The sequence below is a fragment of the Heteronotia binoei genome, chromosome 5 (genome assembly GCF_032191835.1).
Source record: "Heteronotia binoei isolate CCM8104 ecotype False Entrance Well chromosome 5, APGP_CSIRO_Hbin_v1, whole genome shotgun sequence".
In the NCBI taxonomy this organism is placed as follows: Eukaryota; Metazoa; Chordata; class Lepidosauria; order Squamata; family Gekkonidae; genus Heteronotia; species Heteronotia binoei.
The window spans coordinates 43,882,724-44,025,439 of NC_083227.1; the positions used below are offsets into that span (position 1 = coordinate 43,882,724).

Genomic DNA, 142,716 nt, shown 5'->3' on the forward strand with positions numbered 1-142,716 from the left:
CTGCTCACTTTGGGGATACTGCAGCTGGAATCAACTGCTCATTTTAGGGATACTGCAGCTGGAATCTTGCTGCTGAGCTGAGAATAGTCAAGAGATACACACCCTAGGCTGAAAGCAGCATCAAAATTTGGTTTCTGATAAATTATCCTTCAGTCTTCCCCTAGCATTTCTCAAAGACTTCCCTAAACAGGATGCATACTTTTGCATGCTTCTGTTCCGCTTGCTGAAAGTCAAGAATGCATTCAGCGGGAATGAGTGGAAGTGATCCTTGAAGCAAGAAGGTCTGAAACACTTCTAGACTTTCTTTCACACTGACCATTTTAAATGTGAATCTATATTCAAATTTAAGCAAATCATGGGATCTTGATTGTAAAAGACCATCATTCAGTCTGTATCTTCTCCTGCAGATACAGGTAACTAGGGTTGCCAATATCAGGTTAGGAAATTTTTGGAGATTTGGAGGAGCCTTGGGAGGGCCCTCAGCAGGATATAATGCCATCGAGTCCACCTTCCAAAGCAGCCGTTTTCTCCAAGAGAATTGATCTTTGTAGCTTGGGGATCAATTGTACTTCTAAGAGAGCTCCAGGCCCCACCTGGAGGTTGGCAACACTACAACTGAAACTGGCCCTATTATAGCTGTAGGCATTTGCTGCAAGCTCTGGGATGTGAAACACTTGGGAGATTTGGGGGTGGAGCCTTTGAAGAGGGGAGGGACCTCAGCAGGATATAATGCCACCTCCAAAGAAGAGTCCACCCTCCAAAGAAGCCATTTTCTCCAGGGGAACTGGTCTCTGTAGTGTGAAGATCAATTGTAATAGCAGGAGATCATCTGGCCGATGGCCCATCCAGTCCAACACTCTGTGTCACACAGCGGCAAAAAAAAACCCCAAGTGCCATCAGGAGGTTCACAAGTGGGTCTAGAAGCCCTTCAACTTTGCCCCCCCCCAGCACCAAGAATACAGAGCATCACTGCCTCAGACAGTTCCAATAATATACTGTGGCTAATAGCCACTGATGGATCTCTGCTCCATATTTTTATCCAATCCCCTCTTGAAGCTGTCTATGCTTGTAGCCGCCACCACCTCCTGTGGCAGTGAATTCCACGTTAATCACCCTTTGGGTGAAGAAGTACTTCCTTTTATCCGTTCTAACCCGACTGCTCAGCAATTTCATTGAATGCCCACGAGTTCTTGTATTGTGAGAAAGGGAGAAAAGCAGGACCGCCCTGCCCACATTCTCCACCACGTTGTCATGCCCCACCTGGTCCAGGGACTCTGTCCCCTGAGTTGCCGTCACCCTGTGGTCCCCAGGGCCCCACCCTGCGGTGGACGGGAGGTCTCAGGGTAGGGTGGTGGTCCGAGTTACTTCACCCTGTCGCCCCTCTGGCTGGCCCACAGCTGTAAGCCCCCACGCTCGCTTGTTCTCTCTCTGCTGCAAGGCTCTGTCCGCTTCTGGCTCCAGCACCACTCCTCTCTCATCACTGACTTCCCATTGGTCATCGTCCCCTCTTTTTATCCCCCTCCCAGTTACCAGCCCCTCCCCCCAGTGGCTGCCTCCCCAAGTCCCGCCCCTCTTCTTTAGGGAGATGCCCAGCAGCTTCCTTTCTCACTGGGGCCTGGTGGCTACTGAGTGTGGCGGGCCTGCTGCGGCTCGGCGCAACGCACCCTCGCTGGTCTGGCCTCTCCCCGCCCCTTCCTTGAGTGCTTCACCCATCTGCGGTGTGCCGGGGAAGGCCAGGCCACGCTGGACTCTGCTGCAGGGTCGGGCACATCCGGCAGCCCGGAGGCTCTTGGCTCTTGCGACGGCAGCAGTACTCTGCGGCTCCTCCTCCGTTCCGGTAGTTGAGGGTTGCTGCAGCTGCCAGCCGTCATTGTCGGGGGTGCAGGGTGACTTCGGGGCTTCGGCAGGCGTGCCAGGGGGGGGTCTGCCTCAGTTTGGGGTGGTTGGTGCTGGCAGCAGTCCCAGCAGGTCGTTGTCGGGATACCCCGCAAGAGCTGGCAGCCAAGGCAATTGCCGAATATTGCCCAACAGACACGCCGGCTCTGCTTGTGTCTATCCTCCTCAAGAATATATATGAATTCATCGTCCATGGAATCAGTTTTCTTAGCAATGAGTTGGTTCTCCATCTCTTATATCACAAAATGCTTTTTTCAAGCTTTTCACATCAAGAATAAGTTTCAGGCAAGAACGCTTTGTGGAGTACCTATGTTTATAAATACTTTCATATAAGAGAATTGGATATTGTATGTTTATAGAAATTTTATTGAAGCGGTTGTGATATACTTCAGGGACAGCTGGGCATAATGCCATACAGTCTACATTCAAAACCACTTGTTTTTCCCCTCAGGGGAAGTGATCTCTGTTGTAAGGAGATCAGCTGTAATTCTTGGAGATTGCCAATCATCACCAGGAGGTTGGCACCAATGTTCCTTTTAAGCTGAAGAGTCCTGTGAGCAAAAATTCTACTTTGTGAGCTGCTGGTATTAAAGCTCTGAGCTATACTGGCATTAAAATTGTGAGCTACTGCATAAAGCATTGTGCTCTGGGGTCATTCTTCTTGAGCTAAGATAAAAATGTGTGAGCTGGAGGCTAAAAATCTGAGAACTAGCTCATGATAACTCAGCTTAGAGGGTACACTGGTTGGCACCCTAATTTTTTCTCTGGTCTGGGGACAAAGGAGATACACTGCACAGCCAATTGCATTGGAGAAGACACAATAAGGTTGCCTCCACACTTGAGAGGAGATGATAGGGCATCATGGCAGGGTCTCAGTCAATGACTCTCAGCATTCCACAATTAAGAAGGGTACATCTGCCCCTCAGTCTCTAATTTTGATAATATTTATTTCCTTTACTGTCTTTTCTCTCCAGGAACTAAGCCCAAACAAATGGTGGTAACCATAAACTAAGCTTGTTACTCTGGTTTGGTCCTTAGCTGTATGCTAATTTACTGCTCACCCTCTACCTATATGTATGGACTGGCAACTTCTGTTTCAATGTACCTGAAGAAGTGTGCATGCACATGACAACATACCTTGATTGAAACTTTGCTGATCTTAAAGATGCCACTGGACTTGAACTTTGTTCTCCTATTCATCTGTCACCATGAGCTCTCACTAAAGAGAGAGAAAAAGAGATTATGTAGGAATAAACTTTCCATCTTTGAGGTGCACCAGACTTCTGTTAGATTTTGCTGCAGCAGACTTAATAAGGAAGACTCAGTTCTGGCTACTGGATTTTTATTTTAAATTTTCAGTAGGGGTACAGAAGGGGAAAAAGGGGAGCGAGGAAGACTCACTTCTGAATAAAGAAGATTATTGTTGTGCTGAGAGTATATAACTTAGAAAAAAGATCACAACATGGTGAATATTCCCTGAAAATTGTTCCATGGTTGCCTGTAAATAAATCTAACAGGATGTGATGAAATGGCAGAGGAGGGGAAGAGAAAGAACTGTTTTTCAGTGAATGATTTTTATGGACCCATGTAGGGGTGTAATAAAACAGAAGGATTCTTCACATTTGTGGTCATACAACTGTATAACATATTGAGTCAGGACAGAGCTAAGTTGATGTTCTTAGAGCAGGTCTTCCACTAGGGTTCCTAAGCCTAGGATGATCACCACCATGCCCTAGCCATCAGCAGGTGGGGTTGCCAGATCCAGGTTTGAGAAATTCTTGAAGATTTGGGGATGGAGCCTGGAGAAGCCAAGTGAGGTACAATGCCCTAGAGTCCACCCTCCAAAGCATCCATTTTTTCCAGGGAAACTGATCTGTATAGTCTGGAGATGAGCTGTAATTCCAGGGGATCCCCAGGTCCTACCTGGAGGATGGCTTTTCTACTTGTGCCTTTAACTATCAAGTGACAGGCAGAAATTCAGCAAGGGAAACTATCCTATCACTGCATCATGCTTGTGGAGAAGACTTCACATGGACTTAAACCACAGTCTGATGGGCAGCAATTGTCAATTGCTGATTTACTTACCCATCCCTCCTTCAATGGAGCTCAAGATAACCATATAAAGATATTTCTATCCCTCTTTTCTCTTCAGTGGGCAGCTGAGGCAGGTTATATGTGTTCTCCTTTCCTCCAATATATCCTCACCACTACCTTCCTAGTTTGTGGCTCAAGGTCACCCAGTGGGTTTGATGGCAGAGTATGGATCCTGGTCCTACAGGTTTAGGGTTGCCAATCCACAGTTGGGGGCCTGGTTTGGAGGCCCTCCCCTCACTGCAGAATTATCAGAAAGCAGGGGGGGGGGGCGTTGAATATCTGTTGGGTACTCCATTATAGGGTATAATGGAGAATCAAGCCATGGTTTTAGTGGGGCTGTTTTTTGAGGTAGAGGCACCATATTTTCAGCATAGTATCTGGTGCTTCTGCTCAAAATACCCCCCCAAGTTTCAGAAAAATGGGCCAATTCTATGAGCCCCCAAAGAAAGTACCCCATCCTCCATTATTTCCAAATGGAGGGAAAGCATTTAAAAGGCACACGGACCCTTTAAATGTGATCACCAGAACTCCCTTTGGAGTTCAGTCATGCTTGCCACACCCTTGTTCCTGGCTCCACCCCAAAGTCCCCTGGCTCCACCCCAAAAGTCCCCAGATATTTCTTGAGTCAGAAATGGCAACCTTAATCTAACTTTAAAGGTCAAAGCCAGTGCTTTGAATTAGAGCTAGAAGCAATATAGCTGTAAATGAACTGATATGAACATATGAAGCTGCCTTATACTGAATCAGACCCTCGGTCCATCAAAGTCAGTATTGTCTTCTCAGACTGGCAGCAGCTCTCCAGGGTCTCAAACTAAGGTTTTTCACACCTATTTGCCTGGACCCTTTTTTGCAGATGCCAGGGATTGAACCTGGGACCTTCTGCTTCCCAAGCAGATGCTCTACCACTGAGCCACCGTATTATGTATGTATGAACTAGCTGAAGTTGAACTCTCTCCAAGGGCAGCCCCACATAGATTGCGTTGCAGTAGTCTAAATCAGGATGTGTGAAGACTGACTTTTTGCAAAAATAGCCGCAGTTGGCAAACCAACTGCCTTAGAAGTAGATTAGGAAAATTTCAATAGGTGCAGCACTACACTGTACCAATAAATGCCTATATGGAAGGTTACAGTCCTGTTAAAAAAAACAACCAACGCCCCCCCCCCCCAACCATGAAACTTCCTGGCTGACTTCAAGCAGGTCACAATTACAGTTGCCAACCTCCAGGTGGTGGCTAGAGGTTGCCTGCTATTACAAGTAATCTCCAGGTGACAGAGATCAGTTCACCTGGAGAAAATGGGCACTTCGACAGTTGAACTCGATGGCATTATGCCCCCAAACCTGCCCTCCTCAGGCTCCACCCCCAAAACCTCCAGGAGCTGGCAAGCCTGGTCACTACTGTCAGCCTAACATATCATACTGGGCTGTCATTATGAGGATAAAATGGAAGAAATACTTTGGGCACAAACCAGCCATGGCAAATATTTCTAGCTCCTTCTGATTTTAATGGTAAATAGAAACATACTTAATGGTGCAATCCTCATAGATACTCCAGTTTAAACTCACTAGATTCACTCTGCATAGGACTGCCTTATAACTCTCTTCAAAACCTAAATCAATGATGTTTAACATCTATATGCGCCCCCTTGCCCAGATTGCCAGAGGTTTTGGGCTGGGTTGTCACCAATATGCAGATGACACCCAGCTCTATCTGTTGATGGACGGCTGGCCGGACGCCGCCCCAGACCCTCTGACCAGGGTCTTAGAAGCCGTGGCGGAATGGTTGCAGTTAAGCCAGCTGAAGCTTAATTCAACTAAGACGGAGGTCCTGTACCTGGGTCGGGGGGGGGGCAGGATTGGGCATCCAACTTCCCACCTTGGATGGTGCCCCTTTGGTGCCAGCCCAGCAGGTGAGGAGTTTGGGGGTGATACTGGATACCTCCCTTTCCATGGAGGTCCAGGTCACTGCAGTTGTGTGTTCTGCCTTTTACCATCTTCGGCAGGCCAGGCAGCTGGTGCCCTAACTGACCTCTCAGGACCTAGCCACAGTGCAAGGTCACCTCCAGGTTGGACTACATCCATGCAAGGTCACCTCCAGGTTGGACTACTGCAATTCGCTCTGTGCAGGCTTGCCCTTGAGACTGATCCTGAAACTCCAATGAGTGCAAGGCGCGGCGGCGCGGCTTCTCACTGGATTGCCTGCATGGGCAAACAGTCGACCAATGCTATGCGCATTGCACTGGTTACCGACTGAGTACCGGATCCACTTCAGGGTTTTAGTATTGACATTTAAAGCCTTACATGGCCTGGGACCAACATACCTGAGGGACCGCCTCTCCCCATATGAGCCCCGAAGGCAGCTATGATCTGCCAATCAACATCTTCTGGTCATCCCTGACCCAAGGGACGTCCGTCTTGCCTCAACCAGGGCCAGGGCCTTTTCGGCTCTGGCCCCATCCTGGTGGAATCAGCTCCCGGTGGAGATACGGGCCCTACCGGATTTCTTACCTTTCTGGAGGTCCTGTAAGACGGAGCTGTTCCACCAGGCGTTCGGCTGAGGCAGGTGGACGCCCCTGGGTTACTGCCTATACCATCAGCCATCCTCCTCCACAGTGATCTGAACTGCCATATCGGGGCCACTAATTTACCCCAATCTGTAGTATCAGTCTGCCACTTTGTTACACTATACTGTATTGTGTGCTATGTTAATTGTATTTATTGGCTTTTATTGGTTTTATTGCATTGCATTTATTGCATTTTGTGTTGATTTTATATGTATGTGATCCGCCCTGAGCCCACTTGGGATAGGGCGGAAAATAAATAAATAAATAGTGCCTGTTGCAATTTGCCCTTTTCCTACAGCTGTGTGTTTAAATTTCTCCAGTTTCTGAGCGCTAAATGCCCCCCAGAGAATAGTTGGGTAGTTTAATAATAATAAATACAAACCAGCCAAGCAGCAACCCCGGTCTGTACGGCCAGTTCTGCGTAGGGCGACCGCTTCATTCAACACCAGATCCCGGCCGGAATCCGGCCCGCGCTTTCCTTCGGCCTTGTTGCTAACTTTTTCCAACTAAGTTTAGCTTTTGGATCATTCCGAGCGGTGTGTTTGCGAGTTTCTTTTTTGGAGCCGTGAAACCAGCGGCTGTAAGAGACTGAGGAAGCTCGGGCTTGGCTAGGAAGGGACGGAGGGAGGGAGTTTTGGGGGGGAACATCTAGGTCCTCCCCCCACCCCGCCCGGCATAGCGAGATCAGGGCCGGCTGGCCCACCCCGCCTTGTCCGTTTATCATTTCGGTTTTGCCTACAGATCGAGAGGAGGCTACTGAGCCCCGGATCGAGTCGCCTCAATGGAAGTTTGGGGGTTGCTGTTGGCAGGTGAGCTTGAGTTTGGGAGTGGGCGGCCGCGGTTGACACCTGCCTGTCAAAAGGCTTCGTGATGCTGGAGCAAGGGTGGAGTGGCTGGGTTGACGCACCACTAAATGTGTGTGTGTGTGGGGGGGGGGTCATCTTACTATGTCAGGCGCCAGATAGGGACGTCCCCCCCCCCCCTTGCTCTTCTGCACTTGGCTGCCTTCTCCTGCAACAAGGGATGGCAGTCCCTGGAGCAAAGGGGATGTAGGTGCCCAGACCCCGATAAACCGCCTTCTAACCCGGGAAACATGGGGGCATTTCTCCATACAGCTCTGGCTTGGCGTGGGTGGGTGAGAGATTGGAGGGTGGGTGAAGAGCTGTGAGGAAAGTGATGGGATCCTCTGGTTCTCCCAGAGAAGGTTACCCTTTCTGAATTTGAGGCAGGCCTCTGATTCCTAATGTTGGAAGGATTAATGTCTTGCCAGTTTAAGGCAAACTCTTTTTGATTGAGGCAGAGCCTTGGTGCTTTTACTAGGTGCATGGAAAAGCCAAACAGTAACCGAGAGAGATATCAAGGGGGAGATCTCTTTTCCCCACCTGTCTCAGACACCATCCAGATCTATGTATTTTACTTGGAGGGAAAAGCCACAGAATTTAGTGAGTTATTTCCCAGTGGTGCACTCCAAAAAATTGGTACCTGCTGTGCTTTTCATTCAGGAGTCAGTTAATTAGTCCTTTTGGAGCAATGCCTGACTTTCCTCTGGGTGCTAACTGCGGACTCCCTATTAATGCTGCATTCACACTTGGTTACACACACACCCCTTGTTTTATATAGTTATTTTTGTTAATGTTATAGGAAAGTGTTTTGTACTGGGATTTTATGTATAAACCATCTTGAGAACCTTTGATAGAAAGGCTCAAATAAATAAATGCCAGTTAATTAATCCAAAGTAACCAATGTTGAGGTACTTGCTATCAATCTAGATTAGAACCCCAGTTCAAACACAAATACAGATTAAATGTGGAAAAAAATAACCAGGCTTGCAAATTTTCCACAAACACTAGAGGAAAACCAGTTTAGAGTTTCAGAGAGTAGCCATGATGGTCTACAGTAGAACAGCTAGATTCCAGTCCCGTAGCACCTTAGAGACCAAGATTATTTTCAGGCGATAAATTTTCAAGAGTCAAAGCTCCCTTTGTCAAATATGACTATAGTTCATGTCCAAAATTTGTGGCATAGCTAGTTGCTATTTGCAGCTGCAGACCAGGCCTTGGCCCTGTATCCAGTCATGTGGGAATGGTGTTTACTAAGATCTTGTATTCTGAGAGAAGGAAGCTGGTGTGGATGCCCCTACCTCACAGCTCCTCAAAAGCTGAGGAAGTCCTGTATACAGAATCCATACAGTTTAATTCTACATTGCCATCCTGATTACCCTGGTTTCAAATTTGCTTAGCCCACACTTCACCAGTTTTAAATAATGTAAGAGCAGGAATGTCCCTTTTTGCCCTACAAAAGGGACCCCAAGGATTCTACGTTAAGTCTGCATGCTCAAGATTATTCAAAAAGGACTGGTAGTAACCCCCTATATCAGAAGTGGCCAAACTTGCTTAATGTAAGAGCTTGGAGAAGTGTTTTAAAGAGAGAAATGCCTTCCCAAGCTGGCTGATGGGGTGGGGCTTTGAGAGCCACATGTGGCTCCCGAGCCACAGTATGGCCACCCTTGCCATACACTCCTTGCCAACTTGCTGTACTTACTATCAGATGACTAAAGAATATGTAAAAGGTAGGTTTTGCTACCCTTTCAGTGCACTGTGATGGCTGGAATCAGGATCCTAATTTGTGTTTGTTAGGATGAATGTAGAAGGGGCCATGATTCCAGTTTGTTTAATCCAAAAGCAACCTGTATGCACTCTGATTTGAGCATGTAGACTTACCTAGGTGATTTTTTTTTTAACCTCAGCTTCCTCCCCCCTTTCACTGTGGGACCTGGATCTTCTTTTGTTGATACATTCCCCCCCATTTTGGTTCTGGGGAGGCTGCACCCCCACCAGCTCCCTAATCATCTTTGTCCCTGGCTCCCTTTGAAGCTCTGGCTCCAGGGGATTTGAGGCTAAGAGAGCTGGCAGGGTGCCTGGAGCAGCCAGCAAAGCAGAAAAAAGGGGTGGGGGACAGGCAAGATCCCATACCTGCCCCACCTCCACTCAGCAGCTGTAGGATTCCTGGCTGTTGGGAATGTGTCTAGAAAAAGAGAGACCCTTGAAGTTTCCCTCAGTGAAAACTCTATCCCCCAGGGTCTAATCTCTTGCCATACTGAGGAAAGGAGAGAGGCCTGCGCAGCCTGAGGGACCATGCTGAAGTTGTGATCCCAGCTTGGTACTGTGCCATCTCCCCCCCACCATCAGGCACCCGGATGGAGGCATTCTTTAAAGCCCAGCCATACAGACTCAAACTCCATCCCCCACAGTCCCTGGCAGGGGGCCAAGCTGGCCAAACAACAGAGCCAGTCCCTGACTGGGTTATTTCTGGCACTGCTGCCATTTCCGCTCCCAGACCCAATGGGGGGGGGGGTGGAGGACAGAGGAGCCTAGCTGAGACACTGCTCCCTCCAGCCCCACCCTTGTCTGAACAGCAGAAGCAGGTGGAAAAATATATGGGGGGGGCAGTCTGAGGGAAGGAATCCTAGCTGCAAGGGAAAGAAGCGTGAAAAGTAGAATCTTTGCACTCTCACACTGAGATTATTTGATCCTTGAACCATCAAGTTTTGGGTGTGTGGCAAGATTCAAACAGCAAAAATCAAGGATGATTTCTTAGTCTTCAGATTTCCGTTTTATAGATGAAAATATTGAGCCATAGAGATAGTGACTTGCCCAAGGGCACTCTGAATCCCTAGCAGAGGTGAACTTGGAACCCAGGCCTCAAACCCGTGACGATGATTCCATGCTTTTTCTTCAGAAAGCTCAGGGCAGATTGTATGTGGGAGTCCCTATCTATCAGAGATCTTGCTCTGTGTGTGTATGTGGCTTCCAACTTACGGCGACTCTAAGAGGGTTGCCAGTCTCTGGGTGGTACCTGGATATCTCCTGCTATTAAAATTGATCTCCGGACAACCAAGATTAATTCCCTCAGAGAAAATACTGCTCTGGAGGGAGAACTTTATGGAATTGCACCCTGCTAAGCTCCCTCCTCAAACCCCACCCTCACCTGGCTCCACTCCCAAAGTCTCCAGGTATTTCCCAACCAAGAGCTGGCAACCCTAGACCCAAGGAATGAATGACATCCAGAACATTCTATCATTAACAACCTTGCTCAGGTCCAGCAAATGAAAGTCTGTGGCTTCCTGTATTGAGTGAATCCACCTGATGTTGGTTCTTCCTCTTTTTCCTACTGCCTTCAGCTTTTCCTACCATTTTTGTCTTTTCTGGTGACTCATGTCTTCTCATGATGTGATCTTCACCCCCTGGAATACAGATTCTCCCCAATCTTTCCTTTCCTTGCTATGCATTGGGTACTAAAACTTCCACACAAGTGTAAGCTAACTTTGGATCCAAATTCCCCATGAACAGCTGCGCTGCAAGAGAAAATCTCAGTTATTCCCTGCAAACAACCTTTCCAGAATCTTCCAGGCTGAAGACTCCTACATTTCTGTTCATAGAAAATTCCCTAACTCAGTGTTTCTTTTCATTCAGCCCCCTACCACCCACCAAGTACACAATGTTTTCATAACCTCTGCTGAACCATCATTAAAAAATTAGGATATTAGAAACAACACCTTGTAGGCATAAGAACATATGAAGAGCTCTGCTGAATCAAACCAGTGGTCCACCTAGTCCAGCATCCTGTCTCAAACAGTGGCCAACCAGGTCCTCTGGAGGACCAGCAGCAAGGCACAGAGGCCAAGACCTTCCCCAGATGTTGCCTCCTGGCACTGGGATTCAGAGGCTGACTGCATCTGAACATGGAGGTTCCGTCAGTTGCCATGGCTAGTAGCCATTGATAAACCTCTCCTCCATGAATCTATCTGCCTGTGGCCATCACTGCATCCTCTGGCAGAGAATTCCACATTTTAATCACTTGCTATGTAAAGAAGTATTTCCTTTTGTCCAGGGGTCGTTTTGTAGAAAAATAGGTGGTGGAGCTCATCCAGGGATTGTTGTGCAGTTGCACCTACTATTCAATGGACAAGGAGGTGGAACTCTCAGGAGGAGGAGGAGGAACTCTCAGAAAGGTTCAGGAGCTGCGCTTCTGTGAGCTGCCACTGAATCTGAGGCCTGCTTTTGTCTGTCCTGAACCTACTGCCCATCAGCTTCATTGGATGCCCTTGAGTTCAAGTATTTTGGGAGAGGGGAAAAAATCTCTACCACATGCATAATTTTATAAACCTCTCTATATAAACCTCTATCCTGCATCTTTATGAAATCCATGTACGTTGTGCAGAATTAATGGCTTGGAGTGAGAAAGCTGGGCTGGACATGGTGAACAGGATAAAACCATGCTGGCTGTTGAAAGCCTTTGCATGGGTGGAGAAAATGCTCTTTATAGGATTGCCAGGTCTGGGTTGGGAAATACCTGGGGATTTGCTGAGTGGAGCCAAAGGAGGGCGAGGTTTGGGGAGGGGAGGGACTTCTGTGCTAGATAATGCCATAGATTCCACCTTCTAAAGTGGCCATTTTCTCCAGGTGAACTGATCTCTGTCACCTGGAGATCAGTTGTAATAGTGGGACATACCTAACCACCACCTGGAGATTGGCAACCCTAGCTCCTTATTTTTTAAATTATTTATTTAAACCATTTATAAGCCACCCTCCTCCCTTGTGGAATTCAAGGCAGCTTACAGTATTAATAAAACACACGATAAAAAGAACTATTATAAAATCAGGGCTTTTTCTTAGTAGGAATTCACAGAAACGCAGTTCCAGCTGCTTTGGTGTCAGGGGGTGTGGCCTAATATGCAAATAAGTTCCTGCTTGGCTTTTTCGGCAAAAAAACCTGTATAAAACTCATAAAAGCTACAGTTTAGGAACTCCAATTAGGATTGCCAATCAAAATACAGTCCTAAATTAGCCCCACCTGTCTCCTAAAGATGGACAATGAGGGTCCAGGTACACTTCTCTGGGGAGGTTGTTCCATGATAGTGGGGTTGCTATGGAAAAAGCCCTCTCTTGCGTACTCACCAAATGAGCATATTTAATTGATGGGATTGTCAGGAGGGCACCTCCCTGAGATCTCAATTCCCAGGCAGGAACATATGGGAGAAGATAGTCTTTGAGATACCAGGTCCTGAGCCATGTAGAGCTTTAAAGGAAAAAAACCAATACCTTGAACTGGACTTGAGAGTAGACAGATAGCCAGTGTAATTGCTGTAATATTGGGAACATTTGCTCCCAATAGCTGGCCCTGCCCAGCAGTCTAGCTGCAGTATTCTACACTAGCAGCAGCTTCTGAACGCTCTTCAGGGATAGCCCCAAGTAGAGCACATTGCAGTAGTTCAGTCTTGATGTAACTAAGGCACGGACCACTTAAAATCTTAGGTATCCCCATTTGTCCCTCAGCTCACCTCCGAGCAGGTCATATGGGGGCTCCCCATTAAGAATAACTGGCCTAACCCATTCCTTGACTAATAGTGTAAATGTTAAATGTTGTTAATCAGTGCTTTGGATTGGAATCAATAGATGAAGGGGTCTGTTTGGACCAGCCAGAAAGACTGCTGGGGATCCTGGGACTTGCATGGACAAATGCCCTGTTGGAATGGGGGGAGGTTAAAGTTGCCAGGTCTGAATCAAGAAATGCCTAGGAACTTTGGGGGTGGAGTCAGGAGCAAGGGTGTGACAAGCACAACTGAACTCCAAAGGGAGTTCTGGTCATCACATTTAAAGGGACCATGCTCCTTTTAAATGACCTCCCTACATTAGAAATAATGAAGGATGGGGCACCTTCTTTGGGGGTTAATAGAATTGGACCCCCTGATCCAGTCTTTTTGAAACATTGGGGGGGGTGGTTTGAGGAGAGGCACCAATTGCTATGCTGAAAAGTTGGTGCATCTACCTCAAAAAACAGTCCCCCCCCCCAGAGCCCCAGATCAAATTTCCATTATACCCTATAGGAATCGATCTCCTTAGGGTATAATGAAGTGCCCAGCAGACATTTCCCTCCCCCACCCACTTTCTGATAACCCTAAAGTGGGGGGAGGGCAGGAATTCTCTGCCTCCACCTGGGATTGGCAGGCCTAATGTGGGGCTGCAGTAAAGAAGTGAGTCAGGCAGGACTGGGCAGAGAAGCTGGCTGAATTCAACCCTATATGTCAGTTCTTAATCTAAGGAAACTAATATTTTTCAGCTAAGTGCCAATTTCAGTTTTATTTATTTGTTTTTATTTTTATGGCCATTGCTGTTTTGACAAAGCAAATGTCAGATAAGCCCTCTCTTTTTAATATATATTTGTACTTCTTTTCCACATTTGCATATAATAGAATTTCTGGGTTGTTGGGTTTTTTTAATGAGGAAAAAAAGACTTTGCCTTAAGCAAACTGAATGTGTTTTGAAGCAGGGTCACATTCATTGCCCACAGTCTAGGCCAATTACTAATTTGCCTTCTCTCTTGACTGCTCCCTGTCTCTCCAGTGCTGGGGGGAGCTCTGTGCCAGGAACCGGAGCTCCCCCATGGCTGCTCTCAAGGCAGCTGCTATCCGGCCACAGGGGATCTCCTCATAGGCCGGGCCGACCGCCTCTCCACCACCTCCACTTGTGGCCTACGACGTCCCCAGCCCTATTGCATTGTCAGCCACCTGCAGGTGAGTGTCCTGGTGCCCGGGGAGGGGGACATGGTAGTTTTAAGGGAGGCGTTTGTGCCAGGGATGGACTGGAATCTATTAAGATGAGGAAGGGCACCCAGGTCTTAGGCTGCATTCCTGCCTGGGCTAGCCTGGGGAGGGGCAGGGCTTTTTTTTGTAGCGGGAACTCATTTGCATATTAAGCCACACACCTCTGATGTAGCCAATCCTCCAAGAGCCAGTCCTCCAATTGCCTCTCTGTAAAGGGCCTACTGTAAGCTCCAGAAGGATTGGCTACATCAGGGTGCGTGTGACCTAATATGCAAAGGAGTTTGCTACCAAAAAATTCCTGGTGAGGAGAATGGAGTGGAATGGGTGGGAAATTGGGGAGGGCCTATAGTGTACTCAGGGATAGAGCATCTGCTTTGCATGTTGACGGTCCCAAGTTCAATCCCTGGCATCTCCAGTTAAAGGGCTTTAGTAGCAGGTGATATGAAAGACTGCAGCCTGACACCCAGGAGAACTGCTGCCAGTAGCAGTAGACAATACTGACCTATTGGCAGAAGAGCCATGGGTTAGATGCAGCCAGTTTTTCCTCCTACAGTCACGCCCAGTTCCTCCACCTTGCTACATCTAATGTCCCTTTTGTTCATGTAGGTAACATGAGACCCAGGATAGACTTTTTTTCATGGTCCAATCAGATACGGCCCTGCCACTAGACAAACTAGGCAATTGCCTAGAACGTTGGCCTTCTGGAGATGCCAAACTGGGTGCCCTAGTTGGGTGCCCTCATGTGACTAGGTGACATTATCAGTGTGGGGGGAGGCGGAGTGCTAGAAGTTAGCTTTACCTAGGGTGCCAGAGTTGAGGGCTGGCCATGGGTCCAATGCATAGTCAAAAGAGCCTAGTCTTTCTTTTTGATTCAGCTGCATGTATACTGCCCTGAGATCTTTGGAGGAAGAGGGGGGCATTGGTGTGATATGTTTTATACGCAGGCCTGCCTCTGAATTTGGTAATTTATGAAGGGGAGGGAAATGCAAAGCCACAGAATTCAGCATCCTGCAGCTTTGAGTTGTGTTTTTAGAAGAGGATAAACAAGTCTGTAGTTCTTATCACTCTTTTCCCCCTTTGTATGAAGTGCTTTGAACATTTGAAAGCACCATATAAATTTTTACTATTTCTTTTTTTGGGAGGAGGTGCAGTGGAGCAAGGAACTGTGGAAAGCAGAAATATTTACAGCAGTGCTAGGAACAGGAATTCCTGGTCACCATCACCATGTCCAGCTTTTGAGATTGTACTGGACACTGCCCACTCTGTAGCCTGGAGGGCTGAAAATCAATGTTTTGTGGGGGGTTTAAGGAATAGAGTTGTGGATGTAGGGTGTGTTTGTATGTGTGTGTGTATACATTCAGCCCTGTGCATGAGTGACTGTCTGTTTTACAGGATGAGAAAAAGTGTTTTGTGTGCGACTCGCGTCGGCCCTACGATCCCTTAAACAACCCGAACAGCCATCGCATTGAAAATGTCATCACCACCTTTGCGCCCCGCCGTAAGAAGGCCTGGTGGCAGGCAGAGAATGGTAAGAATAAGAAGTGGTTTTTCCTCCCTACCATTTAGCTGTTCTTTAACTCCTGCTTTGTGCTTAATGGTGCACTTGGTCCTGTACTAGGGATAGAACTGCATTGGGGCTTAGCTGCCATGTTTCCTGTCCCAGATCCAGCAGTTATCAGGGAGTATCTATAACCAGCAGATACTGCCTTTTAAAAAAAACTTGGGCATCCACAGTCATAACAGGGTTTACAACAGTGCAATCTTTTGCAGATTTGCTATATTCTATGCCATGGGTGACGGCCAGATCTGACATAAATGAGACCTTGTTGGGCTGGGCCATGTATGTCATAAAATGTAATGCCAGAGATATAAACTTTATAAAGGACGCAAACACAAAGTTTTTTAAAAAACATAAAATAAAATATGCTTAAAAGATAAGCACTCTTGCAATATATTGTTTAGCAGTTTCTGATAACTAACACCTTTTGCTCTGAATTATTGCATCAAAATCTGGAGACAATGTCTGTGCTGTAGCAATTTTGAATATGCTGTTCAGGTATTATTCAGGTTTGTTTCTGTAAGCTGGAAACCTACTTTTGATTTATTGACATTCATTACAGAAATCTCATGGTCAATGTCTTGAGCCTAAGTCCCTGGGGAAAACACGAAATGGCTGGGCATTGAGAACGTTTGTACATAAGTTGCTTCATGTGCTGATTAGCCAGTGGAGAAAATAGAGGCTTTGCTCTGTAGCTCCTGTGTGATTGAGCAAGCCTGGAAAAGCAAGCAGTGATGCAGAAGGAAGCAAGAGAGAGAGAATTGCTCATGGGCCTGATAGGCGCTCTCTTGGGGCCTGATTTGACCCTTGGGCCGTATGTTTGACACCCCTGCTCTATGCTTTTTGATTTCTGGTAACTCTGTGTAGGGTTACAAGGCTAGCTAGTTAAGGTTTGATCCCCAAACTCTCTGTGAGTCATAGGGACTGCCACCCATAACAAGAGCTGCATGGACCTGAGATCTTTGGGGAGAAAGACAACGTCACAGATAATAGTTACCATCTAAATTCCAGGGGGGATAACATTGCATCTTGCCAAATGAATGTACACTGCTGGTGGTGTTCCACTCCCTGGCCAGAGTTGGCAGTCCTTTACTTTACCCTTTGAAAGGAAACAAAGTTATCTGCCCCCAGGCTCTATGCCTCTGTGTGTGTGTGTGTGTGTTTTGGGGGACCCTCCCTTGGTTCAGGGCTATGTACGGCAAGCTTGACTTGTGACTGAGTGAACCCAGCGTGCCCTGGCCACACAGATGGGCTGTTTGCAGAGTGCTTGAAGACTTGGCATTGCCGAGGCAGCAGCCGTGCAGAGGGTGTCCCCAGAGCACTGTGTCTTTCCTTTCTCTCCCACGCAGAGGAAATGTTGAATCATACCCTTTCTTTCCTGAGCCTTTTGCCAGGCGGGGGTGGGAGACGGGAGCCCTGCTGACACAACAGGAGAAGGGCTGACTGATCACAGGGACTGCCTGGCTGTCACTGTGGGAGCCTTGGCCCAAACAGCTGGACTGTTTGATTCTGCATCCCAGGACAGCAGCATGGCACGTGGATTCGCTAAGACTTTGCCATAAATTTCCCTGGCACAAGGTACTTCTGGGAGTCCCTCTCACCCCTTGGTTCTGTTTTTACATTCCCAAGTACAGAACATTTCAGCAGGCACTGAGGGGTGGCCAAGGTGTACCTTTTCACAAAGTCAGTCATCATAAATTAAGAGCAACAACTCTTTTCTTTGCTGTCAAGATGCAGCTGACTTCCCCATAGAGTTTCCAAGGCAAGAGATAAACTAGAGCTGGTTTACATAAGAACATAAGAGAAGTCATGTTGGATCAGGTCAATGGCCCATCCAGTCCAACACTCTGTGCCATACAGTGGCCAAAAAACCCAGGCTCCATCAGGAGGTCCATCAGTGAGGCCAGGATGCTAGAAGTCTTCACACTGTTGTCCCCCACAAGCACCAAGAATACAGAGCATCATTGCCCCAGACAGAGAATTCCAACAATATGCTGTGGCTAATAGCCACTGATGAACACTGATGGTTTGCCATTGCCTGCCTCTGTGTAGACCCTGGACATCCCATCCAATTATTAACCATGGCTGAGCCTGCTTAGCTTCCAAGATCTGAAGAGATCAAGCTAGGGCTACCAAGATCATGGAAGGGCATTACACTCTGCTGATAAGAACTTTGCTTGTAGTTCCTGGCCCAAGAGATATCCGGCTGTCCTCAACCAGGGCCAGGGCTTTGGTGGAACTCTCTGCCAAGTAACACCATGCCCTATGGGACTTGATGCCGTTCCACAGGGCCTGTAAGACAGAGATGTTCTGCCAGGTGTTCAGTTGAGGACAGTGATGGCATCCATCTGGTTGGCACTCTCATCCTCCCCACCTCGCAAGGCGGTAGCGTAATTGGAAGTTTAGATAATCATCTGATTCAATTTGATACTGAATTCTTATTGCAATTTTAATGTTCTAATTTATATATGTCTGTTTTATCTATTGTTGTACACCACCCTAAGCCCTGTTTACAGAAAATGGATGGCATAAAAATTAAATGTAATAATCATAATAACTCTAGAGCTAAGGAAGTCACACACAAAGCAACAGCTTGTGAATGCACTACAGTGTTTAATCTAGCCTAGTGCACTGCACTGTATCAGCCTAGTACATAAAGGGCCCCTTTCAGACAGCCTTTGGAATCCATTTTGGTAGCTGGTTGCTAACAGATTTTTTTGTGTAATTTCAGTCACAACTGTTTTAGCAACTGGCTACTAGTGGGCAATGTTCCCTCTAAGCTATAGAGTCTTGTGAGCAAAAAATCTACTTTGTGAGCTACTGGTATTAAACTTGTGAGCTACTGCATAAATTATTGTGCTCTGGGGTCAATTTTCCTGAGCTGAGACAAAAATGTGTGAGCTGGAGGCTAAAAATCTGTGAGCTAGCTCATGCTAACTCAGCTTAGAAGGAACACTGCTAGTGGGTTATATTTACCTTTTCATTCAAAGCCGCATGCGTTGAGCTAGCAAAGTGCAGTTGGGTCATTCTTGAGGTACCAAACTTCTTTCTTCCTTTTTCGTGCTTCTGAATCACTGTATTGTGCTGTGTAAAATGTTTGCTGAGCTTCCAATAGCACTGCACTTCCCCCCTCACCCTTTTTCTCACAATCTTCTTCAAACTTTCTTTTGAATGTTCTAAGCTGAGTGCTGTAGCGCTAGACCAATATAGCACTTCAGTGCTACAGCAGCACCACTGAGATGTCTTGGTACCAATGAGATGCATTGAGATTGTGGTTATTGTTACATGGTGAAACCTTCAGTGGTGCTGCTGTAGCACTGAAGAGCTATATTGGTATAGAGCTATAGCGCTCAAGTTAGAACATTAAAAAAAAGGTCAAAGGAAGATCATGCAACAAAAAAGGGTAGGGAAAAAAGCTGTTTGAAAGAGCCACTTTAGAGACAGCTCATTAATGAAATGAAATTTGCTGCATGAAACCTCCATTCTTGTATCACTTTACTGGCAACATGGCCAACAATGGGTTCCATCAGTTTAGAGTGATAGTATAAAAGAAGCCAAGGATTACTTCCTCCCACAGCCTTTCAGTTAAGATCCTCTCTAGCCATCCTTCTCCTTTGGAGGCAAGGTGTGCAGTTACTAGGGCACCTCGCTACTGAAATTCACTCCCTATAACTATCTACTTTTAGGCTCCATGTGAAAACCTTTCTGGTCATCTAACCCTTTTACTGGGTTCTATTCTGTGTGATCTACCTTTGGGGGATGTTATTGGCCTTTTAATAGTGTGATTTTAATTATTGTTGCTTCCTGTGATTTTAGCTATCAGCTGTCTTTTTTATGTTAAATGATGCCTTGCAGTTCCTATAAATTCTTTAAGCGCTTGTCCAAAGGAAAGGTTTCAACATTTCCAAAAAAGATTCTCGCAGACAGACAATGCAGTTCTGAGCAAAGTTACACCCTTCTAAACCTGTTGATTTCAATGGGCTTAGAAGGGCATACAAGATTACACTGAAAGAGTTCTAGAATTCTGGGAGTCACTGCAGGTCAAGTTTCCTGTATCAACGGAACTCTAAGCTAGCTTCTCCCCAAATTCTGAACATGTCTGTGGTTCAGTCCTGCCTTATCTTGTATTACTGGTTTTTAAACTTTCTAATGTTCAAGAAGGACATTGTTCTTACCTGTTGCTCCTTACAGACCATGGCATAAACTGAGTTTTCTCCCTAAAGTATGTTTCTCCAACTGTTCTGTGGTTGCATACTGCTGAAGACAGTTATCAGCCATGGGCATGAAAAGCATTTACACCATTACCATCTTCCCTTTAAAGAAGCCCTGATCATTTCAGAAATTACTGGCCCCTGTGAAATAGAGTTTTGCCAGGGCCTAACACCAGCTTCTCTGTTTATCTAGGTATGGAGCAAGTCAGCATCCGCCTGGACCTGGAAGCAGAGTTCCATTTCACTCACCTCATAATGACTTTCAAGGTATATTTTATTCAGGAATAAGTAGCCTTCTTCTCCAGTAAAGGGCTCCATACTTTCCTAATTTGCTTCCATTAGGGGAGTTAGTCTGGAGTAGGCAGCATTCATTCACTCAGTTTTGTGAAGAATCCAGACAATGCACTCATCAGTCAGTGGGATTCCAGAGTTTTCTGGGTTGCTTTTCCATCAATTTTTATCATCAAAAAAAAGAAAAAGGTAGAACACAATGACAGCATCAGTCTTTCTAGCATGGAATGGTAAAGCACGGCTGAGACTTCCCACAACTACTATTCTTTAATTTTATTTATTTATGTAATATCCTAGTTTTTTCCTTATGGGGTCCAAAGCAGGCTTCAATCCAGAATAAATAAATAAAAACTTTTAAAAGCTTGCTGCTTCCTTTTCTGTTGTTTTCTTTGTAGCCAAAGCAATTGGTCATTAATTTATTTTTAATTATCATAATCCCACACAATTACAAAAGCAGTAATTAATTCTCCCCTCCCACTTCCTGGCAAACAAGAAATAATTTAAAGATCAGTTCAGGGATGCCAAGGCTGCAAGAAGTGAGCTACTTAACAGTGCAATTCTGAGCGGAGCTAGTTTTCTAAGGTCACTGCTTTAAAATGGACTTAGGCCCAACCTTGATTTTAGTGTTGGAAAATGAAGGTTTGTATGCCGTCTCCTGCCTCAGACTTCAAGAGATCATCATAGATTTAGTCAGATAGACAGGTCAGGACACAGAGCATCCTTTCCTTCCTGTTATCTGATACTATCCCTTTGAAGTCGAATGCTATTTTTAGCAATGTGTTTTCCTTCCTTCCACTTGACTCTCTCCCTCTGTTGTGCACACACACACACCTCTCTATCAAAAGGGGGAACAATAGATGCAGGCAGGCCTCATTTTGGGCAGGAGCTCACAGGAGCAGAGCTCTGGAACCTCTAAATTTTATTGTGCACTTTCTTTCTTACCTCGCCCCCCCCAAAAAAAACCCTTGCTTCTGGGCTCCATTATTCAAACCCCCTATGAGAATTTTGCTGAACTCTAAGATTTGACAAACTTTCTAATATTCTTCCCCACAAAAAAAGGGAAAATAACCCAAACATATAAAGCAGACAGATGGAAATCTTCCTCATGCCACTGTGGCCACATAGGAGAAAGTAATTTAAAAAGTATGATGGGAGTAAGGTTTTATTAGGATCATTGTAATTCAAGAAGCATTTAAAGGTAGATGCTGAGCTGATATAATTTCGGAGACCTTCTGGTGATGTCAGGAGTACGTGGCATATGCAAATGAGTTCTGCAAATGAGTTGTGCTAATGAGCTCCTGAATCTCTTTTTCTATGAAATTACCCCTGGATGCAAGGCACATTTTCCCTGCATCTGCATTCATCCTGTTTAGTTTTGATGTAGTATCTGTCTCTTATCTATCCTGTCTAGAATGGAGTCCTACATATGAAAGGACTCTTATTAGTTTTATAAAACTGATTACCTGCTCTGTATAACTTTGTAAGCTTGCTAGCATACTCAGGTCCTAAGCTTTGCTGCGTGGTAGCCTGGTGCACTCTGCTACATAAATAGTGATTCCTGGCTATCCCAAAACCAGAATCCAACAGTTACATATAACATGTCATTGCCACAGGGGCTTGCAGCCAGATGGTAGCTGCTGGTTCCTCAAAGGTTCTCAATTAATAAAGCAGGATACAAATGTGGCTTTGCCATAGTATTGTGGATGTTCCCTCTACTTTGACATAACGGATGAAAAAATTTGGAAATGCTCGTACTTTTGGGAAAGGTAGATTTTTATGGTTCTAATATTGCCTGATGTCCAACAGCGGGAAAATAAAGAGGAATATATTATGACGAAATATTATATTTTTGTTAGACAAGAGACAGTTTCAAGAGTATGTTAGTAAATGTTTTATAATGAAACACTGATTTGCTTTTATTTCCACTTGGTATGCAGCCACTGTTCCATGTCATATGTAATATTATGCCCATTTGTCATAATTTAATGAAAGATTAAAGACACTTAATGTACAAAACAATTCTGTTCTACGTGTGAATATGTATACTGATGAGCTTTCTGTAGTACTTCTCCTTGATTCACCCCAGAGTGGTTTCCCTTTTGCTGCTGCAGCTGCAGATAAAGTGCAGAGGCAACGGGAATGCCACATGGCAGGTTTCCCACAGTTTCCCTCCCCCAGTACGCCAGTGTGCTGGGGATCATGGGACCTGCACAAACAAAAGCCGTATGGGATTGAGGGCTTTGGATCCAATCCAGTGAGGGTATGCACCCCATAATATGCTAGCCTAAGGTCTAGTTCACACAAGTGTGACTGGGGTGCTGGCAGCTCTGTCCCAACTTGACTTAATAGGTGAAAAAGTGTGGGCGTATGCAGTGCTCCTTATTTCTTCTCAACTCCCACAGACCTTCCGTCCAGCAGCCATGTTGGTGGAGCGTTCAGCAGATTTTGGCCGCACCTGGCAAGTGTACCGCTATTTTGCCTATGATTGTGCTGCATCCTTCCCTCACGTTCCACATGGATCCTTGCGTCGGGTGGATGATGTCATCTGTGAGTCGCGTTACTCAGACATTGAGCCCTCTACTGAGGGAGAGGTAGGTGCAAGGCAGGAGGGTCAAAAGGAGTAGGAAAATCCATGTGCGGGGGAAGGGTGGCGATGGGTGTGGCCTCAGAGTACAGCAGCGCCAGGCCATGATGGTTTATTCCTTGTGGATTTGCTTTCTTTCTTGAGATGGAGGTTTAGACCAAGGGATGCCATTTAATTTTTGCTTATTTTTGACATTTATATCTCATGTTTCTCCCTAATGAGGACTCAGTGTGACTTACATCATTCACTTCAACATTTTTTCCTCACAACAGCCCTGAAGAAGTAGGTTAAGCTGAGGGTGTGTGACTGGCCCAAGGTCACCCAGTGAGCTTCCATGGGATTTTGAACCTGGGTCTCCCAGATCCCAGTCTGGCACTCTGACCACTACACCACATTGGTTTGGGTGGGCTCTGAGCTGGTTATAGATTTCATGCAATATGCTCAGGCTCTCCTGCCTTACATTACATCTTCCTTCTTTCCTACAGGTAATTTACAGAGTGCTGGATCCAGCCATCTACATTCGAGACCCCTATAGTCCAAAGATCCAGAGTGAGTCTGAGTGGGATATAGGCTGAAATGGGGAGGGGGTTGGCTGGGGGCAGCAACTGCAACCTCTCTCAAGGGGCAGCAAAAAACATGCTGCCTCACCTTGAGAGATGCTGAAATCCTGAGGCACAAAGAGGAGGCTCGCACTTCAGAATGTGAATGGAATCTTGGAACACCAAATTTGCATGGACTGGAGACACTGTTAAGGCAGAGCTCATGAAAAAGTTCTCAAAACAGAGCAATAAGAGCTTGTGCCAGCAGTACCTCTGATTCTGTAAGCCACATACATTCCACATGAAGGCACCCTGATCAGCTCCTGTAAAAATGGTCCTGAAGATGTAATTCTAATTATCTTTGATTTTATGCTCATTTAACAAAGCCATATCCCACAGTATCTAAAATCTTTTTGAGGCAGCTGCAGGGGCGTAGCCAGGATTTTAAAAGTCGGGGGGCTTTTTAAAAAGTCGTGGAGCACCCTTTCCCATTCACTGTGGGGCTTGCTGCTTCTCATAAGCTTTCTTCTGGCAAAAAAAGAAAAAAAGCAGGCTGCCCCCTGGAGGCCCCCCTGCCCAGAAGTCAGAGGGCTCTGCCCAGAAGTCAGGTGGCAGTGCCCCCCACAGCCCCCCCCCCGGTGGCTACAGGCCAGGGCAGTCATATTCAAGAACACAAATGCATACAACCTCTGCTTGTTTATGAAATGGCAGCTCCTTAATGAGAACGGTTTGCAAAGATACTGTTAAATAGTGGGTTCAAGACTCTATCGTGATTTCGACATAGTTTTTTTAAAAAATTCAGAACATTCTTACAACACACATGGCAAGCTGCAACTATATACCCAAAACACCCCCTCCCCCCCAGAATACAACACACCAATAGGGAAACAGGCACTCGGAACCCTTATTTGCATGAGAGTCATTCAACTGACTTTACCTGATTGGCTGGATAGGCAAGGCTGGCCAATCTGAAAGTAGTTGCAAGGAGCTCACTTGAAGCTTGCAATACACAACAGATACGATATCCACAATCGCCCCCCCAAAATCTGGGTGTGTTGCTGCATATCAACTCCTGAAAAGTGTTTTGTGTCATATGTCATCCCAAATTCCTGAAAAAATGTATCACAGGCATAAATATCAGATCTTCATTCTTACGAGAGTGCACTGTGTGTGTAAAATGCCATCATGTGGCAGTTGATTTAAAGTGATCCCGTAGGTTTTTAAGGCAAGAGATGGTTTGCCACTGCCTATCTCTTCATAGAGACCCAAGAATTCTTTGGGGGTCTCCCATCCAAATAGGGCCGGATCTCGGGGAGGCAGAGGGGACACTAGCCCCAGGTGCTGCTGGGGGGGAGGGCGCTGAATTGGGCGCTCCCCCTCTGGTGGGGGGAGAAAGATCGACTGCTTTGCCACCTCTCCACAAGGTGGGGAGGCAGCAAAGGCAGAGCTGCCATTTCCCTCCCCATTTAAACGCCCCACGGGTGTTTAAAAGGGTGGAAAGTAGATTGGCTGGGGGGGAGGTAGATCGCCTGCCTTTGCCAACTCCCTGCAAGGCAGGGAGGCGGGAAAGCCAGCCCCCCCCAATCGGCTTCTCTTCCCATTTAAACACCCCGCCAGGCCGTTTAAATGGGAAGGGAGAGGCAGATCTGCCTCCCATTTTTCAAGTGGGGTGCCATTTTTTGGTTTTGCTCCCACTCAAAAAATATGTAGATCCAGCCCTGCATCCAAATACTCACCAGTGCCAACCCTACTTAGTTTCTAAGATTTGAGAAGTTCAGGCCAGCATGGGCCATCCAGATCAGGGCACATGGCACAGACACCCCTCCCCCCCACAGATTCCTAAGAAAGGATCTCTCTCTTTTGTATGTACATATGTATGTATGTGTGTGTACACATTAGTTAACCAGCTGCTGGGATCTTGGCATGGTCTGCAGCCGACTCTCTGTCTGGTTCTATTTGGGACTGGATTATTTTGGTCCCAGACATATTTCTGCTTTGGCTGAGGGTGGATTTAGCTCTTGACTCTGAGTGCATCTGGGAAAAAGGTATCCCTTTCCATCTGCTGTGATATTTTCTGATTGATATTAAAGAGCAAGAGTCCAGTTGCACCTGGAAGACTAACAAAGTTTGGGGCAGGGTATAAGCCTTCCTGAGTCACTGCTCACATCTTCAGATAAGTGAGTAGTGACTCAGGAAAGCACCTAAAAAGGTAAAGGTAGTCCCCCATGCAAGCACCAGTCGTTTTCAACTCTGGGGTGACATTGCTTTCACAACGTTTTCATGGCAGAATTTTTACAGGGTGGTTTGCCACTGCCTTCCCCAGTCATCTACACTTTCCCCCCAGCAAGTGGGTGTTCATTTTACCGACCTCGGAAGGGTGGAAGGCTGAGTCAACCTGGAGCCGGCTACCTGAACCAGCTTCCACTGGGATCGAACTCAGGTCGAGAGCAAAGGGCTCTGACTGCAGTACTGCAGTTTTACCACTCTGCGCCACTGGGCTCTTGGAAAGCACCTGCCTTCCCGCAAATTGTGTTAGTTTTAAAGGTGCTACTGGATTCTTGCTGTTTTCTGCTGCTAGAGACAGACTGACATGGCCACCCATCTTGATTTTTAGATATTAAAGCTCAGATTCTCTGAAACCCATAATCTCTTCTGGGCAGTGGTGCTGATGACAATATTCTGTATATGTGTACTCCCATCCACCGTCCCTTCTCCAAATATTCCCCCCCCCCAGACCTCCTGAAGGTCACCAACCTGCGGGTGAACTTGACCAAGCTGCATACACTAGGAGACAATCTGCTAGATTCACGCCGGGAAATCAAGGAAAAGTACTACTATGCCGTTTATGAGATGGTACTGCGTGGCAACTGCTTCTGTTATGGGCATGCCTCAGAGTGTGCCCCTCTTCCTGGCAGCCCTGCTGATGTTGAAGGCATGGTAAGGCCCTCGTACTCATTTTATTGATTTAGGTATTTATTTAGATCCCAGTTTTTCTACCCAGTGCCAAAGCACATAATTCTCCCCTCCTTCATTTTGTCCTCATAGCAACACCCCTGTGAGGTCGTTTGGGCTGAGTGACTAGCCCAGGGACAACTGGCGAGCTTTCAAGGCAGAATGGGGATTTAAGCCTTGGTCTCCCAGATCCTAGTCCAACATTAAATGTGCTGGCTTTCACTTCTGAACAAGTGCATGTACACACAGTCTCTCTCTCTCTCTCTCTCCCCCTCTCCCCACGGACTCTTATCTAGGAGAACTGGGTTTGATTCCCCACCCCTCCACTTGCAGCTGCTGGAATGGCCTTGGGTCAGCCATAGGAGTTGTCCTTGAAAGGGCAGCTTCTGGGAGAGCTCTCTCAGCCCCATCTACCTCCCAGGGTGTCTGTTGTGGGTGGGGGGGATGGTAAAGGAGATTGTGACCGCTCTGAGATTCAGAGTATAGGGTGGGATATAAATCCGATATCTCTCTCCCTTTCATATATACACAAAAAGAACACCCCTTATTCCTATCTTGAGGGGTATCATTGATAGTCTCTTTGCCCTTAATAGTCATGGAGATATTCAACTGATACCTATGAAGCGCCTGCTGAACTTTTTCTGCACATGCAGCTGTCACCATAGGGAACTGGCAAAGTTAACCCTACATCTCTGCATTCCTATTAACATACCTTCTCGCTGTGCCTGACTAGATATAGCAGTAATTATGTGACTATAGGTCTGGCGGAGGGCTGGGTGGTTTGAGTTTTTTTATATGCCTATGCCTCACTCTTCTTTAGAAAGTCTCATGCTCTTTATATAGCTGCTCAAGATGCTGAATTCTGTGCCAGCACAAAACATACCCATGGCTTTTGCTTCCTAGGTGTTGTATGGAACTGTAACTTCTCTAATTGTATAATGTGTGGGTAGGGTGAACAACCCGGTGATTGCACAGGGGACTATTTTTTTTTAGGGTGAGGAGCACACATGATTGGGTGCTGGGAGGAAGTGTTGGGTATGCTCTAAGAACCTATGTGCCTGAGTGATTCCACTCTGCTTGAGTGAGACTCATGTCCCTCTGGTTTGACAGGTGCACGGCCGCTGTGTCTGCAAACACAACACCAAGGGGCTGAACTGTGAGCAGTGTGAGAGCTTCTACAATGAGCTGCCCTGGCGTCCAGCTGAAGGGCGCCGCAGTAATGCTTGTAAAAGTGAGTTGAGAGGGGCTGCTGGGAGAAGAGGGATGCCGCAGTGCCTCCTGAGGGGAAGCGAGGCTCAAGAGAGGTAGCATCTGGAAATTGGAAGCAGTGTATTCTTTTCTACTGGAGATTATTTTTAACATTGGACACCTCATCAGTGGCTTCAAGATATGGGATTTAAAAGGAATTTGAAATGGGTATAATACGCAGCAGATGTCACGCCTGCATTTATAAGAGTGGCCCCTAAGTTGGACCAGTTGCTCCACAGAGAAAAAACAAAAACGGTGATTCCCAGTGTGTTTCCTGCCAACATGTTTTCTGGCACCCATTTGCTTCTTCCCCAGAGAATCTCTTCCCAAAAATAAAGTGTTAATCCTGGATTTTCTACAGGAGGTGCTTCAGAAGAGCCCACATAGCTTTGTATTTGCTGGGGAATATCCATTAGAAACAGCTGCCTCAATGGTAGGAAGCTGCTTGGCTTGGAACCTCCAGACATCCTGAGGAAATTTCCAGTATTTTGAATTGGTTCCATAGCTCCAGGGCAGCCATTTTGTTATTGGTACCATCCTTTATAGTTGCCATTTTGTGGAGGTGTCCATGGTCTCTTCTCAGAATTCCAAAACTGTCCTTTAGCTCAGCAAGGTTAGAGACCACTCTCACATACACATTATCAGGCAACATGAAGCTGTGCTTAAGGGGAGAAATGATGGTTATTTAGATGGTGTGGTTATGGGTTAGGTGCCTGAGCCAACATGTTATCATTCAGCACTGTCTTCACAGAGTGCAACTGCAACGAGCATTCGCACAAGTGCCACTTCGACATGGCAGTGTATCTGGCCACTGGCAACACCAGCGGTGGGGTCTGTGATGACTGTCAGCACAACACCATGGGGCGCAACTGCCAGCTCTGCAAGCCCTTCTACTACAAGGATCCCACGAAGGATATTCGTGATCCCAGCGTGTGCCGTGGTGACTATCTGTGTATTTGGGGTGGGAAGCACTCAGCAGGCTCCAAAATTTAAATTTTTATTCGGTGGTACTTTTTGCCTATACATTGGCTGGAGGGGACAGCAAGACTCCTGATAGAGTGTTCTTCTCCATCCCCCCCCCCCCCCCCCCAGTGTTAAGTCAGTACAGGCTGTTTCTGTATAGAATGTCATCTGCTATTTATTAAGCATGTAGAGATTTAAGGGGCAACATTTCTAGGCAGGCTGGAAGACTAGCATCCCTCTTCTTACAAGTTAAAGCACTTTAGTTTATTTTTAAGAACTGAGACTTGGATCACCAGACTAGTCTATCCCCAAACTGAATAGATCAATGATGCAAAAATACCCACAAAATCAGTTCTAAACTACTCATTTTTTTTGTGAGCATCCCTGTCAGGCCCTCAGATATTTGGGCACCTGTGGGTATTCACACAATGTATATATGAACACAGGCACACAGAAGTAACCACTAACTTCCTCACTAGTGTCCCCAAACCACAAAGGTTACCTGTCTGTTCCATAGGGCAGGGAGCAATCTGACATGGGAAAATGACACTAAGCAGAAGACAGGTTTCCTCTGGGACCTCTGTTTCCTGGAAATTATGTTCCCTAATCTTCTCCAGTGTGATATCCTGCCATGGTTAATGGGAATTGTAGCTTTTGAGGTCTCCTAGACAGTGAACTGGGGGGTTGAAAAATCTTCAGTTTACAGCAATCCATTGCATCCGGTCTTGTGTCAACATCTGAGTATTCATGTGATGAATATGGCCAGTTGTGGAGAAGCAAATAGGCTAAAATTCCACTAGTTTTAAATGGAAAAGAAGCCACCTCAAACAAACCTACCACAGAAAGGTGGGACAAAATCTCTGAAATTAAATCCCCAATGCAAACATGTCGTCTCACTAGGAAAGTAAAACAGACTTTCTGAGAGTGCCATCCTAAGCAGTGTTGCAACTTTCTATCTCCATTGAAGTCGATGGGCTTAGGAGCAATGCTCCCTCTAAGCTGTGGAGTCTTGTGAGCAAAAATTCTACTTTGTGGGCTACTGCCATTAAAGTCGTGAGGTACTGCATAAATTAGTCTGCTCTGGGACCATTTTTCCTGTGCTAAGATAAAAATGCGTGAGCTGAAGGCTAAAAAATCTATGAGCTAGCTCACACTAATTCAGCTTGAAGGGAACACTGCTTAAGAGGGCATAACCCTGTTAAGGATGGCACTGTGAGAATAGTGTTAAGTTCAGTTTTCAAATGTCTTATTTGCAGGGATCATGACAGTATCACTAGACCAGGTCTCTCCATCAGCTCTGACCGTTCATTTGCTAGAATACGGTGCAGGGTTGCATAGGTTAGATGAGGGATGGATTAAGGTTTTTTTCCCACTGGGGCTCTCTTTGCATCTTGAATTGTGGGCTCTGTTCTGTTAGCACCTTTGATGTCACCCCTTCTTTGTCTTCCTTCCAGCCTGTGACTGCGACCCTGACGGCACACTGGATGGTGGAGTGTGCGACACGCATGACGATCCAGTGCTGAGGCTGATTGCAGGGCAGTGCCGCTGCAAGGAACACGTGCAGGGACCCCGCTGTGACAAATGCAAACCTGGCTTCTTTGGAATGAGTGCAGAAAACCCACAAGGCTGTCAGCGTAAGGGACCCTTCTGTCTGAGCAGTTTGGTCAGTCTTTCTTGGTCCTCTGGAGTTGGGAGTAAGCAGTGAAGTGGCCAAGTTTGCAGATGACACTAAATTGTTCAAGGCGGTGAGAACCAGAGAGGACTGTGAGGCACTCCAAAGGGATCTGTTGATGCTGGGTGAGTGGGCGTCAATGTGGCAGATGAGGTTCAATGTGGCCAAGTGCAAAATAATGCACATTGGGGCCAAGAATCCCAGCTACACATACAAGTTGATGGGGTTGTGAACTGGCAGAGACTGACCAAGAGAGAGATCTTGGGGTCGTGGTAGATAACTCACTGAAAATGTCAAGACAGTGTGCCATTGCAATAAAAAAAGGTCAATGCCATGCTGGGAATTATTAGGATGGGAATTGAAAACAAATCAGCCAGTATAATAATGCCCCTGTATAAATCGATGGTGTGGTCTCATTTGGAGTACTGTGTGCAATTCTGGTCACCACACCTCAAAAAGGATATTATATCATTAGAAAAAGTCCAGAAAAGGGCAACTAGAATGATTAAAGGTTTGGAACAATTTCCCTATGAAGAAAGGTTAAAACGCTTGGGGCTCTTTAGCTTGGAGAAACATCGACTGCTGGGTGACATGATAGAGATTTACAAGATAATGCATGGGATGGAGAAAGTAGAGAAAGAAGTCCTTTTCTCCCTTTCTCACAATACAAGAACTCGTGGACATTCAATGAAATAGGGCTCAGGACAACAAAAAACAGCCTACAACAAAAAACAGAGTACAATACATTCTTATGGGTGTTGAACCTGGACACCCTGTTTCTGAGCCTACATTTACCTCACGAGATGGCTCTGAGGAGAAAATGAGATAACTTCATAAGTGTTGTCCTCAGTTCCTTGGAAGAAAACTGGTATATGAAAGGGATAGATGTGGTCAAAACTTATTTCTCAGCCCAGAGGATTGAGGCTATTTAATCAGGATGATCTGATTCACTCTCTTTTCCCAGGCTGCCAATGCGACCCACGAGGCACAGTGCAGGATGGGCCCCAGTGTGACGTCATTACTGGCAACTGCTTCTGCAAACGTTTGGTAACGGGGCGCAGCTGTAGCCAATGTCTGGTGAGTGCTGGGCAGTCCTCCTATTCTTATAATTGATGTTGCTTCCTGGGCTGGACAGATGTTATTGGAGCCAACCATGTATTCTCTACTACTCCTGCCCAAATCTCTTGCATCTGAGAACATAAGCTGCCTTTTACTGAGAGGATTGATCCCTCTGGCTCAGTGTGGTCTATTCTGACTGGCAGTGGTTTTTTAAGACCATAAACAGAGGCTTTTCTCAACTGCTACTACCTGAGATAACTTAACTTTTATAACTTCTGCCTGCTGAGTGTGGGCTTTATCACTAAGCTATGGTGTTTTCCCAATTCATAGGCCTGTCTGACAACTGAGGCCAGGGCCTCTCGCCCTAAGACTGTACTCCTAGGCCAAGAAGCCTGGCCTCTAGGGATCATAGGATACAAGGATCTCCAATCTTTTTGAGCCAGCAGGCATCTTTGAAATTTTGAGAGGACGTAGTGAGTGCCACCCCAGAATGGCTGCCATAGGACTTGGAGCCAAGCACAATACCTCCCTCCTCACTTATCCAAAGTCCATTCATTTGAAGGGGGGCAGCCAGTAGCGAACCCTTCCTTGCAGTGGCCCCACCCACTTTTTGAAAAGCTTAGCAGGGCACCATGTTGGAGACCCCTCATACTTGGGTTGCCAACCTCCAGAAGGGCCTGGAGATCTGGAATTGCAACTGCTCCCTAGAATATGAATATCAGTCCCCCTGGAGAAAATTACTGCTTTGGAAGGTACATTACATGATGGCATTATATCCTGCTGAGATCCCTCTCTAAACTCCCTCCCCGAATCTCCAGCAATTTCTCAACCTGAAGTTGGCAACCCCACATACTCGTGGAGTGTATAACTGTTTTTCTAGTAAGTTAGCCAAGCTGCATACTATTAGGAAATAAGGAGACATATCCCTACCAAGCTTTCTAGCCAGTAGGATTGCCAGGTGGAGCCTAGAGATCTCCTGCTATTACTATTAATCTGCAAGCAATAGAGATCAGTTCTCATAGAGAAAATGGCTACTTTGGAGGGTGTATTTTATGGCATTATACTGTACTGAAGTCCCTTCCCTCTCCAAACCCTGCTCCTCTCAGACTCAACCCCGCCCCCCAAATCTCAAGGCATTTTCCAGCCCAGAGGTGGCAACCCTATGAACCAGCATAATCTGGGGTAATTTATTTTCTGGCCCATGACACAGTGATCAATGAGGCCCTCAGCTTGAAGTATGCCCTACTTTCCAGCCTCCAGGTGGGGCCTGGAGATCTCCTGCTTTTAAAACTATCTACCAGCTGGCAGAGATCAGCTCCCCTGGAGAAAATGGCGGATTTGAAGGGTGGACTCTATGGCGTTGCACCATGCTGAGGCCCCTCCCCTCTTCAAAACCTGCCCTCTCCTGGATCCACCCCCAAAGTTTCTAGGTATTTTCTAACCCAGGCCTGGCAACCCTACCAACCTACCAAGCTCTTCCCCACCCCAAAAGAAATATTGTTGATGAACAGGTCCTCCAACTGTCCAGTGTTCTTCTTTTACTTTCAGTTCCTATTCCCTTGTTAGAAAAAGAGGTCCATAACATGCTCTTTCTTTCTTTTCAGCCTGAACACTGGGCCTTGAGCCCTGACTTACATGGCTGCCGACCCTGTGACTGTGATGTAGGAGGTGCTCATGACAATCAGTAAGGAAATGACGGAGAGTGTGCTGAGCCTCCGAGTAGGGAGGCCGAACGAGGAGTAGGGGCCCGAGAAAGGAGAATCTGGGATTTCTCAATGAGCTCAGAGACTAGTGTAATAAATTGTGGGGGGAAGTGAGAAGGAGGCTTGGTGGCACTGCTGTGGTAAAAGAATACTTTGGGGAGTGAAGTGAGGACAGACACCAGAGGAGGAATGCAATTTTTGAGCAGGAATGCATGGGAATGCAGTTCTGGCTGGCTTGGTGTCATGGGGTGGGACCTAATACGTAAATGAGTTCCTGCTAGGCTTTTTCTTCAAAAAGTGAAGTGTGAAACAATGGTGATGTCAGGGGGTGTGGCCTAATATGCAAATGAGTTCCTGCTGGGCTTTTTCTACAAAAAAAGCCCTGGATATGCCCAATCTGGCACTTGTGAGGAGGGTGGAATATAAATTCGAATAAGTAAATAAATAAATCTAACTTTCCATGACTCTCTGCCCTTCCTTGCCATAGGTGTGCCACAGAAACGGGGCAGTGTCGCTGCCGCAACCACATGGTAGGCAGGCAGTGCAACCAAGTGCAAACTGGCTACTACCACATTGCATTGGACCACTACACTTACGAGGCTGAAGAGGCCAGACTGCGCCAGGTGAGGGAGGGACCACCAGTGTGAAGGGGTCAGGAACACCCCCTGTTGGGTGTGTGTTTGAAGCTGCACGCCGGGTCCAGTGAGGCAAGAAGCAGGAGAAAGGAGACCTAGAGTCAAGGTTCACACAGAAGAGACTGTTAGCCTTGGTCCGCTGCCATGCCATGGATGTGAATGAAATAAATGTTTGTATCCTGCAACTGTCTTTCTTTTATATACCCACAAGTTTTTGGAGCTGTGAAGGAACCCTGTGTGAAAGATATAGGGTTGCCAGGTCAACTTACCTGGCCAGCGGGAGTCTCCTGACATCCTTCTGGGAAACCAGAAGTGATGTTGGGCATTTTCAAGCCTACTTCCAGTTGGATGACACTGGTTTTTGGGTAAAACTCTATGGTAAATTCGGCTTCAAACCATAGAGTTTTGCCCCAAAGACAGGGCATCGTGCCCAACTAAAAGTAGACCTGAAACTGGAAACAGGCCTGAAAAGGTGAGTTGGGGGCAGGATTCCACACACACACACCCCCCAACTGCCTGCAAAAGCCAGGATTCTCCTGCTCCCACCAGGGGGCTGGCAATCCTAGATCTAAAAGATGCAACACACCCTTAGTCCCAGAAAACAGATTTGTGCTTACTCATTCTTAATGTAGATACCAAGTCAGTATAAGTTTTGCATTTAAATCTTACTTGCTGCCCATGTGAAGGTCCCCAGAAATCTGCCTTTCTTACACAAAGCAGATTGAAAATTGATTGGCTTTAAGACAAGCAGCAGCCACAGCGTTCCTCTAGGACACTCTTATTTGGGATCATGAAATACATGTTCTTCTTAAATGAGTTTCAATTTTGGCACCTCTGGCTTACCTCTGTGTGCTATGAAGCCTAGGCAGCTGATACTTAACATCCAGAGCAGCTAGAACATCATGATCACGTTGCTCTGGGTCTCGTTCTTGCCTTGTTTCAAAGAGCTTTGCTGTATGGAGCAAAGACCTTCAGTGTGTCTCATGATGCAAGTGCAAGGTACTGCTTCACTCTGTCAATACAGGCAGGGAGAGCTCAAAGGACTGAGATGGGGGGTGGGGTACGGGGAGCACTGAGGGCTCAGTGTCCAGGTGAGGGCTGAGTTTGTCTTGTGATGTCCAGCAGAAAGGGCAAAATTTTACTTGGTTCTCTTGGCAGGGAGCAGAAGTCATGGAGCGAGTGCACCTTACAGGCCACCCAGCCACATGGACTGGGCTGGGGTTTGCCCGGGCTTCGGAAGGCAGCGTGGTGGAGTTCAAGATCAATAATGTGCCCTTCTCCATGGAGTATGACATATTGCTGCGCTACGAACCTCAGGTACCCCCACTTTGGCCTAGCAACAGACTTAGGGGTGTGTGCTTCAAAAATCTTTTCCCTTGTGTTAAGGCTAAGCCAGGGCTAACAGAGTCTGCTCAGGTACTCTATCTCCTCTCAGATGTAAATGAGAGTATTACAGAACAGGTAGCTAAGTTCTACAGTGCTTGTCTTTGTATTAGAAATGCATATATCTCTTGATTTTATTGATACTTTTATTCATTTTTATTTATTCTATTTTAACCATGGACAATTTTGCAATTTAATGTTCAAATTTGTTTCGATTATTAGGCTTATATGGCTGGCCTGGTGCCATATAAATAAACTGAAGCTTGTTCATAAATTACCTGAAGCTTCAAAAATGTTCACATTGGTTTTGGATCCAGAGTTCAGGAAGGGCACTTTTGTATTATCCATTGTTCAGGAGTGTTGTTCAGGATTTCCCCCCAGGCATTTTTTCCTCAGGTCCTGAAATTTTCGGAACATTATTTTTTTAAAACACCCCCCCTCCCCTAATTTCCCTCTCTCCTTGAAGCGGCAGGAACAGGAGGGAGGAGGGAAAGAGAGGAGGCTGATCCCAGACTTACCTAACAAGTAACTACACTGGAGGCTTCTCTCCAGTGCTAGCATCAGAGGTGGCAGAGCTCACCCCACAGCTGGAAAATGGCGTATGTGTGTGGGTTAGGCTACTGGACTCCTGTGACATTAGGCTGTCACAGCAGCTGTTTCCCCTGCCCTCCCCCCACAAAAAATGACAATTGAATCACTTTATATTTATATAGCAGTATAACAAGCAGTCTCCCTGAATTTCCAGCTTTCATTTTTAAAAAGTAAGTCTCCATCCTCTTTTGTTGTTGTGATACGCCTCTGGCTTTAATCTCTGTGAGGAAAAGTGCTGGAGAGTTAGTTCTTTCAAAAACGTAAGCTGGGAATTCAGGGAACTTGATTACACATATTGGTTGTGAGGTTTTGCCAGTTACTGACCCAAAGTATCCAAGCACATATGAATATGGTCAACGTTTAATGGAAATCAGATACATAGCAGCAGGGCTTTTTTCGAGCAGGAATGCACAGGAACGCAGTTCCGGGTGGCTTTGTGTCAGGGAATGTGGCCTCATATGCAAATGAGTTCATGCTGGGCTTTTTCTACCAAAAAAGCCCTGCATAGCAGTAACCCTCTGCCAGAAGGCCTTTGCCAAGAATGATTTGAATACAAACAATGTTGATTATTATAAGAAACGAAAAACATGCACAAAAGTTAAGCTTCCCCCAGTGTCCATTATAGTTCCCAAGCTTTGGTGTAAGTGCAAGACATCTTCCCTGGGCCTTCAGGGTTACAATGCAGTCCCTCAGTTGCTATTCTAAGTCGTTGCCATAACTACCAGATAAGCCAGCTCCCCACGATAGTCATCCTCCTGCACAGTTTGGAAAATTGTGGTTACCAGCAAGCATGCAAAGTAGACACTACAACACCTATTGGATGGATTTGTGAATACATGAGAATTATAACATATTGTCAGGGAACCTGACATTGGTATGCTGTTATGTATAATACAATTCAATTGCTGATGCCATTTTTTTTAAAGCCCTCTGGTGGTGGAGGGAGGAAATGGACATTGTAAGAATCAAGGTTTGGGGAGTCCAGGAGGCCACCAGGCCCCTTGGCCATTTTCTGGCTATGTTGGGGGCAGGGGGTTTTTTGAGCAGGAATGCAAAGGAATGCAGTTCTGGCTGGCTTGGTGTCAAGTGATGTGGCCTAATATGCAAATGAGTTCCTGCTGGACTTTTTCTACAAAACAAACCCAGGGTTGGGGGACAATCTGCTGCCTCTGATGCTGATGGTACCTCTGATGGTGGCAGGGATAAACCTCCAAGCACAGACAATGTGGGCATGGTAACTCTGGGACCAGTTTGGTCTTTTCCATGTTGCAGTTGTAAGGTCTGTGGTTAGAGGCTAGGACTACTCAACCATCAACTGTTAGCCAACGGCAACTAACAGCTGTTTCCTGGGCCAGCTTCCTCTCTTTCCCTCCCTAGTCCTGTACCTCCCCCAAATCCTGAAACCCTCCCAAAATTCCCAGAGAAAATTTTTCATTCCTCCTAGTTTGAGTTTGGGGTCATTTCAGATATCCCCAAGCCAATGAAAAACAGCTGTTTGGTATAATTTTTCCTTTGGTTTTCCCAAATGCACAATCCTATCCCAGTACTTCTAACCCAGTCCCACCTCAGTGTTGCTGATTAGATGAAGAGAGATCCCATTTGAATTCAGACTTAACAGATTCTAAATTAGATCATGGAAATTCAGGTTTCAGACTTTCCATCAGGGGTGGCCAACGGTAGCTCTCCAGATGTTTTTTGCCTACAACTCCCATCAGCCCCAGCCAGCATGGCCAATGGGTGGGGCTGATGGGAGTTGTAGGCAAAAAAACATCTGGAGAGCTACCATTGGCCACCCCTGCAATACATGGTTCAGATCGTAATGTGAATTTCAAAATACAAGCGTGTCAGGAAAACATACTAGCGTCAGGCCTGTAGCCAGAAAATTTTGGGTGGAGGAGCCTGGGAGATTAAAAATTTGGTGGTGGGGGGGGGCTGTGGGGCTTGACTGCTTCTTCCCTCCAGCAGCCAGCCCACCCGGCCCCAGCTCTCTCTCCCGCTTTCTCTTGTTGCTCTCTCACTCTCTCTTGTGCTCTCTCTTTCTCTCATTGTTGCTCTCACTCTCCTCCTTGCTGTCACTGTTGCTGTCTCTTGCTGTTCCTCTCTCACTCTCCCCCTCGCCATTGCTCTCTCGCTTTCTCACTGTAGCTCTCTCCCGCTGTCACTGTTGTGCTCTCCCTCTCTGTCTCTCTCTCCCCCTCACTGTCGCTCTCTCACTTTCTCTCTGTTGCTCTTTTGCTCTCCCCCTGGCTGTCACTGTCTCTCCCTCTCTCTCCCTTCCCCTGGCTATCGCTCTCTCTCTTTCTCTCTGTCGCTCTCTCTCTCTCTGTTGCTCTCATTCTCCCCATCACTGTCTCACTCTCTCACACTCTCGCTGTCACTCTCTCTGGCTCTTGTTGCTTTTTCTTGTGCTCACTAGGGTTGCCAAGTCCAATTCAAGAAATATCTGGGGACTTTGGGGGTGGAGCCAGGAACAAGGGTGTGACAAGCATAACTGAACTCCAAGGGAGTTCTGGCCATCACATTTAAAGGGACAGCACACCTTTTTAAATGCCTTCCTTCCATAGGAAATAATGAAGTATAGGGGCACATTTTGGGGCTCATAAAATTGGATCCCCTGGTCAAATTATTTCAAAACTTGGGGGGGCGGTATTTGGGGGAGAAGCACTAGATGCTACATGGAAAATTTGGTGCCTCTACCTCAAAAAACAGCCCCCCCCAGAGCCCCCAATACCCGCGGATCAATTCCCCATTATTCCCTATGGGAATCGTTCTCCATAGGGAATAATAGAGTGCCCAGTAGACATTTCCCTCCCCACCCCCGCTTTCTAAAGCGGGGGGAGGGCCTCCAAACCAGGGAATCCCCCTCCCTCTCTCACACACACAAACATTTACTGGGTCTGGTTCCTGCATAACTTTACTTGCTCTGAAAACAAAAGCAAAACAAAGGGAGGGGCTGTTCTCTGACAAAACTGTTACTGACCCTTTCCCATGAAGCGCTTCCTGTTTCCTGCTTCCTGCTTAGCTTTAAAGGCACACATTTTAAAAACGGACCTGTTTGCAGGTTTCTAAACCTGGCGGAGTTCTAAAGGTACATGGTGACTGTGAGGCGGGGCTTCCCCCACCGGCCAGCTGGCTGGGGGTGGGGGGGGGGGGAGCCTGTAAAAATGGGGGATCCCCGCTGGGACCTGGGGATTGGGAAGCCTAGTGCTCACTCTCCCTCCCTCCGTTTATCTTGGGTCCTGCTGCCGGATTAGTATTGGAGGCCCTCCAGTAGAGGGGCCCTACAGAGGGAAGGGGGATTTGAATAGAGCAGCCTGCCCCCCCTTAGCTACGGGCCTGACTTAGCATATTGTCTTACGTTTGGACAACAAATAATCGTTTTCAGTGTCAAAAGTAGAATCCCAGTTTTCAGACTTTGAGATGTTAAGTCAAGAGATTTGAATTTCAAAATTATTTGGAATTTTGTTTCTGATTTGCCATTATCATCCAGTCTGGCCTGATCTCCACAGACAGCTTGGGTCTCATTCTCTGCTCTGATGCATATTGGAAGAACCTTAAGGATGGTGGCTTTTTTAACCAGCCATGCTCCTGTGTCTTTCACATTAGTCTGCCATGCCAATATTAAGCCTTTTGTGTAGAGGAAAAAGCTTTATCTGCTTTATCTCTGTTGCTGTTAAAAGCCCAAGAGGGCCAGTAGAAAAGCTTTTAACATTCCTTGTATGACTTTTCCCTTCAGCCATCTGAACTAGACTATTTTAAGAAAATTTATACTTGTGTTTGTCAGCAGCAAAACGTTTGTCAGCAATCAAAAGTAGTGTCTCTTTCCTCCATTAAATGCTCCACCATCAAGGAACTTTCTGAAATACCTGCTGTTATGTACTGGACCTTTGTCTTTCTTTTTGATTAAAAATATGGGCTATCAGAGCCTTTTTGGTGGAGGATTCAGCCAAGTGTAAAAATGGTGGAATCCAGAATGTAGGCTTGCACTGGTAATCTAAAGCAATTCTTGCCTGACACTTGTCCTATGGCCCTTTTCAAAATACGTTCCTTCCTTCCCTTCACACCTGCCCCTTCCTGCTTTTGTTATGTTTTTCATCTTCCTACCTGCTGTACTGAATCCCTTTGGCCCACAACCATCTACACATAGTGACATTGACGTTCAAAGATTTCTCTGAAGTTTCACTTTACCGCTTGCCTGACTTATTTGTGGAAGTGCTGAACCTGTGTCTCGGCCTACCAGGTTGCTCCATGAGCTGTATACTCTCCTGTTCCCTCAGCTACCCGGAACATGGGAGGAGGTGAAGGTAACAATTGTGCGGCCTGGGCCTATCCCCACCAGCAGCCCTTGTGGGAACACTATCCCTTCTGATGACCTGATGTCAGTGGCTCTGCCATCCACCTCCCGGTGAGTGCTGGCAAGTTCAAAATTGGTAGCATTTTGACTTTAATGATGATGAAATGTATGCTTCTGTGGGGATTTTGACTGTTTCAGGACTGCATCCTAGACAAGTCCATCACCTTTTCTCATTGCAACAAGAAGAAGAAGAATTGCAGATTTGTACTCCGCCTTTCTCCCTGAATCAGAGACTTAGAGCAGCTTACAATCTCCTATATCTTCTCTCCCCCACAACAGACACCCTGTGAGGTGGGTGGGGCTGAGAGGGCTCTCACAGCTGCTGCCCTTTCAAGGACAACCTCTGCCAGAGCTATGGCTGACCCAAGGCCATTCCAGCAGGTGCAAGTGGAGGAGTGGGTAATCAAACCCAGTTCTCCCAGATAAGAGTCCCCACACTTAACCACTACACCAAACTGGCTCTCTTTGCTGGAAAGGCTGTCTAGATGTGCTGATGAGAATGTAGTGTGAGTCCATGAAGGGGAGCAAGGGGTTGCCTTGCATCCATGGTGTTCAAGAAGACTCTGTTGGAACAACACTGTTTAGAAATACTTTGGTGCTACACTTCTCTGCTCTATTTATTTAAAAACATCTTTATCCCGCCTTTTCAGCCATCTTAGGGTCCCTGAGGCAACAAACAATCAAAAACATTAAAAAGTTCTTAAAATACATAGCATAAAAACAATGAAAAACTGCAATTAAATAAAGCATAAAAATTAAAACATACTATTAAAACACATCATTTTAATAAATAATAATAGCGTGCCATTAAGTTGCAGTTGACTCATGGCAACCACAGAACCATAGAGTTTTCAAGGCAAGAGTGCACAAGTGCTTTGCCATTGCCTTTCTCTGCATGACAACCTCAGCCTTCCTTGGTGGTCTCCCATCTGAATACTTACAATGACCAATCTTGCTCGGCTTCCAAGCTCTTCCTTTGCATATTAGGCCCCACGCCCCCGATGTAGCCAATCCTTCTGGAGCTTACAGTAGGCCCTGTAAAAAGCCCTCTAAGCTCTTGGAGGATTGGCTACATCAGGGGTGTGTGGCCTAATATGCAAAGGAGTTCCTGCTTCTTTTGGGTTGCCACCCATCTAGCCTTAGACAGGGAGGGCACTCAAAGAAGGGCCCCTGACTGCACTGGTTGAGTAAGCTCATACGGGAGTAGAAGGTCCTTAAGGTAAGTTGGCCCCAAGCCACATAGGGTCCCAGAAGCCAACTGGGAGCCAGCATGAGTGGAACAAGATGAGGATGATATAGCCTTTATGACCCTCTCCAGTTAGCATTCTGGCTGCACTATTCTGTTCCTACTTGTAGCTTCTAAATCAGGGGTGGGAACTTGGTGTGGCCCTCGGGGATTGCTGGGCCAAACAGAGCCATGTGGCAGCCTCTCTGGGGCCTGGCTGGCCAGCGAGGATCGCGGACCTAGCCACGGTGTGCAGCAGCCTCTCCAGGGCCAGGCAGGGATCACAGGGCTCAGATGTACTGGGTTGCTGCAGGGCCTGGAAAAGTTACTGTCACAGTTCAGTTTGCACTTGATTATCCCAGATGGTGTGGCCTAATATGCTAATGAGTGTGTGACCTAATATGCTAATATTAGGATATGTGATCTAATATGTTACTGAGTTCCTGCTGGGCTTTTTCTGCAAAAAAAGCTCTGGACCGATGCATTTGCCTAGGGCGGCGGGCCGTGTCTGTGTGTGTGTGTGCATGTGTGCCAGATTAGGCTCTCCCCACATGACTCGAAAACGACTGGTGCTTGCACAGGGGACTACCTTTACCTTTTTACATGACTTCAAATAGAAAAACAATTATTTGCATTAATTTTGCCAATCGTTCTCCCTTGGTGGAGCACTGTTTTTTAAGTTGATCATTTTTATGGTCCGCGAATGATGTTATAAATATCCATATGGCCCTTGGCAGAAAAAAGTTTCCCCACCCCTGTTCTAAATGCTCTTCAAGGACAGCCCCATGTACAGCGTATGGCAGTAGTCTAATCTAAATGTTACTGGGGCATGCACCATGGTCAGAAGGTCTTTTTTGCTCTGTCCTGAACTGTATGGTCCTTCCCATGTGCAGTTATGTGGTGCTGCCTCAACCAGTTTGCCTGGAGCAAGGGGTCAGCTACACCATCCAGCTGGAGTTCACTCACTATGGAGGGCATGAGCATTTGCAAGGGCCTGCTATACTCCTGGACTCAGTAAGTACTGAATGGTGGGGCCCTGGAATATCTGGCAGGGAGACCCATGGCTTGATGGAGGAAATACTTGCAAGTAATGCACTGTCCTTTCTACCTTTTCCTTTCCCCCTCAAAGTTGGTCCTGATGCCACGTTACTCCTCCTTAGAGATGTTCATTGCCGGTGATGCTGCCTCTATTGCCCGCAAGGAGATCTTTGAACGCTACCGCTGTGCCCAGCAGGCTCGCCCTGTGGTTAAGGCACCCACTCCAGAGTCTTGTGCTAACTTGCTTGTCAGCATGTCCGCCATCATCCTCCAGGGGGCGCTGCGTAAGTGTTTAATTGCCTGGGGTCCCAGACCTTGCCAGACACCTCATCCCACACTAGAAAGGCTCCAGGGACTCCACCTGGGGATCAAAGCACCTAGGCACAGGGGGTGAAGTGATCCCGTGGGGACACCTCTGACTCTGCGTCCATGCTACGTTGCATGCACAAGTGAGGGCTGCCTATGCCAAAATTCATATGGTTTCTCTGTCGTCCTCTTCTGGAGTCAGGATGCTGAAGAAGACCTACCTCCTCTCCAAAGGCCTTAAATCACCTTCATGTGATTTGGTGAGGGGGACATTCCTGCTCTTAGTGGAAGTGCTGCTGAGCTTCCACAGGCTGCCCAGTGGTGGATTCCCACTGGGGCTTCGTCACGTCTCCCGGATCCCACCCAAACGTCACACTGGGGAAAAAAATCTTGTACTTGGCCCAAGGTCACCCTTCCTCCCTTAAGTGTGAGGACTCTTATCTGGGAGAACCGGGTTTGATTCCCCACTCCTTCACTTGCACCTGCTAGAATGGCCTTGGGTTAGCCATAGCTATCGCCGGAGTTGTCCTTGAAAGGGCAGCTGCTGTGAGAGCTCTCTCAGCCCCATGCACCTCACAGGGTGTCTGTTGTGGGGAGAGAAGATATAGGAGATTGTGAGCCACTCTGATTCAGAGAGAAGGGCAGGGTATAAATCTGCAGTCTTCTTCTTCTTCTCCCCCTTAATAAAGCAGTCACTGAATTTATAGCCATGCACTGGCTCCCTAGTTGGTCAGGCCTCTGAGATTTTGTTCTCATAGTCCCCTCCTCCTTATCAGCTGCCCCCCATCATCTTTTTCCACCTCCTTCTCACTCTTCCTTTGCCCCCAGCCTGCCTGTGTAACCCCCAGGGCTCTCTGAGCTCAGAGTGCAACCCCAGCGGTGGGCAGTGCCAGTGCAAGCCTCACGTCATGGGCCGCCGCTGTGAACGCTGCTCCCCTGGGACCTTTGGCTTCGGACCCAGCGGCTGCAAAGGTGAGTGGAACTCGGGTTCTTCTGACTGAGTTAGTGTGAGCTAGCTCACAGTTCTTTAGCCTCTGCCTCACACATTTTTGTCTTAACTCAGGAAAAATGGCCTAGACCAAACTAATTTATGCAGCAGCTCCCAGTTTTCATGCCAGTAGCTCACAAAGTAGATTTTTTGCTCAGAAGACTCCACAACTTGGAGCATTGGTTCTGACCATCCCTTCCTCAACTATTTTGTTTTGTAAGGTCATAGAATTGTAGAACAGGATCGTAGGGTTAAAAAAAAAGTTGGAAGGGACCTAAAGATCATTCAGTCCAACCCCCTACACCAGAAGTGGCCGACAGTAGCTCTCCAGATGTTTTTTGCCTACAACTCCCATCAGCCCCAGCCAGCATGGCCAATGGCTGGGGCTGATGGGATTTGTAGGCAGAAAACATCTGGAGAGCTACCGTTGGCCACCCCTGCCCTACACCATGCAGGCTGACTTCACTCCAACCTCCTCTTAAACACTTCCAAGGAGAGAAAACCCACCAACAACCCTGGGCAACTGATTCCACTACTGAATTGCCCTTATTTTTTCTTATGTTCCACCTATAATTTAAAACCCATTATTCTAGACCCTGTCCTCCATTACCAATTAAGAACATAAGAACATAAGAGAAGCCATGTTGGATGAGGCCAATGGCCCATCCAGTCCAACACTCTGTGTCACACAGTGGCCAAAAAATTATATATATATATATACACATACATATATACACACTGTGGCTAATAGCCACTGATGGACCTCTGCTCCATATTTTTATCTAACCCCCTCTTGAAGCTGGCTATGCCTGTAGCCGCCACCACCTCCTGTGGCAGTGAATTCCACATGTTAATCACCCTTTGGGTGAAGAAGTATCTCCTTTTATCCATTCTAACCCGACTGCTCAGCAATTTCATCGAATGCCCACGAGTTCTTGTATTGTGAGAAAGGGAGAAAAGTACTTCTTTCTCTACCTTCTCCGTCTCATACATAATCTTGTAAACCTCTATCACGTCACCCCACAGTCGATGCTTCTCCAACCTAAAGAGCCCCAAGCGTTTTAACCTTTCTTCATAGGGAAAGTGTTCCAAACCTTTAATCATTCTAGTTGATTAAACAGCTCTCTGCCTTTCTATAAATAATAGCCCTTCAAATACTTCAAAAGAGTAATCATATATCCCACCCAGCCTTCTCTTCTCCAGGCTGAACATTCCCAATTCCCACAGCCTTTCCTCGTAAGGCTTCATCTCCAACCCCCTAATCATCCTCATTGCTGTCCTCTGCACCCACTCTAAAGTCCTTGCTGGGCTACTTCATCTCAGTCATTGCTATTGAGGTTCCGTTTGGGCCTATGACTGTTTTTAAATCATTTGTAATAACCACATGTATTTTTGATAACCTGTATTATTGTATATCTATTGATTTTTAAGATTGGGCCCTCTTATTTATATGTAGTTAACCTTTTAAGTTCTTAATATATCTTGGGTTAATGTTTTTAGTTCCCCTTTTGCTCATTGTTAGTTGGACCAGGACAGAAATGTTCTTTTAGATAACCTGTCCAATATTTCTCGCTCCTGATGACATACTGGATGGTAAGGGAGCTGATCCAAACTACAAAGCACAGGTTGCAAGCTCCATTAGTTTCTGAGGTGGCAACAAGCATAGACAGCTTCCAGAGGGGATTAGATAAACATATGGAGCCACAAGGTATAGATGTCTGGGGCAGTGATGGTCTGTATTCTTGGTGCTTGGGGGGCAACAGTGGGAGGGCTTCTGGAGTTCTGGCCCCACTGGTGGACCTCCTGATAGCTCCTGGGTTTTGGCCACTGTGTGTTGAACCGGATGGACCATTGGCCTGATCCAACATGGCCTCTCTTATGTTCTTAGAGGAAAGAGAAGGGCAATTTTGGAAAGCAGCAGAAGTATATAATGGAAGGAATTAAGCACCCTTTCTATAACCCCTGCCACCTCTTCCCAAAGCTGCTTTCTGAAAATCAAAAGACAGTGCCAAGTGACTTGTTTATTTATCGTGCTTTTAGAACTCTTTGATGCATGCCTTCAATTCTGTGCACTCCAGAGCTACCTGGCATTCCAGTATGATCTTCAGTCTCTTTTATAACGAACACCCTTCCCTATTTGAGCCGCCTGGATCATTAAGCAAAATAGTTTTTAAAATGCTAATCCTCTGACCATCAGAGATAGATGAACCTTTTCAGAAAATAATTTTTTTCTTTTATTGCATGTGGAATTTTTGCACTCATTTTGATATGCTCTATCCTGATTTGTCTTCTCAAAAGAACACTTATTGTTGCTGATATAATGGTGTTTTCCAAGTACTTCCGCTGCAGTTTTATTGAACTGAAGTGATTCTGCATTTGAACACAGTCTCCGATCGTTATCTGACCGCTCCTTGCCGTATCTTTTTGTCCTGCCACTGTTCTTGGCTAAAAAGCAGACAGATAATACAGGGAAGAAAATTAAAATACCAGGTTCAGGAAAAGAACGCTGCAAGGAAATAATTTCATGCAAAATAGGCACCATTTCTATACCTTCATTTACATAACTGAATGAGAGCAGAATTTGAATCTTCTAGGCAATGACTATGAACATTTCTAGACAAGAAGAAATCAGGCATAGGCAGGGCATGGTAATCATACATGTCATGAGGCATGTTTGGGTGGATGTGATGTGTTTGTGGTGGTGTCCTGGCAAGAGGAGCAGAAATCATGAATGACTCTTCGTTCCTCCTTTTTACAGCATGTCAGTGTGACAGGGAGGGATCCTTGACCGGCTTCTGTGATGGCTTCAATGGACAGTGCCCATGCAGGCCAGGGGCCTTTGGACCTCGCTGTGACCACTGCCAGCCCGGCCACTGGGGTTTCCCGAACTGCCGCCCCTGCCAGTGCAACGGGCGCTCAGAAGAGTGTGACTCACGGACAGGCAGCTGTCTGCGTTGCCGAGGCCACACAGAAGGAGAACGGTGCCAGAGGTGAGGGGAGAGCATTAAGAGATTAAAGGGTGTCTTCTCTCACCCTGAGGTCTGAGGGCCAGGTGTGAGGTATGTGAGTGAAGGCCTCAGAGTTCTGCATACTTATGAACCCAACTGCTAAAAGATCAGTGTGGCCTATGGTTGTAGGATGTGACCCACATTAATTAATTGATGTCCACACTGGCTGAAGTGGTGAATGTGCCTGTCACATACTATTCATTAGCATGAGGTAATGAGTCATCATAGATTATCATCCCAGTAGGACACAGATACTATGTTGTCAAACAATTATATAATTCAGGTCCATTTCCATTTTTGAGTGGTTTTGCATAATGGGATAGGACAGTTAGCAGGGTCAAGAGTCAGAAAATATGGAAGAGGATCAGAGAATTCTGCAGGGCACAGCCCTCTTAGCATCGGAAACCTTTTTCAAATTGCCTTTTACAGTTATCCTGTGGTTGCAGCCTGCTCTCTGCATTGCTGTAGGCTAGGGAACTGGCTTACAAAACCAAGAAACATAGAGTTCTCAGGCATTTGTATTCAGTGCAGGAAGTGCTTAATGTAGCTAATGCCTAGAAATGTGAAATACACAACCCTCGTCTTTTCCTCATCTGCAGGTGTGCATCTGGATTCTATGGAAACCCCGTGCTGGCCTCAGGCGGCCATTGCCGCCCCTGCCCCTGTCCTGAGTCACCTGGCTCTGGACGCCATTTTGCTGCCACTTGCCATCAAGACAGTCGCTCTGGGACTGTGATGTGTAGCTGCCTCCCAGGCTATACAGGCAAGACCAACCTCTTTGTCCATCTGGTAAAATCATCTGTCAGGCTTGGCATTCAGTAAGCATGGTGGAGAGGTGGTGGAGAATTCCAGAAACCATAAGATGGGCTGGAAGGATATAATGTCCCTGCTCATGACCTCATGCTACAGCAGGTGTTGCTAGGCCATGGAAGCTGAGCTTTGTGGGTTGAAATACCAGTGACTGTAGTATGTTTTGTTGAGAGAGGGGCAGTGGTCTACTGCTACTTGTGTCAGCCCCTGGGGAAAAAAAAACACCTTTTCTTTACACAGGCCAGCGCTGTGATGAATGTGCTCCTGGTTACTACGGCAACCCGTGGCAGGCTGGGGGGCGATGCCAGCCCTGTATGTGTAACAAGAACATTGATACCTCAGACTTGGAATCCTGTGACCGTCGCACAGGCCGCTGCCTCCGCTGCCTTTACCACTCTGAGGGGGACCAGTGTCAGCACTGTCAAGTGGGCTATTACGGTGATGCCACCCGTCGTACCTGTCGCCGTAAGTGTCTTCTGGGGAGAGATTCTGCTTCCAGCTAGCATTTAGCATACATTGCTCCTACCTTTCTTAGACCTGTCCTTCCTTAAACCATAGAAGGATGTATTTTTAGAGTTGGGAGAGACATCAAAGAAGCATCTGCGGATTCCAGATTATTTTGTCAAGTAACAAATGACTTGTTAAATTACAAGAGCAGGGAGATTGTGAGGGGTTGAAGTCTGATTGCACCTTATATGTTGTCATGCTTCATTTCATTGCTTCCAAATTTAAAACTGAATATTTTTAACTGTTGGTTAAAATATATATTGTCTATGGCACCCACAAATGCCCTGTGTAATTCTAGTTCCATATCTGGCATCCTTTTCAGAGCGCGGACTTCTTTTTTTGTAGATGCTTCCTAATCCTCGCAATAATTGAAAACATGAGATTAGTGATGGCCCATTGGACTGGATTTAGGGGAGGCAAATCTCTGTCATGTACAGGAATAGGAGTGACTGCTTCATCACGCATTGAGGCTTCATGGATCAATTGAAAGGCAGATTGCCTGCATCCACACATCATGACAAAAAGAGGCTTTGAATTGGGGGGACAAAAACAGCTTGTTGCTGGGCTAATGCTTCCCCCCCACCCCCGCCCCTTTACCTTCTTTCAAATACAGAACTGTGTTGATCAAGCTCCAGTTCGTTGCATTGTCCAAATTGAGATGCTTCAGCAAATTGGATTTTGTTCATTCCCCACAAGCCAAAATTTAATTCCTGGTTTAAAATTCTTGTTTGAACACATGGGGCTGCCTTACTCAGAGTCTGGCTATTGATCTCTCAAGATCACCATTGTCTATTCTGACAGTAGGGAGTCTCAAGCAGAGGTCTTTCCCATCACCTCATACCTGATCCTTTCAAGTGGAGATGCCAGGGATGGGACCTGAGACCATCTTCTAACAGAGCCATGACCCCACCCTAAAGGAGTAAACACACAAGCTCCAGTTTTCAAATGTTCATGTGTTTGAGCCTCAGAGTGCGCTGGAGCTTGATGAAACCAGAAAGCCTTGAATCACATTCTGCTCATGTAGGGAGGAGAGAGGGAAAGCAAATTCTCAGTAGTCACGACAACATTATCTTTGAGCTTTTCTGCACTCTCATTTTCCTGCTTGTAAGTTCCTGTTCCACATGTGTTTTGCTCCCTCTAGTGGCCGATTCAATATTACATCAGTTGATGTCCAGCATATCTCAATGCAGATTCAAACTGCAGGTTTTTATGCTGGACATAAACCAGTGTGAAATCAAATCAACCACTAGAGTAATCAAAACTTGTGCAGAACAATCCTCCCCTGCAAAGAACCAGGAACTTACAAGTGAGAAAAATGAAAATGCTGGAAAGCCCCTTGTTGCCGTTTTATGTCCCATGTCTCCTGCCCTGTGTGCTTGCACTCAGCCACAATCACACCATATACTATGCTACCCCTATATCCTCTTGGATCTCAGAAACTGGAAGTCTGTGGTTTAGTGTTCCAAATGAGGCACAATTTGTTTCATTTAAGCAGGATAACATTTCCCTTCTGTTGTTGATCAAGTTAATGTTTGCCTTTCTCACGGCAGGCTGCTCCTGTAACTTCCTGGGCACTGTGCGCAGTGAGTGTCCATCACGGGACCACTGCCTGTGTGAACGGAGCAGTGGGCAATGCCAGTGCTTGCCCAGCGTTCAAGGGCAGAGCTGCGACCGTTGTGCCCCCAACTTCTGGAACCTAGCCAGCGGGCAGGGTTGCCAGCCGTGCAGCTGCCACCCCCAGTACTCCCTGAGCCCTGCTTGCAATCAGGTGAGCCAAATCTTAGTGGTCGGGGAAGGCAGATAGGGGCTCCTGGGGCATGCAGTGATGGAAGCTGGAGGAGTGGAAAACATTGAACGCTGGGGAACAGCAACTTCCCTAAGGCCTCCTAATAAGCTTATTGCAGAAAGAACGCTTGAGCATTCACCTCCTTGCTTCACAGACTCAGAGCCACTGTGTCCAGGAGTTTGGTAAAGCAACTGCAGTGTGCAGCAAAATTGATTCAAAGAAAACCAGAGGATATAGTGACCAATAAGGCATCTGCTGATGTGTGCTCACCAGCGGCAGGTGCAATTCAGACCACTGTCCATCCCATACCTATCTAGTGCATTTTTTTTCTCCTTCAAGGAGATGGGGACACCTGCTTCTCCTTTTCCCATTTTCAGGTGTCGTTTTGTAGAAAAATAGGTGGCAGAGCTCATTAGCATAACTCAACCCCCTTCCCCAGCCAAAAGCAACCCAATGCAAGAAAGGAGAGCCCTGGACAAGCGAGGCCTGCTTAGGCTGGCTAGAGATCCATGTGTGGGTCAAAAGGCCAGCATACCGCCCAAAATCACATAAGAAGCGGAGAAAGGGTGGCACGGGCTGCTCCAGGGGTTAATGAGGGTTGCTGGGGGCGTGGCAAAGTCCCTGATGGCTGGCTGCCCACTCTCCTAATCCAGGGATTGTTATGTAGCTGCATTCAGTGGAGAAGGTGAGGAGGAAGAGGGGGAACCCTCAGAAAGGTTCAGGAGCTGTGCTCCTGTGAGCTCCTGCTGAATGAGGCCTGCCCATTGTACCCTCTCAGCAGCCCAGTGAGGTAGATTAGGCAGAGAGCATGTGACTGGCCATGGTCACCCAGCAAACTTCATGGCAGCATTGGGATTTGAAGCCAGATCTCCCAAATAGTAGTCTCTAAATACTACACTACAGTACCCATCCCTTTTCTTTCTGTGCTGAGCACCATCCCTTCCACATGGTAGCCATTGCCTGCTGCTTTCTCTGTGGTGTCCATATCCTTCCCCTACCCATGGGGGAAGCTTTTTAGGATTTTTATATCAGCAGTTGATTACCAGTATATCATTAAAATGCTATTACAATTCGTGTAGTTGTCACATCCTGCCTGCCCCCCTGGGGTTTATGCCGCCCTCCACTGTGGTGCCTAGGCTCCCTCAAGGCCTCAGAAAGAGGGGAGGGGCTAATTTCACTCTGCTCCTGCTCTTCCTCTCCGCTGTCTGGTCCCCTCTGTGTCCTGGACTCAACAGCTCTCTTCCTCTCTCTGCCTGTCAACCCTGCCCCGTTCCCCAGTGAATGGCTGCCTCCCCTGTCTGTCCTCCTGGTGCTGTGGAGGTCAGCTCAGAGCCTGCGGGCTCAGTCCCAGGCGCCACCCCTCCCAACTACCCCTAAATGTTCTTCCTTGTCCGCTCCACCCGTGACTGTTCTGACCTGGCTGCAGGGAGCATCAGAGGAGCTACCTCCTCTGCTTCCACCGCTGTCTTGTTCCCAGAGCTGGGCTCTGCTGTGGCCTGCCACAGTGCCACTAGCTGCAGCACTGTGGTCCATTGCTCTGCTGATCACTCGCCCTGTCTCCCAGGTGTTGCCGCTGCCTGATAACACCTGGGCCCTGCCATTGCCCCAGGTGAGTGCCTCCAGTGTTTCTGCTCCAGACCCAGTGGAGGTGGACTCCCAGGAAGTCCAGGCATCAGGGCTATCTGCAGCTCTGCCTGCCTTCCCAGCCCCTTTCCCATCCCAGGGGTTGTTGGTGTGGGTGAGTCCAGGCACAGGCCTGTCCTCTCCAGCTAGGTGGTACTGTCCACCCAAGTTGCTCCACTGCTCACCCCAACTCCAGACACCAGCTTTCATTGTAAAAGTAAGTCTCTAGCTCCTTTCATTACAGAGATACACATTCCCCCTTATATCTCTGCAGCAAAAAGGTGCTGGAGACTTTTTTTTTTTTTTAAAGAAAGCTGGGAATTCAGTGTCAGCCCAACACACGAATTGTTATAACATTATAATGCTATTCAAATTGAAAGGACACTGGGGGGGGGGATGGGAAGATGGCTGCAGACAGGGAACTGGGACAGGTCAAGGCCACCTGGAAGCCTGGTTATTGCTGTCCTGAACTGACAGTGGGAAAAGGAAAACCACAGGGAATTGTTGCCATGTGGAAGCCCCTAAAACCATATGGGTCTGCAGCCATGGGAATAAACTTTCCCAGAGTTAAGAAGGCCTGCTAGTGGGAGGGGAACATGGGAAAAATCTCATCATCAGTGCCTTCCATGGATTGATTGCTGGATCCAACCCAATTTTTATCCCTGCTTAGAATGATGATGATGGTGGTGGTGGTGGTGGTGGTGGTGGTACCAAGGTCATGTATCTCAGAGCCTAGGCAACATTCTCCTTCTGTCAGTTGGCCATGGGGGTAGTGTGCTGGGGCTTGCTTTAGGGATTCCTGCCACTGTCCCTCCAACTGGCCATCTTTTGCAGTTCACAGGGCAATGCCAGTGCCGACCGGGCTTTGGGGGCCGCACCTGCTCTGAGTGCCAGGAGTTCCACTGGGGGGAGCCCAGCCAGCAGTGCAGAGGTGAGTGCGGCCAGCAAGCCGACAGAAGCAGGTGGGGCACAGGCCAGCATTCAGACACCTTGCAGGTGATGTGCAAAACCCAAACCCGTGGAAGTCTAGGGTCACTCTGTAGAGGCAGGCAATGGCAAACCACCTTTACGCGTCTTTTGAAAACCCCACCAGGGGTTGCCATAACTCAGCTGTGACTTGAGAGCACTTTCTACCACCCAATGAGTAGAAGTCTCAGGGCAATGCTGGTGTCGACTGGGCTTTGTGGGCTGCACCCACTCTGAGTGCTAGGAGTTCCACTGGGGAGAGTCCAGCCAGCAGTGGTGGTCTCTCATCCAGGGTTGTTTTGTAGAAAAATAGGTGGTGGAGCTCATTAGCATAACTCATTAGCATATGCCACCCCCCCACCAGCCAGAAGCAAACCGCTGCAAGAAAGGAGAGCCCTGGGTGAGCGAGGCCTGCTTCAACTGGCTAGAGATCCAGCCAGCCCAAGCATGCCTCGCTCACCTGGGGTTGTCCTTGGCCTCCTCCCCCCCCACCAGTCAAAAGGCCAGCAAGCCACCCGCTGCCCGAAATCACATAAGAAATGGAGGAAGGGTGGTGCAGGCTTCTCCAGGGGTTAATGAGGGCTGCTGGGGGTGTGGCAAAGCTCCTGGTGGCTGGCTGGCTGTTCTCCTAATCTAGGAACTGTTATGCAGCTGCACCTACTATTCAATGGACTAGGTAGGTGGAGAGGAGGGGGGGGGCATCAGAAAGGTTCAGGAGCTGCGCTTCTGTGAGCTCCTGCTGAATTCAAGGCCTGCTCCCATCCAAGTACTAACCAGGGCTGACCAAGAGCTGACAGCTGACAAGACTGGGCTAACCTGGGCAATCCAGGTACAGGCAAACTGAAAAACAGGAAAAGAATATATTTTTTAAAAGTCCTGCTGCACCAGATCAGGCTATTCAGAGACTGGGCTAGGGGCCAATGCCTTGTGAAGCTAGGCCACAAGGAAGTGGGACATATGGCTCATGAACCCTTTCTTTCTTTCTGCATTTGTGTGGCGGGCAGCTTGTGACTGTGACCCACATGGGATCGAGACCCCCCAGTGTCACCGTGTCACCGGCCATTGCTCCTGCCGCCCAGGCGTGTCGGGAGTGCGCTGCGACCAGTGTTCCCGTGGCTTTGCCGGTGACTTCCCGGCCTGCCACCCCTGCCACCAGTGCTTCGGAGACTGGGACCGCATTGTGCAGGATTTGGCAGCCCGCACCCGCAGCCTGGCCCAGCGCGCCCAACAGCTCCAGCTGACGGGCCTCACCGGGGCTTTTGAGGGCACTTTCCGTCGGCTGCAGGACAAGTTGAGTGCCGTCCAGGCCATCGTCAATGCCCGCAACGCCACCGCCGGTGCCATCACCCATCTCCTGCATAACATGGATGGACTGCGGTGAGTGAGAGGAGCGGCATATAAACGAGTCTGGGAGGTGGACAAAGTAAGAATTGCTTTGCTGACTGTGCCAGATGGATTCATCTGGTCCAGGGTTCTTCAAGAAACACTTTGCCTGGTGGGAAGTTCACAAGCATGACCCCTGTTTCCCTATTTGGTAATCAACAATATATACTTCTGAGTGTAAGGATATGCCCAGATACTATCATCAGACTCCTTGAGTATATGTGGAAGAAGCTTAATCAATAGATCATATAGCAACCATTATCAGCATGTGGTCGCAAGACTATGTCTTGCCAGACTAACGTGGATGGGCAGTCCCCCAGTAATTATACCTCATGAAATAACGGCTCTCCTTTTTCCCACACCCACCAAAGTCATTTGAATTAATTATTATAAAGCCTTTTCTCAGGCTTCAGTGTTGCTTCCGTCAAGGTCACATTCCACAAGTTCTAATGAATTCAGTTGGTCCCTATCAGTGTTGCCTGGAGAAACAAGATTAGAGTTATCTCCCCATGCTCCCTTTCTGCCTGCAAACTGGGAGCATCCCACTAGAAGAAGAAGAAGACTGTAGATTTATACCCCACCCTTCTCTCTGAATCAGAGTCTCAGAGCAGTTTACAATTGCCTTTATCATCTTCCCCCACAACAGACACCCTGTGAAGTGGGTGGGGGGCTGAGAGAGCTCTCACAGAAGCTGCCCTTTCAAGGACAACTCTTGCGAGAGCTATGGCTGACCCAAGGCCATTCCAGCAGCTGCAAGTGGAGGAGTTGGGAATCAAACCTGGTTCTCCCAGATAAGAGTCTGCACACTTAAACACTATAAATTGGCTCTCCTACACAAAAAGCACTGAATGTTTAAGAAATAAAATGGATGTTAGATGTGGTTGATGTGCAAAGATAATCATACCAGCAAACAGGTCATATTGTCAACCCCAACTATACTTGTCAGGGACCTGTTCCTGACGCTCAGCAACCATTGTTGCTAAGATAACCAGCAGCCATTAATAGATTCACAATGATTTTATTCAATCCCCCTTAATAAGGCTAGGACTGTGAGGGCTGCATTCTGCCCATTCCCTTTCCCATGGGGTACACGAGGAGTGACAGCGCTCCCATTTTTGATTGACATTGTCTTATTAGGCAGGAGATAGCAGATGTCACAGAAACGCTCACCCGCCTGGAGGGGCTGCTAACCGCAACTCAGGATGAGAACTTCAATGCCAACCATGCCCTGGGCACTTTGGAGCGTGCCGCTCGTGGCCTCAACCTCAGCCTGGCAGACCTGGCACGCCAGCTGGATGCGCTCAAGCATGCCAATGTGCCAGGTAAGTGTCCTCTGGGTTGCTTCACCCAGCAGCCAAATCCACATACAGGCCCTTCCGAGTTATCCTTGGGATTTCTGAGCAGGCTCAGCACCCTTGGCTTGCAGTCACCACCAAATTACTGGTGTGGGTTTGGGTGTGAGTGGATGTGCAGTGCTTAAGTTTGTGAGTGGTGGGTTTGGAAAGTTCAAAAGTCATCTATGAACTTCACTTCAGACCAAAGACAAATGTAATATTTAAGCAGACACCAGAGCTGGTGATTTTACCTCAGCTTTCTACCAGCTGTCAAGTTGCACGACAGCCAGAATTCTGACAAGTCAAATGCTGAGGCAGCCATCAGTCTTATCCTTCAGCCATGCCTTGGGCGAGCTGTCAACTTTTTATTACTGGTATTATTTTTCAACTCTGCTGTGTTTAACCTTTTGTCCTTTGCCCTACTTAAAACTGGATTTTTGGCAAATAGGTTGCAGAAGTTCTCTATGAAGTGTGAGAGTAGTTGTTTTGGTGACTGTTTTGGTTGTTTTGGGCACTAAACAATTGGCATTGTACTTAGCTGTGTGCAGATTTACAGAACTGTTTCCTTCCCCTTTGAAGCTTAACAATGGAGATAAAAAGCTACATTTGTATTTAATGGTGAGAGTTACATCTGCCTTAGTCTATCAAGTGTTTTCCTTTCTGCACCACCCTTGCCTTAAAACTTTTCTCTGCTTTTCCCAACCTATGCACCCCAAAATTATGAGCACAGGAGAACATACAGAACTGTTGTGTACTGATTCAGTACATGGCTCCATCTAGCTCTGCTCTGACAAGCAGAAGTTCTCCATGGCCCATCTTAAATAGATATGGCCAAAGAAGCTGCCTTATACTGAGTCAGACCATTGGTCTATCAAGGCCGGTATTGTTGTCTTTGACTGGCAGTGGTCCTCCAGCATTTCACAGCACCTGCTACCTGATTCGTTTAACTAGAGATGCCAAGGATTGAACCTAAGACCTTATGTGTGCAAAGCAGAGATACTACCTCTGAGCCACAATCCCTAAAAGGCATTTAGGGCAAGGTAAATGGGTAATGCCTTGCACTGCTTACTTCACTCTTCTGCAGTCCCAGTTTGTCTTTTAATTCCCCCTCCCCAAGGAGCAGGTTAGGTGAGAACTTGAGAAACATATATCTCAAAGGCCTAGTACGAGCTCAGAGTCTTTGCTGCCCAGCAAACAGGCCTCGGATGCTTCTCATTAACTCTTCATCCTCTACAGGGGCATATGATAGTATCCGCAAGTCTTTTGAGCAGTCGAGAGAAGCTGAGCGCCGGGCCAACACCTCCACTTTAGCGGTGCCTAGTCCTGTCAGCCAGTCGGCCTCCATCCGACGTCGCACGGAAGGTCTCATGGCAGCACGGAGGGACTCCTTCAACCGGCAGAATGCAGTGAACCGGAGAGCCCTGACTGAGCTGTCAGCACGCGTTGGAGGGCTTCGCCTTCATCGGATCAATGAGAAGGTGGGTGAGGTTGAGAAGGAAATGCTCTGAGTATGAAGCTGAGGAGAGGAGACAGTGCTGAGAGTGAAGCATCATGGGAAACAAGAACAACAGCGAGCAATAAGAAGGAATCAAGATCTGGAGGTTAGACAGAAACCTCATTTATGTACTTTATTCATTTACTTACATTATGTATAGTCCATCTTTGCCACTTTACAAAATTGGAAAACAATGCACACAGTATAAGACAGACGTACCCTAAACCCTGCAAAATGGACACAATGAGTGCCGTTGCATGTTGGCGGATTCAAGAAACCTTTTGCACAGAGTCGGCAATCCTTTTAAAATTTTTGGAAAATGAAATAACAGTTAATTTTAATAATAATTTATTTAAATTCATTTTTATTATTTTTAAATAGTTGTAAAAAGGAATACAACATTTATTAGGTAGATGTCTGGGAACATAAGGTACTAAGTGGATAGGTATGAATAGTTTAATTTGTTAAATTGATATGTTTGTGGATCTTAACTGTATAGTTAATATCAGGGGTGGCCAAACTGTGGCTCGGCAGCCACATGTGGCTCTTTCACACATATTGTGTGGCTCTCAAAGCCCCGGCCACCCTATTGGCTAGCTTGAAGAAGGCATTTCTCTCTTTAAATCACTTCTCCAAGCGAAGCCAACCGGCAGCTTCGAGAATGCATTTAAAGTTAAAAGTTGCTTTCTTTCCATCTCTCCCCACCTCTTCCCCCTCCATCTATTTGCCTGCCTGCCTTCTGGCTCCCGAACATCTGACATTTATTCTGTGTAGCTCTTACGCTAAGCAAGTTGGGCCACCCCTGGTTAATATAGTGGATCAGCAGGCTTTTGTGATACTAAACGATCTTAACTTCATAAAAATTTTGATGGAATAATAGCTTATAGTTGGCTTGATTTATGAATATTTAATGGGAAGGTTGTATGTTTTACTTTTTTACATTATTTACTTAGTTGAACACAACTGCCATTTGATTGATTATGTTAAGGATCGTTAATGTGAGCTTTTCTGTGGTTAATTATATAATAAAGATTAATTTTAAAAATGACATACCATAAACACTGCAACAACTGTGTTACAAATAAATTAGAAAGTGCAGTAAAAACAAGATAGTACATATGATGTGATGGTTCAGGAAGGCAGACTAGAAAGGCACCGTGGAGAGTGAGAGAGGGCCACAGTCTCACCAGCTATCCGACCCCTTTCCCCTGCCAGGTATGTGGTGCCCCGGGGGATCTCCCTTGTTCCAGCAGCCCCTGTGGAGGCGCTGGTTGCCGTGATGAAGATGGCAGACGCCACTGTGGGGGCCTCAACTGCAACGGGGCAGTGGCCACGGCTGACAATGCATTAGACCGAGCCCGCCATGCCGAAGGTGAGCTACGCCATGCTGTGGCTGATGTGGATCTATTGCTACGCCAGGTAAGCTCTGAGGGAGAAAGTAAGACTTGCTTTTGCAGAGGGAGGGGAGGGGGATAGGCTTTTTTCTTTGTTCTTATATTTTATCTGGAGGCCAGAATGTGGCCCTTTGCAAATGCCAGGACATGGGTCTCAAGTATGCTTAACGGGTGAATTAAAGGCTGAATTAGCCTCGTTCTTGTTAATAGCTGCCAAAAACTTTTGTTGCCTGGCAGTGGAAAACAAACAAGATTCTAACACTGAAGCAAAGTTTTTTGAAAGTGTGGGGCATTGCTGCAGTGGATAAAATAGCAATGCAACTAGTATTAGCTGAATGCCCAACAAAGAAGTCTAATTCTGTAGGAAAGTGGTTTTCCTTCTTTGAATATATTACATCTAATTCAAATGATGTTTGTGTCTTACCAAAAAAGTATATGGATTTGGTCTCTTATTAAAAACAAAACAGTTTGGTATAGCAGTTAGTGATGTATAGATATGAAGGTACATGTCAAAAGCTGGATTTATTATTCAACGTATTTTTTTGTTTTGAAAACCATATTGTATTTATATGCACAAAATTAATAAATATAAAGTTTTTAAAAACACAAAAACCAGATGCCTGCTAAAAAGGTAAAGGTAGTTCCCTATGCAAGCACCAGTCATTTCTGACTCTGGGGTGACGTTGCATCACATTTTCACGGCAGACTTTTTACAGGGCGGTTTGCGATTGCCTTCCCCAGTCATCTTCACTTTGCCCCCCAGCAAGCCAGATACTCATTTTACCAACCTCAGGAGGATGGAAGGCTGAGTCAACCTTGAGTCGGCTACCTGAACCCAGCTTCCCCTGGGACTGAACTCAGGTTGTGAGCAGAGCTTGGACTGCAGTACTGCAGCTTACCATTCTGTACCACGAGGCTCTTAGGTGCCTTCTAGTGGTGGTGCCTCCAAGTAATTACTGCTGAATCTCCCTGACATTCATCTGGTGGGCAGGTGGAAGCAGGCCAGTAAAATGGTCTTTATCGCTTCTTGATGCTGTCACTTCTGGTGCAACCTGGAAACACCAACATCACAGCAGGGCCATACTCTAGCACTTGCCCAGAAATTCCAGGCAGTATTTGGGGTGAGTGCTAGAGCATTGCCCCCAGGTTTTGTTTTTGTTTTTAGTAGGAATGAACAGGAATGCAGTTCTGACTGGCCTGAAATCAGGGGGTGTGGCCTAATATGCAAATTAGTTCCTGCTGGCCTATTTCTAATTTGTTTAAAGCCCTGTGCAAAACAATGGTGATGTTGGGGGGGGTTTGGCCTAATATGCAAATGAGTTCCTGCTGGGCTTTTTCTATTTTTTAAAAGCCCTGGTTGCCTCAGTGCAATGCTGGCACTTCTGGCTTACTCCAGAAGTGACATCATCGGGTGGCAAGAAAGACCACCCTTCCCCCTGCAATAGGTACCCACTTCCCCCCATCAAGCCATGCCTTGCAACCCTAGTCTCAACATAGATCCAGGTGGGCAGCTGTGTTGGTCTGAAGCAATAAAACAAAGTTGGAGTCAAGTAGCACCTTTAACACCAAAAAAGTTTTATTCAGAATGTAAGCTTTTGTGTGCATGCACACTTCATCAGACGATGAAATGAGCAGTGCTACATTACATATAGCTGGTGGGCAGTGGTTAAGCATGCAAAGTAGTACAAAGTTAGAATCCAATAGGAAAAATGTTGAAATTAACAAATTGAAACAAATTTGGTCTGGGTAGCATTGCATGGGGCAACAACAAAGGAAGTAAGTGCAGCATGTGAACTTTTTTCTTCACTTTTGTATTTTTTGTGCACTGGGTCCTTTGCATCCCTGTGTATCTGCTGCCCCCTTCTGGCTGACCAGCAGATCCATTGTGCTTTTTGACAGGTGGCTGAAGCTAAAGCCCAGGCAGGAGTGGCCAAGCAGAGAGCTCAAGCTGCCTTGGACAATGCCAATGCCACCAAAGCCCGGCTGGAGCACTCCAATAAAGAACTGCGAGACCTCATCCAGCAAATCAAGGGATTCCTGAATCGTAAGTGCAGATCCAGCTGTGTCCCCCACCCCTGTTCCCTGCTTATATGAACACCTGTTATCAGGACCTGTTCTACGTTTTTCGAGGGGGGGGCAAAATAAAAAAATGGCACCCCCTTATGGGCCATTCAATTTTCTGGTCCCATAGATTACAATGGGCTCCATACCCAATTTGGCGCCCCCCCCCATCGGCGCCCAGGGCAAGCACCCCCCTCTGCCCCTCCCTAGATCAGGCCCTGCTGTTTATATACCTATGAACACCTGAACACCCAATGGGACTCTCAAGTCAGCATATATTAAAAGAAAAACAAACTCCTGCAAATTCAGTTTACAGGTATACAGTTAATATATAAACAGTTACAAACAAGAAGCTGGAACACAAGCCTGTACAGCCCTTCATTCTTCATAGTTTGGAGGCTCCACTTTCCCCAATGCTCGTTTGGCCTACCTGAGTTCAGGGCATTTATTTAAAAATGAACGTAAGAAATCACCTTATACCGAGTCAGACCCTGGGTCTATTAAGGTCAGTTTTGTCTACTCTGGCTGGCAGCAGCAGCTCTCCAGGATCTCAGGCAGAGGCCTTGCACATCACCAAGGACGCCAGGGCCCTGAGTTTGCAACACCTAAGCAATGACATTTTGAAGGTCATTAAATCATGACCCTGTGTCAGAAGTGACTTGACAGCGCTTAACACACAGACACAATCTGAAGCCATTTAACTGGAGATGTCAAGAATTGAACCTGGCACCCTTTTGCCTGCAAAGCACCGGTATTCAGAGGTTTATTGGCTCTGAATGAAGAGGTTCCCCTGTAGTCACCTTTAGCATGGAGAACTGGGGCTGGGACAATATTAACAGGGTTTTAAAATATTTAATAGTGGGAGAGAGACAAAAATGTAAAAGGAACCAATGCATCACCCTTTTAAAACCAGCATTTCTTATTTCCACTCAGCAATGCAGCAGACACTGACTAAAAGCTTTCAGATTTCCCCCCAGGGATAGAATCATGCTTTTAAAATTTTACATATGTCAGGGGTTTCCAAGATGCTGCATTCTGTGTAGCAGAGATTAAATATCATATGGTCGATATGCTCAATGTAAGAGCCACAGAGTAAATGTCAGATGTTTGAGAGCTGTAAGACATTAACGTCAAATGTTTGGGAGCTGGAAGGAAGAAAGGAAGGAACATATGAATCTGCCTTATACTGACCCTGGGTCCATCAAAGTCTACTCAGACTGCAGCGGCTCTCCAGGGTCTCAAGCTGAGGTTTTTCATGCCTGTTGCCTGGACCCTTTTTGTTGGAGATGCCGGGGATTGAACTTGGGACCTTCTGCTTACCAAGCAGATGCTCTACCACTGAGCCACCGTCCCTCCCCGATGGAAGGCAGGCAAATAGATGGGGGCGGGAGGAGGAAGGGAGAGGTGAAAAGAAAGCAACTTTAACATTAAATGCACTTTCCAAGCCACCAGCTGGTTTGGCTTAGAGAAGTGATTTAAAGAGACAAATGCCTTCTCCAAGCCAGCCAATAGGCTGGTGGGGGCTTCGAGAGCCACACAGTATGTATGAAAGAACCACATGTGGTTCCCGAACTGCAATTTGGCCACCCCTGATCTATATAATGTTACAGATGTTCAGAATACACACACTGAACTAGCCCCTAATCTAGACCCCTTGTGAGAAATATCTCTTTCTTCCTTCTTCCAATTTCTTCCAAAGCTATCTCCTGAAGTGCTGCCGCAATGGCCACCCCTTCACAGTTGGCTTTAAAAGAAGATTAGACAGATTCCTGGAGAATGGGTCTGTTTGTGGCTACTAGCCACAGGGACAAAAGGGAACTTCCGTGTTCATAGGCAGTCAACCTCTAAATCCCAGAACCAGGAGGCAACATCAGGGGAAGGCCTTGGCCTCTATGCCCTGGTCTAATCCAGCAGGGTTCTTATCTTCTTGGCATGGCACTAGGATTTCACTTGGTTCAGTGAGCTTGCTTTGCAGAGGCTGTATTCACATGAGGAAACACAAAAGGCATTAGGCCATGAGCATTTCAGGGAACTGTCTGCTGGATAAGACCAAAGTCCTTCTCGTCTGGAACTAGTAATAGTTTTTAACCTATAAATGTATTATGGTTTTATATGTTTTTATGGAATTGATTGTTTTTATGATATTGTAAGCCGCCCTGAGTCCGCTTGCGGAGAGGGCGGGATATAAATATAAAGTAATAAATAAATAAATAAATATTTCCATCAGCAGCTTGACAGGTCCCGCTGTGAAGTACCTAAGCAGGCCAGGATATTTTCTCAAGAGAACATAACTGTTGCCTGTATAGTGGAGAGAGGAATTCCTGCAATCAGGAGGTTCAGCTCTACCCTAGCAATGTTTTTGTACCTACAAGCTTACCTGGGACACTGGAGCTCCATCACTGGAACTCCAGGCATCCCTGAAAAGCAGCTGTAAGTGGGGTATATGTGATCTGGAGCAGGGTCACACTGCTAGGGAAAGTTGATAGTGCTGAATTCTTGCAACTTTTTTTTTTTTGAAAGAATTTTACTTTTATTTAAGAAAAGAAAAACATTACATCCACAAAAGAAAAAGAAAAGTAAACACAAAAAAAACATATAACTTAGTCTATAACTAAGCCACAAACAAAATACATACATCATCCTCCCATTGTCAAACAACCACAACAAATACCCAGCCAAACACGCTGGGAGACGGAGAGGTTTCGAGAAAGTAAAAAATATTTAGTTATAATTTCACAATTATTTCATTCATATTTTGGTATAAAAACTCAATGTCAAAACCTTTGCTTTTTAACTAAAAAAAAAAACATTCTCATTAATCAATAATTGTATCATATTTCAATATAGTTACTCCATATCAAATCCTTTACTTTTAACCCATTTATAAACAGGGTCCCATCCCTCCTGACACTTTTGCACATTTCCGTTTCTTAGTCTTGTAGACATTAAATCGGCCTCTGCAGTTTCCAATAATTTGTTTATAAATTCATCTCTGTTAGGGGTTTTGTCACTTTTCCAGTACTTGGCATATAATATTCTGGCTATTGTAATGATGTACATTAACAATTTCAGCTTTGTTATGGGCAGTTTCTGCCTACAGATATTTAAAAGATATAGTTCCGGCACATGAGTAACTTGTGTTTCTAAGATTTTTTGAGTCCAAATGTTAATTTGTGTCCAATACTTTCTAGCAGACTTGCATTGCCACCATATATGAAATAAAGATCCTTTAACTTCTCGACACTTCCAACACTTGTTGGAATATGTAGGATAGATTTTAGCCAATCTGTCAGGTGTAAGGTACCACCTATATACCATTTTATATAGATTTTCTTTAAGATCTGCTGGTCTTATCAGCTTTAAGTTCTGTTTCCATAATTTCTCCCATTCCTCCAGGTCTATAATATAGCCAAAATCTTTAAGCCAACGAATCCATACTTCCTTCACCGCTTCATCGCACATCTTAATTTGGAGCAGCCAGTCGTACACCTTAGATATTATCTTCTGCTTGGATTCTAAAATAAGGTCTAACTCAATTTGTTTGTTCACAAAACCTTTTTCTTTATCTGTTCGGAATCTTGATCTCAGTTGGCATTGAAGCCACCAATTTAACTTAACAATCTCTTCTTCAATCAATTCATTTTTATCGTTCAACAGATATGCGTAGTCCTGTGGGCTGTCCCAATTTTACAAATTAGGATGAGTCAAAGCTTCTATCGGAGATATCCACTTGGGAGTATAAGAATACTGTAACTTAATTTCACTCCAAATCTTGTACAAAGATCTTCTTATTTCATGTCTAAGAAAACGGCCAGTTTTTGTAGGGGCATGATACCACATATAATTATGCCAACCTTCTCCCAAGCCTGCACCTTCAATGATCAATAGTCTCTTGTTATCTAGCTTACACCAATCTCTCAACCATGCCATACCACATGCTTTATAATATAAGTTCCAATCTGGGAGGGCTAGGCCACCTCTTAGTTTACTGTCCTGTAAAACTTTCAATTTTATTCTGGCCTTCTTGCCCTGCCAGATAAAAGTCTTGGTCATGGTATTAAGTTGTTGAAAAAATATTTTGGGTACCGTGATTGGTATTGTCTGAAACAAAAACAGGATTCTCGGGAGAATATTCATCTTAATTGTGGCGATCCTGCCCAAAAGTGAAATCTGAAGGTCTTTCCAGTTAGTGAATTCTTGCAACTTAAGAGCTCTTTCCACAACTGAAAAATCTTCCCTCTTCCTGGCTGTTCTAAATTCCCATAAGAGAAAAATTACATGTGTTGCCTTTTTCCCTACACAGGGATTACATGTGTTGCCTTTTTCCCTACTGGTTGTTAAGCACTGTGTGTGGGAGATTTCCAACCAAGTTAGTGGTGTGAAGGGACGAGTTATCCTCCCTTCTTCCCCATTGCCCAGAGTCCTGATTCAGATTGCTTGCCCCTGTGGCTGCTTTTTATAGCCAAATTATATATCTTATACAGCAGACAGTTCCCTGAAATGCTCATGGCCTAATGCTTTTTGGGCTTCCTCATGTGAATACAGCCTCTGCAAAGCAAGCCCACTGAACAAAGTGAAATCCTAATGCCATGCCAAGAAGACAAGAACTCCAACTGCTTGCTCATTTGGGCCTCTTCTGTCCCCCCCTCCCCGCAGGAAGGTTCCAAAGCGCTTCTGACATTTGAAACTTTGGCTGCTGTTTCGATGAGAGGCATATTCACAGCTTGTTAAGCAGCAGCTGATAGTCTGAGGCTAGTATTTTGGAGGAGAGGGAGGGCTGAGAAACAAGCACCACCAAAACCAGAAGTGTATCTAGGATGGCCCTTGTGGGAAGAGGCTGTTTTTTCCTTTAATCTCTTCAGAGCAGTAACTAACCCATTGCTCTCCTAGTTGAAGGGGCTGATCCTGACAGCATTGCACTGGTGGCCTCCCGTGTGCTGGAACTCTCCATCCCAGCATCACCTGCACAGATCCACCACCTGGCTGAGGAGATCAAGGAGCGTGTTAGCAGCCTGGCCAATGTGGACGCCATCTTGGACCAAACAGCAGGGGACGTACACAGAGCAGGGCAGATACTACAAGATGCACGTCGTGCTAAGTGAGTGTGGAAAAGAGTGGGAGGTAGGAGTGGGAATGGCATGAATTTTGGGCTAGATGGTAGGGGCTGAAGCCATTGTTCCCGCTAAGCTGCCATTTCCTTGTGAGCAAGTAGCATGATGGCCAGCAAGAAAGGCGTGAAGGAGAAGCTAGCAATTGAGGTAACCAGCTGCCAGGAGACTTGACAGCCCTTGGTAGGGTTCCCATTACCTAGATCGGGGATCCCCCACTTTTGGGGGCCTTTGCTCAATGCTGACCAGCTGGCCAGCAGGGGAAACGCTGTCCCTAAACAGTAACCTCATGCAACAAAGTTACCAACACAATGATGTCACAAATGCTGTGCAATGATGCTCTGCTTTTTGGGCAAAACTTTATATGATTTTAGGGCAATCTTTCCATGGAGTTTTGCCCAAAAAGCAGAATGTCAGCATGCAGCATCCCTGACATGATGTCAGTTCCATGTGACACCATTGTGCTGGGGATGTTACGTGACATTCCGCTCCCTCGAGGAACGCCCCCCAAATCTCTCTACCGACACGACAGTAGATCATGGCAACCCTAGCCCTTGGTGAGGCCTCAGCTGGTGGACAGTCAATATTACAGACCTACATAGGGTAGCTGTTAAAGTGTTGGACTTGGATCAGAGAAATCTAGTTTCAAATCTTTTTTGCACTGACAATTATTGATCTGCGGGCTCACTCGATCTGGACACAGAAGCTCCATCGAGCTGTTGTGGCCAGTATCTGCTGACAGATCTGTGCTCCCATGAATCTGCAATCTCTGTCCCTGGCCATCAGGATCAATAGTGCGGATAGGACTGGATTCTAACTTGGAGCAATCCTCTCCTTCCAGTGCCCGGGCAGAGAGCGTAAAGAGTGCTGCCGAAGCCGTGAAGCGGGCTCTGGATGATGCCAAGCGCGCACAGAATGCTGCTGAGAAAGCCATTCGCAACGCGGCCAGTGATATCTACCACACCGAGAATGCTGTTAATAAGGCGAGTCCCAATACATGGCACCCACCTTATCTGCCACGCTTCAGTTTCTCTTCTACAAAGGATAGGCCCAGCATTTACACAGAAAGCTCTTCATCTCTCACATGTCTTTGGGGCGGGGATGTGGAGCATCACAACTAAGAAAATGTATAGCAGAAGGCTCAGAGGTGAGAGTTTATATAAAGAAGTACTGGAGAGGGGTGTTGCCCTTCTAGCAGGGAGAAAAACCCAGCTGGTCCTTAGGCCAGTCACTGATACAAAGATGTGGGGAGGATGCCTTCATAAACCAAGAAAAGGAAATTGTTCTAGGTGGGGCTGTGGGTGAGTCAGTGGCCTAGGTGGGCTCACTGGTACAGCATCTGCTTTGTACTCAGAAGGTCCCAGGTCCAAGCCCCAGAATCTCCAGTTACAAGGCCCAGGTACATCTCCAGTTACAAGAACCCTCCCCTAAGAAGCCCATTTGGTGATGACTGTTCTTCCAAAGGCTGAATCTAACAGTGCCCTGTTGATCTTTTTACTCTTTTTTATTGCTCTGTGACCAATTTTACACTAGACCTTTAATCCTGGTTTAGCCCTGTCCCCAAACTGACATTCTACACTAGAATCAGAGAAACCAGATCGTCTATTATTTTAGTGTAGACTATCAGCTTGGGGACAGTGCTAAACCAGGATTCAAGGTCTAGTGTGAAATTGGTCTCAATTGTTGTTTTTAGTCTTCATTTTAGTTTTTTTTACTGCCCCCGATGCTCCAGTCTGTTTTGAGTATTCTATTATTTTTGGATTTTGTGTGGTGCTTTTGTTGCTGTGTAACGCTGTGGATTCTCTGGTCTTCTGCTGCTTTTACGATAGTTGTGCTTCTGAACTGCAATCTGGGTTTGGAGGGTTTGTAAAAATAATTCTGTAAGCTGCCTTGAATGCCATGTTGGTAGAGGGGAGGGGTAGATGATTCTATAATGAACAATACATTTCCCTAGTTCTGTGTCCTGGTGCTTGGGGAAGCTTGATGGTTTTATATGGGCACTATGTGCTGCAAGGCATCAGATCAAGTCAGCGACCCGTGCTAAAAGAGACGATGCTCCCACTGCAGAGAGAGAGCACATCACTCCTTGCTTTTACACTGTTTCCCTCTTGCCTCCCATCTCCCATCAGATCCAGGAACAGACAGAAAGCGCCGAGGGTCAGCTGGCTGAAGCCATGGAACGGGTGGGCCATCTGGATAAACAGGTGGATGCCCTCAAGATGAAGTGGGCCAACAACAGCCTGGCAGCCACACGAGCAGAGGAGACAGCCAATGCCGCTCGGGACCGGGCTGGGGAGGCCAAACAGGTAAGTGGGGATGGGCTTCAGCTCTGGGAACCCGGCAGTGATGCAGCCCCTTGGTTCGAACATGGGCACATCGCCTTACCTGTGCTGGATCCACATGTGTGACAGCCCTTTCCTGATCCTGGACAGGTGGGAGGCATTATCTGTGTAATAGTTTTGTATCCCACTTTTCTCAGGTAGTCCCCAGGCAATTTACAATAAATAATTCACATCAAGTATTTCTGGTGTAAAACAAATACTTTGAAACCCTTCATGTTCTTTGGCTGGTCCTTCATGTATCCTCTTAGAGTTCTTCGTAATCTACCCCTCGCAGGGTTGTTCTGGAGACAGTTTCATTTGCTTTTTGCTTGAGTGCCTCCGGAGATTCAGGCTTGCCAATTTCATCTGGATGTCTCCTAGTTTTAATGGAAATCACAAATGCTCTAAGAAACTCTGCCACCATCACTGAATAGTCTGGGCCAATTACATCAGACAAATGGAATGCATCTGACCTCAAACAGCTTTCACATGAAGGCACCAATACACAGGGTCTGAATCCCTTCCTTAAGATAGAGTTCTGATGGTGTTTGGGAGGCTATATGATGGCAAAAGCCTTTGGCAGACAGACCCAAGCTAGGTAGATGGATCCACAGATGGATTTACCTTCTACTACCCCTAGGTCATTTAGCCTTTCTCTCACTGGATGGAGCAATCCAGTGGAACCATAGTGGTGGAGGAGACTCAAAGGCAAAGTCCAGTTAGGCCCACCTAAGCGTTCCTTTCTATGATGTCCACAAGCAAAGGCACAGTACACAGAGATCTGTGTTACTCTAGCAGTTGTGCCAAACCACATTTCCCAAACACACATATGGGGCCAATCTGACCTTGGAGGAAATTCCTTTTCCTACCATCAGGTATTGTGTGTGTGTGTTATGTGCCACCAAGTCACTTCTGGCTTATGGCAACCCTATAATGTTCTTCAAAATATCCTATCTTCAACAGCCTTGCTCAGGTATTGCAAACGGAGGGCCACAGCTTCCTTGATTGAGTCAATCCATCTCATGTTCGGTCTTCCTCTTCTCCTGCTGCCTTCAGCATTCCCTAGCATCTCCAGTGACTCCTGTCTTCTCCTACTGTGACCAAAGTATGATAGCCTCAGCTCCATCATTTTACCTTCTAAGGAGAGTTGAGGCTTGCTTTGATTTAGAACCCATGTATTTGTCTTTTTGGTGGTCCGTGGTATCTGTAAAAATCTCCTTCAACTCCTTCAAACCAATCAACTTTCTTCTCATCAGCTTTCTTCACTGTCAAACTTTCACACCCATACAATGGGTGTGGGGAATAGTATGGAACAATGGGGAATAGTATGGTATCTTATCTTGCTCTTGGATGCCAGTAACACATTCTTACACTTCACAGCCTTTTCTAGCTCCTTCATGGCTGCCCTTCCCAGTCTCCATCTCCTTCTGATTTCTTGGTAGCAGCCTCCCTTTTTGACTGATGATGGAACCAAGGAATAGAAAATCTCAAACAATTTCAGTTTCTTCATCATCAGCCTGAAAGTTGTGAAATTCTCCAGGAGTAATTACTTTTTTTTAACATTTCAAAGTAATTACTTTTTGTCTTCCTGATTTTCAGCTGTAATCCTGCTTTTGGAACTTTCTGGTTTGACCTTCATCGGTAGCCATTTCAGGTCTTTACCATTTTTTGCCAGTAATGTGGAGTCATCTGCGAATCTCAAACTGTCGATGTTCCATCCACCTATTTTCACTCCACCCTCAACTGAATTAATTCACTTTTCCTTACGATATGTTCTGCATACAGACTGAACAGTTAGGAAGATCAAATATATCCTTGTCGCACGCCAGATATTTTAGCAGGAGCAAAACTTATCTCTTGAAGTGATTCCATCAAAACAATTCTCACCTTTGTTTCATAGAATAATAGAATCATAGAGTTGGAACTTGGAAGAGAGGGTCATCTAGTTCAACCCCCTGCATAATGCAGGAACTTCACAAATACCTCCCCCTAAGTTCACAGGATCAGCATTGCTGTCAGATGGCCATCTGTTTAAAAACCTCCAAGGAAGGAGAGCCCACCAGCTCCCAGCTCCTAAGGAAGCCTGTTCCACTGAGGAACTACTGTCCTTTCTGGTTGTCCTTCTCATAATCCTCTGGACATGTCAGGAATCAGGGGCCTGCACTTCTTTTTCACCACCCCACCTGTTTCTCACTGCATCCCCAGGTGCTGGAGGGGCCTCTGGGGGACCAGTACCGCACCATGAAGGAGCTGGTGGAATACAAGGCCCACCACGTGCAGCAGGCACGGCAGAAAGCAGAGCACCTACGCAATGAGGCCAAGGGGCTGCTCCGCGATGCTCATGACAAGCTCCGACGGCTGAGCGGTAAGTGCCTACGGCAGAGGGAAGGGCAAGGGTGGAATTCTAGCAGGAGCTCCTTTGCATATTAGGCCACACACTCCTGATGTAGCCAATCCTACAAGAGCTTACAAAAAAGAGCCTTGGAGGATTGGCTATATCAGGGGTGTGTGGCCTAATATGCAAAGCAGCTCCTGCTAGAATTCCACCTCAGGGGAAGGGTATGGTAACCAGGGAACTGCTAAACATGAACACTACTTACACACGTGGTGCCAAGAACCCCCCTCCATTCAGAACCCGTTTGGGGAGGGTGGGACACAAGTGCAATAAATAAATAAATAAATTCCATCCTCTGAAATAAATGATGCCAAACTCTGAACATTAGTATATATTTTGTCTCCCGAGAGGGAGGTTCCCAGAGCATCTCCACTCCTCAGTGACTGGCATGGTAATACTAAGGATGGGAAGATCATAGACTGAGGGTGTGAGAGAAGGACAGAACTACAGACAGATACCTTTAATTACTGGAAGCCCAGCCCTGTCCTCCCTGGTTGTTGCACTTTTACCAGACTCTGTCTACACAATTTCAATTCTGATCTCTCATGCAGAAACTTAACAGCTGTTTTTATACAAAGCTGATTCTCAAAGCATCTGCTGCTGTTCCTAATATCACACTTAGGAGGACTTCCAAACAGAATATTTTATTTATTTATTACATTCTATTTCTAACCCGCCCTTCCCCGTGCAGCAAGGCTCAGGGCAGGGTAAATCATAATAAATAGTTAAAAACATAACTTTACAGTATTAAAATAAAAATTCCATCAACAGTGGAGCTCTGTAAAATCAAAATTAAAGCATTGCAGATAGTAGCAGTGGCACAGGTGGATGAGACCATAGCATATACAAGCATAGATGGCTTCAAGAGGGGATTGGATAAACATATGGAGCTGAGGTCCATCAGTGGCTATTAGCCACAAGGTATAGATGGAATTCTGTCTGGGGCAGTGATGCTCTGTATTCTTGGTAGTTTTTCTTTGGGTGGAGGCGGACAGTGGGAAGGCTTCTAGTGTCCTGGCCCCACTGGTGGACCTGATGGCACCTGGTTTTTGGCCACTATGTGACAGATGTATGGGCTATTGGTCTGATCCAACATGTCTTCTCTTATGTTCTTAGAGGGAACAGACCACAAGAGAGGGCAGTGCTCTTCATCATTATTGTCTCTGCCCATATGCCTGGTGGAACATCTCTGTTTTACAGACCATATGAGATTGTTTCAGATCCTGCAGAGCACAGATCTTACTAGACAGAGAGTTCCACCAGGTAGGGGCCAGGGCCAAAAAGGTCCTGTCCCTAGTTATTGACAGTCAAATGGTTTTCATGGGGACCACTAACCCATTGTCATTAGCTGAATGTAATGCTCTTTGAGGGACATACTGGGAGAGGCAGTCCCATAGATACACTGGTTCCAGGCCAATTATGGCTTTGAACATCAACATCAGAAGCTTAAACCTGTTCCAGTACTTGATTTGGAGCCATTCTGTGTGCATTCTGCACCAATTGCATTTTCTGGATCAGGCACAAGGGGAACCCTGGGTAGAGGGAGTTACTGTAACCTAGCCTAGAGGTGACCATTGCACCAAGCCCTAGAACAGAGCAAGGGAGAACAGAATCCACTCTCAGGGTGGCTCTGGTGGATGGTGAGGGAGAGAGGGGAAGTAGTAAGGGCCAGTGGAGGGAGATGTGCTGTTGGAGGAGGATTTCATTGGGGGAGCTGCGTGTGTTCTTGAGTAGATCTAACTCCACAAGCTCCGAGTCTGCTGTCTTGGTGTAGTATTCAGCATTCCAACAACCTCAGCATTGCCTAAGGTCTGATGTCATCACTTTTCTACTCCTAAGGAGCGGGAAGAGACCTCTCTTGCCTGGGGGCTGCCATCGTAGCCTTTCCCAGCACTTGGCAGGGTCCAGCCACTCCTGTGAATCCATGGATAATTGGATGCCTCACTGCACTAAGAGCACAGAGATCTTGCAGCATCTCTTATTGGCCTTGTCCACTGTGCTTTCAGCAGTCTGGTGGCCAATAGGGAACATGGATGGGAAGAAGAAGAAGATATCGGATTTATATCCCGCCCTCCACTCTGAATCTCAGAGCGGCTCACAATCTCCTTTATCTTCCTCCCCCACAGCAGACACCCTGTGAGGTGCGTGGGGCTGAGAGGGCTCTCACAGAAGCTGCCCTTTCAAGGACAACCTCTGCCAGAGCTATGGCTGACCCAAGGCCATTCCAGCAGGTGCAAGTGGAGGAGTGGGGAATCAAACCCGGTTCTCCCAGATAAGAGTCCATGCACTTAACCACTACACCAAACTGGCTTTCCAAACTGGGAGAAAGAGAAAGAGATACAAACAGTTCACTCAATCTGCAAGAAGACGCCTGGCCACTTGAGGTTGTTTGGCTAGAACTACAAGGGACAGAACTTGGGATGATCTTTTAGGACATTGGATTTGGGAATGAGACTGTGCAACTAGTGACATCCTTTATCTCTCCCTCCCTCTTTTGGGTCATTCCTCTGTCCTTCTCCTGTCTTCATCTTTATCCAGTGCTGGAAGGAACATACGAAGAAAACGAGAGGCTGTTGGAAGAGAAGGCAGCTCAACTGGACGGGTTGGAGGCCAAGATGAGGGCCATTCTGGGAGACATCAACCAGCAGATCCAAATTTACAACACGTGCCAGTGATAGTTCTGTTTTTGAACCTTCCCCCTTCCCTTCCAGTTTGTGAGACCCACTCACTGCTTTTACTCATGTGCTTGAAGAACTCTTGGCTGCCCCTGCCTAGTGCCTGGAGCACTGTTTCCTTCTCCATTCTTTCTTTGTTCACATGGAATAAAGTCCTTGTGGATGCCAAGAGGACTTTAACTCAGATATGCTATGGAAGTTCTGTGCATTCCTGACTCAGACAGGCTGGGTTCTGATGACAGCTGCAGTACATGGGTAGAAGTGGCTTCAGACCCTCTTCCCCCTGAAACCTGAAAACAGCTCTGAGTAGCTGCTGTTTGTGCTAGTGAAGAAACACATATGAAGCCATCATTTTCACAACAGTCTAAACAACAGCTGCAGGGATTGTATCAGGATGTGATAACAGCACAGGGGGAAGGCTGAAGCATTTTCTACCCAAGCACTGTGGTCATGATGACAACCAGGCCCACATACACTTCTGAGATACAGTCCCATCGGTGGCCACATGGATTTTGTATTGTATGGGTCAGGCCTCAGCCTTGCTTCAAATAGGTCCTCAACCTTGTCCTGGCTTTCTGGGTCCCTTAACCACCAAAAAAATTCACCAAGCCTTCCTCAAGAGCATCCCCTCTCTGATATCATTCTCTGTGTGGAATACCCTTGTTGTGACAGCCTTTACCTGCCACAGACAGCTGGATTAGAGGACAGTAGCAACCTCAGAGACTAACAAGATTTTCAGGGTATAAGTTTTCAAGAGTCAAAGTTCCCTTTGTCAGATACAGAGCCGGCACTAGGGAGTTTGCTAGGTAGGCCACCATCTAGAGCGCCATCTGGCCCTAGGGGTAACAGGTGCTCCCCCTCCCCATGCATGTCACCTGAGGATCACAGGAATGTCCAGATAAGGCACTGGAGGCTTGCAGCCATACTTGGCAGGAAGCCCTGCTTTCGAGTAAGGATCCCAGCCTATGGGGTTGCTGCCTTGTTTTCGAGGAGCGGGGCCCTATTGCCCACCCACCCCTGGGTGCAGTTCTCCCGGCAGGGCAGAGGATGGATTGTGCTCCCTCCAGCACAAACATGGCTGCAAATCATTTGCTCGGAGGCCCCAGCCTCCTTTGGGGGCCAACTTCTGGGCTCCTCCAGACTCCTCCCAACACATGCAAGCACACTCACACACACGCATATACTTCTGCACACACCCATGTGGTTCAATCTCAACAGGTCAAACCCGGCCAAGGGCTTCCTCTGCCTTCTCTCCCCAGCTTCGTTTCCCAGTTGATTTGAGGGGGGGGGGGCAAGGGGCTCATGTTCTGGGACTGAGTTTACAGCTTGAGTTATTTCAAGGCAGAGACTGCTGGCTGACACCCTTCTTCTCAGACAGCTGCCTGGGGCCTCCCTCCCCACCCCCACCCCCATGTCCACAGCTGGGAGAACCAACTGGACTTCCTGCTGGCAGAGAATCAAAGGTGCACGGGGGAGGGGGGGAGGGAGGGGGGGGAGCCTGGGATGGGGAAGCCCAGCCAAGGCATTGAAGAGGAAAACAAAACCCTACCATTTCCAGCAGACCCCCCCACCCCACCCCAAGCCCTGCTCGCCTCTCCACTGGACAAAACACCAGATAAGACACCTGAGCCAACCTCTGCTGGGGCCGGGAAAAGCCGTGTGGGTGAGTGGGTGTGGAGTAACAAGGCAATGATATTGTTCCTGGTCCATGGGAGCTTCAAGTCCCAGCACATGACAGCAGATTTGTTTTAATTATTTCTTGCATGCACCTCCATTTATTTTAGGATCCAGGTACAAAACAAGAGTGAATTCTCTCTGAAGATGGGAATACCATATTGTAGAAGAAAAATATATTTTTACACACGCGTGCGTACACACACAGGGAATTATGTTATTCATTGGAAGAAAGGGAATCAAATGCTTCCGTGTTTAAAAAAAAGGATTGTCTGCTATGGAAGGAGATCAGTTTCCGGTGCAGAATGAAAGCCAAACTGTAGTGGGTCGATCCACCTCAAAGTAAACATTTCTGTTCTGTTCCTGCCTGCCTGCTGCGGGGCCACTCAGACCTGATGTGGGGGGCCCAAGGGTGGAGGGGGGGGCAAGTTAAAGGGTGGACCCCGGCACTGGGATGCCTTGCCTAGGGCACCAGAAAGCCTGGCCCTGGCTAGATACCATCAGATGAAGGGAGCTTTGTCTCTCAAAAGCTCTTACCCTGAAAATCTTGATGGTGTCTAATGTGCTACTGGACTCGAATCTAGCTGTTTTCCTGCAGACTAACACAGCTACCCTCTGAAAACTATTGCTGCGGACATAATCTCATTCCAGTTTCTGCTGCTCTCCTTGTCAAACATCGTGAGATGGAAGGCCCAATTCAGAAGCTAACAGCATGGAGCAGATAGTATGTTTGCTCAAAGGAGGGCTTGGATGAGGCAGTTACATTGACATGATGTGCCCCAAGAAAAATGGCTTGTATTTGCATGTGAATAAAGATCCAAAGTGGCACTGCTCACTGTATCACACTACCCTGTGTCTTTGTGTAGCATATTTCGTCACAAAAAACACTCTGAAATCTTGACCACATGTACACCTCTAGTTTACCCTAGGAGAGAAGACATTTTCAGACATTACAGTTGTGTGTACCGGGAGCCTACTTGCCATGCTTCGATCCTCCCACTACATGTGGTCTCTATGGCTTAGAGCAGGGGTCCTCAACCTACGGCCCGTGGGCCAGATGCGGCCCCTGAGGACGTTTATGCGGCCCGCCGGGTTATGGCAAAATCAGACCGGAAGTGACGTTCGACCTAAACTCGCGTTAGCAGCGCACACTTCCGGCACTGGGCTGAGGCGGCGGAGACAGAGTGTGAGGTGATACCGAGGTGAGGTGAGTTCCCAGGCCAGGGTGTGTGGTGTGGGGAAGGGAGAGAGATTCAGAAGACGGAGAACTGACGGCCCGCGGCCTTGTACAGTAACGGCAGTCCGGCCCTCCAACAGTCTGAGGGACAGTGAACTGGCCCCCTATTTAAAAAGGTTGAGGACCCCTGGCTTAGAGGCTATGAACGATCTAGCGCAGTGTTTCCCTAAGTGGGCGATATTGCTCCCTGGGGGGTGCTGGAACGATCCAGGGGGGTGGTAGTAGCCTTGGGTGCAATTAGGGGGCGGTGAATAAAAATAAGGGGGGGTGGAAGCATAAAGGGAGAAGAAAAGAGTGGGAGATGTCAAAACATCACGTTTCTGGGAGGGGTCCAGAATTTCTAATCAGTGACTTCTGTAGGACCAGCACGTGAGAGTAGGCGACTGCCTAGGGTGCCACCCTGCCAGGGGGTAATGCTGGGTACCCCCTTACTCCCCCTTCCCATGTGGCACAATTGCACCAGCCAGAAGGCAAGCCGAGAGCCCTGGACGGCGCTGCTGCGCCACTGCTCCAAAGGAAGCCTCCGAACAGCACCCCATTTTACGGCTACCTGCTGCTTTTGGGTTGAAAGAGGCTCGGTGGTGGCACCTTCCCATTGCGCTAGTTGGAGCTGAAGATTTCCAGAGGGGCACTGAGTATTTTTTTTTCTGAAAAGGGGGCATTAGGCCAAATAAGTTTGGGAACCTCTGATCTAGCATGTGTGCTAGATAGTTCCTGCTGTGGAATGCTTTTCCTCTGAAGCAGAGATGTATGTAGGAGAATCCTCCAGTCCAGGCTACCGGTTCTCAGGCTTTCATATCTTACAACCCACCAGTTTCTGTAGCGAAGAATCTGGGTCCCACCATGATAGAAACAAAGAAGCCCACTTTTCCCAAGAAGGATATTTCTGTTGTTATATTTATCATTTATGATAAATTTTAGGGCCATAAAAATTGGAGGAGTACTGGCGAGAATTCATTTTGTTACTATGTCTTTAAAGACAGAGACAGCCAAAAAGCAATTAAGTATATTGAGTATTTTCTTATCAACGCTTTTCTTCCAAACCACTAGCTTATTTTTGAAAGCTTAAGTGGAAAGATGAATTTAGTGGACCTTTGCATCTGCAAATTCAGTTTGTTTAGGAGCTCAAATATGTCTGCTGCTTTCAAGATCCCCCCAATATTATCAGGCATTCTAGTTTAAAACAATTTTATTTAGTAACATATGGTAACAATATCTATTTCTTGCATCATTAATAACTTCTTTTTATCTATCCCATATGTTACTTTCTAACCACCCCTCCCCCCGTTACTTGACCCCTGCCAGTGTTATTTACTTAAAATACTAATATTTAAAGGTACCCTTAACTAATAAAAATAAAGATTAATATCCTTCTTCCTTCTAATACTTAATCATTATCAAAAATTGTCCAATGTCCTTTTACTTTCCACTCTTTTTCTACATATCTTCTAAACTTTTTCCACTTCCTCTTAAAAACTTCTAAATCATAGTCTCTTAAAATTCTTGTTAATTTGTCCATTTCACTCCATGTCATAACTTTTACAATCCAATCCCATTTCTCTGGTATTTTTTCTTGCTTCCACAACTGCGCATACAATGTCCTAGCAGCTGAAAGCAAGTACCAGATTATAGTTCTATCGTCTTTTGGAAATTTTTCCATTTGTAATCCCAACAGAAAAGTCTCTGCAACTTTCTTAAATTCATATCTCAAGTTCCTAGAAATTTCTTGTTGAATCATCTGCCAATACTTCTTTGCTCTTTCACAAGTCCACCACATATGGTAGAAAGAACCTTCATGTTTTTTACATTTCCAACATCTATCTGACATCTTATTGTTCATCTTTGCCAACTTTTTAGGAGTCATATACCATCTATACATCATTTTAAAACAGTTCTCTTTAATACTGTGACATGTCGAAAGCTTAATAGAATTCTTCCACAAATATTCCCAAATTTCCATCTGTATTTCTTTATTTACATTAATTGCCCATTATATAATTTGAGATTTCACTACTTCATCTTCCATAGACCATTTTAGAAGTAATTTATATAGTTTTGAAATTAATTTTTCATTATCTCCAAGCAGAATTTCCATTTCTGTTTGTTCTTTTCTTATTCCTTCAGTTTTAATATCCTTTTCCACCAAGCTCTTTATTTGTTGCATTTGAAACCAATCATATTTATTATTCAGTTCTTCAGCAGTTTTCAATTCTATTTTGTCACTTTGTATTTTTAATAGTTGGTTATATGACAACCACTTTTTTTCACCCATCTCAGCTGTCATTTTTATTACTTCTGCTGGCACTATCCATAACGGCTTTCTCTCATCCCCATATTTCTTATATTTCATCCATGTGTTTGTTTCTTATATAATGGTGAGAAAAAAAACATCCATCTTTTTTTCCCCCATAATACATATAAGCGTGCCAGCCAAATTTATTTCCATGACCTTCCAACGCTAAGAATTTTTTGTTTAACAGCATCATCCATTCTTTCATCCACACTTAACAAACTGCTTCATGATATAATTTTAAGTCTGGTAATTGAAATCCACCTCTCTCTTTTGCATCTGTTAAAATTTTCATTTTAATTCTTGGTTTCTTCCCAGCCCATACAAACTCTGAGATTTTTCTTTGCCATCTATTAAATTGTTTACTGTCTTTCACAATCGGAATAGTTTGAAACAAATATATTATTCTTGGCAGAATATTCATTTTAATTGCAGATATTCTGCCCAGCAATGACAAATTAAGTTTATTCCATTGTATCATATCTTCATCCATTTTATGCCATAGCTTCTCATAATTGTTTTTAAACAAATCAATATTCTTCATTGTTATCTCCACACCCAGATATTTTACCTTAGAGGTAACTTCACAACCCGTTAGCTTCTGCAATTCCTTTCGTTTATTTACTTGCATATTTTTACATAGAAGTTTTGATTTTTCTTTATTAATATAAAGTCCCACCAATTCTCCATATTCTTGTATTTTAGCTAACAACAAAGGTGTTACTTGTATGGGATTTTCATTTATAAACATTATATCATCTGCAAATGCTCTAAATTTATAAGTAAATCCTTTTACTTTTAATCCTTCTATTTCTTTGTCTTCTTGGATTTGCATCAGTAACATTTCAAGAGTCATTATAAACAACAGTGGGGAAAGTGGACAGCCTTGTCTTGTACCTTTGCTAATTATCATATCTTCTGTAAGATCTGCATTTATAAATAGCCTTGCACGTTGTTCAGTATATATTGCTTTTATCATCCTTATAAAGTTTCCCCCCAACTCCATTTTCTCCATAACTGCAAACATAAAGTCCCAATTTAAATTATCAAATGCTTTCTCTGCATCCGCAAAGAATAATGCTACTTTCTTTTCTGGATGTCTTTCATAATATTCTACAATATTTACAACAGTTCTAATATTGTCTCTTATCTGCCTTTTGGGGAGAAACCCTGCTTGATCCTCCTTTATAAAATTTGTCAGATGTTGTTTAAGCCGTTTTGCTAATATTCTTGTATATATTTTATAATCATTATTTAATAGTGAGATTGGTCTGTAATTTTTTACATTCGTAACATCGCTATCTTCTTTTGGAATCAACGAGATAACAGCTTCCTTCCATGTATTTGGTATTTTCCCTTTTATTCTTATCATGTTCATCAATTTCTGAAGTTTCGGTATTAACTCCTCTTTGAAGATTTTAAAAAATTAGCTGTTTATCCATCTGGCCCAGGTGCCTTCCCAATTTTCATTGCATTAATCACTGCTTCAATTTCTATTTTTTCAGTTGGATCATTCAAAACTTTTCCCATATTTTCTGTTAAGGGTGCTATTTTAATATTTTGTAAATACTCTTCCATCTTTTCTTTATTTATTTTAACACCCTTAAATAATTTGGCATAATACTTTAAAAATTCTCTTTTTATTCCTTCTTGATCTACCACCTCTCTTCCATCAACCACAATTTTATTAATAATTTTGCTTTCTCTCTTTTTCTTCAGTTGCCAGGCCAAATATTTTCCAGGTTTATTTGCTCCCTCGAAAGATTTCTGCTGCAATCTTTTCAGATTCCATTCCAGTTCTTTATTTAACAAATGTCTCATTTGTGTTTGTAATATTGTAATCTCCCTCATAATTTTCTTTTTCCCTGGCCTTTTTCTCAGTTCCCCTTCTTTTTCTTTATTTCATTTTGAATGTCCAGCATCTGTTTTTCTTTTGCCCTCTTGTCTTTATTATTCAAAGTAATCAATATTTTTCTCATTACTGTTATAAGCATCCCATACCGTCTGAAATTCTATATCTTCTTTATCGTTTATTTGGAAGAAAGCTTTAGTTTCATTTTCTAGAGATGTCACTATTTCTTTATTCTGTAGTAAATCATTTAATCCCCATCTTTTCAACTTTTTAGACAATTTTGTAATCCACATTATTGGGTTATGATCAGTTTCTATTTTAGGTAAAATCTCTATTTTCTTTGTTATAAGGCCTAAATCCTTAGTGCCCTACAACATGTCAATTCTGGAAAAAGTATTATGTCTTGCTGAAAAAAAGGTATAGTCCCACACTTCAGGGTTAAATTTTCTCCATATATCTTCCAGGTTTTCTTGTTTGACCAATTCAAAAAAAGACTTTGGCAATTTTCCTTCCTTATTATTTTTTTCCCCGGACCTATCCAGTGTATTCTTAATTGTTCCATTAAAGTCCCCCATTATCAAAACTTGATCATATGTCACTTCATCAAATTGTTGTATAATGTCTTTTTAAAGAGCATCCTTTGCTCCATTTAGTGCATACAGTCCCAATAACAACGGGTTTTTTGCATTTAATATTATTTCTACCACTACAAATCTTCCATCTTTATCTTTAAACACTAATTTCGGGTCCAGTTCTTGTTTAATATAAAAAATCATTCCCCTTTTCTTCTGTTCAGACAATGAATTAAATTCTAGTCCCAATTGCTTATTCCATAAAAATTTGTAATCCTTTTGTTTAATATGTACTTCTTGTAGACAAATTATATTACAATTTTGCTTTTAAATCCAATGAAATGTTGCCTTTCTTTTTTGTGGTGAATTTAGTCCATTTACATTCTAAGATAATAATTTGTAATCCATCATGGTGCAAATTCTTTGCGTTCTTCAAAAAATCTACGAAGTCCCTGAGTGTTTGTAATTGTAATCCTTCCTCCTTGAAGTTCAAAGCTCAAACCTTCGGGTATTATCCATCTATACCTCATTTCATTGTCCTGTAATTTTTCTGTCAATTTCTTATATGCTCTTCTGTCATTTATCACTTGTCTTGGCAACTCCTTCATAATTCTTACTCTGCTGCCTCCCACTATCAATGTCTTTTCAAAAAAAAATTTCATAATTTTTCCCACCATTTCTTTTGTCATATATCTTATAACCACATCTCTTGGTAGATTATTTTTTTAGCATAAAGTGAATTCACTCTATACATATAGTCATACATGTTTCTAGTCCCTTCAGGATCTTCCTATGATATTATAGTCCTAGAGTAGGCTAGCTGCTTCAATGATTTCCCTTTTTCATCCAGTACTTCCTGTTTTACTTGCCACCAAATCCTGTTTTCGCTGGTAGAGAGATCTCGCGATGCTTGATGTATTTCCTGTGTTGAATGTGGAAGCTGCAATTCTATGACGATGGGGCTTTTTCTCAAAAACTGCATGTAGACCAAACAATAAATTCCTTTCCAGTTTTTAATAGTGTTCTTTAAATTTACAAAGTCCAAATTTTGCCCCTTCTCCCAAGCTTTCTAGATTTCAATTTTCCACCTTCTGATTTTATTTTGTTTAACTTTAATTAGTCCCGGAATGAAAGATAGCGATCTGTACCTTTTCTGTAGTTATCCAGATCAACACCGGTCTTGTATAGCTTTAGATGTTTAGTAGTATCAAAGAAGATTAGGATCCTGTCGAGCTTAAGTCAAATAAATGACTCTGGAAACTTCTGCAGATGATGAAAATGCAACTCGTCTCCGGAGACCCTTCAAAGCCTCAAAGGAGCCCCCCCCCCCCGGGACTTCCTTTTAGCCAAAGTAAATCTCCTCAAAGTTTCCTGTGCATATCTTGAACTAATCTCTGACTGAGAAAAGTAGGCAGTAGGCATTAAATTGCCTTCCATTACCCCGAACAGAAGTTCCAGCCTGCTCCCCTTCTGAGAAGCAGTTCAGCTCGGCATTTTCCAACCCCGGAAGTCCATTATCAGGCATTCTAGCTCAGATTTCTTTTCAGAAATACCTAAATTCTTCTCTCAGCCTGGATAGCACCTTACTCACTGTAATCATCTCTCTTTTAAAGCAGTAGGCTTTTGTGCTTGGCACCTATCACCTTACAAAGTCCTTTGACAATTTAGCTGCTCAGTACATTGGTTCTATGCAATCAGACAGTTCAGGAATCATATGTTTGATTGGAAGCATAATAGATCATACAGTGTATAGGGTTGCCAACTCCTGGTGATATTGAGGGTGGAGCCTGGGGAGGGTGGGGTTTGGGGTTTGGAGAGGGGAAGGCCCTCAGCAGGGTATAATGCTATAAAGTCCACCCTCCAAAGCAGCCATTTTCTCTGGGGGAACTGGTATCTGTCATAATGATAATAATAATAACGTTTTATTTATATCCCGCCCTCCCCGCCGAGGCAGGCTCAGGGCAGCTAACAACATCAATACAATAAATTATACAATAGGTATTAAAAACAACATTTAACCTTAAAAATCATTCCAGTCTCCATTTGGAGATCAGTTGTAATTCCAGGAGCTCTCCAGACCCCATCTGGAGTTTAACAGCCCGAAGGATATAACTAGCAAGTTAGCACTTGCAACTTGGCAAATGTTTGCCATGATCCCCAGGGAGGGTGCCTGTCGTGTCAGAAGACCCATCTGTATGATGCATTTCTGATTTTGATCATTCTTTGAAAAATATTATTTGAAATTATGGAATATCTCTGCATCTGTTGTTTTGCATAGCCATTCTGTGAACCGTAAACACATCCTCAAGCCCTTTCCCTTCACTGGGTTATTGAACAAATCATATTAAAATGGCACTGTTCAAAGCATCTGCTGATTCATCCATCTGAAGTGCAAAAAACTTTTTCAGACAGTCATTGGTTAGAGCTTCACTGTCACAAGACACATTTTCAATATGATGCATAGCTGTGTCACCTGAGAGTGGAATTTGAGCAGTCTTGTTTATTGCTTCACCTCCAAGAACTTCACTGCAGGCATCTAATAGTAATCTGCTTTAACAGTATTGCTGATAAAGTTGCTACGATTTTTAGGACTATGCTGTGACTTAAGACAGTCAAGGTGGGGGGAGCAGCAGAAGCACAGTGGATAATCCCTGGAAGGTAGGGTCAGACTACTTCTGAGTCGCACCAGTAGTACGCATACCACCAAATGAAAAGAAGAAGAGGACTGCAGATTTATGCTCTGCCTTTCTCTCTGAATCAGAGACTCAGAGCGGCTTACAATCTCCTATATCTTCTCCCCACACAACAGCCACCCTGTGAGGTGGGTGGGACTGAGAGGGCTCTCACAGCAGCTGCCCTTTCAAGGACAACTCCTGTGATAGCTATGGCTAACCCAAGGCTATTCCAGCAGTTGTAAGTGGAGGAGTGGAGAATCAAACCCAGTTCTCCCAGATAAGAGTCCGCACACTTAACCACTACACCAAACTGGCTCTCCTACACCACTGCTCTAATTCCTGGCTGGCTCCCCAATTATAAGATGTGGCCACTGAGGCACGCATAGAAATGGGGCAGAAGGAGAAAAGAGCTAAAATCTGCAATGAAAGCTGCAGCAGAAGATGCAGAACGGTTGACAGGGCCAACATACTTACCCCATCCCTTGAGAATGAAAGGGTCTAGGGTGGAGATGAGGCTTTCCCCACCATGGTTGCAGAACCTCCATTTTTCTCTGTACAAATCATTAGAGGGATGTTGTTTCCATTGCTTCGTTTAATAGTCAGTTGGACAGCCACTTGCCAATCCCGAAATCAACAAAACCAGGTCATCTGCAGGAAAAAAAATGACTTGGTAAATCAGCCAGAAAGGTGGCAGTGGGGGGGTGGAAGGAACCAAACACCATACTAATGAGTATTGGATATGCTCCAGTGGCCACACTGTTGAGAGTCATTTAAAAGGGAGGGGAGTAGAGTCAGCCTGTTGAAGCCTTTGAGAGCCTACAGAATTCTGGACACAGAGATCTTTCTGTGAGATTTCCCCCCAAAATTGTCCCTCCCCCTCATTTTATGATTCCCCAGCTTGTTGTTGATTTGTATGGAGGAAGAAAAAAAATAGGTATGCAATCAGAATAATTGATAGGCACATCTGAGGCCATGACTAAGAACCACTGAGAGTGTTACTTGACCTTTTCCCTAGCACTGGACACACTGTGAGCTGCTCATCAGGGAAATGAGCTTGCAAAGTGCTCTTAGGGAAGATTTGGTGTCCTGTGCTCTTCCCCCGGGAGTCTGAACCACTAACTTTGAGAATACACAAGCTCCTGAAACCTTATAAGTCTTTCTTTCTTTCTTTCTTTCTTTCTTTCTTTCTTTCTTTCTTTCTTTCTTTCTTTCTTTCTTTCTTTCTTTCTTTCTTTCTTTCTTTCTTTCTTTCTTTCTTTCTTTCTTTCTTTCTTTCTTTCTTTCTTTCTTTCTTTCTTTCTTCCTTCCTTCCTTCCTTCCTTCCTTCCTTCCTTCCTTCCTTCCTTCCTTCCTTCCTTCCTTCCTTCCTTCCACTATTTTAAATCTCCAAGCTTGTCATAAGGCTTCTGAAAGTCACATTTTCTACCAACTGCTTTAATTCAATCTCAGCTATACTTATTACCCAGTTACTTACGCATCTTGACTCTAACTAGCCCTTCCTGGCAACTAACCAAGGCTGCCAAACTCCCAGGTGGGAGTTCTCCCACTATGGGGGTCCCCAACCCACTGGCCCGCAGTGGGCTGGCGGGGGGCTCCCCTCCTGATGTCGCTGGCGTGATGACATCACATCATCATGCTGGCGACATCACACACCTGCCACTCTAGGACCTTAAAGGAAATCACTATGGTTTTTACAGACACACTAGCAATTTGGGAGGAAAACTCTATGGCACCATTGAGTTTCCCTCCCAAATTGCTAGAGTGTCTGGGGAAAGCATAGAGTTTTCCCAAAAGCTGCTAGAGTGGCCAGCGCACAACATCACTGGTGCAATGAAGTCAGTTACTAGTAATGCCATTGTGCTGCATGTGCATAGAGAATGCAAAAAAGTCCCTCACTGGAGGCTGCGGGGGACTTGGCAACCCTAGAACTAACACCCCCCCACACACACACACACCAAGCTTTCTCTGCCTGTAAGTTAATGAAAATAGTTTTTATTGGGTGCAAAGGAAAGATGATTGACACCTAGGCTTGCCAGCTCTGGGCTAGGAAATACATGGAGATTTTAAAGCTGGAGCCTGAGGAGGGTATAGAGTTGCCAGCTCCATCTCAGGAAATATCTGGGGACTTTGGAGGTGGAGCCAGGAGCAAGGTTGTGACAAGCAGGACTGAACTCCAAGGGGAGAAGAAGACTTTGGATTTTTATTCCGCCCTCCACTCAAGAGTCTCAGAGTGGCTCACAATCTCCTTTATCTCTCTCCCCCACAAAAGATACCTTGTGAGGTGAGTGGGGCTGAGAGGACTCTCACAGCAGCTGCCCTTTCAAGGACAACCTCTGCCAGAGCTATGGCTGACCCAAGGCCATGCTAGCAGGTGCAAGTGGAGGAGTGGGGAATCAAAACTGGTTCTCCCAGATAAGAGTCCGCACACTTAACCACTACACCAAACTGGCTCTCTACCAAACTGGGAGTTCTGGCCATCACATTTGAAGAAACCACCCTTATTTTAAATGCCTTCCCTCTGTTGGAAATAATGGAGGATCGGGGCACTTTCTTTTGGGGCCCCCTGGTCCAATCTTTTTGAAACTTGCAGGGGGGGGGGGTTAAGGAGAGGCAGGAGATGCTATGCTAAAACTCTTGGTGCCTCTACCTAAAAAAAAGGCCCTCCCAAGCCCCAGATACCCACAGATTGATTCTGTATTATATCCTATGGGAACTGGTCTTAGGGTTGCCAAGTCCAATTTAAGAAATATCTGGGGACTTTGGGGGTGGAGCCAGGAGACATTAGGGGTGGAGCCAAGATCAAGGCTGTGACAAGCATCATTGAACTCCAAAGGGAGTTCTAGCCATCACATTTAAAGGGACAGCACACCTTTTCAATGCCTTCCTTCCATAGGAAATAATGAAGGATAGGGGCATCTTCTTTCGGGGCTCATAGAATTGGACCCCCGGTCCAATCGTTTTGAAACTTGGGGGGTATTTTGGAGAGAGGCACTAGATGCTATACTGAAAATTTGGTGCCTCTACCTCAAAAAACAGCCCCCCCCCCAGAGCCCCAGATACCTGCGGATCAATTCTGCATTATTTTCTATGGGAATAAATCTCCCTAGGGAATAACAGAGTTCCCAGCAGACATTTCCCTCCCCTCCCCCCGCTTTCTGATGACCCTGAAGCGGGGGAAGGGCCTCCAAACCGGGGGATCCCCTGCCCCCACCTGGGGATTGGCAACCCTAACTGGTCTCCATAGGGTATAATGGAGTGCCCAGTGGACACTTCCTCCTCCATTTTCCGATAACCCTGAGGGAAGGGCCTCCAAAACAGGGGATTCTCTGCCCCCAAATGGCTACGAGTGGGTCTGGGGGAGGGGTGGGACTTCAATGAGGTATAATGCCATAGAGTTCACCACCCAAGGCAGCCATTTTCTCCAAGTAAACTGATCTCTGTCACCTGGAAATCAGTTGTGATAATGGAAGATTGCCAGCCACCACCTGGAGGCTGGCAACTCTATTGGAACCTGTGTGGAAAGACAATAGGCTTGGATGCTATGAATAAGTTCAGTCTCTGTCACAGAGCACCCTTGCTCTAAAGCAGAGGCCCCCAATCTTTTTTGAGTCTGCAGGCTCCTTTGGAATTCTAAGACAGGGTGGTGGGTTCAATCACAAAATGGCTGCCACAAGAGGTGGAGTCAGGGAGTGAGATCATGAATAACTCTAATAGTGACTCCTCAATGTTTCAGGTAAAAGTTCTGTTGGGCGCTTTTTAAAATGAGCATATTGTGTGTGTGTGTTTTAAATTGCATACACGTCTCTTATTTTCACTCACACAGTAAAAATCCGTGTGCTATGGTAGCAGCTGCTGCCAATGTAATTTTTAAAAAATCTGCACAGCCAATTAGAAACCCTGCTGAACAAAAGTCCCACCTGTCTCCACCCACATTCTATAAACACTTGGCGGGCACCAGAAAAGGTATCTATGGGCAGAATTATGCCAATAGGCACCAGGTTGGGGAACCCTGCTCCAAAACTTTCATTTACACGAGACCAATGGGTTTCAACGGGCCCTTGAGCAAACAAGTTTTAGTAGAAGAGGAAGTACACTCTGTGGCAGAAACTGCCTAGTGTACACTGACCTTTGTTATAGGATTCAAGCAACAGCAGGTACACCATACACTGTGCTATATTAGGGTTGCCAGGTCTGATTCAAGAAATATCTGGGGACTTTGGGGGTGGAGCCAGGAGACTTTGGGGTTGAAGCCAGGAGCAAGGGTGTGACAAGCACAATTGAACTCCTAAGGGAGTTCTGGCAATCACATTGAAAGGGACTGTGGTCCTTTTAAATGCCTTCCCACCATTTGGAATGATGAAGAATAGGGATACCTTCTTTTGGGGCTCAGAGAACTGGACCCCCTGCTCCAATCTTTTTGAAACTTGGGAGGTACTTAGAGGAGAGGCACCGGATGCTATGCTGAAAATTTGGTGCCTCTACCTCAAAAAAACAGCCCCAGATACCCATGGATTAATTCTCCCTTATACCCTATGGGAATTGGTCTCCACAGGGAATAATAGAGTGCTCAGCACACATTCCACCACCCCCCCCTGCTTTCTGATTACCCTGAAGCAGGGGGAGTGCCTCCAAACTGAGGAATCCCCTGCCCCCAACTGGGGATTGGCAGCCACTCTACATGATATTCAGTTTGAAGTTTGACTTTACTACAATGGAGGAGATCTACCGTTCTTTATCTTATGCAAGATAAGATAAGAACCCAGGGTTTTTTTCAAATTTTACAGACCACAGTGAAAGGGGAAAAAAACATGCTCATGAAAATTTAAAAGTAGTGAAGGGGTCCTGGGACTCATACAACATCTGCAATGTATTTTCTGTTCTGTCCGATCCATCAGGGGGGAAAAAACTGAGACAAGCAACATATAATCTAGGAAGCTGCTGAAAAACAAGACTGAAATTCCACATTAAAAATGATGTTTTAATTCTGTGCTTAAGGCTGCAATACTAAAGACACTTTCCTAGATATAAGCTCCATTGAATAACATGAGACTTACTTCAGAGAAAACCCGCTTAGGTTTGTGTGTGCTGATTTAGTATTAGCAGTTGGGATTGGACTGGCAACATTGACTGATTCTTAAAAATTAATGTGGAAACATGCTATCAGTCACATCAATGTATAATATATAACTGGTGTGTAAATGGATTCAGGTGGATATCCGTGCTGGTCTGAAGCAACAGAACAGTTTGAGTTGAGTGGCACCTTTAAGACCAACAAAGCTTAATTATGAGTATAAACTTTTGTGTGAGGACAGGTGTGAAGATAACTGTTGCCAGCAATGGCTTTTTCAGGAATCCCACATGAAAGTTTATACCCAGAATTAAACTTTGTCTGTCTTAAAGGTGCCATTTGACTCAAACTTTGTTCTGGTGTCTATGGATAGCATACTGCCAATACTCTCATCACAGTGTCAGAAACAGTTGTTGCTGAATATGAACAAGGTGTCTATAATGAATTAGGCTTGTATTAGTAAAGGATCTCAAAAAGTCATTGCTATCTCTGACAGAGGACTACAGCTTTTCTTTCAGCATGCTTGCCGTAGTGTTGACGGTATTGCTGTGGCCCAGAAATACTAATATTGGCATTGCCAGCAACCAGCATCTTTGCAGTTTCCATGGCAGCAGTGTGGTTGCTATGGTATGAATTTGGCTGTCAGTTCCATGCCTATTTTGTTTTTAGGAATTTAATAACTTAAACCATGTCAGTGGTCTCCTGCAGGTGGTTTAATATGACTTAGCTCATTCCTTAACACTCATAGATCAGAGCAAAGTTTGAGTGAAGTGGCACCTTTAAGATCAACAAAGTTTTATTCTGGATATAAGCTTTCATGTGCACACACACTTCTTCAGACACATTATATATAGGTATATTACATATAGGTAGCAGGTGAGGAAGCTGTTGCCTGGAAGGGTCAATTAAATCTAAGGCTGGATTAAGGCAATTGGTAACACCTGTGAATAGCAGCAAATGTTGTTAGATTTGGATTAAGGCAATTGTGTAGTGTTACCAGCCTCCAGGTGGGGCCTGGAGATCTCCAGGTGGCAGAGAGCTGCTCCCTGGAGACAATGGCTGCTTTGAAGGGTGAACTCTATGGCATTGTACCATGCTGAGGCTCCTTCTCTTCCCAACCCCCACCCTCTCCCAGATCCACCCCCAAAGTCTCCAGGCTTGAGCCTTCAATTTGCAAGGCTCATCCTTGCCAGAGGCATGAGCCTTTGGCGTGAGCTTAAGGGCAAGAGCTAAAGGGCTCTTAGTCTGGGGGTCTAGCCTAGGGGTTCTGTAGAAAGGTGGGTAGTTACTCAAAAGTAGTTTCAAGTTGCAGTTGATAGTGAGATTTAAAGAGAAGTGAAGATAAAGAAATTTTTGAAATGGATTGCAGCAGTATGGCTGGTGAGGGAGCAGAGGCAGTGACATGTAAAGACTGTGGGATGTTTGTATTTCTACCTGAGAGTAGCACAAATTACACTTGCAGCTAGTGTAAGTTAGTGGCCCTGCTGGAGGAAAAGATACAGGGACTGGAGGCACGATTGTCCACACTGCAGTGTATAAAGGAAGATGAGGATTTCCTTGACAAAACGTATGAGGCACTCTTGAAAGAACAAGTGGAGGGGAGAGGAAACGGTATCTCAGCAATTAGAAGAGGACCCAACACAGGAGGAGGGTTCCTGGAAAAATGTAACCCAAAGAAGAAAGAAAATCAGGAGATGTTCTGAGCCCCTGCTGCTCAGCAATAGGTTCCAGGATCTCCCCACAGTAACTGATTCTGAGCCACTGGAACAAGGGCTACTTCCCCAGTCTCCACGAAGCTTGAAGAAAGTTTTTCAGGATCCTGTGGATAAGAGCCTGGAGCTTCTGCTCCCCAATATAGGAAAAGGAAGGTGGTGGTGATTGGAGACTCCTTGCTCAGAGGGGTGGAGCTTGAAGTGTACCAACCAGACTTGTCATCCCAAGAGGTCTGCTGTCTGCCAGGTGCATGCATCTAGCATGTGACAGAAAGGATTGGAAGACTTATCAAGCCCATAGATTACTATCCTTTCGTGCTGATCCATGTGGGAACGAATGATACTGCCTGTCATAGCCCTGAACATATTAGAAAGGACTATGTGGCTCTTGGTCAGAAGGTGAAGGAGCTGGGTGCACAGGTTGTGTTCTCGCCAGTGCTTCCTGTTGAAGGCCTTGGCTTAGGACAAGAAAGAAGAATACTTCAAATAAACGACTGGCTACGTTGATGGTGTCGTCAGGAAAGATTTGGATTTCTGGACCATGGTTTACGCTTTTGAGATGGTGGTCTTCTATCGGGAGATGATTTGCACCTTACGGCGGTAGGGAAAAGGGTGTTTGGTAAGAGCCTTGGTAACCTAATAAGGAGGGCTTTAAACTAAATTGTATGGGGGAGTGAGACAATAATTCAAAGCCTCGTATGATGCCAGAAACTGGGGATAAGAACATTAAAGATTTGCAAAGAGTGGTGCATACGCTAGGTAATGTTAACTTGCAGGCTCGTACGGAAACCAAACCCTCGGGGTAAAAATAAAAGGAGTAAGAAATAACAGTGATATTATTGTGAGGGTCTGCTATAGACCACCAAATCAATCAGAGGTCTTGGATGAGATACTTTTACAGCAGATTGCAAAGTTCTCCAAGAGAAGGGATACAGTGATCATGGGAGATTTCAATTACCCAGACATCTGTTGGAAGTTCAACTCTGCTAAAAATGAAAAGTCAAATAGATTCCTGACTTGTCTTGCTGACAACTTCCTTTTCCAGAAAGTGAAGACGGAAGCAAGGGGATCTGCTATCTTGGATTTGATTCTCACCAACAAGGAAGAATTGATTGAAGAAATAGAAACAGTGGGCACCCTGAACAGTAGTGACCATGTGATTTTGGAATTTACAGTCTTAGGGAAGGGAAAAGCTATATGTAGTCAGACATACGTTGGACTTCAGAAAGGCAAACTTTGATAAACTTAGAACTATGCAGGGTAAAACCCCATAGTCAGAAATACTTAGGAAGAAGGGGGTTCAGAAGGGGTGGGAGTTTCTTAAAAGAGAAATACTGAAAGCGCAATCAGAGACCGATTCCTATGAGAAGAAAAAATGGAAAAAGCCTAAAGAAGCCGAAGTGGCTACATAAACAGCTCTCTAAAGACTTGAGATATAAAAAAGACTCCTTTAGGAATTGGAAGGAGGGCCTTATAACCAAGGATGAATATAAACAAATCACCAGTGTTTGTAGAGAAAAAGTTAGGAAAGCTAAAGCTCAGTACGAGCTTAGGCTGGCCAAAGATGCTAAAAACAACAAAAAAGGTTCCTTTCTTATGTTCAGAGTAAGAAAAAGAGCAAGGACAGGGTAGGCCCATTGCGAGGGCAAGAAAGTGAAATTGTAACAGGTAATGAAGAGAGGGCGGAACTGCTCAATTCCTACTTTTCCTCAGTCTTCTCTTCTGAGGGGAATCGTGTTCAACATGGCAAAAACAGAACATTTAAGGAGGGTATGAAGTTCCAACCTAGGATCAGCATAGGGGTAGTACATAAACACCTAGTTTCTTTAAATGAAACTAAGTCCTCAGGGCCAGATGTATTGTATCCAAGGGTTCTAAAAGAGCTTGCAGATGTAATTTTTGAGCCTCTGGCTATTATTTTTGAGAATTCTTGGAGAACAGGAGAGATGCTAGAAGATTGGAGGCGGGTGAATGTTGTCCCCATCTTCAAGAAAGGGAAAAAAGAGGATCCGGGTAACTAGCGACCCGTCAGCTTGATGTCTATACCTGGAAACGTTTTAGGACAAATCATCAAACAGTCAGTCCTGGAACATTTAGAAAGAATGGATGTTATTACTAAGAGCAAGCACGGTTTTCTCAAGAACAAGTCATGTCAGACTAACCTGATCTCTTTTTTTGAAAAAGTGACTACCTTGCTGGATCAGGGGAATGCTGTAGACATCATTTATCTTTTTTTCAGTAAGGCTTTTGATAAAGTTCCACATAGTATCCTTGTTGACAAGGTGGTAAAATGTGGTTTGGATCCTGTTACCGTTTGGTGGATCTGTAACTGGTTGACAGATCGCACCCAAAGAGTGCTTGTGAATGGTTCCTCATCCTCTTGGAGAGGAGGGACAAGTGGAGTGCCTCAAGGATCTGTCCTGGGACCTGTTTTGTTCAACATCTTTAATGATTTGGATGAAGGAATAGAGGGAATGCTTATTAAATTTGCAGATGATACTAAATTGGGAAGGGTTGCAAACACAGAAGAAGACAAAAACAGGATACAGGATACCCTGACAAGCTGGAAAACTGGGCTAAAATCAATAAAATGAATTTTAACAGGGATAAATGTAAAGTTCTGCATTTAGGTAGGAAAAATCCAATGCATGGTTATAGGATGGGGGAGACTTGTCTTAGCAGTAGTATGTGCGAAAAGGATCTAGAGGTCTTAGTGGATCATACACTGAACATGAGTCAACAGTGTGATGTGGTGGCTAAAACGGCAAATGCAATTTTGGGCTGTATTAACAGAAGTATAGTGTCCAGATCACGCGATGTGATGGTATCGCTTTACTCTGCTCTGGTAAGACCTCACCTGGAGTATTGTGTTCAGTTTTGGGCACCACATTTTAAGAAGGATATGGACAAGCTGGAATGGGTCCAGAGGAGGGCGACAAAGATGATGAGGGGTCTGGAGACCGAGTCCTATGAGGAAAGGTTGAAGGAGCTGGGGATGTTTAGCCTGGAGAGGAGGCGGCTGAGAGGTGATATGATCACCATCTTCAAGTACTTGAAGGGCTGTCATATAGAGGATGGTGTAGAATTGTTTTCTGTGGCTTCGGAAGGTAGGACCAGAACCAGTGGGTTGAAATTAAATCAAAAGAGTTTCCGGCTCAACATTAGGAAGAACTTCCTGATCGTTAGAGCGGTTCCTCAGTGGAACAGGCTTTCTCAGGAGGTGGTGGATTCTCCTTCATTGGAGGTTTTTAAACAGAGGCTAGATGGCCATCTGACAGCAATGAAGATCCTGTGAATTTAGGGGAAAATGTTTGTGAGTTTCCTGCATTGTGCAGGGGGTTGGACTAGATGACCCTAGAGGTCCCTTCCAACTCTATGATTCTGTGATTTAGTATAATAAAGTTTATATTACCATGCGTAGTGAGATAAGAAACTGGTATCTCTGTTAATCCCTGGGGTTCCATTGTCCTGTAATTTGTAACTCAGCAATCTCCTATTCTAGTCTATTTCTGAAATTCTTTTGCAATAAATCTACCTTGAGGTCCGTCCCCGAGTGCTCTGGGAGGTTGAAGTGTTCTCCTGCAGGTTTCTGTTTTGTGATTCTTGGTGACTGATTGTATTTTATTTCTCAATCAGTGGGATCGCTGGCTACAAAACACTTGAGAAAAAGTAGTTCTCCAGTAAGTATGCAGGGCCGCAGAGAGGGAGGACTGAAGCCAGCACTATGTTTTATTCATGAAAGGCATTTTTAACAAATTCTAATGTAGTTCTGACTGCAACCACAAGGAGTGCAGAGAAAACAGAGCGCATAAAAGAGTAGTAACACTGACTGGACTGGCTCAGCCTTTCTCCAAAGTTTGCTTGGAGGCTGAGGGAAATCCTTGCCTTTCAGATCCTGCTAAACCCATCAGTCAAACTAGCATGGGAGCAAGGCAAGACAAGCCAGAACAAACTTCAGTCATTGCCAGAATGAAGCTAACTAAAAAGGCAGTTATCCATTAGTCTGTGGTTTCACTCTTCTTCCTTTAGTTTAATTCTCACCAGCTTTTTTCTGCACAGCTAAGATCTTGGGAAGGGGCAGCCCTGTCAGGGTATGGTAACAAAATAACCTTTCATTGTCTTTTCCTACATTTCTCTAACTCTTCCATTCTTTTCTCCTCCATTGTTTTGCTTTCTTCCTTTCATCATCTGCCATCTGTTTATCCCCACTTCTAATTCCACCCCCCTCATTTTTGAGCCTCCTCATCCATCTTGGTTGGAAATTAAGTATGTATTTAATAGTCTTATAGCAGCAGACCATTAATATTATGAACAGAAGGGGGTTTAATAGTTCCCCATAACCGATCAAAGTAGTAAAAGGATGCTTCCCTACTCCACCCTTTAGATGCCTGGTTAAAAAAATGTTATTCTGCCTTCTTGGTAACAAAGGAGGAACAAAACTTAGAACTTGAATTACTATATTCATATCCCACATTTTCCCCCTACGGAGGATCCAAGTGACAGGGGTGTCAAACATGCAGCCTGGGAGCCAAATCAGGCCCCCAAGCAACTGACTGTCATCTGCTTCCCTCTCCCTCTTTCTTCCTTCTGCATCACAGTTTGATTTGCCAGGCTTGATCAATAGCACAGGAGCTACAGAGCACAGGAGCTATTTTCTCCATTGGCTGAGGCTCCTCCCTTGGGGATAGGGTTGCCAAGTCCCCCACGGTCTCTATGGTACCTATTGTACCATAGAGTTTTCCCTCCCAAATTGCTAGTGTCTGGAAAACCTTGGCACCCCTACTTGGGGAGGAAGGAGAGCTTGCTTTGCCAGACTCTCTTAACTGCACAGCAGAGCTACTGAGCCAAGCCTCTCTTCCTTCTATTGGCTGAGGCTCCTCCCTGTCCTGGTCCCTTGGGGAAGGAAGGAAAGAGTCAGAGCTTCTTTTGCCCTGTTCCCTGGATGTCACAGGAGAGATACAAAGAAAGCACCTGTAAGACCAACACGTGTTAATGTTTTAAGCATGTTTTAATTTAAAAAAAAAAATGTGTTTGCCTGTGTCCTTTATAAACTTTATATCTCTGCTGCCTGGCATTACATTTTATGACAAACATGGCCTGGCCTGAGAGTGTCTCATTTATGTTGGATCTGGCCCTCATAACAAATGAGTTTGACACCTCTGACTTATATTATTCTCCTCTGCTCTGTTTTATCTTCACAACAACCCTGTGAGGTATATGAAGCTGCCTTATACTGAATCACACCATTGGTCCATTAAGGTCAGTTCAGCTTTATTTGGTTCAGCTACAAGGTCAATATTATCTTCTCAGACCGGCAGTAGCTCTCCAGAATCTCAGGCGGAGGTCTTTCACATTACCTCTTGCCTGATTCGTTTAACTGGAGATGCCAGGGATTGAACCTCGGGCCTTCTGCATGCCAAGGTTAGGCTGAGAGTGTGTGATGGGCCCAAGGTCACCTAGCACACTTCAGTGTCAGAATGGGGATTGAAACCTGGCTTTCCAAGATCCTGATCTGATGCTTTAACCACTACATAAATTTAGCTTCCATTGCAAGTAGGATGGGGGTGAGTGAGTCTGGAGAGAATATGGGCCAGGATATTCTAATTCCTTTCAATTCTCAACCTTGAACTCCCACAATCATCCTGAAGCGGGTAGCCAGTTTTGAGATTCCTAGTTTTATTTCCTGATGTGTTGCTTGCCACAAATGGACAGACACATGGAAATGCAAATCCTTTTATTATAATGCATGGTAACAGTCAGACACGTGATTTCTTTTATTATATATAGTTGGGATCAGGGACATATGGGAAGACCCAGAAGGAGTCTTTGTTTGGGGGCCTGTTGCGGCTCCCCACAGCCTGTAAATACTACAATGATGGGTTGGTTTGTCTGGTGATGAAAAGGGAAGTGCTCTTCTCTGACCATCAAAAGGTCTAAGCTGGAGCTCATGGGGAACAGGATATGTAGTAAGAAGGGGTTTTGAGTGAAGCGGTTTGTAAAAAGCGGCTGGCTGGATCCAACCCCATGGGCATCACCGCACAGTTTAATCCTTTCTATGTTTGTTACTGCAAGTGAAAGGAATGGAATTTATCTAGGTCTTTGGGAAATCTAATACCAGAAATGCCCATGAGCTGAGCCGTGTTTAGGGATAAAATGTATACTTCAGATTAATTCCAAGTACAAAAGCTGGCATAAGAGGCAGTGACCAGAGTCCAAGCATTGGCAGTTTCTTGGGGGCAGAGCTACAAAGGAGCCTTGCCTGGGTTGCCAGTCCATTATATAATACAGGCTAAGTATGGAATTTCAGAAATTAAGTCCTTTCTGTTTGTTTCAAGACATGGTTTATGGGATGTGTGTGTGTTGGGAATATGGCAGTTTAGGCTTGCGACTAGTTCCTTCTTTGTTTTAAAAATGTGAGGAAGAGGAAGAGGAAGAAGAGGAGGAGGAGGAGGTTGGATTTATACACTGTGTTAAGGGGTCTCCTTGCCATGAGCACTTCCATGTTGAATCCAGACTATTGTAATAATCTTTTAACAGCTAATGCAGCTTGCATGCTAATCAAATATGTTGTGTCTGGGAAACTTACAAGCAGCCTTTCTCGCCCTGAGATATGTGTATGCTTGGTACCAAAGTCAGCTACTCTCAGAGACTATCACTTTTGGTTGCAGGCGCAGCTGGCTCTGACTGGAACTGAACTAATGGGGAAGGAAAGGGCAATATTTCATTGGCAGAAAAAGGCGCTTTTTTGCTCAAATGCATAACTGTCGATCAATCTACATAATTGCCTGTCTGTACCTGAATCCTTAGTCCTATCAAGAAGAAGATACTGAAGAAGATATTGGATTTATATCCCGCCCTATGCTTTGAATCTCAGAGCAGTCACAATCTCCTCTACCTTCCCCCCCCCCCACACACCCTGTGAGGTAGGTGGTGCTGAGAGAGCTCTCCCAGAAGCTGCCCTTTCAAGGACAACTCCTGTGGATGCTGTGGCTGACCAAGGCCATCCCAGTAGGTGCAAGTGGAGAAGTGGGGAATCAAACCCAGTTCTCCCAGATAAGAGTCCGCGCTCTTAACCACTACACCAAACTGGCTCTCAAGACATATTCTTGACCTGTAACTCTCTTTGATTTCATCAGTCATAGAGGTCATCACTAATGGAGATTGTGCAGTGCTTGATACCCTGCCCTTCACTACCCAAAGGAGTCTCAGAGCAGCTTACAATCTCCTTTACCTTCCCCTCTGCCTAACAGACATCCTGTGAGTTAGGTGGGGCTGAGAGAGCTTTGAGAGAGTTCTGAGGTCACCTAGATGGCTGCATGTGGAGGCGTGGGGAATCAAACCCAGTTTTTCCAAATAAGAGTCCATGCACTTGACCACTACACCAAATTGGACTTGGAACAAAGATGTTCAGTTCTACCAACGTTTGAGTTACTGCCTGAACTCTTCCTAGAAACTAATATGACCAAACTTTGGTCACATTATGAGAAGAGTCACTGCGAAAGACAATCATGCTAGGAAAAGGTGAAGGCAGCAGCAAAAAAGGAAAACCCAGCAGAAAATGTATTGACTCAACCATGAAATCCACAGCCCTCCCTTTGCAAGACCTTGAATAAAACTTTGTTGGTCTTAAAGGTGCCACTGGACTCAAACTTTGTTCTGAGCAAAACTATTAATGAAAGGATGTTCTGGAGGTCATTAATTCATAGGGTTTCCAGAAGTCGTAAGCGACTACTTGACAGTCCGGGCTTTTTTGAACAGGAACGCACAGGAACTTGTATCCCGCCCTGAGCCACCTGGTGGGAAGGGCGGGATACAAATTACAAATAAATAAATAAATAAAGTTCTGGTTGGCTTGGTGACGGGGTGTGTGGCCTAATATGCAAATGAGTTCCTGCTGGGCTTTTAGCCTTGTGAACAACAGTGATGCCAGAGGGTGTGGCCTAATATGCAAATGATCCCTTTTGGGCTTCTTCTACAAAAAAAAGCCCTGTTGACAGGGTGTTGACATAACACAAACTAACATTTCAGTAGCACAAACATGCTTGTTACAAACATGTTTTTCACTCACAGTGCAATCCCGCACCCTTCGATTTAAAGTCACTGCAGACCTAAATCTACAGTGCATAGATTGCACTGTAATCCGCATATTTTTATTAGGGATGGTGGTGATTCCTATGTATCACTGATACCACATTAACACATACATAGTACAAATATGTACATTAGAGTCTGTAACTGCGACCGCGGAGAACGTAAATTGAAACCGCCTTTAATACTTTATAAAAGCGTAAACTAGATCTGCGCCTCTTTCTTCGGCGTCCAGCCGCTTATAGCCCGGTTGCCCTCGGTAACCACCCTGTGACGTCACCGTTCTCCAAGCTCCTAAGATCCCTCCGGCTTTCTCCTTCTCTGACCTAACCCGCCTCATCGCAGGCCGACCTCCCCGATCACGTGACGTTCCGCAGCGCCCTCCTCTCGCGCTCCGCCGTTTCTTTCTTTGTCACGTGGCCGGAGAGCTGCCGGCTTCCGGAACTACGTCACGCGCTCGGGCCTGGCCCTTTTCTGAGTCTGCCCGCTCGGAACTTCGGTTCGAAACCAAACAAACCGCGGGGGTGGGAGACGCCGGGGCCGCTGGGGGGGAGGGGGCCGGTGAGTGTCCGCGGGCGGAAGGGCGGGGCCTGGCCGTCGGGGGAGGGGGAGCAAGTGAGGGGGTGGGGCCTGGGGACCTACAGGGAAGGGCCCCGGCGGGAGGGGCGCGCACGGGCTTGAGGAGGGTGAGGGTTGGCCTGCCCGGTTCCCTGGTGTGAGTATGCGGGAGAGCCCCCCTTGGCTCCTGCGGCACGGATGGCCGTCTGGGTTCAGGCAACTGTCACTTATGTGTCTGTTCTCGCCCTAAGCTCTCCTTTGCCTTGGGAACTTCGTGCCTCTTGCACAAAAGTGCCATAATGGCTGCTATCCAGGGCCGGGCGTTGAAACCTGGTACAATCCCTTTTGCTGCAACACTGTTTCTTTGCATGGCAGCCGTGTGTCTTTTGTGTGCTTCACATCGGGGCTTTGACCGCTTATGGCATCCTTCCGTTCCCTCTCCCTTTCCGTATCTTTCTTATGCCTTGGCGGAGATTGCTCTTGTCGAATGGGTGCTCAGGAACGAATATGTTTGCACTTGAGTTGGGTCATCCACTCAGACAGCTTCAAGAGAGGATTGGATAAGCATATGGAGCAGAGGTCCATCAGTGGCTGTTAGCCGCAGCTTATCATTGGAACGCTCTGTCTGGGGCAAGTGATGCTCTGTATTCTTGGTGCTTGGGGGGCACAGTGGGAGGGCTTCTAGTGTCCTGGCCCCACTGGTGGACCTCCTGATGGCACTTGGGGGTTTTGGCCACTGTGTGACACAGTGTTGGACTGGATAGGCCATTGGCCTGATCCAACATGGCTTCTCTTACGTTCTTATCAAAGGAGCCTTTTCTGAAGTGCATGGGATAACATGTAACTGGCAGTCAGTGTCACTTTCTTTGGGCGTGGATAACGTGGTTTACTGGAAGAGGAACAGATGGGAACAAGGCTGGAGATGTAGCCTCTGCTGTTCCTTCCCAATAAAGATCCTTAGGAGCAGACAGTAGAGATTATTGTGGCATGTGGGGCTGGTGGCCAAGTTCTGAGAAGTGAGGGAGAGATCCTGAATTGTGGGCAGCTGGAACTTGGTTAAGTCAGCCCACTGAAAATAGTATTAGTGCAACCACTTATGCCATGGCATGAGCTGAACTGAAGGCCAACCGGATGCCTAGAAGGACATGTCATAATGATTTGTGCTGAAGTAACTAAATGAATTTTAAATTCACGTTGAAATTGAGTTGCTTATCAGAATTGGCAAGTCATTCAGAAAGGGTGCTGCGATAGGGGTGCTTGTGGCTTTTCAGGTGGTGTAAGTTTTGTTGCTGCCTGCAGTTGACATAGCTGGTGTGGTGTAGTAGTTAAAAAGTTGGGCTAGGATCTGGGAAATCCAGGTTTGAATCCCAGCTCATGTAATGGAAGCTTGCTGGGTGATCTTGGGCCAGTCACGTCTTTTCAACCTAAACTACCTCACAGAGTTGTGGGATAAAACAGAGAGGAGTATGATGTAAGCCATTCTGGGTCTCCATTGGGGGAAAAGGTGGGATAAAAAATGTTAAAAATAGATTTTGTTTGGAACAGATTTAGCCACTTGGAAGTCATTAATTATCCTTTGTTTTATATGAACTTTTATCATCCATTATGTCAGGAATTCTTAGAATTAATCTGTATGGTGGGCCAGTGTTCTAAAATTGCCATGTGTTGGCCTTTGTTTTTTGTACCTGTAAATTTCCATTAAGCATTTTTGTGGTACATTGTGGATGTTGTTGCACTTGCCATGTTTTTGATTATCTCAAAAACTGACTGTTCTGATTTTGTCAGTGTTGATGGATACAACTGGCTGCTTAATGCTTTCTTGCCATTTTTGTTCTTAAAATGGTTGCTTTTATTGAAGTTATTTTCCATCATCATGATGAACTTTGGTGGTTTTAATTTTTTTTTAAAAAGGATAATATCCTGGTGTCCTTAGATTCAGTTCATAGTGGCTCACAGCGTCATAGTTGAGAATGTGATAAACTAAAACCAGTAATAAAATGAAATAAAGCACAGCTGAATTCCATTAATATGTAGATGCGTTGGAGGCAGGTCAGGAAGAACTTCTACAGGTGCTCGCACCCACTTCTTCTCTCTTCCTAATCTGTTCTCTGCTTCCTTTGTGTACAGATAGACAGGCAATGGGATCTTTCATAACTGAGGACATGTTGTTTGGTCACTGGGCAGAACTCTCTGTCACATTAATGTACACATTGGTTGACATGCTTTTTAAAAGTTAAAGGAATGCAGGAGAGAAGGGTGCTGAATGTTCCTGGTTGTATTGGGTTGCTCCAGCTAGAAAAGACGAAGAATGCCTGCTCCAACAGATTGAATGGAGGGAAAGCAGTTTGAGTTTAGTGCTCAGAGTCCCTCTCTCATGTATTTACTGTTAAGGACCTTTCATTCTTTCTTTAAAAGAAGCAAGTCTGGTGTGTACCCCAATAAAATAAATTCCACATCATTTGTGCTCTGACAGATTGCTGTACTGAGAGGCAGGAATTGTGTTCCCATTGTGTAGAGATGCCATTTCTGCTCTTGTTTTATTTTTTACCTTCTTTTACAGTATGTGGCTTGGCTTGCCTGAGTAGTCTGGCAGTATTTGCTCTGCAGACACCTTTGTGGTACACACATTTTTCTCATTCTGGCCAGATGGTCTGGATTTCTGAAGCTGATCTGTGGAGAGATGGTTCTTCCGTAGCAGGGGTTGAGCTATATGATGTTTAGATTTCCCTCGAAGAGAATCTTAAGCAGGAGAGGGTATAGATAAGGGTGAAAGAATTTGCCATTTGGCATTTCCAGGGTGTATATTTTAGTGCTTAAAGTATTCCAGAAGATGGACCTTCAGAGTTCACTGGCAAAATGGTGCTATGGCAACTCAAAATTGTTCCAGGGATGTGGTAGAGAGTCATTTGAATGAGTGACAGCTCTGTGGGACTACCATTCTCACTGAGGTAGTGGAAATCAAGAGGAAACAGTAGCTGCCATGCATAAATGCTGGATATCAAAACATTGGGCTTGCGTTGGTTGGTTACATCTTCCGTGACTTCTAACGTCTGGTTTAGATGAAGTAGAAGAGCTGGTCTTGACAAGTGCTCAATCTTTCCATTCCTTTTTCAAAACTGCTGCTGTTTTTTGAAGTGTCTGCTGCTTTTAGTCAGGAGATCTACCATTAAAAGCCAGTCCTTCCTTACTAGTACAGTCCCAGGCATTTGTGATTGGAGGAGGGGATGCAGCTTTGACTTGCAATGCCCTCTTGAGCTCAGACCAGAAGAGGTTTTCTCGCTTCTCTCTTTCTTCTGCATTGTACCTGCCTCCTTAGATCCTATCATTTTGTGTGGTGTGCCTAGTGCTGAGTCACAAACTCCTTGTTGGGAGTAGTTTGGGCTTGTTGCATACAGCGTCCTTTCACTTGTTGAAGCCAATTAGGGCGCTCCAGGGAGCTTCCTTTAACTTGTATCAGGGAACTCTCATTTGTGTTTGGTCCATTGGCTGCATTGAATAGGTCTTGAGTGCAATATCACAGAAATCTTCTTGATGACAGGCTCTTCTGAATGCCAGGCATTGTTGAAATATTGGAAGATGGATGCTTTATTTAGTTTTAATTTTGGGGGCACCAAGCTGCCAAGATGAATCTTTGTGGAAGAATGAACTCTGTGGGATGGCCTGGTTTAATTTGGAAAAGGGTTGGCACAGTATTGTTATGGTTGGTGGCCAGTCTCGACTGGGGCTTGCTGTCTTGTCCATGTCCCTGAGTGCACTGGCAAAATGGCTGCTGTGGCAACACAGTTGTTCCAGGCACATGGCAGAGGGCCATCTGAATGAGTGACAGCCAATGTTCCCTCTAAGCTGCAGAGTCTTGTGAGCAAAAAGTCTACTTTGTGAGCTACTGGCATTAAAGTTGTGATCTAATGTATAAATTAGTGTGCTCTGGAGTCTTCCTTCCTGAGCTAAGACAAAAATGTGTGAGCTGGAGGGTAAAAATCTGTGAGCTAGCTCACACTAACTCAACTTAAAGGGAACACTGGTGACAGCTCTTTGGGACTTCATTCTCTCTGAGGTAGTGGAAATCCAGAGGAAGCAGTAGTAGCCATGCATAGCTGCTGGATATCAAAGGCTTGTGCTGGTTGGTTACATGTTCTTCTTATGTTTGACTTGAATGAGCTGAGTTGATGGTGCTGGCTGTTAAATTTCCTAGTACACTACACATTCAGAGTAATGACCAAATAGGCTGATGCCCATGGATGTCCTCCAGGAGCAGTGTAGGACAGAGGTACTAGTGATGGAATGAGAAGAAGCATTGGCTCAGTTAATTGGTGGGAGAGCCTCAGTGGGTCTCAGAAGCCTGCCTTTTGGGGAATGAGATGGGTAGCTGTGTTAGTCTGTCTGTAGTAGTAGAAAAGAGCAAAAATCCAGTAGCACTTTAAGGTCTAACAAAATTTGTGGCAGCGTGTCTCTGTTGAGTGTGTATACCGGGTCACAACTTCAGAGGCCAGGTTTCTTCAGTGAGGCTTCAAATATTTGTTGGCAGTGAAGGCCCTTCTAGTCTGTGCCATGGTCAGTCAGTGTCTAGTGTGCTCAGATCACTGCTGTTCCCTTGAGTTCAGAGACATATCAGACCTTTGAGTAGGTGGCTGTTGTCCTTGAGAGAACTGTTCTTGAACTTGGGTGGCTGTTCCAAATAAACGTTCCCAGACTTCCATCTCCTGGCAGTAGCTGCAGAGAAGTTCAAGAATGAGTTGAGAGACAGCTGCACTGAGAGCTCTTTGGAGCTGAACTGACAGAAATATACATCTGAAAAATAAAAAGCTTCCACTACACAGTACTCTGATGTAAACCCTTCCTGGTTAAGACCAGCTGCTGGAGAGTGAAATTGACCCTTGGGTTTTGGGAGCCTGTGCCAAGCTGTTATACCCATGGATGTTCTTACAGAGGAAGGTGCTAGCCAGTCTCTGCCTGGAGTGCAGCTTGAGGCCTGTGCTTCTCATCCTAGCAAGTGGAAGCAAACTTGGTTGTCTCTGATTACCTCTTGAGGGAGTTGCTTCTACTGCCTTTCAGCATCACAATGATGAATATTTTAAGGAGCAACTAACCTCTCGAATGCATGGCGCTAACATGGGCGAGACGCTGAAGGGCATTGCCAGAATTTTGAGAGCACTGAGGGCTCTCTTTAACTTCAGGGAAGTTGTTTTTTTTTTACATCCTCCCCCATTCAAGACTCATATTGATTTCTGAGGCAGTGGTGGCAGCAGCATCCTGCACAAAAACCAACAGCTGTAGGCTAAGCTGCTCCTTATAATGTGAAGGGATTGAATAACAACACTCCCGTTCTAGGCAGAGCTGCTCGTTTGTTCTGCTAGCTCTTCAGCTGGGCAGCTTTCTGTGTTGGGCAAGAATTGGCTGTCTCAGGCTGCCATTTTGTCCTTGGGCACATCACACAAGGCTAAAAAACAAAGCTTCCACCTCAACATTCTTGTTTTCTACGGTGTTCCTAAACTGAGCAAAGCCTGATTGAGCAATTCTGTCCTGTCCAGTTTAGTAGGCTTCAGTTCCCCAGGAACATATACTGCTTGCTTGACCTACCTGGTGGAAGTTTGCTATTCCTGTTGAGCAGAATATACCAGAACCCTTTTCTTTACTTATCCTTAGTAAAGCTACCAGCAAAGAGCTTTGTTTTTTCTGCTGCTGCTGTCCTTATGCTTTCCTCCATTTGCTCCCAGGGCATTTTGTTCCTTGCCGGAGGGATTGACCACAAAGAGTCGCCAAGATAGCTGGCCCGGGAAGAAAGCGTCGCACCCCTGACCCAGACTCCGTCACTGACCCCGGCGGGCCGTTTGTCTCATCCAAACGGCTGAAGATGTCCAGCAGTGCCAGCATCTCTGGCCAGAGAAGAACAGCACGGGGAGCAGAGGATGCGACCAATAAGAAGAAGCAGAAAGACCGAGCCAATCAGGAGAGTAAGGAAGGCGAGAGGCCAGTGGGCAGTGACTCGAAGAAAGGTAGGGCTTTGTGCTTTGTGGTGCAGCCATTGTTCAGTGAGTCAATTGCGAGCTGGTGAACTATTTGCACAGGACTGATCACATGCAGAGCCAGTATAGTGTTTGAGGCAGGGCTTGGAAAATCCCAGTCCATTTACAAATGTAATGCTGTGATTTGGGATGAAAAAATACTTCCAAGTCCCAAGTTAATTTTTACATGGGAGCATGTAGTATGGAATTTATTATGCTAAACCTGTGTTGGGAATGTCTGTGACCAGAGGTGATAATTAAGCTGATTATACACCCACGAGATCTTTATTTTGGATAAGTTAATTGAAAAAGTTACCACCTGCTGGTTGTATTGCCACAACAGCTAGAGAACTGGAACTGTCACTTCATCCATTGAATGTTCTGAAAGTGTTAAGTTTCTTGCTGACTGCTCTTACAAAGCATCCTCGTTGTGGCTACAAATAAATATGTAAAGTTCATCAGATTAGCTAATCTGCATCGTGTAGTCTTGAGTATGTGTCAGTTGGATCAGGTTAAACCAGGGATGTCGAACGCATTTGTTATGAGGGCGGGATCTGACAAATGAGACCTTGTTGGGCTGGGCCATGTCAGGTTGGGCCGAGCCAAGTCAGGCTGAGCCATGTGTGTACCTATTTAAGATTAGGTAGCGGATATATACATTTTATAAAGAACACAGACAAACACAAATATATATATTTTTAAAAAACTTAAAACATGCTTAAAACGTTAGCACTCATTGGTCTTAAAGATGCTTTCTTTTTATTTCCTGGGCAAAGGAAGCTCTGGCTCTTTCCTTCTTTCCCCAGGGGATGGGGGGGAGCCCCAGCCAATAGAAGGAAGAGAGGCTTGGCTCAGTAGCTCTGCTGTGCAATTGAGATAGCCTGGCAAAGCAAGCTATTCCTTCCCCCGTTTCTCCCCTAGGGAGAAAATAAGAGGTTTTGCTCTGTAGCTCCTGTGCAATTGAGCAAGCCTTCAAAGAAAGCTGTTATGCAAAAAGAAGTAAAAGAGAGGGAGAAGGAGGCAGGTGACAGCCCGTTGCTCGGAGGCCTGATAGGAGCCCTCCAGGGGCCTGATTCGGCCTGGAACTGCATGTTTGACATCCATGGGTTAAACTGTGGAAGTAGGAGTCTTGGCTTATGAAGTAAGGGTAATCCTTGGTGTCTGTTGGTCCCAGGAAGCAATTTTGGCAGAGATAGGAAGGAGGATAACAAAAGGCACAAGAGTGTAAATGGGGGAAGGGATGAAAGAGGGCCTTTTGCAGACGCTAGTGTACGGCAGTATAGAGCAGGATGCTGGATCAAGGAGGAGGGCCTTAGGGGATGATTAGGTGAATTAAGGTGGAATGTGATAGGGAATCAATTTGCAGACTTAAGGAGAGGACAATGTTCTTCGTAACTGAAATTGACTGTGTATATATGGCTATGACTCGCCTGGAATGTGCAGGTGCCTCTGGTGTTTATTGTTCTCTTTTGGTGTCCTGTATTAATTTGGGGCTCCATATCTGAGTTTCTGAAGCAGATGGGTGTACTTTTGGGAACAGCAATGGGAAAAGTCAGAAACTCTTAGATGATATGTCCAGGGCTTTTTTTTTTAGCAGCAACGCACAGGAACACAGTTCTGTCTGGCTTGGCATCAGGGGTGTGTGGCCTAATACACAAATGAGTTCCTCTGGGCTTTTTCTACAAAAAAAGCCATGGCTATGTCCATAGCTTGTTCCTCTTGTGGGATGTGGTACTGTAAGTCATGCCACCGGAGGCCAGATGTCATGGAGGCCAAAAGAGTTCTTAGGCATCGTTTCCTCCTCTTGGGTGTGTTCTGTTTTTGTCTTCTCTACTCCCGTCTCTTTTTTAAGACAAGGTAATTTCTTTCCAAGGGATAGGACAAGGCATTTGTGTATTCCGAAATCAGCAGCCTGCTTTTGCATCATGGCCTCAATGCAAAGTTGCAGTCATTAGGGCTGTTCCCTACATTATACTCTTTTTCTTACGCAAATGTCTTGCAAATTACAGTGACATCTTGTAGGCGTGTGCTTTTCTGTGTTCCCTAAGCCGCCTTAGGAGAGAGGGGTATATCAGTTTTATCGCTGTCCCTATAGGATAATTCTAAAAAGGTAAAGGCACCAGTCGTTTCTGACTCTGGGGTGATGTTGCATCACAACATTTTCACAGCAGACTTTTTATGGGGTGGTTTGCCATTGCCTTCCCCAATGCTACAAGTATGTATTTCCCCCCGGAATGAGGGACTGTGCGCTATCCTTCCAGAGAACTAAATAAGGAAATATCGTTTTGTTATGTATGTGGATACAAGGGAAGACTGTGGTGTTTCCGCCTGGCTCATTGGAGCCATACGGACTGAGCTTGGGGACTTGGGAACAAAGGGCTGTAGGATTCAAACCCCTGCAGCCCAGGACCAATCACAAGCCCCCACCAGTTTGAATGACCCAATAACGTGCTTGTGCGGGAACCCAGAAATGTATATAAGTTCGGCCCGTGGGCCCCAACACCAGTCTTTTACTGTGACCTTTTACTATGTGAGTCCTATTAAAGAGCTTGTTGTCACTTACTCCGAGACGCTGCCATGCATAGAACCCACTATATTATAGTGGCGACGAAGTTGGGATCCGGATGAGCGAGGTCCAGGGCACCCCGGCACCACCAAGTGCACCGAGCTCCAGCGCTGCTGTGCAACAGGCACTGCTGCCCAGCCTGATCATGGCTGCCGCATCCAGATCGCAAAACTCCATTCCGAAGTTCGACATGGCACAGCCCAAGGCCTGGGTCAAAAGACTCAAGCACCACCTCGTGGCACAGTGAATCAAGGATGATGAACCCCAAATCAAGAAGGCCATCCTGCTGAGCAACTGCGGCATCGCCACGCTACAGCTAGCGGAGAGCCTGGTTGCGTCAGAGATGCTCGAGGTGTCGTCCTTCAACAAGATCATCAAGGCGCTGACCGGCCATTTTGTCCCGAAGCCTGCTCTCACCCAGAAGTTACAGTTCCTCGACAGCTTCCAGGAGCCGAACAACACCGTAGCGATCTTCCTAGCCCGCCTGCGAGACTTGGGCAGGAAGGCGGAGTACGGCACACAATTGGAAGAGACCCTGCTCGTGAAGTTCACTCACGGCCTCAGGGACAGGAAGGCACGTTGGAAAATCATGACGGAATCAAAGCCAGCCTTGGAGAAAGCCCTACAAATAGCCACTGCTACCAAGGATGCGCACAAAGAGAAGGCCTGCCGCCCGGGGACCAGCGCTCACCAGCTGCGACCAGCCACAGAATCAGATGACTCAGATGGGGACGACACCCTCAAGCTGCATCAGGCGACCCAACAAAAGCCTAGACCATGAGTAACAGAATCGACCACCCTCAAGACCTGCGCCAGCTGTGGGGAGCCACACAAGCGGCGCACTTGCAAGTTCAGGAGCACGACCTGCCATACATGCAGGAAGGCCGGGCACATAGCCCGGGTGTGCCGGTCAGTGGTGCTGCGCCAAGGGAAATTTCCTCGCCAACAGAATGGCCGCTGTCACAAGGTCGCGCTCACAGACAACATCCAGGCACTCACCACTTCAGGGACCCAGGTATGCCAGTTGCCCCTTCCATCCCCAGATAAATATTACGTGACTGTGTTCATGGAAGGCAAGCCCTGGAAAATGGAGGTAGACTCCGGGGTGGGCCAGATGGTCATTTTGGCCTTCACGTTCAAGGAGATGTGCCCCAGGGGAGAAGGCCAGTTACAACCAACTTCATTCATAGTCCGGGATTTTCAGAAGCGGGAGGTTCCAGTCCTGGGAGTGGGTCTGGTCCATATCAGATATGGAAAGTTCAGGGGCAAGCTCTCCCTCATCGTGGTGGAGAGCGTGGTGGAGATCTGTGCAGCCTTCTAGGTCAATCCTGGTTCCAGGCCCTGGGCATCCAAGTGACGGGGATCCATTACACCCTCGTTCAAAGAGATTTTCAAAAGGTGTGCGAAGAGTTCCCCGCTGTTTTCGACGGAACTCTGGGGAGGTACACTGGAGCCCCGTATCATTACAACTGGACCCCAACATGCAACCCATACAGTTGAAGGCCAAGCGCATGCCACTATCTCTGAGGCCCAAGATTGAAGAGGAGCTGGACCACCTCGTGGCCCAGGGGGTTCTGGAACTAGTCGCTAATACGAAGTGGGAGACTCCCATAGTAACCCCGATCAAACCGAATGGCAGCATGCGCATCTGTGCTGATTATAAATGTACAATTAATAAGGCGCTGCAAGGCCATGTATACCCCGTCCCGGTGTTGAGCCATGTGTTAGCATCCTTAGCGGGAGCAAAAATTTTTGGGAAACTGGATCTGGCACAGGTGTACAAACAGCTCCCTGTGGACACAGCCACAGCATAAGCGCAAACTATCGTAATGCACTGGGGGGCCTTCAGAGTTAGACGCTTGCATTTCGGGGTCAGCGTGGCTCCGGGACTGTTTCAGAACTTGATGGACTCCCTTCTTAAAGGTATCCCCAGGGTCCAGCCATTCTTCGACGATGTGCTGATTGCGGCAGCCACCGAAGACGATTTCGGCGACCGCCTCCAAATGGTGTTACAGTGTTCCGAGGGGGCAGGGTTAAAGGTAAAACGGGAAAAATGTGTATTGGGGGTGCCCACCATAGATTTTCTGGGGTATACGGTGGACGCAAGCAGCATTCATCTGGCCCAGGACAAAATAAAGGCCATTTGTGATGCACCGGCTCCCACCAACAAGGCAGAATTACAATCGTTCTTGAGAACACCCAATTTCTACCATGCCTTCCTTCCCCACAAGGTGGCGGTAGCAGAGCCCTTACACAGACTGCTGGACAAAAGGACACTGTGGGTTTGGGGTCGTTGGCAAGCCGCCACTTTCCAGGCAGTAAAAGACATTTTAACTTCAAATAGCTTGCTGGCGCACTTCGACGAGTGGCTACCCGTTGTGCTCGCATGCGATGCTTCGCCTTACAGGGTCGGCGCCATGTTGGCCCACAGGCTACTGGATGGTCACGAGGTTCCGGTAGCCTATTATTCAAAGACCTTACAAAAACCGGAGCAAAACTACGTCAGATAGACAAAGAGGGCCCGGCTATCGTAGCAGGGGTAAAAGAATTCCACTATTACCTGTATGGCCGGCCCTTCACTATTTTGACGGACCACAAGCCCCTGCTGGGCCTGTTCGCCCCCGACCGACAAACGCCCCAAATGCTTTCACCGCGGGTGTTGAGGTGGTCCATCTTCCTGGTGGGTTATCTGTATGACCTTAAGTACCGCCCTGGGAAAGTGATGGGTCACGCTGATGCTCTGAGCTGCCTGCCGCTGCCCTCCATGGACCCAGATCTGGCCCCAGCGTTCCAGATCATGTCACTGGAAGCCCTCCCAGACCGCTCTATGCACACGAAGGGCATTGCCCGCTGCTCTTCCAAGGACAAAACTCTCTCCTGAGTTCTGAACTGGGTGTGGAGGGGGTGGCCAGAAGGACAGGCGGGCTTGGAATTCTCTGTGTTTGCATCCCACCAGGACGAACTGTCTGTGCTTAAAGGGTGCTTGTTTTGGGGAAGTAGGGTGGTGGGGCCCCTGGTACTGCGGAAGCAAGTCCTAACAGCACTGCACGAAACCCATCCGGGGATTGTATGCATGAAGGCTCTGGCCCACAGCTATGTATGGTGGCCAGGAATTGACGATGCCATTGAATCCTGGGTGGCCCAATGTCAGCCATGCCAAGAGACATGTGGGAGTCCACTTGCAACCCCTGGTCCCACCTGCACCTCGACTTTGCAGGGCCCTTCCAGGGGCATATATTCTTCCTTATTTTGGACTCCTACTCCAAATGGCTAGAGGTAGTGCCAGTAGCCTCCGCCTCTTCTAGGGTGGCATTAGGGGCGCTACGCAGGGTATTCGCCATACATGGCCTCCCAGACACGTTGGTATCTGATAACGGGACGGCCTTCACCTCGGCCTAGTTTCAGGATTTCTGTGGCCAGAATTTAATAAAACACATAAGGTCAGCCCCCTTTCACCTAGCCACAAACGGCCAAGTGGAAAGAATGCTGCGGGCTACGAAGGAAATGCTCCGCCACATCATATATGGGGAGTGGGAAGCACGCCTCGCCGAGTGCCTCCTAGCGCAGCATTCCACCAGCCGCAGCCCAGCAGAGCTTCTCATGGACCAGCGGCTGACAACCCTCCTGGCTCGCATGCACCCAGACCGTGCGCCCGACCTGCAAGAGGTACCAGAGGTGTTCTTGGACTTGGGAACAAAGGGCTGTAGGATTCAAACCCCTGCAGCCCAGGACCAGTCACAAGCCCCACCGGTTTGAATGATCCAATAACGTGCTTGCGTGGGAACCCAGAGATGTATATAAGTTCAGTCCGTGGGCCCCAATGCCAGTCTTGTACTGTGACCTTTTACTATGTGAGTCCTATTAAAGAGCTTGTTATCACTTACTCCGAGACTCTGCCATGCATAGAACCCACTATATTATAAGTTTCATGAGGTTTACAGTAGTAAAATTACCACTGACTCTCTCCTATATACATTATGCTAATTGCATTTGATTGTATCTAGTGCTGTTCTTACTTCTTGTGGTATGAGATGAAACCATGTATTGCAGTAGTGCATGGTGTTACTAATTGCTGTGTTGTTGACAGGTGTATGGGAGGATTGTGACACTGTTAGTAGCAGTTAGGTTTTTCTTGATAAAGGTTACTTAACAGGAACATTACACTAATAATGTGTTTTGACAGTGGAGGGGCAGATTAGAATGGGACTACAGAGGAACTCTTCGTAATGATTCATTAATTCCTCTGGCAGCAAATCTTGTTACTGGGCTATTACTGCAATTGGATGAGCAACAAGCCTGGGACGGTTTAGTGATTGTTCTGTTTTGAGGTATGCAGTTTGCATTGCCTTTTGTGTGGGGGGGGGGGGGAGTAGCTTGGCCTTCCCTGGGGGAACATGTAAAATAGCCATTGTTTGGTATGCCTGGAAGTTTTTAATTACTTAAACTTTCTGAATGCAGATAGCAGTAGCTATGTTGTTTCTGGGGGTGGGGGTGGGATAAGAAATACGTTTACAGCATGTTTCAAACTATTCCCATTGTGAAAGATGCTAAACAGTTTGATAAATGGCGAAGGAAAATCTCAGAATTTGTGTGGGCTGGGAAGAAACCAAGGATTAAAACGAAAATTTTGTCAGATGAAAAAGAGAGAGGCGGATTCCAACTACCAGATCTAAAATTGTATCATGAAGCAGTTTGTTTAGTATGGATGAAAGAATGGATAACGCTGTTAAATAAAAAACTTTTAGTGTTGGAAGGCCACGGAAATAAATTTGACTGGCACGCATATTTGTGTTATGGGAAAAAGAAGATGGATGGTCTTTTCTCTCACCATTATATAAGAAGTAATCTATTAAATACATGGATAAAATATAAGAAATATGGTGATGAGAGGAGACCTTTATGGATAGTGCCAGCAGAAGTGATAAAGATAACGGCTAAAACAGGCGGAGAAAAATGGCTATCATATAATCAGTTATTAAAAATACAAAGTGGAAAAATAGAACTGAAAACTGCTGAAGAATTGAGTTATAAATATGACTGGTTTCAAATGCAACAAATAAAAACCTTGGTGGAGAATGATATCAAAACCGAAGGAATAAGGAAAGAGCAAACAGAAATGGAAAAAGTTCTGCTCGGAGACAATGAGAAATTAATTTCAAAAGTATTCAAATTACTTTTACAATGGTCTACAGAAGATGAAGTAGTGAAATCTCAAATGATAAAATGGGCAATTAATGGAAATAAAGATGGAATCTTGGGAATATTTGTGGAAGAATTCTATGAAACTCGCAACATGTCAAAGTATTAAAGAAAACTGTTTTAAGATGATGTATAGATGGTACATGACTCCTAAAAAATTAGCAAAGATGAACAAGAAGATAGCAGACAGGTGTTGGAAATGTAAAAAGCATGAAGGTTCTTTCTACCATATGTGGTGGACTTGCGAAAGAGCTAAAATGTTTTGGCAAATGATTCAGCAAGAGATTTCTAATATTTTGGGATATGAATTTAACAAAGTTGCAGAGACTTTTCTGTTGGGATTACAAATGGAAAAATTTCCAAAAGAAGATAGAACTTTAATCTGGTACTTGCTCTCAGCTGCTAGGACATTGTATGCGCAGTTGTGGAAGCAAGAAAAAATACCAGAGAAATGGGACTGGATAATAAAAGTTATGTCATGGAGTGAAATGGACAAATTAACAAGAATATTAAGAGACTATGATTTAGAGTTTTTTAAGTTGGAGTGGAAGAAGTTCAGAAGATACGTAGAAAAAAAGTGGAAAATAAAAGGACATTGGACAATTTTTGATAATGATTAAGTTTTTCAAAACAAAAATATAATTTTTGGTTTTTTAATAGTTAAGGATACCTTTAATATTTGTTTTTTTTAAGTAAATAACACTGGCGGAGGTCAAGTAACGGGGGGAGGGGTGGGGGAAAAGTAAGATACGGGGTAGAAAAATTTTTCTCTTTTAAACTATAAGATGTAGATATAGTTTTGCTACCATATGTTACTAATAAAATTGTTTATAACTAAAAGAAATATGTTTACAGCAGATTACTTTATTGATCCCACTTCTGTTTATATTGGGGAGTGTAAGAGAGGAATGATTTGGGAAGGCTAGAGGGCTGGAACCTCAAAAGGGGAAATCTTAAGTGACAGGCTCTAGATTCTTTCTATCCTCAAGGATTTCTCTTTTTTGGGACAGAATTGCTGCATATACCAGCATTGGAGAGCTTAACTAGGTTGTGCTTAATTAAATAGGACGACCCTATGGCATTTCAAAATTCCACATCTTGAAGAGAAGTTCTACAAGTTTACTGTTGGCAGAAAGAATAATTCACATCGTGCCAGTAGTTCCTGGTATAAACTTTGTTCAGCCTCAGAGTGCCTTAAGCTGAGTTAGTTAGGTATTCTGAGTAGTTAGGTATTCTCTTTCAATTGCAGATGATTATATTTTAAAAGAAAAGGGAATAGAAGACTGGGGGATGGGAAGTGAAGCAGGGGACTTGGATCTCAGCCTGTTCTGAAGGTGTTGGACGAAAGAAAACTCTGGTGTTTGCTGAAAATGGTACTCGGACTATCTGGCTGCCTTTGCCCTCTGTAAGGCAGCATCCACACCTTGGGATTCTCAAGAAGGTAATGCATCTCTAAGAAGACAGCACTGTGGTTTATTTTTCAGCATTACAAGCGAGTTGGTAGATGTTGATGTGGATGTACCACAATCCACTAGTGTTCCCTGTGCTTACTGTGAAAAGTGGATAGAGATTGTACCTTCAAAATAGCCCTACCTACTTTCTCTAGCACGCCCCTCCCATCCAGAGACATGATAATATAACTGTAGAATGGGCAAGAATATCCGTGCAAAAGGGATGACAACTCATAAAATCACCAGCAGCATGATACATCCCTAGTAGTATTCTTATCTGTATCTGGCAACATGTATGTTTTATCTCTCTGATCTCATAATGCTTGAGCAGTTCGTCCCACCCCAAAAATAGCAAACACCACACTTTCCAAGGCATCTCCTTTTTTCCAAAGCATAAGGGATGCAGACCCTCTGCCTGTGTGCACTGTAGCTGTGTGGTGCTGCCAGGTGACCAAGAAGGAGGCAAGAATTTCTGCTTCACTCCTTCAGTTCAAGAAGTCATCATCTAACTTGGTATAATTAGGCATCTGTTGCTGTGGCTCTAGTCGCCCCAGCATACCAGTTCTGTGAGCCTTGTTTGACTTATGGCCTTCCTTTCACAGTTTGTCACTGGTGGCAATGTGCAGGTTCTTATCCAGACAGCAGTGGATTGTTCTGAAGCAAACCCAGTTTGCGTGTGCTGGTTAAAAGAACTCCAGGAGGAGGAAGGGGGTTCAGGAGGGGTGGGAGTTTCTTAAAAGTGAAATACTGAAAGTGCAATCACAGACGATTCCTATGAGAAGAAAAAATGGAAAAAGCCTAAAGAAGCCGAAATGTCTCCATAAACAGCTCTCTAAAGACTTGAGAAATAAAAAAGACTCCTTTAGGAATTGGAAGGAGGGCCTTATAACAAAGGATGAATATAAACAAATCACTAGTGCTTATAGAGAAAAAGTTAGGAAAGCTAAAGCTCAGTATGAGCTTAGACTGGCCAAAGATGCTAAAAACAACAAAAAAGGTTCCTTTCTTATGTTCAGAGTAAAAAAAAGAGCAAGGACATGATAGGCCCATTGCGAGGGCAAGAAAATGAAATTGTAACAGGTAATGAAGAGAGGGCGGAATGGTCCCCTCTCTTCTAAGGGGAATGGTGCTCAACATGGCAAAAACAGAACATATAAGGAGGGTATGAAGTTCCAACCTAGGATCAGCATAGGGGTAGTACATAAACACCTAGTTTCTTTAAATGAAACTAAGTCCTCAGGGCCAGATGAATTGCATCCAAGGGTTCTAAAAGAGCTTGCGGATGTAATTTCTGAGCCTCTGGCTATTATTTTTGAGAATTCTTGGAGAACAGGACAGGTGCCAGAAGATTGGAGGCGGTCGGATGTTGTCCCCATCTTCAAGAAGGGGAAAAAAGAGTATCCGGGTAACTACTGACCCGTCAGCTTGATGTCTATACCTGGAAAAGTTTTATAACAAATCATCAAACAGTCGGTCCTGGAACATTTAGAAAGAATGGATGTGATTACTAAGAGCCAGCATGGTTTTCTCAAGTCATGTCAGACTAACCTGATCCCTTTTTTTGAGAAAGTGATTACCTTGCTAGATCAGGGGAATGCTGTAGACATCGTTTATCTTGATTTCAGTAAGGCTTTTGATAAAGTTCCACATACTATCCTTGTTGACAAGTTGGTAAAATGTGGTTTGGATCCTGTTACCGTTAAGTGGATCTGTAACTGGTTGGCAGATTGCACCCAAAGAGTGCCTGTGAATCGTTCCTCATCCTCTTGGAGAGGAGTGACAAGTGGAGTGCCTCAAGGATCTGTCCTGGGACTTGTTTTGTTCAACATCTTTATCAATGATTTGGATGAAGGAATAGAGGGAATGCTTATTAAATTTGCAGATGATACTAAATTGGGAAGGGTTGCAAACACAGAAGAAGACAGAAACAGGATACAGGATGACCTTGACAGGCTGGAAAACTGGGCTTAAATCAATAAAATGAATTTTAACAGGGATAAATGTAAAGTTCTGCATTTTGTAGGAAAAATCCAATCCATGGTTATAGGATGGGAGAGACTTGTCTTAGCAGTAGTATGTGCGAAAAGGATCTAGGGGTCTTAGTGGATCATACACTGAACGTGAGTCAACAGTGTGATGCGGTGGCTAAAACGACAAATGCAATTTTGAAGAAGAAGATGATATTGGATTTATATCCTGCCCTCCACTCCGAAGAGTCTCAGAGCGGCTGACAATCTCCTTTACCTTCCTCCCCCACAACAGACATCCTATGAGGTGGGTGGGGCTGGAGAGGGCTCTCACAGCAGCTGCCCTTTCAAGGACAACCGCTGCCAGAGCTATGGCTGACCCAAGGCCATTCCAGCAGTTGCAAGTGGAGGAGTGGGGAATCAAACCCGGTTCTCCCAGATAAGAGACCGCACACTTAACCACTACACCAAACTGGCTCTCCTGTATTAACAGAAGTATAGTGTCCAGATCACGCGACGTGATGGTATCGCTTTACTCTGCTCTGGTAAGACCTCACCTGGAGTATTGTGTTCAGTTTTGGGCACCACATTTTAAGAACTATATGGACAAGCTGGAATGGGTCCAGAAGAGGGTGACGAAGATGATGAGGGGTCTGGAGACCAAGTCCTATGAGGAAAGGTTGAAGGCGCTGGGGATGTTTATCCTGGAGAGGAGGCGGCTGAGAGGTGATATGATCACCATCTTCAAGTACTTGAAGGGTTGTCATATAGAGGATGGTGTGGAATTGTTTTCTGTGGCTCCGGAAGGTAGGACCAGAACCAGTGGGTTGCAGTTAAATCAAAAGAGTTTCTGGCTCAACATTAAAAAGAACGTTAGAGCAGTTCCTCAGTGGAACAGACTTTCTCGGGAGGTGGTGGGTTCTCCTTCCTTGGAGGTTTTTAAACAGAGGCTAGATGGCCATCTGACAGCAACAAAGATTCTGTGAATTTAGGGGGAGGTGTTTTTGAGTTTCCTGCATTGTGCGGGGATTGAACTAGATGATTCTAGAGGTTCCTTCCAACTCTTTGATTCTATGACCTTGGTCCAATTTTGGGAGCTGGCAGGACTTGTGCATTTGGGATAGCTGCTGCAGCAGAAGTTGAGAGAGTTCATGGCCAAGTAGCATACTTTTCCTGTTTCTTTACTCACCAGAGTCTTTCTCTGACCTGGAGCTGGTAGAGTCTAATTGGCAGAGGGACTCTGAGGATGGTAAGTCTGAGAGGTGCATGACCAAGTAGTGAGCCACTGTATCTGTCCTCACCCCAAGTCTGTTTGCTTGTGTGGCTTTTCTTCTTTGGGCCCAAGAGTTGCTTCTTGTTTGCCAGGAAAAGCTGTAGAAGTGGCATAATAGAGAAGCTGGGCCTTGATTGTTGCAAAGAATGTGACTGCTTGAATGGGGAGGGAATATCCTGGACAATTGCCCTTGCTCACATCCAGCCATAGCTTCTTGGATCACGTACAGAAGGAGAACAGTGTAGCTTAACTGCTGGCTGACAGACAGATAGGATTCAGACAGGGGAGGGGCCATGGCTCGGTGGTTGAGCCTCCCTTTTGGTATGCAAAAGGTCTCAGGTTCAATCCTTGGCGTTAAGAATCAGATTGTAGGTAGTGTGAAAGACCTCAGCCTGAAGACCTGGAGAGCTGCTGGCAGTCTGAGTAGACAGTATTAACTTTGACGGACCCATGCAAGATTGAAAATAAGGCAGCTTCATATGTTCAAGAAGGTTCGCAAGTGGGACATGATAATACTCCCCATTCTCCCAGAATTGATTAATCTAGGACTCAAGTAATTGCCACAGAGTGTGCAGACTGCTTCACAGACATAATCCAGTAATCTGTACGGCGGTCCACTCCGTACAGGGTTGACTGCACTACAAGTATCTGAGACTGTGTTTGGGGTGGAGTAGGGAGTACCATGGCTAATAGCCACTGATCACCCTGTCGTCCATATATTTAGTTGATTTAAAAGTTTGTTCTAGTTGCTGTCCATACAGCACTGAGTGGGTTTTTAATGCTTTATTTTTAAAAAATTGCTTACAACTGTTGCAGCATTTTTTGCTTTTATTGTATCTTAATCAAAGCTTCTTTGAGCAGGTTCTCTGGAGAGGCTGTGCAGAAATTTTCAAAGTAAATGGACAGTGTGTTGCAATAAGTTTCATACAGCCTGGTTCGTTCCTTTGATTTGTACAAGGGGCCCTCTTCACTCACATCTTGTGACTAGCTTTATTGCATGCTGTTTCAAGCCCCTCACTCCAACTTGAAAAGCTGGTGATTAATTTAGTTGCTTTTGGGCTTCTGGTTTGGCAGAGGATGCACAGACCTTGCATTTCCCCCTTTTGTTTCCTAGACCTGCTGCTGGACTGGAAGCAGAATGCCCATGAGGTAATCGTGAAGCTGAACTTGGGCAGTGGAGCCCTGAAGACGGAGGAAGTGGAAACTTCTTTCACAGACACTAGCTGCATTGTCAGCTTACCTGGTGTGTGGTGCAGGCTGACTCTTCCTCCTGTAGCTCTTAGTCAATGTCTTCACATCAGAGAACAGATTCTCTTTTGGGGGGAGTGGGGGAGTGGTTGATTCCAGTTGCTTCCTTTGTTTTGTGGGACCCCAAACAATAACCAGCAACAGAGATAGCCTTCCCTACAGCAAAACTTCAAGCAGAGCAAAGCGGGAAGGAGGGAATCAAAAGCAGCAGCAAGCATTTGTTAGGTGTAGAGCTGCCGTTGCTTGTCTTAACAGGCATGAAAATTAGGCACTCACAAGAAGGTAGATTGGGGATTTTGAGGGGCTCAGGTTCTTCAGTCCTGTGTGGTGGATGAAGAGAATGTGTGCCAGAGCTAATGCCGCTTTCCTCTAGTGTGATTCTCACCTTGAGGAAGACAGAGAAGGAGTTCTTCATATGCCTAAAAGAACTATCTGCAATAGAAAGCAGGTGGTAGAGGAGGGTGCATGAGGATCAGGCTAGGTACTGATTTTAGAGACTATAAAAAGAAGTGCCACAAGTTTTGCTTAGCTCCCTCTTCAGTATTCATATGGCAAAGGGTGCATCAGCCTGTCCCATTTTGGGTAGTAGTATTGACTGCAATTGAGAATGAAAAGATGGTTTGAGTGCTTTCTTAACGTTTGCTGGAAAGAGGATGGGCTAGATGGAGAGGCCCTTGTTCTGTGCTCTGTCGGTACACATTGCTTTTTCAGTTCCCAGTCAAGGAATCTGAAATCCCTAAAGCATCGTTTGGGTTTCATCAGGTTGGCAGCTGGTTAGTGGCCACAAATAAAGAGGAAGCGACTTTCATTAATTGGGATGGGGTGGGAGGAGACTCCAACAAACATAGCATATTGTACCATAAAGTACAAAATAGGTGATTTATTTAGATGTTCATGTCCTGATTTTCTTCCCAGTGGGGAGCCAAAGCAACTTACGGAATCATTCTGTCTTCATTTTATCCTCATAACAACCCTGTGAGGTAGGTTAGGCTGAGAATGTGTGGGTGGCCCAGGATCACCCAGTGGGATTTATGACAGAGTAGGGATTTGAGCTCAGACCCTAGTGTGACACTCTAATCTCTGTGGCACACTGAATACAACAGCTTGAGCAGGATACTGGGAGGTCAAGCTTTAACTTAAAGCCATTCTATCCACTTTTTGCTTAAATGACATTTAAAATATGTTAAGGGTTTTTTTTAATATTTAACCTCTCCCCATAAAGGAAATAATATTGTACTCTGGTGCTTAATTGTGGCCCCTTTGTTGTGCCATACCAAAGAGAGAAAGCCAGAGAAGTACTCTATAAGCCTGTCATCTTTTAATATGCCCTGTCTCTGCTCTGCTCCAGATGGTCGTCAGTGGAGCTGCCAGTTCTATGAGGAGATTGAGAGCTCCTGCAGTAAAGTCCAATGGAAGAAGGGAAACGTCCTCCATCTGGTGTTGCAGAAAAAGATCCCTTTGCATATCTGGACTTCGCTCTTGGTAAGCTTCCCTCTGCTTCCCCTCCTCTGCTTTCCCTCCCTGGCTCAATCCCCCTTAATCCTGCTTTCTCGCATTTTCTCCAGAAGCGCAGCAAGGATGTCCCAAAGGAGCAGCCAAAGAGGACCATGTGTAAGGAGAATGGCAAGGAGAAGCCCCCTTCGGCAGAGGAAGCTCATGAAGAGCTCCACGCTGATGGCACTGCAGAGCCACCCAGGGCCAAACGTGAGCCCTCCAACCCAAAGCGAGCCCCAGGGAGGAAGGAGCCGATAGGAGAGAAGAACCCGGCAAGTCTCGGGCTGCCAAGTGGCCCTAGCGCCAAGAGGGCCGTGTACGTCAAAGCCACTCTCCCTGAGGAGGAAGGGAACAGCAGCAACACAGGGAACTCAGGGCTCAGTGAGATGATTGACAATCACAGGAATGGCCAGGGTGCCCAGGGGGGTGCTCTGCTGGACCTGAAGGTGAGGAGCATGGGGAGGAAAGGAGTGTCTGCCGTTCTGTTGCCCCAGTGACAGACTAGATCCTGCTACTTGGTCTTCAAGCTCTTTGCTTAGGAGAAAATAGACCACTACCTTAATTCTACTTCTCCATACTGGGTTCTGTGCTTTGTTGTCTGTCTCTCTCTCTCTCTCTCTGTCTGTCTCTGTCTGTCTCTCTCTCAATGAAGGAAGAGAGTGGGATGCTTATCAGTAAGGCAGACCTGTCTCCCACAGAGGGCCTAGTTTGGGGACTGTTTTCCTCCTACATAAAAGTTCAAGAACTGTCTTGCAAAATCCAGATGATAACAGTTCTCTCACCCCAAATGGGGAGAGTGAAGACTTGTTTGGAAGCCTCTGTAGTGCCTGCTCTGAGATTCATCCTCCCACTTGACAGATTAAGATCTGCATGGTATTCTCATGCTGTGGGGCAGGAGCTGCCATGTGACAGTGCTTAAGAAAATTGTCCCAAATCAGGTAGGCCACCTGATCCAGAGCCTTGCTCTGGGGAGTCAGTCCCAGGAACGTTATGGTGCAACAGAGCATGGTTCAAATAGACCTTGTCACTCATTCCTTGCTACCAGCAGTTTAAGGCACTGATTCTGGATACAAGATTTACCACTACTGTATTTCTTAATGGACTTTCCCTCCCTTCTAAACCTGTATTGTTTCATAAAAATAATTGGTAACACAATGGAAACACAAGTTTCAACTTTTTTCAAGTGTCTTCGTAAAATATACCCATGTATGTTAATACGTACATATAATCCGTACAGTATTATCTATGTATATGTATGGAGGCGGTACGTGTATTTGAACATATGATGAACTGCAGTAGTTTTGGGTACAAAAAAAGCTATTGTGGTATTTACTCAGTATTTTAAACCAACATGGTATCCTTTAGCTTTGTGTTCTTTGTACTAGTCAAACATGCTAAATCCAATTTGAGTGAATTTGCATTAGAAAATTTTCCTATTCAAAGCTTCCCAGAAAATTTGTGTGACTGGTATGAAGTTGCTTCCAAAAAATGGCAGTCTTAACTACAGGAGCAGTCAGCAGCACTTGTCCTTCATCCATTCTGGCATTGTTACGGGTTTATTGCTGTTTCTGGTGGTGGTGAGACTGTGAAATTCTTTTGTGTGTCTGGCAAGTATTGTTGCTACATCCCCAAAGCACTGTAGCACCCCACTTCATTTAGACACAATTTGCACCCTGGCAACTTTGATTTGTCCTTTCACCCTGGAACTCTGACTGCTGTCCTTTGGTAGTGGTGGGGTGGCTTAGAGATGAGTGCCATTGAAGCATAAACCTTCTGTAGCCATGGGTCTGATTTTGCCTTTCCTTTTCCTTGCATTCCCAGGCTGAGAACCTAGAAAAGGAGCCAGTATCCATGGAAATGCAGCTGCCTGCAGCACCAGCAGGCTTATTGTCCCTCCGGCTTGAGTCCTGCTCAGAGAAGAGGGTCCCGCTACCAGCCAGTTCTTCTGAGGCTCTGCAAGGGCCAGAAGCTGCATCTGCCTTCAGTGAAGGCCTCTCCTCCTCTCTGCCATCTGTGGACACTGAGAAGAGAGGCAGGTCCCAGGATAGTGATGCTTTAGAGCCAGTTCCTAACGGTGAGAAGGCCAGTACCTTGGAGTAGGGAAGCAGGAGCTGGCCAAGACTGTGTCTATTCCAGTGCATTTTTAGCCCCATACTTTCTCCAAGGAACTCAGGGTGGCATACATGTTTTTCTCTTCCCCATTTAATCCTCATGATAAGAAGTTAGGCTGAGAGCGCGCAACTGGCCAAAGGTCTCCCAGCAACTCGGAGGCATTCACAGTGGCAATGAAGGATCCACTTGGGGCTATTCTCTCATTTCTGACATTCCCTGTCCCGCTCCTTTTTGTCAGTAGTAGGTATAAAACAGTAAGCAGTACTCCCTCTAAACTGTGGAGTCTTGTGAGCAAAAATTCTCTTTTGTGAGCTACTGACATTAAAGTTGTGAGCAAGCGATTTGACTACTGCACATATTAGTTTGGTCTGAGGACATCCTTCTTGAGCTAAGACAAAAATGTGTGAGCCAGAGGCTAAAAACTGTGAGCTAGCTCACACTAGCTCAGCTTAGAGGGAACACTAACAGTGAGTGCCATAATACTACAGCAGTATACTCACAACCAATTTTTTTTTAGTTGGCAATACACTCTAGCAGCTTCCCTGCTGTGGTTTTTGTTAAAAATCAAAACTGATATTATGATGATATGGTGGTTATATTGCTATAGCAATACACCTACTATAGACATATTTTAAAAAGAAGTCTGGTGGGAGGGGCAGGAATGTGGGTGGGGAGGTACAAAAATCCTCTCCCTTTTCCTACACAGTGACCAAATTTGCTTCAATGTGATCTTTCTGGAAACATCATAAGCAGCCCCCCCCCCAGGGGAGGGGGAAGTGTGGAGGCACGTTTTTCAGGGTGCTTCTACTATTTTTTCTTCTTTCTCTCATCTCAGAACCAGAGCCCATTGTGAACCTAACGTTTGTGAAGAATGATTCATATGAAAAAGGGAATGATTCCATGGTTGTGCATATTTATGTAAAGGAGATTCACAAAGAGACGTTCAAAGTGCTTTTCCGGGAACAAGACTTCACACTGTTGTTTCAGACGAGGTATGGTGGCTCCCAGTGTGGGTAGGCCTGCCCAGACTTTGGTGTTATCCTGTGAACCAAGCAGTGGCCTCGGGTTGTATCACCAAACTCTTGCCTCTTTTTGCAGTGATGTCAACTTCCTACGACTACATCCCGACTGCAGCTCTCACACAATGTTCAGGTGGCAAGTGAAACTCAGGTATTGGCACTGTCTGAATGCTGAGTATTTGGCTTCCTCATCTATATGCCTGTACTAACTTAAAATGGACTCTTTTCCTTTTTAAATTAATGTATGTGCATTGGAGATTGACATGTGTTACTTACCTCAGGATCCCAGGGCAAGCCCGTAGCCAGGAATTGGATGGTAAGGCAACATTAGCACACTGGGAAGGGCACTATATTTGCAGAGACTAATGCTAAAACATGAGACTTATTAAATGGGAGCTGATGATGTCATGGGGGAAGGGCCTGCAGATGTTGTATTGAATAGTGATATTAATAATAATCATACTTCATGTATCACCAGGTGCGTGCCACATGCTATCTGTGTGTAATCATAGTCATCTGGCTTTGACTTTGATGAGATGAGCTGTTTATCAGACTAAAAATTAAAAATAACATGGAAAGGAAATCAAAATGTAGTTGAGCTTTTAGAGCTGGTTGTTGCTTTGTATCTCCAGTTTTCATGTGCAGTAGTTACTACAATCAGGAAGGCATAAGGCTCAGAAGAAGCTGTGTGTTGGTGATATGAAACACCAGCAGACATCCAGGGCAAAGGGACTTAGGATCTTACTAGGAGTCTTTTTGTTGATTTGGTTAGTGTGCCTACATTCTTTTCTCAGTTGCACCTGCTTGCAAATCACTTTCCCCAACCTAAAAATTGTTCCTTAGAACTGGATAGTTAGATGCCTGTGACTAGTGTATAATGAGAGAAAAGCACTCTGCACATGTGAAGAAGATGATGATATTGGATTTATATCCCACCCTTTACTCAGAGTCTCAGAGCGGTCACAATCTCCTTTACCTTCCCCCCCACAACAGACACCCTTTGAGGTGGGTGGGGCTGAGAGAGCTTTTACAGCAGCTGCCCTTAAAAGGACAACTCCTACAAGAGTTATGGCTGACCCAAGGCCATTCCAGCAGCTGCAAGTGGAGGAGTGGGGAATTAAACCTGGTTCTCCCAGATAAGAGTCCACACGCTTAACCACTACACCAAACTGGCTCTCACAGTTGCAGAGTGTTATAGTCTGTGTAGTGAGAGGACTGATTATTCATGACCCAGATGTATTTAGATCCTCCCAAAGACCTTATTTTTCTGCAATGCAGAGAATGTTTTTCTGTAAAGTAAAGAATGTTAAGACTGCCTGGATATTGTGTCCTTTTAGCCATCGTAGTAAAGCACTGTTGTGAAACGTTTTGGAGCTTTAACCAGACTATTATGCCCCTTTAATCCTTTAGCCCTAATCCCATATTGGGGAGGGGAGAGTGTCATGGTGGGTGGTTAATGGTGAGTTAAAGGCAATTGCCTATATGCTCAGAGGCACACATTCCTTTACACAGACAAATTACAGCAATGTAGCTTGCAATTAATGAATAAACCCAGGTATCGGGCTAAGAGAATTGGGCGTGCATTTTTTCCACTCCTGCCCCGTCCCCATTTAGCTCATATACTATCACTGCGAAGAGAGGAGGTAGCCCTCAGATAGTATAAATCTCACCCCAACTTTCTGCATAGTGGTCCTCACCACTCTAGAAACAAACAAGAAAAAGGAGAAAAGGTGATAGGGCAGAGCAGATGAGAATGAACATGATCAGGGAGAGGTTAATCCCTCCCCCACCCCTTGCAACTTTCTCTTCCCTGTTCCTTCCCAGGCAATCAGGGCAAAACCTGTTTGCACATCTTTCATCTTCACAACCAAAAGAGCTGCTACTTTAAAAAAGCAAAGCCTGAGAATTTGGAGGTGAGGTATGGCATATATAAGTGGGGAGGCATCGCCCGCAAATACCTCTCCTGCTCTGTGACCCTGCCCCAGGATTGGGCATGCTGAACAGAAGAACTAGTTGAATCCCTACTTTCTCTTTCGTAGAGGCATTACTATATTTTTTTAAAAAAATTGTTTTTGTCTGTTTCAGTCATTAGTTACTACAATGCCTTTCTTTCCTAATATGCATGGGCAAATGCAATAATGTTGCCTTGCAGCTGCTGCAGTACTCGGAAACCCTTTACTTACCTGTTCTTTCTGTGGCACATGCTCCAGCCTCTGCATTGATTGCACCTTGCCAGTCAGCTAGGCAGCTTGAAGGTGTGTGTGTCAACCATGGGCAAGCAGAATTCTTATTTCCACCTCTGCTGTCTCCGCTGCCTCATCTAGTTGTGCTGTATAGGGGGTGTTGGGACTGTATATGACAGGGGTATCAAACATGCAGTCCAGGGGCCAAATCAGGCCCCTGGAGGGCTCCTATCAGACCACTGAGCAACTGGCTGTCATCTGCTTCCTTCTGCATCACAGCTTGCTTTGCCAGGCTTGCTCAATCACACAGGAGCTACAGAGCAAAACCTCTTATTTTCTCCATTGGCTGAGCCTTCTTGGGAGGAAGGGGGAAGGCAGAGCTTGTTTTTCCAGGCTCTCTCAATTGCACAGCAGAGCTACTGAGCCAACTCTCTTCCTTCTATTGGCTGAGGCTCCTCCCCCTGCAGTCCCCTGGGGAAGGAAGGCTTCCTTTGCCGTATTCCCTGGATCCCATGGGAGAAACACAAAGAAAGCACCCTTAAGACTGAGTGCTAACGTTTTAAGCATGTTTAGGTTTGTTTGTTTTAAAAAAAAATTAATTGTGTTTATAAATGTATATCTTTGCTACCTAATCTTAAATAGGTATACACATGACCTGGCCTGACATGGTTTGGCCCAACCTGATATGGCCCAGCCCAACAAGGTTTCATTTATATCAGATCTGGCCCTCATAACAAATGAGTTCGACACCCCTGGTGTAGGGGTTTTTTTTTTATTTGCACTCCACTTTTCTCCCAAGTGGGAACCCAAAGCAGCCTTGCAGCATTACTCTTCCCTTCTCCACTTTATCCATTGTGAGGTCAGTTTGTCAGGAAAGCAGAGAGGTGGACAGCATGGGGCTTCCCATCTTGAGAAGTTTCTTCTTGCCCTTCCTTTTAATGGACTTAGCAGGGTATTCCGGGGTTTAACTCTTTAGCCCCATGTGTTATCTCTTTTTTGCCCTGTGCATTGATGACCTGCTGTCGTGGTGTCTTGCAGGAACCTCATAGAGCCCGATCAGTGCACCTACAACTTCACCACTGCTCGCATCGACATCTGCTTGAAGAAACGGCACAGCCAGCGCTGGGGAGGCTTGGAGGCTCCTGCCACACGAGGTCTGCACCTTGGCTTTTTCGGGGATTGCCCTGCTGGGGTTTCTTGGGGCACAGAAGGAGGAGAGGAGTACTGGGGAGGATGGCTGGGCAGAAAATGTTGAACCTAGGAAAACTACTGTGGGAGGATAAGCAGTCCAGGCTGCTTTCGTGATGTGATCAGTGTTTAGGTTGGGGCCAAAGAAAGAGGCTTGGCCTGTGGAGTTTTATTAGGAATCCAGCTGCTTGGATGTTGGGAGTGTTCCTCGTGGCTCCTCTGTGGAGCCTTAACAAGGAAGGAGTGCTATGCCATTGGTTAGGAATAGTCTTGGTAGCCTGAGGGTTGATGGTGGTGAGCAGCATGTCCCTCACCCCTGGTGCACGTGGTGCTGCTAACCACAAGCTCATTTCTCCCCCTTTTTAAGGTGCAGTGGGTGGTGCAAAGGTTGCCATGCCAACAGGCCCTACCCCTCTGGACAAAAGCCAACCCGGGAGTAACCAACACCCGCTGTCCACTAAGGAGGAGGCAAGAGCGGGTGAGAAGGAAAAGCCACGGACCGAGGACGCTGGCCTAGACGGCGTAGCCACTCGGACAGTGTCGGAACACATGCCGGTGAAGCAGGAGCCGCATGTACCCTCGGTAAGAATTCCTGCACAGTGTGGGGACTTTTATTTCCCAATCTGCTGGGTCGTGACATAGCAAGGAAAACTGTGGGTTTTGTATCTCTGTTTCCACTCCAAGAGACCTAAGGCAGCACACAGCCAAAAAAGAGACTATACACATATATCAGTAAGCAGCTAAACAGCAGAATACATCTTGATGTGGTCCTGGACTCGTATGCTGGCTCCCATGAAAGCCCAAGTTGGAAATGGGAATTGGCACAAACCAGGAAAATGTGATTTGGTTCACGGTTAAGCCCCTGAACTGGTTTGTGGCCCAACAAACCCCATTAAAAGAGATGCAGTCCCTTTATAAACAAGTGTGCAGAAAGCCCAAAAAACTGAGCAGCTCTCCGCTACTCAGCTGTTTCAGGTTATTTTGTGGAGCCCATTTAGAATTTAAAGCAATTGCAAACAGCGCAAAACCCAGGTATGCAGTGGGGAGCCTCTCCCAGCTGTGCTCCTGTTTCAGGCTGTCTTCTGCAGTCACTTTAAAAAGACTACAGAAGACAGTGTGAAAAACAGCAGCCCACAGAAAGCAGGGGAGCTCCCCCAGGAAGGGTCTTCCCGCCCACCTTTCTGCTGGCCATGGTGAGCCCTGGCCATCAGAAAGGAGGGAAGAGTTCCCAGGAAGGGACTTCCCTTCCATCTTTTTACTGAATGTGGCAATCCCTGGCCAGCAGAAAGAAGGGGGAAGATCTCCTGAGAAAGGTACTTTTCTCCCACCTTTCTACTGGCTGGAGCAAGCTGCAGCCAACAGAAAGGTGTACATTATATGCTCTCAGGAAGGCACCTCACCCCTTCCATTTAAACCCTGCTTTCTGCTCCCCATGGCTTTTTGTGGGGAGCAAAATGCCGGGGGCATTTAAGCCCCTGACACTGCGGGGAGCTAAGCCAAACAACTGAGCAGCAAGGAGCTCCCAGCCACTCAGCTTTCAAATCCCTGCTTTCTGCTCTTCACGAACCTGTACAAATTGCACCAAAATCCATGGTCATTCTTCAGTTCACAGACTTCAGTTTGCGAACCTCGAACAGGTCAAAATTCATGGTGAACTATAGTTCATCAGCTGACTTGTGCCCATCCCTAGTTGCAAGCCACAGGCTAGGCGCTATTTGGCTTGTGTCTCTGGCCATGGTCAAGCCTTATAAGTCCCTGAATAGGAAGGGAAAATAATCCTCAGCAAGATGGCACAGCTGATAAAGATGTTCTTCCAGTCCTTTTCTCCCTGGGCTGCGGTTTTGGTTGTTACAGAATCACTGGACTGGGTCAAACGGAGTGCCATTCTAGCCTTGTGCTTAAGGTCTAATAGCAAGTGGCTAGGTGCATCCAGGAAGCTTATAAGACAGTCCAGAATGGTCGACACCTAATCTTGTGTTTGGTCAGATTTGAGGACAATGGGAGCTCTGCAACTTATAGGACCAACTCTGCCTGAATGGACATGACTCTTACTAGGTATGGTAGCAGTCAAATCCTTGTAATTGGTGTGAGACCACTATTGGTGGTACAGGAGCAAAGGACTGTTAACTAATGGACATTCAATGAAATTGCTGAGCAGTCAGGTTAGAACTGATAAAAGGAAGTACTTCTTCACCCAAAGGGTGAATTCACTGCCCTAGGAGGTGGTGGCAGCTGCAAGCATAGACAACTTCAAGAAGGGATTGGATAAGCATATGAAGCAGAGATCCATCAGTGGCTATAAGCCACAGGGTATTGATGGAACACTCTTTCTGGGGCAGTGATGCTCTGTATTCTTGGTGCTTGGGGCAGGAGGGCACAGTGGGAGGGCTTCTAGTATCCTGGGCCCACTGATGGACCTCCTGATGGCAGCTGGTTTTTTGGCCATTGTGTGACACAGAGTGGATGGGCCATTGGCCTGATCCAACATGGCTTCTCTTATGCTCTTATGACTCGGATTCTGGATGGGAAAGAGGGAGGTATACTGTTGGCAGTAGGATCATGGAAGCTGGCGACTGTCGGGGAGCTGAAGATCCTGGCTGGGAATGGAAACCCACTGTCTAATGGGTAGAAGCCCTTTCCCTTCCAGCCCAAGCCGACATGCATGGTCCCACCAATGACTCATAGCCCAGTCAGCAGTGAAAGTGTGGAAGAGGAGGAAGAGGAGGAGGACAAGAAGGTCTGCCTGCCAGGCTTCACAGGGCTGGTGAACCTGGGCAACACCTGCTTCATGAACAGTGTTATCCAGTCTCTTTCCAACACCCGGGAGCTGCGGGACTATTTCCACGGTAAGCATATGTGTTTGTCTTTGATGGGAGAGGGCAGGACACTGTTATCTGCATGCCTCCATTTGGTTACCCTCTGCCTTCTTTGGCCAGAGCAATAGATGCAGAAAAGTGCCTTGAACTTTTGTATGCCCTTCTAGATCGCTCCTTCAAATCTGAAATCAACTACAGTAACCCCCTGGGAACTGGGGGGCGCCTGGCTATTGGCTTCGCTGTGCTGCTGAGAGCTCTCTGGAAAGGCACGCATCATGCCTTCCAGCCTTCAAAGCTGAAGGTAAGGCGTCATCCAAGAGGGGCATGTGCAGGCTGAGAGGAGAGCTGTGTGTGTGTGTCTGAAATTTTGGGCAGCCGATCGGGGGCATGAAGATGGTTCCCAACCATCTGTCACCTGGTATGAGGCTCTGTGAGTGAAGAGAGGTGGGTCTATGCAAATAAGAGCAGGCTTGATTCTCAAGGGATGGGCTTAACCAAGGACAGGAAACTAGCTCACTTCACACCTACAGTGTCCAAAACTGTTCCAGTTTACTTTCTCCCATAGAAATCAGGGATTGCAGGACAGTGTGTGAGCAAAGTGCTGTTCCCAAAGATAATTTTCAGTGAGGTCATAATCTACCCCCACTTTCTGAATTTGAAAGGATATTGCATTCACTGGCAGACTGAAATGTTTGCGTGCCTTTTGGCTTCCCCCAGTCCAAATTCCCAGTTATTAGCAACAAATGCTTGAGTGACAAGCCTCTGGGATATGTTCAGCCTTGCTCTTGGGGTAATTCTGATTTTCCCCAGCAGCCCTAAGTCCTTTCAAATCTTTGTTCATTGTGTTTGGCATTTCTTCCTCTCTTACTGGCTTGGGAAAAACTTTCCCACTCCAGTGTTACTATACGGAAAACAGGCTGCTGTTAACACTCAAACTCTTTCCTGCAGGCAATTGTGGCCAGCAAAGCTAGTCAGTTTACAGGCTATGCTCAGCACGATGCTCAGGAATTCATGGCTTTCCTGCTGGACGGGCTCCATGAGGACCTGAACCGCATCCAGATCAAGCCCTACACAGAGACGGTGGATTCGGATGGGCGGCCTGATGAAGTGAGTTCTTCCTTGAGAGAGGCTGGTGGAGATAGCAGAGGGGTCGTCTAGCAGCTTGGGAGATGGTCACTTACCTCCTGCTTCCATTCTCTCACTGCCAGGTGGTTGCAGAAGAGGCCTGGCAACGACACAAGATGAGGAATGATTCCTTCATTGTGGACCTGTTTCAGGGCCAGTACAAATCCACACTGGTGTGTCCTGTGTGCTCAAAGGTAGGATGCTAAGGCCCTCTGAGCATCCAGCAGAGGTCTGCAGGTCTGCATCCAGTGATGTATTTCCTCTGCTAACTCTGAGGGCAGGGAATAGGGGTGTTTTTATGTGTTGAGGTGGCACTCAAGCTCACTGTTTTGCCGTTCTGCAGTGTCTTCCTCTGACCCGTTGCTCATGCCCTGTCTGCTCCACTGTTCCTGTGGCCTCCCATTGAGGACTTCAGTGCTCCTTTCTTCCCATTCACTTGCTTCATCAAACTTCCACTCTATTCAGGGTGGTTTTGTCTTTTATTTCCTTGGGGCTGCCAGTGCTTCGCAGCACAGTGTATTATAACAAATGACTGCTGACAGCCTGCTTCTGTTGGTTGCAGGTTTCTATCACGTTTGATCCCTTCCTGTATCTGCCCGTCCCCCTCCCTCAGAAGCAGAAGGTGCTGACAGTCTATTACTTTGCAAAAGAACCCCACAAGAAACCTGTCAAGGTAAGAAGAGTCTTTCACTTTATGGTTGTTCAGTGTGACTCATTCTTTGTTTCCTGCAGTATTGGATGTTTTGAAACAATTTGGATCAGTGTCAGTCTTGGCTGTGTGAGTTTCAGAGATCCCTGAAAATGTTCAGTGGAGTGTGCCAATGGAAATCTACTCTCAGGGGACAAACTGGCAGATCTGTGTGCTTAAAATTTAAATCAGCTTTGGTTGCCCATAGAAAGCAAGACTGGGAAGAGTCCAATTTTTAAATTATTTTCTGCAATATTTGGATTCTTGTTTGCTGTGGCATCGAGACATAAGCATATGATAAAAACCATGGTTATTAACTTTTAAATAGCATATATGAAAAAAATTCCAAATTATTAATGCACTTAGTTGAGAGCCAGTTTGGTGTAGAGGTTAAGTGTGTGAACTCTTATCTGGGAGAACCGGATTTGATTCCCCACTCCTCCACTTGCAGCTGCTGGAATGGCCTTGGGTTAGCCATAGCTCTGGCAGAGGTTGTCCTTGAAAGGGCAGCTGCTGCAAGAGCTCTCTCAGCCCCACCCACCTCACAGGGTGTCTGTTGTGGGGGGAGAAGATATAGGAGATTGTAAGTCGCTCTGAGTCTGATTCAGAGAAGTGCAGGGTATAAATCTGCAGTCGTCGTCGTCTTAGTTGTTTCAGGAACAGAACTCTAGATAAATGCTAATCAATACAAAATACATTTTATTATAATTGTCTTTGTTACAGTGAAGCATTATTGCCATGGTTGTTTTTGTTTTTTTGGTTGTATTTTCTGTTACCATGACCTCTCTCAGGTTGAAATGACTGCCAGCCATTTCAGCTCAACTGCAGGGTGAGTCCACCTGTTAGCTGTTTGATTGGAATGGATAACAGGCATTTCAACTTAACAGCTGATGGGGCAGACCCCACACCACTCAGCTGTTAGGTTTTAAATGACCCCAAACAGCCGAACTGGACAGAAGTCCAATAAATGTTCAGGGAAGGCACCTAACTGGCCCAGATTTGTGGTGAATTTTGGCTCCTGAGCCATTGTGCCCATTCCTAATAAACAGCACTTATGGTTGCTGCTGCCACTTAGACATCCAGAAGTAGATCTGAATCCAAAAAGTATTCCTAAACTGCAAACCTGTGTCTTTAGTGGAAGCGCAATCCAGTCTAGCACAGAATAAATTCATCATTATCAGTAATGTTTCTGTCCTAACAATTCCCTCTGTGTTCTCCGGACTGAGCTTCTCTTTATTCATACCATCTGGTCTATTGCTGCTCTGAGATAGTGGTTCAGAATCTACATTGCTCCTCTAGATTGTGATAAGAATGTGAGTGGTTGTCTGGAGATGCATACTTAGCAGCTTTATCATAAGGTTTAAATAGCATGGGTGATCAGGTGTATCCTTGAAGTACCCCCAGGAGTGTCAAACTCATTTGTTATGAGGGCCAGATCTGACATAAATGAGACCCTGTTGGGCGGGGCCATGTGTGTCATAAGATGTGATGCCAGGTAGTGGAGATATAAACTTTATAAAGGACATAGACAAACATAATTAAAGATTTTATCTCTCCCATGCGATCAAGGGAACTGGGCAAAGGAAGCTCTGGCTCTTTTCCTCCCTCCCCAGGGAATGAGGAGGGGGCGGAGCCTTAGCCAATAAAGAGAAAAGAGGCTTGGCTCAGTAGCTCTGCTGTGTGATTGAGAGAGCCTGGCAAGGCAAGCTCTCTGATTCCCCCCCTTCCTCCTCAAGGGAGGAGCCTCAGCCAATGGAGGATTTGCTCTGTAGCTCCTGTGCGATTGAGCAAGCCTGGCAAAGCAAGCTGTGACACAGAAGGAAGCAAGAGAGAGAAAGAGAAGAAAGCAGACTTGCTTTCAGGCCTGATAGGAACCCTCTGGGGGCCTGATTTGGCCCTGGACTCCATGTTTGACACCCCTGCTATAAGGCATGGAGATTGAAAACTTTCTCCCAGCACAGCCATCTGAATCCTCCCCTCCTATGGAAGGCTCTGAGCCATTGCAAAGCAGTACCCTCTTAATACATCCTAGGACAGCAATCCTAGCCTGTTCAATTGGTTAGTAGCAGCTCTGAGAGGTTTCAGAAGAACTGCAAGAAGGAGCATCCCTCCGAGGACAGGTTGGTCAGCTAAAAGCTTTAGAGCTGTCTTTGTTCCAAAATCAGAGAGAGCAATCAATGTCATCTGATAATGCTTGGGGCCGTGATGCCCACACAGTTGCTGAGGTTGCAAGCATTAAGCAAAGGGTTAATCGTAGCTTCTTTAAAGGCTATGGGAACCATCCAGTCCTTCAGTGAGACATTCACTACCTCAGGCACCCAACAGGTCAGTTCCTTTCTGGCAAACTTTAGTAGCCAGAATGTGCAGGAATCCAAGTTCACGCATTTGACTTCAATTTCCTCAAGAGTCTTGTCAACATCCTCATGTTGGATAAGTTGAAAAGTATTCATCAAAACCTGATAAGCAGGATACCTGCTGGGGGCATCCCATAGTCCAGCAGCAGTAATAGTGGTCTCCAAGTCAAACTAGATATGAGCAACTTTAGCTAAGTAGTTTGCAAGTTAAAGTGGAATGCTACAACTCGTCTTGCCTCCTCTGAACTAGGGGAACACTCTGCTGAATGGAATACAATAGTAGCAGAGAAATACAGGGGGAGTTTTTGCTGTCACTGCTGCAGAGTGGGCAGATGATCTCTAGCTTATGGTCAGTTTAAATTCTGTGCAGGTTTTCTGTCATTGACACTCTAGCCACTATCCAAGCAATTACACTGACCCAAGTTCCCTCCATCAGCCAGAGAGTCAGTTGGAAGGGGGCATCTAGGGGTGATTCTATTGGGTTGGAGGCAGCCAGCCTTTTCAGTCTTGCATAGTTCTCTTCCATGCTACAGCCTTCATCCCACAAGGCTTTTTGTCCATACAGTTCCCATGGTCCCCAATATAACCTTTTTGAGGGTCCAAGGGAAAACCCCTCCTTCCTTCTTCATCAGTGGAAATGATGGCTGGATCCAGACCACTGACTGCTCAAGTCGTTTCCCTGTTCCATAAGTCAACTAGGTTTTCAACAGGTCCACTTAGACATAGTGGCAAGACAGTTCTCTGCAGTCCTTGAGGACTATTTGCATTCTGGGGACCACCTATTCAGAGGTTTCATGGATCATGTAAGCTGACATTTGAGGAGCAAAAGGGATACGTAGTGAGAGGAACATTACATTCCTTTTTTTTTATCTCCTGTTGTTTGGTTGCTCACCTACCCCACCTCCAAACTGTTGTCACACATGCACTTCATTTGCACTTAAAATGACTCCCTTAAAATGTGGTTTGGATCCTGCTGCTGTTAGGTGGATCTGTAACTGGTTGACAGGTCACACCAAAAGAGTGCTTGTGAATAATTACTCATCCTTCTGGAGAGGAGTGACAAGTGGAGTGCCTCAAGGATCTGTCCTGGGACCTGTTTTGTTCAGCATCTTTTTAAATGATTTGGACGAGGAAATAGAGTGAATGTTTGTTAAATCTGCAGATAATACAAAATTGGGAGGGGTCACAAAATACAGTAGAAGACAGAGACAGTATACAGGATGATCTTGATAGGCTGGAAAACTGGGCTGAAACCAATAAAATGAATTTAAGTAGGGATAAATGTAACATTCTGCATTTAGGTAAGAAAAATCCAATGAATAATTATAGGATGGGGGACACATGCCTCGGCAGTAGTATATGCAATAAGGATCTAGGGATCAAATGGACCATACACTGAACATGAGCCAGCAGTGTAATGTGCTGGCTAAAAAGGCAGCTGTATCAACAGAAGTATCCAGATCACATGAAGTGATGGTGTTGCTTTACTCAGCTCTGGTTAGACCTCATCTAGAGTACTATGTTCAGTTTTGGGTACCACAATTTAAGAAGGATATAGACAAGCTGGAATGTGTCCAGAAGAGGGCAGTGATGATGGTGAGTCTGGAGACCGAGTCCAATGAGGCAAGGTTGAAGAAGCTGGGTATGTTTAGCCTGGAGAGGAATGACTGAGAGGTGATAGGATCTTCATCTTCAAGTACTTGAGGAGCTGTCATTTGTAGGATGGTGCAGAATTGTTTTCTGTTGCCCCAGAAGGTTGGACCAGAACCATTGGGTTGAAATTAAATCAAAAGAGTCCTGACTAAACTTTAGGAAGAACTTCCTCACAGTTAGTTCGATTCCTCCATGAAACAGGATTCCACAGGATGTGTTCGGCTCTTATTCCTTGGAAGTTTTTAAACAGAGGCTAGATGGTCATCTGACAGCAATGCTGATTCTGTGAATTAGGCAGATTGTGAGAAGGAGGGTTGCTTTAGTGTGTAGTTCTTGTGGTCCTTTTTTACATGCCCAGGGAAATGCTAATGGTTACTTTGGGGTCAGTCAGCAGTTTTTCTCCAGATCAGTTTGGCAAGGGATCCTGGAGGTTTTCGCCATCTTCTGAGTGTGGAACAAGGGTCACTGGGGATGTATATGGGGGGGGGGGGGGGGCGGTATTTGTGAAGTTCCTGCATTGTGCAGGGAGTTGGACTAGATGACCCTGAAGGTCCCTGCCAACTCTATGATTCTATGACTCTGTGATTCCCTGCACTGCATTAATCATTCTGCTTAACTGTGGCAGATTCAGCTTTCAGTGCTCTTGCCTGTCACCGTTATGTCTAGCTTAGCTCTTAATCAACTCATTTTGAGGCAGAGCTCAGCATGGGTCACAGGTCCTTGCATATTTTTTGTGAATGTAAAGAGTTCACCATCTTCAAGTACTTGAAGGGCTGTCATATAGAGGATGTTGTGGAATTGTTTTCTGTGGCCCCAGAAGGTAGGACCAGAACCAGTGGGCTGAAATTAAATCAAAAGAGTTTCCGGCTCAACATTAGGAACTTCCTGACCATTAGAGCAGTTCCTCAGTGGAACAGGCTTCCTCAGGAGGTGGTGGGCTCTCCTGCCTTGGAGGTTTTTAAACAGAGGCTAGATGGCCATCTGACAGCAATGAAGATCCTCTGAATTTAGGGGGAAGTGTTTGTGAGTTTCCTGCATTGTGCAGGGGGTTGGACTAGATGACCATGGAGGTCCCTTCCAACTCTTATGATTCTATGAATGTGGACAGGGAAAAGAAAACAAAACCTTGCCCATGCTCTGGGATTAGGCTAAGGATTTCAAGGTCAGAGGCTACCTGGCAGGCTTGTGGCTTGGCCATTTCATCTGACTACTGGGATTTCAGAGCTGAAATGGAGGCAAGCATCTAACCAAATATCCACACAGAAGACCTTCTGTTGTCCTGTCAAAATAGTTGAGAATTACTAATACAACACACTGATTATTTGCAATTAGTGTCATATATTCAGCGCTGTACAGATCCTAGAACTGGGGCAGTTCTGGTGAGGGTGAGTGGGAGAGTTTCAAGTAATTGCCTTTGCATTGATTAGAGAAGAGAGAGGGTTAGAGTATGTGAGCAGGTAAAGCGGAGTGTGTGTGGCTCAAGGATGACATTACTTGATTATGGACACTAAAGGGAATTGGTTGTGTGGCTATCAAGTGTGACATACTCACTCTCTCCCAACAGTTCCTGGTGAGCATCAGCAAAGAGAATTCTACTGCCATGGAGGTGCTAGAGTCAATATCCCACAGCACGCGAGTGAACCCTGAGAACCTGCGCCTGGCTGAAGTGAGTGCTGCTTTTGTATGTGCCATGATTACAGCTGAGTGTTGTCCCATACAGTCCAGTTAAATCTCTTGTGTCTGAATGTCATGGGAGTTGCTGTTTGCCCTGTGAGCATTCTTGCTTATAGTAACAAAGGAGCCAGATAATGTGGGTCTTATCAGTTAGATAATGATGCAAGGAAGAGGCTTCCTGTGGATGCATTACCAGGAATCTAGCTTTGTAAAAATAATAATTTTCCACTCCCTTCATTCCATCTGTGTGCATGTGTTTTCTTTTAGGCTCGTGCTCTTCTCCCTTGTGTTTTTGGTCATAAACCTGTTCCTGAGGCAAATGGTCACCCTGGCTCCCTTGGGTTTTATTGTATGTATTGTGAGCATCTGTCATAGGAGATTTTGTTTCCCTTCTTCCTTGTGTTAGGTAATCAAGAACCACTTCCACCGCATGCACCTGCCTTCCCATTCGCTGGACTGTGTCTCCCCCACAGACCTTCTGCTATGCTTTGAGGTCCTGTCTCCTGACCTGGCCAAGGAGCGTGTGGTGGAGCTGCAGGTTCAACAGGTAAAGGCCTGGAGCCATGCCGGTGGCTTCCACAGAGAGAGGCAGAGCCAGAAGAGTGCAGCCCTGGAGTGGGCAAGTGGAGAAAGAGGGAGAGCTCTCTTTTGAGCCCATGCAGGCACCCTGGGTTCACCCTGCAGCCTTTCCTGTCCCATGGGAGCAGCAGGGTCCAGTTCCATCCCAAGTGCTCTCTTGGTTCTTGCTTAGGCCAGCAACACTCAAATGTGCACCATCTCCTTTCTCAGCGCTCTCAGGTGCCCAGTGGGCCCGTCACTGAATGTGCCGCCTGCCAGAAGAAACAGCAGTCAGAGGAGGAGAAGCTGAAGCGCTGCACTCGGTGCTACCGTGTCGGTTATTGCAATGTGTAAGTTTCCAAGGGCCAGAGCAGAACTACTTGTTGGCCAACTCTTCTTTCAGGAGAGGCTTAGATTTTTAAGTTGCATGGGGAGAAGGAATCTCTCTGGGCTGCTGGCTTGGTGTGTGTGGTGGTGTTTCTAACAAAAGAAAAGTCTGCTGGTTTTCACTGTGTTGTGGGAGAAGAGCAAGCAGCTGTATCTCTAGGGCAGGGGTGGGGAACCTTTTTTCTGCCAAGGGCCATTTGGATATCTTATAACATCAGTCGTGGGCCATACAAAATTATCAACTTAAAAAACAGTGCTCCACCAAGGAAAAACAATTCAGGCCAGCAAAATGAATGCAAATAATTTTTTTTTCTATTTGAAGTCACGGGAGGAGAGCCTAATTCAGCGTGCGTGCACACACGCACACCGGCGTGCTGCCTTAGGCAAATGCCTACGTCCAGGCATATTAGACCACATCCGCTAATATTAGCATATTAGGCCACACCATCTGGGATAATCACATGCAAATTGAACTGGTGGTAGCTGGCTCCCACCACTGCCAGCTCTCCCTCCCTCCCTTCAGTTGCTCCCAGCAGACCTTTAAAGGCACCCACATACCCCAGCAGCAGTCTTTCACAATGCCCACAAGAGAGAGGGTGGGGCTCAGCCCAGCAATTCACAAGGGCCTGACATTCCACACCCCTGCACTAGGGGATAGTATGCAGTAGAACACTCGCTTTGCCTGTCTGTAGAAAGTCCCAGATTCAGTCCCTAGCATCTTAACAGGATCTTGGGCAGAAGACATTTGGAAAGACCTTTGCCTTGGACTCTGGGAACTAGGTGGACCAGTGATCTGATTCTGTGTAAAGGAGTGGGTGTGCACCAGACCAGATGAGAGTCTGTTTTGTGTCTCTTTCAGTGACTGTCAAAGGAAACACTGGCATGACCACAAAACTTCGTGCCGCCCTGAGAACATTGGCTTCCCTTTCATCATCAGCGTGCCAGAATCACGCCTCACCTATGCACGGCTGGCTCAGCTCTTGGAGGGTTATGCCAGGTAAAGGCGGGCTGGTGCCATCACTAGATCCCTTCTAGACCTTGACTGGTCAGTGAAGAAGTTTGTGGATGCTTGCAGTGTGTATAGTCTGACAGTGCAGAGCCCATATTATGTCTTGTCTTTCCCCCCCTTTTTGTCTCCTTCCCTCCTCCTCCCCTGGTTAGGTATTCGGTCAGTGTATTCCAGCCACCTTTCCAGGTGGGCAGGATGTCACCTGAACAGAGCTTGCAGTCCCAGGTTCCTGACAAACAGGAGCCTCCTGCCAGGAGCAGCTGTGCTACAGTGGTCTCTGCAGCTGCTGCCTCAGCGACCAGCACCACCTTGGAGTCAGGAGACGGTGCTAGAGCTCCACACCTCCTGCAGGAGCCCCAGGCACTTCTCCCGGCCCCTGAGCTGCAGTCTGAGCTGGGGGATAGCAGCGCCGTGAAGAGCAAGGTTCCCACAGGAAGGAGCTCCTTGCTGAGCTTGGATTCAGGCTTCTCCGAGCCCCTGTTGGATGCGCGGGCTGAGGGCTGCATGGAGAAGGAGATTCCTTTCGAGAGAGCCTCCAAGCCTGAAGGTTAGTGACCCATCCTTGACCTGATCCGGCAGCTTTAATTTTTGGAGTCCATGTTCCACTGGGTTCCTTGCAGCTTTCCACTGAGGCAGTTTATCCCCACATTCTTTAATGCAGCTTGAGTCTCCACCGAGGTGCTGCTTGGGAAACTATAGGCAGAGACTAAACATTTGTACAGCCCACACGCTCAGAAGCATACAAGCAACAAAATTCAGAATTAATTGTCTGCTTTGTGTGGCTTGTTTTCTTTTTTTGGTCCCTCTCTCCCATTTCACCCACACAAACATCCTGCCAAAACTGGAAGGTTGGGATTAAGAAAATTTCTTTAATCCAAGCAGCTTCTCAGTGCTGTGAGGGGCATGCAGCGGCTGAGAGGCAGATGTTATCCTGTGGTCATATTTTGTGTGGTTCTGAAAGAGCACACCAGTCCAAGGTGTGCTGTGGAATATAAGTTGTCCCAGCTATTTCCTCCATATGGGAAGATTGGGGGAGAGGGCTGCTGACTGTTATAATTGATTTTCCTTCCCCTCTTTGCCTGTAGCTGCCATCCCTGGCTATCAGCACCCAGCTGAGGGTCCTAGTTCCCACACTACCCAGTTCTACATCAACAAGATTGATGCATCCAACAGAGAACAGAAGCTGGAGGACAAGGGTGAGTCCTGTAGTGGTAGACCTTGGAGTTTTCTAACCAGCAGTGTACTGAAGCTTTGAGACTTGGACTTCTTTGGGAAGGGAGGGGGAGAGTCATGCAGCCTTAGGGAGAAGCAGTGCCTTTTTTGTAGAAAAATTATGCTTATTTGCATATTAGGCCACACCACCTGGCCTGGGAACACATGGCTGCTGCATGGCAGGTTGGGTTAGCCAGTGCACTGGCCAGCCCAGGCAGAGCTCCGCTCCTATGGACTCCGGCAGAAAAAAAAGCCCTGGGGAGAAGTTTCCCAAGCATACGAATGATACAGGCCAGGTCCAATCTGTTAAGCCCCTTGAAGACCAGTATGGATACTACTCGACTGGCTATATGCATTTTGTGCTAAACTCCTGATAGCTGTCTACTGCAGGCTGAAGATTGTGAGCTGCATGACTCACACAACTTTTCCATATATAAAGAGACAGCATGGTGTAGTAGAAGTTGGATCTGGGAGATCCAGGTTTGAATCCCCACTCTGCTGTGGAAGTTCACTGGGTGATCTTGGGCCAGTCACACACTCCCTCAGTCTAATCTACCTCAGAGGGTGGTCATGAAAGTGAAGTAGAGGAGAGGAGAATGATGGAAGCCAGTGTGGGTCCCCACTGGAGAGAATGGGGGAGATAAATAACAAGTATATATTGCATATTTCTCCTAGGTAAGGGGAGGGACGATAGAGAAAAGACTGTGTGGTAGAAAGAACCTCTTGCTGAGACCCTGGCAAGCTGCTGCCAGCATTGTTCTTGAGTGTGAGGCTTTCTGTGGATGTTGCCCCAGCGCTACACAGTTGCAGAAACAGACAATGAGGACCATCATGAGCTGCATTCCAGAAAGCTCTCTCTCTCGCTCTTCCCCTCCCCTCCAATCAACATCGTTTTCTTTCATCGCCTGCAGCCTGCATGACTTTCCCATCCATTTACTCAAGGGGGGGGAGGCAGCCTTTTGTCCTGGGAAAAAGAATGTTGACGGGAGCTCAAGTGGGTGGTTTTGGACTGGATATATTTGCTACTTTGAACCTCAGTTTCCCATGTATTAGAAAAACTGGGATTAATAATAGCTTGCCTTTTATTAGTCATTGAGGTAGGATCTCATTTTAAGGCTTCTGCATCGTTATTCACAAAGTGCTGTTGAAATAAGTCATAATAAATGCTCTTGTTTCTGCTTCCTCTCACGCTGCTCGTTTCATACCCCCTTTGGCTGAGCTGTCTAAAACAGGAGTCCCAGATACTCGGCATCTAATTTGCATTCCTTGGATGCCAGCTGGGAGAAATAGGCAAGTGTGCCCACCTGTAAACATCTTGCCCTTACAGGAGATACCCCACTAGATCTGCCTGATGACTGCTCCCTGGCTCTGGTCTGGAAGAACAATGAGAGGATGAAGGAGTTTGTGCTGGTGGAGTCCAAGGAGCTGGAATGTGTGGAGGACCCCGGCTCAGCCAGCGAGGCAGCCAGGGCAGGCCATTTCACCCTTGAACAATGCCTCAACCTCTTCACCAAACCAGAGGTTCTGGCCCCAGAGGAGGCCTGGTAAGAATGAGGTCTCCATAAATTTGTCTGTTGGTTGATGGATCTCCTGAATGGGATGTAAATCCATGCAGTAAAAATGTTTAAGATTCTGGAACTGACAAGAAACAGACATTTTGAATACACAGCTAGATTTGAGGTTTCAGATGCTCCGTGTTTTGATTTTTGCTAGGCTGGGGAAAGGCTGCCACTAAGAATATTGGAGTGCAGTAGGTATGAAGAGTGCTAGGAATCACTTGTAGGTAGAAGGGAGTGAGATATGAGAAGCCCCATTCAACAATGCGAACTTCTGGCATTTTTGCAAAAGAAATTCCCCTGTGCCATGCATCCATTCACAGCCATGTCCTGCTCTGAAAACAGTATGCTGCAAAGACTTGCTTTTGAGTGAAGACGCGGATCTCAGACAACCACATCGCCTACCAAAATCAGACCCCACAGAGCAATCCTGGGTAGCCTTGGTCTCAGAAATCCACACCCCACTCTTCTGAGGCAACCTTTTGTCAGCAACATCAGCAAAACGAAGGGGGAATACAGTGGCACCTGGGAATACAGGCACCCCCATAAGGGGGAAGAATCGTGGTCCGCGGCAAAACCCATGCTTTGCCTTCACAAGATTCCAGGTCTAGTTCCTGATAACATATGGGAAGCCCGCCTTGGCGGGGAGGGCGGGGTATAAATTGAATAAATTAAATAAATAAAAGATCTTGAGTAGCAGCAGGTGCTTCGGAAAGCCATCATCTGCTGTCAGTGTAGCCAGGAGCTGAGCAAGGAGGGCCAGTGGTGCAAGGCAGTCTCAAGTAGTTTGCTTGCTCTCTCTTTTCTACCACCCTTTTTGCAGGTACTGCCCAAAGTGTAAACAGCACCGTGAGGCATCCAAGCAGCTCATGTTGTGGCGCCTGCCTAATGTCCTCATCATCCAGCTCAAGCGCTTTTCCTTCCGCAGCTTCATCTGGAGGGACAAGATCAATGATATGGTGGATTTCCCCGTCAAGTAAGAGGAAGCTGCGCTGGGCAGTGCCCTGCCTCCAGGGCCAGCTCGCCCACTAGGCAAATTAGGCGGTTGCCTAGGGCGCCAGGAAGGGGGCGCAAAATTGGGCTCCCCCCCCCCAGTACCCAAGACAACAGCCTAGTTTGTGCCTCTCTCTCTCCCTGCCCCGCCACCAGCCTCCTTCCTTCCCTCCGACATGTTCTCTGCACCTCCTTTACAATCTGCCATGCTTTGCCTGCCCCCTCCCACACTGCCGCCACGAGGCTGGCCGGCTTCGAGGAAGCTGGTAGGGCTGCGTTTTGAGAAGAGGAAACTGGAGAAGGCTTCACTCCCCCCTCATTTCCGGTTCTGGAAAGGAAGGGAGAGAAATCCAGCTTCCTTGTCTCAAAACGCGGCCATTCCGGCTGTCTCGAAGCTGGCCAGCCTCGTCGCTGCAGCGGCAACAGCAGGGTAGAGCAGAGTGTGGCAGACTGTAAGGGAGGCACGGAGGATGTGGCGGAGGGAAGGAAGAAGGAGACTGGCGGCAGGGCAGGGAGAGGGAAGCAAACTAGCAACGGGAGGGTGGCGAGTGAGGGGCACGACAGCATAACGGAAGGGGGTGGGGGGCGGGTACCGTGGTGGGAAGCCTGCCTGGCTCACATCATTGTGCTGCTTGAAGAGAGTGGCCTTGGTGAATAACAGACTCTTTCAGCCTGTACCAGATACAAAAGAGAGAGTGTGTGCGTTTGTATGTCACAGTGTTTCCTCAGATGTTGCCCTGGTGTCATTCAATCCAAACCTCTTTATGAATTGCTGCCCCTGTATCTTCACTTGTGGCTCTGTTAGATAACAGTGCTGGAGGTGGGAATGAGAGTAGTCTTTTCTTGTCATTTTGAGGGAAGGATGGAAATTGGAACTGAAGGGCCTTGTGTTAGGGGGTGGCGAAAAAACAGTCATATGGTGGTCCTTGACTTATTTTACAG

General features: G+C 46.0%; 2 protein-coding genes across 8 annotated transcripts in view; both read left to right on the forward strand.

Moving 5' to 3' along the window:
• The first annotated feature begins 7,222 nt into the window (after positions 1 to 7,222).
• LOC132572405 (laminin subunit beta-2-like) lies at positions 7,223 to 72,615 on the forward strand. The gene is made up of 33 exons (XM_060239365.1): positions 7,223 to 7,361; positions 13,956 to 14,125; positions 15,548 to 15,683; positions 20,118 to 20,191; positions 22,618 to 22,806; positions 23,285 to 23,348; positions 26,073 to 26,275; positions 27,401 to 27,521; positions 28,290 to 28,478; positions 29,956 to 30,135; positions 31,138 to 31,250; positions 32,837 to 32,916; positions 33,423 to 33,558; positions 34,729 to 34,887; positions 39,822 to 39,949; positions 42,017 to 42,137; positions 42,253 to 42,445; positions 43,296 to 43,439; positions 46,214 to 46,445; positions 47,063 to 47,226; positions 47,514 to 47,738; positions 49,331 to 49,548; positions 52,024 to 52,120; positions 53,160 to 53,532; positions 54,676 to 54,860; positions 56,109 to 56,350; positions 57,583 to 57,786; positions 59,661 to 59,805; positions 64,713 to 64,920; positions 65,772 to 65,913; positions 67,060 to 67,236; positions 69,457 to 69,616; positions 72,185 to 72,615. Exons 1-33 carry the CDS (start codon positions 7,334 to 7,336, stop codon positions 72,319 to 72,321), a joined length of 5,337 nt encoding a protein of 1,778 aa, XP_060095348.1. The 5' UTR covers positions 7,223 to 7,333; the 3' UTR covers positions 72,322 to 72,615.
• Positions 72,616 to 97,875: 25,260 nt separating this feature from the next.
• The window catches only part of USP19 (ubiquitin specific peptidase 19), a 54,013-nt gene continuing 9,172 nt past the window's right edge, over positions 97,876 to 142,716 (forward strand). For 2 of the 7 annotated variants that reach the window (XM_060239373.1, XM_060239366.1), the window contains exons 1-24: positions 97,950 to 98,050; positions 103,762 to 104,040; positions 116,425 to 116,481; positions 117,620 to 117,748; positions 119,102 to 119,235; positions 119,319 to 119,693; positions 121,069 to 121,321; positions 122,195 to 122,351; positions 122,458 to 122,529; positions 125,600 to 125,715; positions 126,117 to 126,331; positions 128,397 to 128,595; positions 128,733 to 128,866; positions 129,514 to 129,672; positions 129,774 to 129,884; positions 130,253 to 130,363; positions 135,950 to 136,051; positions 136,466 to 136,606; positions 136,849 to 136,967; positions 137,864 to 138,001; positions 138,166 to 138,560; positions 139,099 to 139,209; positions 140,553 to 140,769; positions 141,605 to 141,757. In XM_060239373.1, the coding sequence (XP_060095356.1) occupies positions 103,899 to 104,040; positions 116,425 to 116,481; positions 117,620 to 117,748; positions 119,102 to 119,235; positions 119,319 to 119,693; positions 121,069 to 121,321; positions 122,195 to 122,351; positions 122,458 to 122,529; positions 125,600 to 125,715; positions 126,117 to 126,331; positions 128,397 to 128,595; positions 128,733 to 128,866; positions 129,514 to 129,672; positions 129,774 to 129,884; positions 130,253 to 130,363; positions 135,950 to 136,051; positions 136,466 to 136,606; positions 136,849 to 136,967; positions 137,864 to 138,001; positions 138,166 to 138,560; positions 139,099 to 139,209; positions 140,553 to 140,769; positions 141,605 to 141,757 (3,740 nt within the window). In that variant the 5' untranslated portion in view covers positions 97,950 to 98,050; positions 103,762 to 103,898. Of the gene's footprint in view, positions 98,051 to 103,761; positions 104,041 to 116,424; positions 116,482 to 117,619; positions 117,749 to 119,101; positions 119,236 to 119,318; positions 119,694 to 121,068; positions 121,322 to 122,194; positions 122,352 to 122,457; positions 122,530 to 125,599; positions 125,716 to 126,116; positions 126,332 to 128,396; positions 128,596 to 128,732; positions 128,867 to 129,513; positions 129,673 to 129,773; positions 129,885 to 130,252; positions 130,364 to 135,949; positions 136,052 to 136,465; positions 136,607 to 136,848; positions 136,968 to 137,863; positions 138,002 to 138,165; positions 138,561 to 139,098; positions 139,210 to 140,552; positions 140,770 to 141,604; positions 141,758 to 142,716 lie in introns of all 7 variants that reach the window. The other 5 variants (XM_060239367.1, XM_060239370.1, XM_060239369.1 and 2 more) reach the window with 5 other exon arrangements.

What these genes read in the sequence shown, in the direction of transcription:
- LOC132572405 (XM_060239365.1), top strand. Translation starts at nt 7,334, where the DNA reads ATGGAAGTTTGGGGGTTGCTGTTGGCAG. An exon ending in AAACCCACAAGGCTGTCAGC is followed by an intron (nt 30,136 to 31,137) that starts GTAAGGGACCCT and finishes CTCTTTTCCCAG; the next exon opens with GCTGCCAATGCGACCCACGA. An exon ending in AATCAAGGGATTCCTGAATC is followed by an intron (nt 59,806 to 64,712) that starts GTAAGTGCAGAT and finishes TTGCTCTCCTAG; the next exon opens with TTGAAGGGGCTGATCCTGAC.